This window comes from Marmota flaviventris, chromosome 12 (assembly GCF_047511675.1).
Source record: "Marmota flaviventris isolate mMarFla1 chromosome 12, mMarFla1.hap1, whole genome shotgun sequence".
Taxonomy (NCBI): Eukaryota; Metazoa; Chordata; class Mammalia; order Rodentia; family Sciuridae; genus Marmota; species Marmota flaviventris.
This window is the reverse complement of record NC_092509.1, coordinates 10,022,624-10,161,768: the sequence shown is the minus strand read 5'-3', so window position 1 is coordinate 10,161,768 and position 139,145 is coordinate 10,022,624. Positions and strand designations below refer to the sequence as shown.

Genomic DNA, 139,145 nt, shown 5'->3' with positions numbered 1-139,145 from the left:
AGGGGGTGTAGTCTTTCAGTGCGATTCCTGTGAAGCTACAAGATGGCAGCACCAGGGGGCACTCCACAGCCCATGGCAGCCCACCGCTTCTCCTCCTTTCAGAAGCTCACCCTATTGTTTCCAATGAGCACCTGGCAGGGGCTACTTCAGCCCCTGACTTCATGTATGGCCACTTAAGAATGCACCAGATAAAGGGAACAAACAGATGCATGTAACTGGGCTAGACAATGTGGGCACGTGGCAAGACAATGACGAAGGACTCAGGGGGCAGGCCAGGCTGCACTCCACACCACAGGCCTCGGCCAGGCCTGCCCATCTCCCATCTAGGCAGACAGCACCATCAGAACAGTGCCCTTAAGGCGCTCGGATGGGATCTATCTGCGGGTCTCAGCACAGGACAGCAGGCAGCCATTAGCTGCGAGCCCAGGCTGGTGTGAGAGGAAATGTTCCCTAGCCCTGCTCTTCAGCAGACGCAGTCCTCCATCCTGAGCACAGAAGGCTAAACTGCTCACTGTGCCGCTGCGTGGTCTCCAGCAGAGCAGCTGAGCACTGTGCTCTGCTCTCCATTGCAGGCCAAGGACCTGGCTTACTGCCGCAGCCTGGGGCACCTATGGGAGGTGTCGAAGCCTGCTCCTGTCAGCCCAGGCTGCTGGGTTGGGCTCCCCAACATAACCTCCCATCTGACCAGGGCATCCCGCAATACCTGGTCCCCATGCTTGAGTACCATGTCTCAATTTCAAAATCGTGACGTAAAACAGCAAGTCCTACTTCAGTGCAACCCTTCCCAATAATGAGAACTTCCCCAAATCAGAAATGCAAACAGCATTCACACCTTCAAAGCTGAAAAAGACCCAGACACAGACCCTGGTACTGCCTGTGACAGGGTGAGTTTCCCTGGGAGAGAGGCATGACCCTGTGGGTCAGGTGAGAGGGAAGGTGCAGGGCCTTGCCTCAGCCGCGTGTCAGTGGGAAGCTTGCACCCTGCTCCTTCTGCCTCCCAGAAACCACCCACTCAAGGGCAGGAGCACAGTGCCATCTGTCTCTGTCTCTTTTGGTGTTGGGGCACCTTAGCACTGAGCCACAGCCTAATCCGTTTTGACTTTGAGACAGGGTCTCACTAAGTTGCTGAGGCTGGCCTCCCCTGTAAGCCGCTGTGCCTGGCTAGCTGTAGTCATAAAAATGACTATAAATGTAGTCATAAAAATATCTCCTATACAAGCTATGTGGTCAAAAAAATTTCCTAAATCTACATACTTTTCTTTCCAGAAAAAGAATTGTTTCAATTAGAGGTGACAAACATGTCCATTGTTTTGAATAGGATAAAATGAGTTTTATTTTTTCTTTAATATCTTGAGTGTTTATTTGATGACCTAAACTCGGCTTAGTAGATTTATCTTAGTTACATCTGTGGCCACATGATAAATATACTTGGAACTGCCTCTGAGGCTGCTATTCTGAATTACCTTTGTCTTTCTGCCGCCCTTCATGCATAACTGAGAACACCAGTCTGTTGAAGGAGTTCAGGAAAGACGGGATGGCCTTCAGCACCACCTGCAATGGCAGATCAGAGAATAGAGTGAGCGTGCAAGCATCTGTCCACCTGCTTCTCTCTTCACCTTGCCTTGCAGGCTCACAACAGGCGTGCCCTGCTGCCAGGAGGCTCCTCTGGCCTCATCTCTGGTGTGACTGCTCACCCACCCTGCACTTGGCTCTTTAACCCTTGCTTCCAGTCTGTGGTAGAGGTTCCACACTGAACAATTCTAGAAGCTGGTGGATAAGCTTGGCCTACAGTCTGCTGAAGCTGTGCTTTCCCCTAAGCTGGTTCTAACACTCCTGGAAACAAACAGCAACAACACCTGACTCATTCAGATAGAACTGGTGCTAGGGAAGGGCCTCACAAGCAAATCCACATAAAATGGGGAGCAAAACTCCTCTGTCCAGAGGGATGAAAAGGTCTGCTGGGACTGTTTTAAACATGTGCCAAAATGACAAAATGCTTCCTCACATTCAACCCTTTTGGGAGCAGACCACGCGCCATCCCCAGCAGCCCCGTGGGATGTGCACACATATGGGGAGCAGACCACACCATCCCCAGGCAGCCCCGGGCAATGGGCGCACACACCGCCAAGGCAGCCCTGGACGATGTGCACACACACACCACATGTGCACACATGCGCCATCCCCAGGCAGTCCCATGCAGTGTAATACTCAGGTTAAACCAATGCACACGCTAAGTACAGCTAGGTATGCATCTCTAAGTCAGGCCAGTCTGCAGACCACACATGGCCATGCTGTTAGGAGGCCAGTGGTCACTGTGCTGGACTATACAGAAGCCACTGAACCCTTTACTTGACAGCATTGCCCTGCTGTGACTCAAGCGTGGGACTGACTAGTGTCTTCTGTGAGTATCCAGCAACATTCTGAGCAGCACTGCACAGGTCAAGTCACTGCACGCCCACAGAAAGGCGGGCTCTGCCAGCATCCCCAAGAGCTGCCACTCCCCAGCCTCTCCTGATGCTCTGTCACCTTAGGGTGAAAAGCCACAAATCCAGGAGCAGACCCTCTAAACCACCTCCTCACATGACTGCAACAAGTCATCTGGCCTCTGTGTGTGTGTGTGTCTCAGCTTCCTCCTCAGCAAACGAGGACAATGATGGGCTCTCACAAGGACTGAGACAAGACACGTGGCCGCCAAGCGTGGCACTGGCAGCCAGCCTTCCGCTGCACCCTCAGGTGTCCCTGAGAATAGTGGGCATCTGTGCCAGTGTGGACTCACAGTGTGGTCACCTGTGTGTCCTCCCATTGCCTAATGTTCGGATCACAAAACGCTCCCATGTTCCTGTCTAGGTCTGCTGAATGCTCATGTGATCGTAGTTTCCTAGATCCACACAGCCTCTTCGCATGTCACCACTTCAGGAAATCCTCCATCTCTTGCAAAACTCCACAGCCTTGGATTGTGACTGACTGGCACTGCAGGGGCACTTCAGTTACCTAACAACTGACAAGGACCTGACAGGAGAGGCAGGGCCACGGGTGATGGCTGGCTGGGGAAGGCTCTGGAGTAAGCCCAACTTGGTAAGTGCTTAGCTTGCCAGAGATGATCTGTCTGAAAAACTGTGCTATTGGCAGGTCTCCCCAGAACTGCCGAACCCTGGAGAATACCTGGGTGCTTGTGAAGATGCGAGTACTTCATGTTCGGGAGTTCTCACTGCATGCAGTGAGCCTTAGAGCCCTGGCCCAGGACATCCCAGTGCTGACCTCCACTGCTTCACCACCAGAGGGGTGACTGCCTCCCTTGCAGGCCAGCAATGGGGGAGGCAGCAGGTAGGCAGTGAGTGCGCTCTGCTGCATTGTGAAGCGCCAAAAGCAGTCAGTCTACTCTGAAACCAGAGCCAGGGACCTCAGTCCTCCACCCACTCAAACTTGAGCCTAAGAGACTTCAGCAAAGCAGGGGTCTATTCAAATACGAGCCCTTGAATATCAGTAACGAGCACCATTTGATGTGCTAGACTCAGCAAAGAACGCACAGAGCCCAGTGCTTGTCTAAAGCCTGGAACTTCCTGGAGCCAGTCTGCTTAGCAGAGCACCCTGCAGAACAGGCCGTGTGCCCTGCTGAAGGCTGGAGTCCCCTGCCCATGCTGTGGAGACTGCTGGCACCCTTGCCCCCTCACCTTTGGATGACACTGCAGGATGGAGAAGAGCACATTGTGTAGCCCCAAGAAGACTCTGCCATACTCTGGTGGCCTCAGGTGATCCAGAGGGACTGTCAGCAGGATACTGAAGGCCAGGTTGACATGGTGGGGGTTGCTGATGGCCTCCTCGCCCTGCCGCAGCAGGAGAGCCAGGACATCTAGAACAGGTTCAACCACTGTGAGGACCACGGGCCGCTCCTGACAAGCCTCTCGGCTTTGCAGCTAGAGGTTGAGAGAGGTAAAGGAAGAGAGCAAAACTGATTCTCCAAGAAACAATACGAATGCTGAGCACTAGCAGGCAGAGGAGACCGTCCATGCTCTAAATGAACTGGTGAAGGGTCAAGGAGGCCAGTCACACCCAAGGCACCTGCTGTGGATGCAGACACTTCTTGCTGGACTCATTTACTGCACAGAGAAGCTGTTTTCACAAAGGAGTTGACACATCCAGGTTCCCACAAGAAAACTAGACGTCAGACACACATGATAGCATTTTCCCAAAACAGGCCATCAGTTCCACGTCTGGGACCAAACGTGACTTTTTAAACTTCTTATAAATCCCATCAAAGATGTCTAATCATTGTTCCAGAAAATAAAGAGAACAGACTGGAGAAGAGGGACAGCTTGAACCTTCCCCAAGTTCACCGGGGACACCCTGCGCCGTCTCTGACACTAAGGGCCCCTGCTGTGCTGGCCATGCAGAGGGCTTGCCACACATGAAAAAAGTGAAGTGGTTCCAACCTGCGCGGCATGCAAATGACCACATGCCATCAGCACCCGACCCCCCACTGGCCTTCCACTAGGGATGAGCAGCACACATGCGGGAACCACCTGCTTCAACCATGGTGCAGACTCGGGAAACACAGGGTGGGTGAGGGCCACTCTCCATATCCTCTCTCTGGGTGTACTCAGACCCAGAGCACATCCCTCAGATAGCAGGGCCAAGCAGCACTGGGGACAATGGTGAAACAGACACTGCCCTGGGCACCATCACCAGGAGGTTCTGGTCAGGCTCATCCCAGGGTGGAAGTGCCAAGCCTGGACCAAACTGAACTAGGGTTTTGTTCAAGTGAAACAAAGTCAAGTGACCGCTGGACATAGGTCCCGGGGAAGACAACACAGGACCCTCCTGTCCCTGACACTAGCAGCCACTCCAGGGGCATCTCCCTCACAGTGCCACAGGCTTACACCCCCTCCAATGCACACACATTCTGCATTGAGCACAACATCTGTGGGGATGAAGCAAGCCCCAGCCCCTCCTCCCTGAGTCACGTCACCCAGTGCTTCTCATGCCTCCTTCCCCATCCCCATGCCAGGGCTGCAGACGGGACACACAAACTGGGCTGCAGCTCATAGCCACCAGCAGGAAGCAGCCCAGAAACACTACCCCAAGCCAGAGCCCCGTGCTGGCTGTCTTCAGGGAAGAGGGGAAGAGCAGGAGAGCACATCCCCAGAGGCCACTCACCGTCAGAGCCGAGACTATCTGGGGACATGCACGCCACAACAGGCTCGCTTTCTCTCCACTGAGCGGGCAGCTTAGTAGCAGCTTGAGCAATCCAACAGCAGACAAAACAGCCTGAAACAAGGGGGGCACTCAGCGCAGACAGCTCCCAACCTGGAGGAGGAACCTTCACTGCCGCTGATACCTTGACCCAAGAGCCCTGAGAGCCATGCCGAGGGCAGTGACAAGGCCTGAGGGTGAGTTCTCACCAGCACCTAGAGGCAGGGAGGCGAGCACAGCTCTGGCAAAGTGGGGCCTTTCAGGAGCCTCTCAGCCAGGCTCACAAAGGGGCCAGGACAATGAACTCAGCCATTCACCAAGACTCTGTGGAGGACGCTGACTGTCCCTCAGAGCAGGAGTACCAGTTTTCAGATAGGAGGGGCTGGAAGAAGACACTGGGTGAGGTGCCATGGCCCAGGTGCTGGCCTCAAGCCACAGCATGGGTGCCCACCAAGCACATCACACCTTGGGTTTTGGCCTCATGACAGCCTCTTCTTCCCTAATACTGTGCAGCCCCACACCCCTGGCCCACATCCTGCTGCTGCTCTTGGCCACTAGCCCCGCTCACCTCTCTCTGGCTGTGCACTCTCGTAAACCCATGTACTCCCACACCCCTGCCCCTGAAAGCATCATGCCCAGCCACTTCCTCCCCCACCCACCCTCTGCTCTGGCAGACCAGCACACTGCCTGCACTGTGCTTCTCCTCCTATCCCCCAAATCCTGCCATTCTTCAACCCTCAGTTCAAGCCTCCCTCCTCCTGAAGACCTCTGACTGGCTGATTTACATAGAAACCTGGAGCTAAATTGCCTCAATTTGCTGGAGGAAGCCCCAAAGTCCAAAGGCCGAAGTGTGCTCCAGAAACACAGTCCAAGTTCCAGAGATGGGTCAGTGCACAGGCAGGGGAGTGGCTAGGTAGAGCCCTTGTGCCCACCAAGAGACTGTGCTATCCCTGGACCCCCCATTCTTCCCCAGAATTCCCAAATTACCCTCCCTAGCTCCCCTCCCACCCAATCAAAACTGATCACAAGGCATCAACTAGGACCAGGAGTGAAGGCAGCTGGACCAGAGGCCATGGCTACAGTCCTGGTCACCAACTGTCAGCTCCATGTGACAAAGTTTCTCTGCAGTCAATGCCTGGGACCACCCAGAGGAGCTGATTCCAATACCCCAGTGCTGTGTGTGAGTCATTCCCAGTAGGCCACGCCACAAGGGCTTTCTTAGGACCTGCACTGGGCTGCGGGACTACATGCTTATCCAGTGCTGGCCTGTGGACTGTGTTCATGTCAGGCTGTCTTCACGGAAGTGTGGCGAACAGGTGGAATTTAAGCATTCCGTGAGTCAGTATGCGTGTGTGTCACACCTAGCTTCTGTAAGGTAAGAAGGCAGTTTGTAACCTAGGACAGTCCCCTTTGAAATCAAGGGTTCCTCCCATGGCTGAGCTTCTGTTCTCAGCAGGGATGTGCTTGCTTACTTTAAGGATGAGTGGAATCCTAAACAAGCCCACTGGCCGACAATATGTGAGCCTGCCATGCGGGCAGAGGGAGGGTACCTGCCTGCATGTCTGCCGTCCACACATGACGGATGTCCAGTCCCTGGAGAACAGACTGGACCACCAGCCCAAAGTCCTCCATCGTCCCAGCCTCCAACATCTGGGTGAATAGGGCTCCCAAGTGAGGCTCAATGTCCTGGGCAGCCAGAGCAGGGATGGCAGGATCTGTAGGAAAAGAATCCAAGGTATAAAGAAGGGACAAAAGCCAGAGTGGCTGTGGGAGGCGGTGAGCAGCCATGCAGACTAGCAATCCCAGCTCGAGGGGCCTGGGACACTCAAGTGCTGGTGAACACAACCCTGGCAGTGCCACTAACATAGAGCTACACCAGGCAAAGTGTGCACACACAGTACACATGCCGGCCACCAACAGCAGGCTCAGCAACAGTGCACTCTGCCCTTGGCAGCCTGTCAACTGGTGCCTATTTCCTTGGTGAGTCATATAAATTCAGTTAGGGGCAGCAGTGGGAATGTACTTTTCACTAGACAGGAGTACTGGAAAGAGCAAGAGAAACTTAACCCCCAAGAATGCTACCTGAGTCCTCCAGCCTTCCTTCTCTGGCCCCAGCTTGATCCTCCAACTGACTGACCACCCCATCTTGCCAGAATGCCTTCCACTGACCAGTGTGTGCCCACTACTCTCAGAGCTGGGGGCAAGGGACCAGACTATGAGACAGAGCTAGGTCTGAGACTCCTACAAGCTGTGAGACCCTAACTCCTGGCCACTCAGCCTTAATCCCCTCATCAGTGAAGTAGGCACTATAGCATACTCCTGCAGCTGGCAAAGAGGAGGATGTCATGGTGAGCCCTCTCGTGCATGCTCCCCTCCACCCGCCCACCACCCTTCACACAGCTAGGCTTGGCTGCATGGTGTCCCCGAGTCCTGGCTGGGTGTCTAGAATCTCATGGCCTCTCTCCTGGGATCCATGAAGACGCTGTCACTTCTCAGACCAAAGCCAGCGGCTCACTGCTTCAGAGCAGGAGACAGTTCTACACCCAGAAGGACCAACGGTAAAGCTGGCTTCTGTGACCCCAGGGAGGAAGTCGTTCACTGCCAGGAAGGATTCTTCATAAAGGCTCATGTGTCCAAGCCAAAAGCCACACCTGAGCCACTAAGGAGACAGGGATCTCCACAGGGTAACCTGTGTGGCCACTCTTCAGTTCTCTGAGACCACCTTTGCATTCCCTGTTCCTTGCTAGTGCCTTGAGCCACTCCTTGCATGGCATCTCTCCAGATGGCTCTCTACTCTGACACTTCCCTGGATAGTCACATGGCTCAGGTGTGAGGGCTGGACTAGGGACAGGCAGCACACTGGTCTCACCATAGCTGAGGCTCTATCCCTGGGGTCAGAGGCACTACCTGCACAAGGACACAAGAGTCGAGCTTAAAGACTGCCTCAACTTGCCACGGCTTGCAGGGGATGGGGGATAAGGCATTCTGTTAACAAAAGGGCCAAGCGGCCAGAGCTCCAGACCCCAGCTGCTGTTGCCTGGGAAGCCCACATAGGAGGCTATTGCTGGTCTCAGTGAAAGGCTCAGTGTTAGCCCCTGTAGGAAGGGGAACACCACTCCTTGAAAGACTAGCTGATAGGAAGATACAACATCATGTGGAGCTCCTTCAGCTGACCCAAAGTCCAGCTAGAGGAGGGCACTGACAACGGCAGCCTTGTTCAGACCAACTTCAGATTTGGCACAGACCCAGGCAGACCAGGTGGCTTTACTTCCTACAAGGCCCCACTGACCCTCACAGCTTCTCTGTGGAAAAGGGAGCTCAGCACATACTGAGGGTCAGGCTGGGCCCAAATCCTCAGCTTCACCTCAAAAGACTTGTCTTAGGTGGGTGTGGTGGCCATGACTGCAATTTTAGACACTCAGGAGGCTGAGACAGGAGGATCACAGGCTCAAGGCCAGCCTCAGCAACTTAGCAAGGCTCTGTCTCAAAACAAAACAAAAAGATTCTGTAGGTGTAGCTCAATGGTAGAGCATCCTGGGTTGAGTCCCTAGTACTACAAAGACAAGACTGTCTTAACGCCTAGCCCAGTCCTTTAGCAAAGCCCTATGCCAACCATGGTGAACTGTCTTAAAACAGGACAGACTCTGGTCCCACTAACCTTTGTTAGCCTTTGGAGAGAAGTAAAAGTCTATATTATTTTCATATACTAGTGACTGTAATAGATTTTCATGATTTTTTATTGCATTATCTACTTGTTTTTACATAGGCTTGAAAGAGGCACTCAAAACCACTAATCTATCCTTGCTTATAGTAAACTAAGTCATAGAAGAAAAGTGTTTATCCATTACTACATCAGTGTGAAAATGGTATATAAAGAGAGCATGGCATTGCCACAACAGTTGAACACATGGCTGTTCTAAGTTCTGCATGTGCTTCCAGCCCTTGTATACATACATGTACACTTTCTGTAGTTGTAACGATAGCACATTTAGCACTTTATGTTGTGGGATTCTGGCTTAACACTGATGCTTGCCCATTAGTTCTAAAGCGCCTCCGTAGTTATCATTGTAGGGTTTCAGTGACCCATTAACCTCAGCCCTGAGATGGAGGGAGAAACCAGCTCTTTCTCGCTGAGCTGTTTGAGGTTCTGGCTAGCTGGTCCATAGGGCAACCTCCACTAACATCCTGCAATGAGCCACAGGCAGCATGAGGAGTGGGGCTGGGAAGGTGGCACTATCATTAAGGAGCCATAGGAGGCCCCTACAAACTGAGCCATTTGCAATTTTTTTGAGTTGGCAGATTTTACATCTATTAAAAATCAAGGGCTGGGGATATAGCTCAGTTAGTAGAGTGCTTGCCTCACCTACACAAGGTCTTGAGTTAAATCCCCAGCACCACACACACACAAAATCAAAAAACAAAATCAAGGTATAGCCCTGAGAGTCAAGGAAGGGTGAAATTAACTAATGCCAGGCATCCACAGCCAAAGCAGGTTAAAGGCCAAAAGAGAAAGGGGGGCTAGATTTCAAAACACACACAAGGGCCAGCAGAGCAGAGCAGCGGTGAAGCATCTGCCCAGTAGGTGTGAGGCCCTGGGTTCAGTCCCAGTACTAAGGAAACCCCCCTCACACACACACACACACACACACACACACACACACACGACCTTCTCCAGAGTCAGTGAGAAACAAGGCACTGAGGGGCACACCTGAAGGCCGTGCTGTGCTGTGGGAGAGCCACAGACCCACTGTTCATGCCTGCCTGCGGTGTAAACAGAAAAGGAAACCCTGGGGCCAGCACTGGGAGGGCACCCTTCCCACTGTCCCTGTGGGGCACCTTGCAAAGACAGCAGGTATCACTCCTTGACCAAAAGGAGAGGCATGCTGGTGACAGGGCTCCAGCTGCCCAAGCCCCTGCTCAGGAGAAGACATCTTACCTGCAAGAACTGTCCTCACGGCATGAAGTATGGAGACAAAAACAGGTCCTTCTGGGGGATGGAGTGCAGGGGCCGAAAAGAACAGAGTTAGAAACTGCAAAGCTGCCTGGAAAGACAGAGTGTCCCTTGCCAGGGCTGGCAACTCCAACAGCAGTCGGGAGTAAACACTCTGGTAGAGGGCAGCGTTGGTGGGCACTACTCTGTCCATCCCTTGTGAAATCCCAACCCAATCTGGGTGCTGGCTTAGGTCCACTTCCAAAAGTGTGGCAACAGCTGAGAGGAGGGCTGAGGGCAGGCAGTGGCCCCTGGTCCCTGGCACCAAGCATGGCTGCAGACCAGTGGCCATCTGCAGCATAGCCTGCTGCAGCAACTCGGGCAGTGATGCTGGTGCCTCCTGCAGCTGCCTCCGGTCCTTGACAAGAGGCCCCAGGACTTGGCACAACTTGGTTAGACACACCAGAAGCAGCTGGCTGCCCAGAGGGCTCTGGTTTCCCAACTGCTCACTGAAAGCTGCCTCAGTGTGCAATTTACACCTTGAGAGGAATGTGGTGATTTTCCCAAAATTGAGCACCAAGCTCAGTCTGCTCTGGATGAGCATCTGCATTAGCTGCTCCAAGAATGACCCTACCACCTGGAGGAACTGCAGCCAAGAGGGGTCATCCACCTCAAGGCAGAATCCACCACTGGTTGGCAGCAACGAGGTTAGCACAATCTCAAAAATATCACTGACGTACATGACCCTGAACACACAGCGGGCATTCCTTCCCCTCTGCAGGCAAGCAAGAAGCTGGTAGCAGGTCGTCAGGAACTGGAGGGCCAGGGAGGAACAGGAACGCCCCTGTGTGCTGACAGCCATGGTCAGTAGCAAAAGAAAGTAATGCAGATGATGGGGTGGCAAGAGGCTGTCCAGGTGCAGAGCAGAAATAATGTTCAGAAGCCCCAGGAGGTCTCCTAACTGTTCATCCTCCAGCTGGATCGGAAAGTCACTCTTGAGCAGGGACAGAAAGTTCTGGGCAATTTCTCCTCTTGGTTCTACACCTTCAGGTCCAACTTTTGCAAATCTGGATTCCCAGTGAGCCATAACTGTGTGGTCCTTTTCCAAAAGCCAGGGTAACTGCTGGCTGAGAGAACCCGGGCCACTCTGGGAACCGGAGCACAGAATACTGGAACACCTTGTAGCTACGCACCTCAGGAAGGCAGAATGGAGGGACTGCACCTCTGGAAAGAGAGGGCTGTGAAGGAGGGATGTGGACACTCGCTCAAGTGTAATGGATGGCTCTTCATCTGCAGAGGCTCCCTGGGCTTGGCTGGTTGGCAAAGTTCTTAACAGGACCCTGGCCAGGTATCTGACGTCATCCAGACATAAGTAGGGTATTAATATTGGGAGGTTTGACACTAACAAATGCCAGTGTGCTGCAGGATATGTAGATGCACTCACTGTTCCTACCTGCCCGTCCCAGGAAGCTGTCATCCTTAAACTCAAGCTGCCCCTGCCAGAACCAAGAATATAGGCAGCATCACACCTCAAAGTCTGGAGGACTTGCTCGGACTGGGAGCTAGTCTGCATTAGTGTCCTTCTCATTCTCTGCAGGTAGAGCTGTTCCAAGCAATATCTACCAAGAGATCTGGACTGGGCTGTAAACTTCTCGACCTTCTTCCAAAGCCGTGCTTCCACACCTGGGAGTAACGAAGGGTAGTTGGAGATCTCCAGCTGGGTCCCAGCCACAGTGCAATACTGGCCACAGTTCAAACTGAGCATGGCATCCACCTGGGCCCAGGTATAAGAGAGCAGGAGTGCAGAGTCACTCACCTTCTGTAGCCACAGCTCAGACTCTGGGCCTGGGGTGTCCAGCAGAAAGGCCAGAAGGGGCTTCACGAGCTCTCCCAGCACCCTCTCCATCATACACTGTGCCCGCCGGATGACAGGCAGGGGTGTGCTACTGTCCAGGCTGGGCATGTTGAACATGACGCAGTGTAGCAGTGAGCTGAGGGACAAGGACTTCAGGGCCATGTCAACATCACTTTGCAAACAGGGTAGGATTAAAGACTGGAACTTGTCCAGCACAAGGGACCACATGTCCAGGACCTGACTTGGTGGCAGTTCCAGGAGGCATGCGCAGAGTGCAGCAGAGGGGCCTGCAGCCAGCACAGGCTGCCTCAGTGCCTCTGCAGCTGGGCGGCAGATCACTCCCAAAAGCTCCTCAAACAACCGTGGCACCTGTCGGAGTTTGGCATATGTCTGGAAGAGGGTGTGAATAAGCACCTCCTGAGCTTTTTTCGTTCGAAACTCTGTTACTTCTGCATCAATCCAAGCTGAAGACAACAGGTCATCCAGATCTGGCTCCAAAATCAAATGATTGAGAGATATCAAAATCTTGAGGCAGCGGAACCAGGCTGGCACAGGTGCTTGTGGGTGGTTTATCAACAGCTCAGCCACCCCGCGGTAGAAGTGGAACTGCGCCTCCCCATGTCGGATCCTGTCAGTGGCCACATTGTAGATGCTGCTGCTAGCCACGGAGCTCAGCAGCTGCTCCACTACCAGAAGCTCTGTGGTCCAATCTGGTATGGACATGGCTTTTCCTGGCTCCTCTTGAAGGTGTGAAATTCGCAGGCAGCCAAACAGCCTGGGGAGAGCCTGGAAGCAGAGAAACTGGTTTCCCTCCTTGAGGTAAGAATCCAGAAAGAGCCTGTACAACACAGCGACCGAGGTGGCCACAATGGTGGCATGAAGGTGCAGTTCACAGTGGCCAGCATCCAGCAGTCTGGTCACCACTGTGTCCAGGGGAGTGAGAAGACTCTTTGGGGTCCCGATCTTTGTGTCTCTTTGCTGCTGGCCCAGGAGCTCCTCTGTGTAGGAAGAGAGCATATCAGGCTGAAAAACTCCCCCTCGAAGCACAGCCTCAAGCTTACTCCTGACTTCCCGGCTGAGCACCTGGGGCACCTGGCCCTGGCCAGCCTGTGTCCATGTACCCCCAGAGAGAAGGTGCCTCAGGATCAGGCAGGGCTGGAGCAGGTGCCCGGTCATTTCCCCAAAGACACGTCTGGGGTTGGCCTGCTGCTGCTGAATCAAGAGGTAGTGGCCCAGGGCCAGGTGAATGACCTCAAGTAGTGGGGCTGCCACAGCTCCCTCTGGCTGCCTACAGGCTGACCAGCACAGCTGGCTCAGCAAGGCCACCAGCAGTTCTTGTTTGGCCGTATAGATGACAGCCAGGGCAGGCGTCGAGAGGATGCCCCGGCAGCTGCTCAGGACAGCAGAGATGTTTCTTTGGGATCCTGAAAGAGAGAACTCAGCTATTCTCTCATTGATGATCTGAGATTAAGAGAGAAAGAAAGCTCATTACTTCCCTAAATTCACAATTACACAAAATAGTACCACAGAATCAATCAGCTCGTTCTTCTCCCACACTTGGTAAGAAAGAGATGTCCAGACTATCATATCTACGTGAACTTGACATTTGCTTAGAGCACTGAAAGGCAGCCAAGCGCCTGCTTTGATTCATTCACACACCTACCTTTTGCCAGTATCAACTCCAAACAGGATTAGTGCCTTTGTAGGTTTGTTCGCCATTTTTTAAAGGCTGGGCTTTAAAAGGCTTAAATGTTCTTCTCAGCCCCTGAATCTGTTAACTCAGCTCTGATAATACCAGGTAGGTAGACAGTGGCACTTGGATCATGACCGTGTGATCTAACATGTTTTTATAGTCAATTATATGTTTCCTTCTTTAAAAAAAAAAAAAAAGATACTCTATAAAGGAAAGCAAATTGCCAGTCACTGCTCATCACTATACAGCAGACCCACTATCTGCTGCTCTCAAAATTCCAAAATTCAAAGACAACAGAAATGAGAGCCAAGCAGATTCCTAAATTCACTGACAGGCAGAATGACTCGCTCCTTATGGGAGGTAAGAATCCAACCTGTCCAGGATGCTACGCTACCTACGAGAAGCACCGTCACTTCCACCTAACAAGGGCTGACTCCGAACTTCAGGGCTGCTCTGGAAAGCTGCAGCAGACATGCTGAGTCCTTAGAAGTCAATGTGCCCCCATGGGCTCATCAGTAAAAATCTTTCCCACTTTAAAAATTTAAGTGTAGTAAGTGTGGTTTCTTGAACATTGAGATGTTCTAAATATTCCTTCCACGCTCCAAAGGATGGTTCAGAATGACCCACTGTCTGTTACTTCAAAGCACACAGTGGAGGGCCTCATCCCAAGAACCACCTGCAGCTCATGGCATTCTCCTCCACTTACTTCCCCTCTGCCCATGCACCCATGAGGGTGAGGCTTAGATCTGATGGCAGGCTTTGTAATCAGCTCCAGCTGGTTCAAATCCCAACTCTACCTCATACCACCCACGTGATGGGAGGCAAGTTATGTAACCTCTTTGAGCCTGTCCCATACAAAATACTCCTTAGTAGTAGTCCTTGTGTAATTAGCTATTCTCATGGCATTTCAAAGTACTATGCTGACAATGAAATTCACATCTCTGACTTCAGCTTTCAAAATTACTTTCAGTCAAAAATCTTTGAGGGCCAGGGGTTGTAGCAAACACTTGTAATCTTAGCTAGCCAGGAGCCGAGGCAGGAAGATCACAAGTTCCAGGCCAGCCTGGGCAATTTAGTGAGGCTGTGTCTCAAAATAAGAGATTAAAAGGGCTGGAATGTAGCTAAGTGGTAAAGTGCCCCTGAGTTTAATCCTCTGTATTCAGGGTAAAAATTAAGACTAGCATAGTTTGCTGGCTACTTTTTCCAATTAAAAATGTAATCAAAATCTGTTCTGAATAGTTCTAAGCTCTTATTTATTGACTGAACCCAGGGGCACTTAACCACTGAGCCACATCCCCAGTCCTTTTTAATATTTTTATTTAAAGATAGGATCTCGCTGAGTTGCTAAGGCCAGCTTTGAATTCATGATCCTCCTGCCTCAACCTCCCAAGCCTCTAGGATTACAGGTGTGCACAATTGTGCCAGTCTAAGCTCTTCTTTAACATTACATATTATAAAAAGCTTATTAGCATAGTCCAGACCACTTGATATAAATCAATAAGTCACCTGAAATTTCCTGAATGTTCACAAGTTACCTTGACGAGGGAGATCTGAAGATTGATTGTCTTTCCATTCTTGAAAAGATTCTGCAATTTTCTGCTATGTAGAATGTTATCTACATAGGCCCAAAGCCTTTCAACAACATCTTCCGTCAGTTCAAGTTTTTTCTTATAAAATGCAACCAACGACTGTCTTGCCCAATCAAGTAAAACCTGAATTTGAAGGAAACATATAAGTAAATGAATTTCTTCTACAAGAGAGAAAGATGTTGAACACTCTGGGAACATCCAACCAAATCCAATTGCAAGGAGAACACTCTCCTGGAAAATTCACTTGTGGTAAAATTACATCATGTCAACGCCAGGGCATCTTAACACATTTGCTTTTAGAAGAATAAAAAGGGCCAGGCCTGGTGGCTCATGCCTGTCATCTCATCAACTAGGGTGCTAAGGCAAGAAGATCCCAAATTTGAAGATAGTCTCAAAACAGTACCAAAAAAAAAAAAGGATTTGAGGATGTAGCTCAGTGATAAAGTGCACTTGGGTTCAATACCCCAAAAAGGAAAAGAAAGGGAAAAACAGCCAACTTTGTCTTCATCTGGGACCAATTAAAAATTCCAGAAGAAATGCTAACATCTTATCCTCTTTCCCACGCTGTGCTGAGTTTTAAGAGGTAGAAGCTTGACTGCTTGGAAGGTGGCCACAAGTGAATCACACACAAAAAGCAAAGGCGAAAAGAGTCAGAACCCTGGGATCTGTGTGGTGCTTCCCCAGTCCACCTTCAGCGCAGCCAGGAGACAGTCAGTGTGGACTGATGCACAGGGCTGGACAAGAGGGGATGCATACATGTGCCCTCCATGACTGTCCATGTGAGAGCTGTGAGAAGTGGTGAGGCCTCTGTTCCAAGTGCCAGAAATCCCAGAGCTGCCAGGAATAGTAGGAAGAGGGGTCAAGCAAAAGGGGAAAACTCTCAAGGTAAGGACAGTGAAGATTCCGATCACACAGCCTGTCAGGCTACCCATATCCGACCCTGAGCAGCACCAGCCAGGCAACCACCAAACTGCGAGGAAGACTCCATGTGCAACCAGGTGAGGACAGGACAGGTGTTCTACAGATTTCCCCTGAGCACTTCCACAACATGATCCATCTCCAATGTCTTATGCTGCCTCCTTTAATACCAGTATCAGGATGTGTGTCAGTCCAATCTCATGAGTCTTTAGTCGGCCATCCTACTGTTATCCCATTTTTAGCCAAATAAGCTTGAGCAAAGAGCAATGTCTGTGGGACCAGCCTATTTCCAGCATGGCTTTCTCCACACACCCCACAATACTGGGGATTAGACCCAATGCTAGGCAAGTGGTCTGCCACTAATCTATATCTCCACCCCTTCTCTGCACAGATTAATACTAACACTTTTCCACTTCCCAACCTTCAACATGAAAGAAGTCAGGAAGATCTGACTCCTTTTTTCACTGACGTTACCTTTAATCAATCTCCTGCAAAGTTTCCTTCCCAACTTTTCTAATCTTTTTTTCTTTTAAATAAATACCAACATGCAATTTGTACAGTGATTATTTTATATCATAAAAATATAAGTGTCACATTAAACTTACTTGTTCTTTATTTGGAAGGAAGCACTGGTGGGAAACCCAAGCAAAGTGAGCAAGCTTTAGTTTATCTTCCCAGGAAGTCGTCTTGCTCTTAAGCTTAAGGGAAATGCCAGAATATACAGCAGCCATTGCCACCCGTTATCTATAATCAAAACAACAGACAGTTGTATTACAACAAGAGCAAACTTAACAGGCATCAGAAAAGAAACAGCAGGGGTCTTATTGTGTACTATTAAACATTTTAACAAATTAAAACACATCAATGACAAATTTCCTAGGGGAAATTCAGACAAAAGTGTGCAGAAGACATGTTACAAATATTTCTGCTGTGAACACACGCCCAGAGGTAAGTGCAAACAAGGCAAAAACCAAACCACTGGAATGGAAAGAATCATTAACTCTTCACATAACCTCTAAAGTGTACTATGTATCACCTGTTAAGATAAATTCTGTTAAGCAGTGCAAACAAATAAATATGCAATACAGTATTAGAAAAAGATGTTTCTCCAAGGAAAAGAGGGGGCATTAACTCATCCCAAGAGAAACACTGTTACCTCTGCTCCAACAGTAACTCCCCACTGTAAAGTCAGTACTCACAAAGAAATTTACACATCCCACACACCCCCACATACATATCTGCAGAGAAGACTACAACAGATACACCCAGTTATATAAAACTGAGGCAAGCAGCTTTGGATTTAAGTCATAAGCAAAATGTTATTTTCATCACAAAAAATGAGCAATTTAGCTCAAGAGAAAAAAACTTTCTGATACACTACATACAAATAGTTATCATAAATAAAAACAAAATAGACTAACTCAAGAACGGAAAAAACATCACAGTGATTTTTATCTTTCGGTCAAACCAAAGGAGGGCTGCTGCAACTGCAGCCACCTGGCAGGGGCATCCCTCCCGGGGGCGTGGCCACCTCCAAGCCCCCAAGCTGGCCCAGAGCCACCAGGGAGGAGAGCGGGTGAGGCTCAGTTCTGGTGGGTTCTCCCTCTGGTGGGGCCCAGCCCTGAGCGAAGAAGACTAAAATGGGGGAAGGGGGCTCACCCCTTGGGGGAGATTCAACGCGGGGGTGGGGTGGGGGCGCCGGCACTCATCCCTTGGTTGGAGGCAAGGCTTATCGCTGGGCTGTGGGGATCCCGGGGATGGGGGTGGGGGTCTCATTCCAGGAAGGAGATTCATTTCTTGGGGGTGGTTCATTCCTTGGGGAGGTATGGGGGGGTTGTCATCCCTGGGGGGGGGGGGCATTCCTGGGAGGGTCCATCCCTTGGGAGTGTCATCACAGGCAGGGCTCGCCCCGTGGGCGAGGGCTCCTGGATGGATACCTCATCCCTTAGAGGCATTATGGGGGGTAGCTCATCCCTGGGGCTCATTCCTGGGGAGGTTCATCTCTTGGGCTGTTATCACAGGCCGGGGTCGCCCCGCGGGCGGGGGCTCATCCCGTGGGGGCCTCGTCCCGGGGAGGTCCATCCTTTGGGGGTCCCACCGCAGGCGGGGCTCTCTCAGCCCTGTCGCCCCCACCCGCAGGGACAGCCCCGGCCGAACACGCCGGCCGCAAGGGGCTCACCTGGCCGCTCCGCCGCTCCGCGCCCCATGCGCTGCGGGCGCTTCCGGCCGACGCTGACGCGACGCCGACAGGGCGGGGCGAGGCGGGGAGAGGCGGGGCGAGCTGGCGCGCAGGCATCGCCAGCCGAGCGCCGAGTGCGCCCTGGCCGCGGCGTCGGCGTCGGCGGCCCAGCCCGGCGCGCCCGCTCCGTCTGGCGGTCATGCGGCGGCCGCGCAGAGCCGCGGGCGCGGCGGGGCGCGGGGCGCGGGGCCCGGGCTAGTGGCGGCGGAGCGAGGCGCTGCAGCGGAGGCGGCCGGTCGCGGGCGGCGGGGCAGCCGCGGCCGCCTGGCATGCTCAGTGAGCGCGGGCGGGGGGCGGGCTCCCGGGGCGGCACCTGCGCGGCCGGGTCCCCGCGACGGGGGCCGCACGTGGCGGCGGGGCGCCTGCGCGGCGCGGGCGGCGGGCACCGGGGCGCGGCGGGAGGCGGCTGCGCGCTGGGCCGCGCTCGGCCGGCGGAAGTGGGCGGCGGCGCGGACCTCGCGGGCGCGGAGGTTCCGGCGGCGGGAGGTGAGTCCCGGGGCGGGCGAGGGCCGTGGCCGCTGCGCTTGGCTGGCGACACGTGCGCGGGGCAGGGGCGCGGGCCGGTGGGCGAGCTCCGGCCACGCTCAACGCCGGGAAGCCCGGGGAATCCCTGGCGGCGGACGGAGCCCGGGGACCCGGATTGCAACCTTGTAGCTGGCTAGCTCTGGTGTAGCCTTTCCCAGTCCTGGTTTCCTCCTCTGTAAGCCAGGACGGTAACTCGCCTGGACCTTTTGGAAGGTATCCATATCAGGGTGCAACCTGGCGTGCAGAAAGCACTCTTAGGAGCTGCTGTGACTTTCTTTGGGGCTAAGTACCTTCTAGGTTCCCGGTAGGCCTAATTTTCTTGTGTTGAATGTTATGCATGCTAACTTTCTCTTTTCTGTTTATTATAAAGCCTTTCTGCCTTAAACGTTAGTGTTTATCCAGGACACCAAATGTGGGCTTGCGTGAGCGTCTTCCTTGCCATCAAAGATTGGGTTAGGATATCTCAGGAAGGCCTTGTTCCTGCCCTGTCCCTGCTTCTAACTGTGAGGTTTGGGTGTGGTCTGTCACTGTGAAGTTAGGTAGAGACTTCATCTGACTACTTGGTAGCTGATCTTATTTTTGTTTCTGTAGTCAATGTATTTCTATCTATGAAAGACATCTCAGGAAAAAGTAATTTTTTTCTTGATTGGTGTTAGCTGAGAGGGTCCTAGGAGTCCGTCAGTTGTTAAGCTAGTACTATTCAGTGCACAGTACTGGCTGTCACATTCCAGCCCCTTCCTCTAGCCATCAGCATCCCCTGTGGGATTGTGCTGCTCTCTCTCAGCAAGTGTCTGGTGTGCATTCTTCGTTCTTGCTCCCCCAGGAAGCCCATGGTCCCATGTGAGATCTGTGGAGAGCTGCAAGGTCCTGCAGAGAGCTGGGGCCCAGATCCTGCAGCCAGTTAGCCTCAGTTCCCATGTAGAAACTGTGTGACCTTTGGGCAAATTTTATGACTTGTGTGGGCCTCAGCTTCCCATCTGAAAAAGATTACCTGCCTCGTAGACTGGTTGCAAGCTTAGAGGAGACACTGAAGCACCAGTGCTGTTGTCAGTAGGTGTGAGCTCCTAATGGTGGTGTAGGAGACACTTAGTGGCATGGTGTTCCTGGGTTCTGTGGGTAGAGAGAAGCAGTGGAAGCAGTAGAGGCTCTTAAGCCTCACATTAACCTTTCAGGAAGATGGTGCCTAGCTACTTCTTGGCCTTGGTTTGGAAGTGGGAAAGACCATGATTACTTATTCTAGTAACTTTGCATCTATCTAGAGTCTGAAAGGAAATGATGGCTTCCATAGATGGGCTTCCAAAACCATCTGGAAGTGTAGAGAGCACTGACAGAAGGCACAGAGCAGCTGCTGGGCTATCCAGGCAGCTTCCCCCTGAAGAGTGCATTCTGGCATGCCCATAGAGGATGCCACCCCAGCTTGAGGACTGTCCTACTGCACAGTCCCTAAGTCACCATCCTGAAAGGGCGCTGTATAAGAAAGATGAACTAGGTCAAATAGTTCTTCGGTCTTACCAAATCGGTTGTGTGAAGAAAAACCAGGAAGGGTTTAGCAACTATTGCTTAGTGCCTCATAGTGAAAGTGTCAGGTGCCACTGGAAACAGCTTGTGCAGGTGGGGGGCAGGGTCAGTACAGTAAGTGATTAGTGGAAAAAGTGCCATCCACCTGCATGGGTTGATGGCTTGGGATAAGATGTCCAGTAAGAGCATCATGTGGATTCAGGAAGTTTCTACAGTAAATGAGTTGGTGCTTGTGAAGGTGAGGTGCTCTGAAAAATGGAATTTGATGTTCAGAGTGGTTTAACTGGTCATGGTTACTGGTGTTTGAGATGTATGCAAGTGGATAGAGTAAAAGTTTTTCATTAATTAGTATGTTGTCGTAAGTATTTTTAAATATGTGTAAACTAATAGAGATTAAAATTAAACATTTTTCCTTCATCTACAATGCATACAGCTCTTACTATTGTTAATTTCCATATTTTAAGATGACTAAAAAGATTTCTTTCCACTTCCCATTTGTAAGAGTGAGGCAGGCTGAGCCTACCTTTGGTTGGGCATCCTTCCTTCCTTCCTGTTTAGACGGGTTGAAGTGTCTTACCCTGTGATGTGATGTTTGTCAGTGGTAAAGATAGCTCTGTCTTTACAATCAAAATGCCAGCTTAGGGACAGTTTGTGATTAGAAGTGTCATGAGCCAGCATTTTCAGCTCAGGTGCGATGCTTCTGTTTCACTGAGTGAGTGCGTCCGGAGCTCCTTGGTCTGCACGTGTGGCTGCTAGAGTTCAGACACAGCTCCTCAGGTGCAGTGGCCACACATGCTCAGAACTCGCACTGCTAGTGTCTGCCGTGACAACCTGTGTGGACCAAGGATGGACACCTGAGGACTGTCCTGTTCCAGGCTCACTCACATGGATGTCCTAATGTCATTAAGGCATCTGAAATCTCATGTGCCGCATTTAATTCAACCTTGGGAGCAGTGGTGAGCACAGGAAGCACTCACCCTATTCCCCACGCTGAGCACTATGTGTCCTACCTGCGGTGGTAACAGCATACACCAGTGTTTCATCTGTGGCAGACGTAGGCAGAGGTGTATAAATACCCTGTGTGGACATCACCGTCTGCCGTGGTAACAAGGCTGTGTACGGGTCAGCTTTTCTGTGTTATGGAATCAGTACTTAAGGAGGAATAAAATATGTGTGGCCTTTTCATTTTATAGAAATCACAAAAGACCACAAGCTAAAGGGAACCATCAGGAATTTCCGGCAAAAGCTGGACAGTGCTCCATTAATTCTTCTCCAAAGGTGAGAAGAACTTTCCCCAGGGTGCTACACCTGCTTGGGGAGAGGGAGGAGCAGGGACCCCTGGGGTGGGATGAAGATGGAGCTGTTGTTTATTCTGGCAGTGTCCAGGAGTGATCTGGGTGGGAGTGCCCCGCCCAGTGGAGAAGGACCTGTGCTGTGGGCAGGGAGCAGGGCAGGAAGTGAGGGAGGGGGAGGGGAGCCTGAATGCCAGGCCTCTTGCTCTCCAGGAGTGCTGGTTAAGGAGGGTCTGAAGGTAAGACTCAGTCTGTGCACATGAGTCTTGCATCTGCATCGTCCACATGCAAGTGTCTTGCCAGCCTCTTGCTCAGGAGGGTGGCCTGTCTGAAGACTGAGTCTCCTGAGGGTGGTGCGATGCTGGGACAATGAATGGGGGACAGCAGAGGACCCGCTCACAGGGAGTGACCGAGGAGAGTCTGAGGGAGGAAGTGCGCCCAGCACAGTCCTGTCAGCCACGAGCCCACCAGGGACAACACAGTGCTGAGAGGCAACTTGGGTTGGCCAAGAGTTGGGTAGTCAAGGTCATAGTCAGGTGGGACCATCAAGCCAGGTGAGGAGACTGGCGACTGTTGAAAGCAGCCAGGGTGGGGTGCAGAGCATTGTGGTTGTCCCAACTACCTGCGGTTTCTGGTGGCATCTGCTGTGGTTCTCTGCCTTTGCCTGTGGACACCTTGGACAGGAGCACAGCCTATATAGTTCAGGTGTGGCTGTCAGCTGGGCAGAAGGGTCTGGGAAAGCCAGCATGGTTGTGGGATTAGCCTTGCTCAGGGAGCAGGGGCAGTTCCTTACTCTCAGCTCTAGTGGTGTTTCTCAGCCAGGTGAACACACTTGTCTAACCATGAGTGCAGCACTCTGCGTTGAGGTCCTACCTAGAATGACCTTTCGACAGACCACTTAGTGGAGAACTAGTGTTAAGCACCTCATGGGTACTTGACCTCATTCAGCCAAAGTACAAAGTGACTTCTCATCTGTTTTAAGCATAAATTTACAGTGGGAAAAATATATTTACTTGACAATAACAGAAATTACACCCACTAGCCATTGGTCAGAGACTCCTGGGAGCTGAGCCAAGGGTTTATTCTGAACCACCCTGCTCAGACTGCCGCCTTGTGAAGGATGGGCCTCCATGTGATAGCTTTGTGTGATTCATGATGCTCAGCTGGGACATGGTGGCCTGGGGGTGCTCCCAGACCCCCTCTGTCAGCCATTCACATGTGCACCAGGTGGGAGGGGTTGACATGCAGTGTGTGGCCAAGCCTGAGGCCCATCATGGGCAGGAGTCAGGGCTCCAGGATTCTGGCCCACATCTCCAAGGTGGTCGTCCAGAGCCACCCGTTGCTTCAGTTGAGGTCATCATGCTGGGGGTCTTGGGGCAACATGGAGTGTAGGTGGAGCAATAGGAGAAAAACACACTGTCTGAACCTTCTTTCTGATTTCTAGAAATACAAACCACATAAAAAGAAAGGTGTTTGACATATGTTTTGCCTTTAAGGATTACAGTTGAAAATACAGGAAATTTAAAATTTCAGCAAGGGGTGTACAGTTATGTCCAGACCTGGTGTCCACTGAAGGGGTTCTGTGGCTCCAGGAAACATGAGGTGGGCAGTGGAAAGTGCAATGCTGGGCGGGTTCTGAGCCTGGAGTGGAGGGTGTCATAAGGAGGTTCTTATCTGCGGGCATTGATCTGTGGAATGCAGCCTGGGGCTGATTTCTCTGAGGTACCTTCTCATTTATTCCTCTCCAAGTATGGCCTGGGGATCACACCAGCAGGGGCAGTTGCACCTTGGCCCTGGGCTTCAGTCTGCATGGCCAAAGGAGTCACACCAAATGCCTACCCTGAGATCTGCAACCCCACAGTTGGTCCACACCACCTGCAGAGAGGTCCTTGCCCCAAGTCCTGGCATGGATCAGACAGGGTGCCCTTGGGCCAGGTGTTGGCACACTGGCTTCTTGCCCAAATGCAGCCATTCTGCACCGATGGCAATCTTGTGTTTGTCCTTTCAGAACATCTGGCCTTTTCCCTCCTCTACAGACACCCTGTGTCAGGCCACCTGCGTCTTTGCAGGATCTGGCCTCCCACTGGTTGGTTGGTCCTGCATCTCATAAGCAGGTTGTCCCTGCAGAGGGGTCTGACTAGACTGCTTGGGGACACGCTCCCCCATCAGTAGGAAGTGGCAGCGGGCCACCCGGTGGGCCATCTCTGTTCAGGAGGGCAGCGGGCTGGTGTGGACAGCAAGAAAGCACCTCCCGCAGCTGCTGTGTGACTCCATCTAGTCCAGGGCTGATATCACTGGTGCACACACCCCAGGAGACTCACACAACAGGTTAGGGACCATGGAGAACCACAGGCACAGTCGCTGACCTCGTGCATCCTAATGTGGTGACTAGTGGTCTGTCCTCAAGGTGGATGGGTGATGCTGAGAGCGGAAGGTCACTTCCAAAGCATCAGAACTATGTCAGCAATTAGGAATGTCAGCCAGGGAAGAAAGGTGGTCTTCATGGTGAGACAGCCTCTGCAGGTCATCCGGGCTTCTCCCTGTGCTGCCAAGCCACGACCCAGCACCCCCAGTGCTGCTCCTTTCCAGGTGTGCTTTGTGTTCCTTGCAGTCCCCTGGAGAGGAGTTCTGGGTGGCACCGTCTCAGTGCTTGTGGTGTAGCAGAGTGCTGTCTTCTGCTGCATGGATGTGGGTGTGGGCATGTTTGTCCAACTCCCGCCTCCCTGTCAGGAGGCCCTGAGAGTTGAGCCAGGTGCCTGCAGAGCACCACCAGTCAGCATGGAGGAAGGTTGTGCTGGCCGCAGGGGTCCAGGGAAGCTCCTCACCACAGGCCATGCTCTAAGAAACTGCAGATGGATGACAATTTTCTGGAAAAGGTAGAATTTTTCATTCTTAAATAATGAGAGCACTCAGGAGAAGACTGCCATGGTCCTTCTGGAAGGTGGACCCAGTGGTGTGGGTCAGAGGCAGGCTCCACGCCCTGCAGCCCTGGTTCTCAGGAGCCCACTGGGGTCGAGGTACCTGTGGGGCACTGTAGTGGTGGCCCATGCCCCGATGCTGGAAGCAGGCTACTCCCTGTGCATATTAATGGGGGAACCAAGTGTTCTTCGTCCCACTGTCTAAGGTCATCACATGATAGTGTCTTAGATTCCTGCAAAGTTGCATTTGTGGCCATGGCAATGCTAGAGGTTCCTTTAGTTCTTGAAAGTAAATTTAGTAATGAAGGAAAATAATTCCTCTGCTCATTCCCTTTGTGTGTGTGTATGTGTGTGAGAGAGAAAACACACCCTGGAATGAGTTCAGATTATTACAAATTATTAATTTGCCCCATTCAGCTCATTTCCTGCCACTTTTCTTCCTGCCTGATGAGACCTGAGGCGTTCCACATACTTACTTGCCCTCTAGCAGCTGTGGCGCTTTTCTGTGCCTGTGGTTCAGACAATTTGCACAGAAGTGATTTGTTTCGCATGAAAGCACAGTGTCTTGACCCTCGCTGTGGCGCTGGCAGGACTTCCTGACCAGTTGTGGGTTGTGTGTCTTGGGTTCTCTGCTGCCTCTGCCCACGTTTAGTGGTCTTGCTGCTGATTCACACCGCTGAGGCGGGGAAGAGACAGGCCTGGCCCGCTGCCTGTCAGCTGCTCTGATGTGGGGTCCTGGGGCTGACTGAAGTAATGGTGTTGGGGTGGCCTGTGAGTCTGTTGTGCTGCTGTTCCCACTTCCACGACTGATGTTGGCAATGTGATCATGGGAAACAGATGAAGTGGAGGAGCATGCAGTGGGCAGCTGGCTTAGGCTGCACGTGCGGCCGCATGGCCAGTCTTCCTGGCCCCAGCCGATCTCTGGTGCAGTGGCCCGTCGCCCTTACAGTCCCACCTGTGCTTCCCCCATGAGGTCATGAAACGTGTGCGCACGGAGCAGCTCCAGACGGCAGTGTCCTGCTACCTCAAACGCCGGCAGTACGTGGACTCCGATGGCCCCTTGAAGCAAGGCCTGCGGCTATCACAGAGTGCAGAGGAGATGGCGGCCAACCTCTCAGGTGATGCTGGGACCCTGCAGGTGGCCTGGAGCCGGGCTCCTCTGCTTCTAGATGCTTTACCTGTACCTGGTGGTTTGTACAGCCTCTTTGTCCCCCAAGACCCTGAGGAGCAGGTCCCCTCCACTGGTGAGAAGCAGTTTGCAGGGCGAATGAGCACTTTGAGGACGGTGTTTTTTAAAAGATCTTTCTGTGTACAACCAGAGACTTGGGACGTTGTGCTCTATTTGTGTACAATGAATTGAAATGCATCTGCTGTCATGTATAATTAAGTAGAACAAATTTCAAAAAATGGGGGAAAAAATGAGCCTCAACAACTTAGTGAGACCTTGTCTCTAAATAAAATATATAAAGAGCTGGGAATGTGGCTCCGTGGTTAAGTGCCCCTATACCAAATCCCCAGTACAAACAAACAAACTTAACTAATATACAAAACCATAAAAGTTGTGCATATTAATGGGGGACCAAGTGCTGTTCTGTAATGTTAGGGCTGGGGTGTAGCTCAGTGGTAGAGCACTTGCCTAGCATGCATAAGACCATGGGCTCAGTCATCGGTACTGCAAAAGTGATAAGTAAATAATAAATTTTTAAAAAGGTCTTATTGTTCTGAAATCGGGTTTTGTAGAAAAACCTGTCCTCCACCTGGAATAGCAAGTGGTGATTGCTCAGCCATTTTGAGTTCAGGCTTCTCTGTAATGTGACTTTCTCGGCTGAGTCCCTGCCCAGTGCTGGGGCTGGGGATGTGGGCCAAGGGCCTGGTGGCTATGTGGAGGTGGAGCAGGAGCAGCGCCTTCTCTCTCTATTCCTGTACTTCTGCTCTTGCAGACCCCATCCCCATCTTCCATCCTTGCTCCCCTCACTCTGCTGTCAGCACCCGGCCTCCCTGCTTCGAGGGTGGGTTGACTTTGCTACAGGAAGAAGATAGGATGGTGAAACCCGAGGATATCCTCAGGCAGGTTCCCGGCTCCCTCTGAGGCTCTCGCGGGCCCAGGGATCTTTAGACTGTCATCCTGGACAAGATGGAGCCAGGTGCTAGTGTGGTGCAGGTTAAAGGGCCTGGTCTCCTGGAGCAGCCCGAATTGACCTCGCCTGTGGCTGTGGTGCAGTGATGGGGAGCAGACAGTGCAGCCTGATTCTAGCCTGAGATAAGAGGAGAGTGCTGTTTGGGGAAGAACTAAACACGTGGTAGTGGAAAGGAGAACTTGGCAGAGGACTGAAAGTCAAGGAGGCCTCCAAGGAAGTGATAAGACCCCCCACTGCCCGCACCACTGCATGCTGTAGCACGGGGAACTCAGACCCGGCATTTCCAGATGTGCCTTAGCAACGTGACAGGCTGTCCTCTTCCCTTTCATGGGTCCCATGCTCTCTGCCTTTCCATTCCTCTGCCCTCACAGTAGGGTGTTAGGAAAGAGGGGGCAGACAGGTCAGCAGCACACTGGCGGCCACCTATGGACTGCCTGTGCCGCTGGGACAGCCCAGCACCTCCCCTGGCCCTCCACCTGTCCTGCTATTAATCTCCTTCCTGCCTTTCTCTTTTCCTCCTCAGTCCAGTCTGAATCGGGTTGTGCCAACATAGTGTCTGCAGCCCCTTGCCAGGCAGAGCCCCAGCAGTATGAAGTACAGTTCGGACGGCTGCGGAATTTTCTCACTGGTGAGTGCTCAGCTATGGGAACCTTTCCTAAGATAGAGCAGTGCAAATTTTTCTCAGAGCTTGTCATATAGTGGGCACAGTGTTGAGACTGTGTGCAGACAAGCCTCATGGAATTGGCAAGGGAGTTGAAGTTCTTGAGGCTAAAGTTCACAGAGTCCAGAAGAGAGCTCAGGTGCTTGTTCTGTCTTGCCACAGCCCTCAGCACAGGGATATGATGTATGCTGAGTAGCTCGAAGCAAGACCAGCATGGGGAATGCCCCTAGGTATTGCGCCAGTCACAGCACGTCTTGAGGTGGTCTCAGTCCTGTGTTTCCAAAAGTGGGAGACTGCAGTCCTCCTGGATCAGCAGAGGCTGCGGGACAAGTGATCTCTGTAATGCAAGTCAATAGACGGGCATTCCATCTGCTCCTTTATCACCATGAGGCCAGCTCAATGCAGCCACTGTTGAAAAACAAGTCACTTAACCTGTCTGGGACATCTGGTGTCTGGGACAGAGGCAGTCAAAGGCTGAACCTACCCGTCCCTACAGCCTTAGGTGCCTGGTGCCCTTGTGGTGCTAGGAGGTGGCAGCAGAGAAAGCAGTGAGCGGCTGGTGTCATCTGTCGTGTGCCCTCTGTGCAGAGCCCCTTGTAGGAAGTGGGGAGCCTGCCCCACCCTTGAACCACCTTTGGTTTAAAACTTGGAGCCTTTTTTTTTTTTTAAGTGCTAGGGATTGAACTCAGGGGCACTGGCCCACTGAGTCACATCCCCAGCTCTATTTTGTATTTTATTTAGAGACAGATCTCACTGAATTGCTTAGTGCCTCGATTTTGCTGAGTCTGGCTTTGAACTCATGATCCTCCTGCCTCAACCTCCTGAGCATTACCGGCTTGCGCCACCACGCCTGGCACTTGTTCTATTTTTATTTGAACAATTCACGTGTTAATAATTTTTAATGGTAACGATGCGTTTGAGGAGACCCACAAATACAATGATGCCCCTGGACGTATACATGAGTAGATTATCCTAGTTTTCTTTGCATAATTTACGTCCATAAAAACCCTAGGAACAACAAATCTGGCCACCACCTCTGTCGCCGGGCCCATGGTTGTCACTTCCCAAAGCTTCCCACTCCTCCTCCACATCTTCTGTGGGTGCTGTCATGAATACCATCTGCTCTGGGCAGCCTCCTCTGACAACCCCAATAAGCACATTCTGCCCACACGCCCTGCAGTGGGCCCACGCCTCAGCACAGTGATCCTGGCTTGGCACAAGCTGGCGCTGTTGCTCTTCCGCAGGGAGACACGGGTGGAAGAAGGCACACGCTGGTCGGAGGGCAGGTGCCCCCATGGAGAGGAGCTCATTAGAGTGAGAAAACGTCAATGCAAGAGCAGGGTCTATGGTGGGAGTGCCTCGCCATCCCCAGGTCCTGTCAGTGGCCTGTCTGAGCACGTGGCCACGTGCAGAGGGAACAGAAGCAATATCAGTGGGTGCTGAGCAGTGGTAACTAGGTCTCCCCAGGCTTGCTGAGCTAAAGTAAATGCCTCTGTTTTGCAAGTAAGCCTAAAATCAAAATTCTAAGGAGTCAGAACAACCTGCATCTCTGCAGGACTTGCTGGAGGTCAGGCAGGATTGGGGCTTCTGTTCCTGTAGTTGGTACATAAAGCTCATCGCAAATTGCAATAGTTAAAGAAGCATCAGAATCTGTATCAGCTGGGTTCCCGGAGAAGCAGAACTAACAGGATATGCAGAGAGGAGTTTGAGGAATTGTCTCAGGCAGTGTGCTAGGGGTCCAGGGACAGCTGGGGTTGTGGTCAGAATTCCTTTCTGGAGCACCTGGGTTCTTTTCTACTGAGGCCTTCAACTGATTGAATGAGACTCACTCACATTATGGAGGTCTGTTGCTTGAAGTCTGTTTAGCCATTAGGTCAGCTGACTTAGAAACTACTTGCTTGCGAAAAATGCCTCCACAGCAGCAGTCTAGAATAACGTCTGACCAAACGTTCGGTGCTGTGGCTCAGCTAGCTGAACACACAGATTCACTCCACCTTGCACCTGTGTGCCGTGTGTGGCCTCCAGCATGCTCCCTCTCTAGAGAAGCAGCCCTTCAGGAGCTAAGCAGGAGAAATAGGAGATAGGGACAGTCACATAACTGCAGCTGGCCACAGCCTGTAGGCTGAGCCAGGCCTATTGCCGAGCACGCTCCACCTGCACTGGGCTGTGGTTTTCACAGGCTGATGGGACAGCCTCGCCGAGAGACACAGGGTGACTTCAGCCATGTGGTCTTCCTTGCCCTACATGGAATAGCCATCCAGCTCCCCTGGGCAGTGGTGCTGTGCCCTGACCAGCCAGAGGCTCTGAGCTTCACCTGTGGGCCAGAGGTGCCAGCAGCACACTGGTCAGGCATCTCACCCCAGGCAGTGGGAGCGTTTGTTGCCATTGTGGACAGTGGTCTCTCTGTGGAGGAGGGGATGGCTGCCTACACCACACCTGGCACTGTTCCCTGTCTCTCGGGAGGTGGACGTTCGAAGGGAACTGTGGGGATTGCTGTTGCCAGGTGAGGCAGGCGGGTTCTCCCACTCAGCATGCCTGCTTGTGCCAAGGAAAGGCCTGCAGAGCACAGTGCTGACTTGGAGTGCTGTGTGACCTGTCTTCATAGGACGTTATGCTGCATGTGACCCTCATACCTGCTGTGTCTGTACAAACCCAAACTCACTGCAGATGAGGACAAGTAAAGTCAAAGTAGTCAGCGGAGCTCAAAGTACAGCAAGCAACTGGATTTTACTGCCACTGTGCCCGTGTCCATGTGGCCCTGGTGGCCATGTAGCCATACTGCTGCCCTACTTTCTCACTTGGCTGCCCAGCCTGACAGCATGAGCATTTAGTATCTCACACCTCTGGTCTTGTTATCCTGTGACAGTTAAAGTTGGAAAGTTTTCTTTAACCTTGTTAGTCATGTAGTGTCCCAGTAGTGAAGTCTCAGTGTCTCAGTAGTAAAGTGAGTAGTGTGGTCCTAATGGCATCAGAATGTCTCCTTTGTAAATTACCACTGAAAAAGTATTAGATTTTATGGCACACATCCCAGTGACCCAGGAGGCTGGGCAGGAGGATCGAAGTTCAAAGCCAGCCTCAGCATCTCAGTGAGACCCAGTCTCAAAACAAAAAGGGTTCAATTTCTAGAACTGAAAAGAAAAAATTATATTTTAACCAGCAATGTCTATATGAGGCTGCAGGTGGGTGGTTTTGGGTGTAGGTTGATTCAGTGTCAGGACACTTCAGTCTGGAGAGTGGGCATGTTAGATGCCCATTGAGTAGTGCTCTAGCCTCGGTCCAGCTGTGTGCAGCTAGAGTGCTTGGGGAAGAGGAGCTGGAGACCCATTTGCTCTTGCCAGAACTTCTTGCCACAACTTCTTGCCACATGGCCATGTGAGTGTTGAATAAACTTGTGTTCATTGTTTTTAAGGTGATCGCCATCCATTTAGAATTCATTCTCCCAAAAATACATTTAGGGCCAGGCTGGGTCTTAGGGCCCTTGCTTTTCCTTCCTCTACCAGAAAAACTTTGAAGTCCAGAGTTCCATTGGGCTGCCACATCAGGGCACAGTTGGAGGAGGAGCGGTGTGGCAGGGCTCCCCAGCCGGGTCACCTTATCTGCGCATGCTGCATCTTGAAAGCCCTCTCTGTTTCTCATTGCAGATTCTGATTCCCAGCACAGCCATGAAGTGATGCCCCTCCTCTACCCTCTCTTCGTCTACCTCCATCTCAACCTGGTCCAGAACAGCCCCAAGAGCACGGTGGAGAGTTTCTACAGCCGCTTTCATGGGATGTTCCTGCAGAATGCAGGCCAGAAAGAGGTCATTGAGCAGCTGCAGACCACACGAACGGTCCAAGACGTCCTGTCCGACTCCAGGCTCCGTGCATTCCTGGACAACAAGTACGTGGTCCGCCTGCCAGAGGATAGCTACAACTACTTGGTGCGCTACCTCCAGAGCGACAACAACACCGCACTGTGCAGGGTGCTGGCTGTCCACATCCACCTGGATGTGCAGCCTGCCAAGAGGACAGACTACCAGCTCTACGCCAGTGGCGGCCCCCGTGGTGAGAGCGGTAGCCTGGAGCCCCCAGATGTGCCCAGCCCTCTCTTGCAGAATGAGGCCGCCTTGGAGGTCTTGCAGGACAGCATCAAGCGCGTAAAGGACGGGCCTCCCTCCCTCACCACCATCTGCTTCTACGCCTTCTACAACACGGAGCAGCTGCTCAACACCGCCGAGGTTTCCCCCGACAGCAGGCTGCTGGCTGCCGGGTTTGACAACTCCTGCATCAAGCTCTGGAGTCTGCGGTCCAAGAAGTTGAAGGCGGAGCCCCACCAGGTGGACACATCACGCATCCGCCTGGCTTGTGACACTTTAGAGGAGGAGGTAGGAGCACCACTCCCCACATGTCCTTTCTGACTGCTAGCGTCTGCCCAAACCTGACAGAGCTCCCAGAGAGCAGACACTCCTGCTCCCGTCATGCACAGAGCCGTTCTCATGCTGCGTGCCTTAGCCACTGAGTCCTGCCCATGCCCAGCCCAGGATTAGATGCCGTTTCTCATGGCATTATGTAGCACTGTTAACCAGAGGTCAGTACCTACCCCTTCCGAAAGCGTCATTGAAGACCTCTTGCCAAAACTGGATGAGGCTGCATCTGGGTGACCCTGGGCGTGTGTGGCAGTGCAGGTAGGCTGCAGGGCCAGGTCTGTACTTGTGCTGGGTAGTGTCTCTCTCACAAGGCAGTAGTGCTGTAGACACCACAGCACAGTAGAACGTGGTGTGGAGGGATCCACCCTCTGACCCAGGCAGAGCCTCCCTGCCCCTCAGGCAGTGTGGCAGCTGTTGTCAACCTGTTACTGCTTTGAGTTGGTGGTGTTAGGCCCAGGGCCAAGGTCCTGGTCACCATCATCACTACCTTAGGAGAGCATGGGACAGGGTGGTGTTGTCCTGTCACCACTGACCCAGGTGGCATGGCCTCAAAGTACCTGAGTAGGAGCTCTGCACAGCGTGGAGACACTTAGCAGGGAAGTCACTCTGGGCACGTGGAAGTTGCTGTCAAAGACATCAGGACCTCCTGGGCGCCTTGGGAGCTGGCTCCCGCTCTGCCTTGAACCCCCGGCCGTGAGGTTCTGAGGCAGTGCAGTGGTCTCCCCGCTGCACCCAGGAAGGGAAGGTCTCCCGCCAGGAAGGGACTGGACCTCACGCTGTTCCCTGGTCTGCAGTGCCCTTAGCACGCTTTTCACTGCTCTTGAATTTGAATTTTCAGACTTTCCTCCATTGGAGCAGTTCCAGCTGCTATTCACCAAGAGCTGAGAGCCACTGCCCTCTGCCACTTGATTTTTTTTTTATTTTTAAGAATTTAGCCTTTATTTATTTGTGTTTATGTGGTGCAGAGGATTAAACCCTCTGCCTCACACGTGCTAGGTAAGCACTCCACCACTGAGCTACAACCCCAGCTCGTGACTTAAGTTTTCTGTAAAGGAAAAAGAAAAACATTCCTGTGGAGCTTGGTGATGCCGGCTTTGCAGACAATTCTGGTGTTCAAAATTAACATAAAGGATGATGACTTCGGGGTTTCTAGGAGTCAGAGGAGGTGTGTTTAAGGTCCAGGTTTAAGGATTAGCGGGAGGGACTCCAGGAATAGTCAGGAATGATGGGTGATTGCAGCTGGGGTGGGGCAGGAAGCCTGCAGCTGTGCCTCCCCCAGTCCTGGTAGCTGAGCCGGGGCTGCAGCCGTGGGAAAGAAGTGGTATGGGGCAGAGCCCAGTTGTAGGGTGATAGGCAAGTGGGGGAGTAGGAGGGCACTCTGTGGGACACACTGGGGTGTGCTGCCCACGTGCCCACTCTTACCAAAGGTGCTACAGACGCTGCCTCTGCTTCACTAGGCTCAAGTGCCTCTAGCCAAGGAGCTGATGCTGAGGGCTTCCTGCTTGAGTTTCTGCACTCCACCCGTTTGTCATGGTGGTTTGGGGAAGTGTCTGGTTTCTAACGAGGAGCATCTTGGGAAAAGCCAAGAATGATTTTGTTCTGGTAGTTGTTTTTTAATGTTTCTCCAGTGAGAACTTGGACTTGGCTTTTTCCTTGTAGAATTTATAGTTAAAAGTAAGACTTGTACTGTAGGGGTCACTAGCTCACATGCCCTTGGAAGGCAACAGGTAAAAGTCAAGGTGAAGCCCTGAAGCTGTAGACAGGTGATAAGAAACAAGAGAAAACCATGGTAACCAGGTTACAAGGCCAGCACGCAGCCTCTGCTTTGCTCTTTCTGACGCAGTTGTTGCATGAATTAGTGGACTCGAGGTTTTGACGGCAGGCTGAAAGTGTCCCGACCTAGCAGTCCCGTTTCCATGTGTATACCAGGGGAGGTGAAGACGTAAATCCTCCGAGAACTGGTATGAGAACCTTCATAGCGTTGTTCACGGCAGCCAAAGAAGGAGGCTGCAGCCCAAACGTCCTTCAGCAGACAGACACAGGGCATGGCCACCCCACTGGGAAAGCCAGGGCACCACACACTGGCAAGATGAGCCTGGAAGACTCGTGCTGTGTGAAAGAAATGGCCAGTGGGGAGAAGCATGTTCCCATCTCCCCGTGACCAGGAGGGTGGAGCTTGGCAGTCACATGGGAGACGTTGCGCAGGACTGCTGGCACACAGAGGACCGGTTGACCATGCCAGGCAGGGTTTCTAGATGAGGCCATGGCAGTCTTGGCAGGTAGTGATAACGGCCACATGTGCACAGAGTCCTGGTGCTCTATTTTTCAGAAATGTGGATCTGACAGTCTGTGGGTTCTCAGCTTAGAGGTTGACAGTAGGACTGGTGTGCAGCCTGCTGCCAGGTGCTTGCTCAGCAAGTGCAAGGCCCTGGCTTCAACCCCTAGCACCACAAGAAAATTCTAAGTAACGATCATCATAATAAGACAATAACCAAAACTCTCACATGTGTCAATCGTCTCTAGGCAAGAAGGGTCTCATGACGATCTGCAGCGCTAGCCCATTCCTCGGTTCCCCACTTGGCAGTGCCCACGTGGCTGTGAAATTGTACGATTGGCCAGGCAGGGCCTGCTCCCCCAGGGCCATGTGCCCAGGGTGAGACCTCTGCTCTCTGAGTCCTCCATTCTCTGCCTGTGCTCCGTGCGACACCAGGCAGAACCACTCCTGCCTCTGGCCCTTGCTGGCCACAGGGCAGGGCTGCAGACTCCAGGCTGGGGTTGCCAGCATAGCACCTCTGCACAGTCCTTCAGGCCTGGGGACTCCTGCCCTGCCTTCCATCCTTGAATTTGAAAAGTAAAGAGGTCAGAGTTTCAGTCAGCCCTGTAATTTGTACCTGAAACTGTCCCTTAGGTCTGCAGTGGGCACATGATATGAGCCCTAAACCTGAGTGGTCTAATAGTTGCTTTAGAAAAGGTTGAAAGTGTCAGAATCTATTTTAACAGTGTGTTTTATTTGATCCAGCATGGACAAAATGTCATGGTCCGATCGTGTTGGCATCATGAAGCCATCAGTGAAACAGTGGTCTCTTCCCATTCTAGTCTCGGGAGCCACAATCCACGAGCACACGCAGGCGCCATTGCTGCCACAGGTCAGGCAGCCATTGACTCATGTTTGGTGGGCTTGCCCTGTTTCACTCCTCACAGGCCCCGCCACAGGTGACACTGCCAGCTGCAGTGCAGACCCCAGGAATGCGTCTGCCCCAGGAGACACGAGTGTGAGCCATTGCCCCATTGCCAGTGCAGTTGCAGGCAGCCTGGGCAGCTGTGGCCTACGAGGGGCCAGCAATCCACAGCCCCCAGTGCCTGAGATGATGTGAGGGTCCACCGTGCTTGGTCCCTTAACCTTTAGATCTCCATCTGTTGCGAAGTTCCCAGTGTACATAGTGTAGCTGATTATTATATGAAAAACTGCAAGCTGACACTTGTGCTTGGGGTGCATGCCTGTTTACTGTGGAGTGCTATGTCAACACTGTTGGGAGCCAGAGCCCCGGCACTGGGGTATGTATGAGTCGTGTCTGGGGGCCGTGGTCCTGGCAGAGGGCTGACAGTGATGGCTGGCAGGCATGTTCTGGTGCCTGGTTCCTGGCCTCTTCAGTCAGGCAGATACATCTCCAGGCCTGGGACAGTTGAGGACCTCTGTGGGGCAGGTGCCCAGTGCCTGCGCATTGTCTCTTCTTCAGGCATATGCTCAGTGCCCGGTGAGGTGGAGACCCTCATGCCTTAGCCCACAGTCCATTCCCAAGGGTTTTTGCTCATGTGCCCAGGGTCTCCTTTGGTTCCACAGTCCTCAGCGACTTCCATGGCGGGGCAGTGAGTCATGCTTAGAATTTCTAAGTGTTGCTGTAACCTCTTGAGAGAGGAAATTGCTGATATTCTGGGCAGCCCTTGGTAAAACGCTGAGCTCCCAAGAGCTGACATGTTTTTAACCTGGAGTGTCTGCAGTTGCCATTGGAGCATTCTTGGACACCAGTGTTGATTCTTTTAACTTCCTAGAAACATGCACAGTGGAGACATTGATTTCCACTTTCAAGTTGGAAAAAGAGCATCCTAAAAAATGCTTCTTATGGTTGTGGCTCAGTGGTAGAGCACTTGCCTAGCATGTGTGAAGCACTGGGTTCAATTCCCAGCACCACATAAAGCCTTGAAGCAGGCTGTCCTCTGAGCATCGGGGCGGCCATCTCCTTTCCATCCTTGGACCGGGGTGGGGGGGGGGATCCTAATGCTGACAGCTGCCCTTGTTTGCCTCACGCAGCCAGGCTCTGTTTTGGCTAAAGCCTCTTGAGTTGTGCCTGAGCCCTGAGGCGAGGCTTGTGTGCTCCCGGTGCTTCCTCATCACTGACTCCCAGAGGCGGCAGGGCGTGGGGGCATAAAGCAGCCAGGGCTGATGAGGAGACAGTGTGTGGAGGGGGCCCTAAGGGCTGCCTCTGGATCAGGCTTTGAGATGCGTAGTTGCCCTCACCCGGGTGTGTGCTGGGCTCAGTGCTCTTGGCAGGGACCCTGCTTTCTCTCTCTCTCTCTCTCTCCTGGCTGCAAGACCAGTTACTTGGTTAGTTGATAAGTGGTTCGTTGTCCCGTTCCTGGCTGCCCTTCAGGGTCACAGCTGCGTCTCCCAGGAACCCTGCACGTTGCCTTTCCCTCTCCTGATCCTTGCCTGCGAGACCACTAACCGCCCTCTCGTATGTGTTTTCTTTCCTGCCACCCCCACACCCAGGACACTGAGGATGACGGCACGGGCACGGAGATGAAGACGCTGCGGGGCCACTGTGGACCTGTGTACAGCACACGCTTCCTCGCGGACGGCTCAGGGCTGCTCTCTTGCTCTGAAGATATGTCCATCCGATACTGGGACCTGGGCACCTTCAGCAACACTGTGCTGTACCAGGGGCACGCCTACCCGGTGTGGGACTTGGACGTCAGCCCCTATAGCCTGTACTTTGCCAGCGGGTCCCACGACCGCACTGCCAGGCTGTGGTCACTGGATCGGACGTACCCCCTGAGGATATACGCAGGTCACCTGGCGGATGTGGACTGTGTCAAGTTCCACCCGAACTCCAACTACCTGGCTACAGGCTCGACCGACAAGACTGTCCGGCTGTGGAGCGCCCAGCAGGGGAACTCTGTGCGGCTCTTCACGGGCCACCGCGGGCCCGTGCTGGCTGTTGCCTTCTCTCCCAATGGGAAGTACTTGGCCTCCGCAGGCGAGGACCAGCGGTTGAAGCTGTGGGACTTGGCCTCCGGGACCCTCTTCAAGGAGCTGAGAGGCCACACGGACAGCATCACCAGCCTCGCCTTCAGCCCAGACAGCGGCCTGGTGGCCTCTGCCTCCATGGACAACTCTGTGCGCGTCTGGGACATCAGGAGTGCCTGCGGCAGTGCGCCTGCCGATGGCTCCTCCAGCGAGCTGGTGGGCGTGTACACAGGGCCCATGAGCAGCGTCCTGGGTGTGCAGTTCATGGCCTGCAACCTCCTCCTGGTGACGGGGATCACACAGGAAAATCAGGAGCATTAGCCTTTTATCTTGGTTAGGGTGGACTGAGCCGTAGCAGAGGCCTCTGGCTGCAGCCGTGGACGTGTGGATACCGAATCACTGATGGACTATGACAGAGCCCCTCCCTTCCTGCTGGGCCCCGACCACGCTGCAGGCCCATGGGGCTCGTGGGGTGGGCAGAGCATTGGTGCCTGGGCATGGGCTGAGGACTGGCCCACTCCCAGGGCGGCTGCTGGCCTTGAGGACCCCCGGGACCTCCTGTGCCTCCCTCTCCTCCTCGACTGACCTGCCTTCTCCTGTCCGCAGGCTGCAGAGTGCCCACAGCAGCAGCGCAGTGTCACTTTGGCCACCCCTTGCTTCTCGGGGGCTCCTGTTGGAGGCTGGGGTGGGGCCTGGGGAGGGCTCATCCTGGCAGAGTCTTTCCTTTTCCTTAATGACAGAGAACCAGGATTTTTTTTTTTATTATTGTTATTATAATTATTATTATTATTATTATTATTGAGAAGAGGAAACTAGCACTGGCAGAGGGGCCCTTCTCTGCTTTAATCTTTCAGGTTTGACTCCTGGCACTGGCTGTGATCCTGGGAATTTTAAGGTTCAGGGAACTCTCAGAAGCTGGCAGCACAGTGTATTGGGAGAAGGGAAGTCTCTGTGTGGCCTGGTGGTGCCAGGGACCTGTTTCTGGAAGCAGGTGAGGGCGCTGAGCGCTGGCTCTGTAGTGGCCCTGGGAAGGGAAAGTCCTTTCTCAGCTGCACTTTTGTCAGAAATTCTCCCCTAAAAAGAGAGATGATGGTGGGCTGGTGTGACTTGGCAGCAAACCGCTTGCCTAGCAGGCGTGAGGCCCCGGGTTCAGTCCCCAGCACCAGATAAAAAAAATTATGATAAAAAACAATTTGGAATAAGTCACAAGATATGGAGTCTCCAAAGGACTGTTTGTCAAGGTAGCCCTCAGCGTCTTCCTCCAGCGGCGGCCACGCTGCGCTGTCCTGCCCTGTTTTGTTGCGCTCGCCCTGAGGGCATGCCAAGCCCAGCTATGCTGAGGGTAAAGCAAGTTCTGACATGTGGAAAAAGGGTTAAATATTTCTGTTTTCTGAAAAGAGTTATTTTGTATTTTGTTTTCTATTAAAATGTATTTAGTTTCAACAAACAGTGTCTCCTCTTTTTGGCCGTGGCAAGGCAGGTGGCAGCCAGGACAGTCCCAGGCACGGCATCGTATCTGTTCTTGGGTTCTGTGGGGTTCACTTCAGGTGCAGTTGCTCTAGACCTTTGCCTGGATTGCTGTTGGCATTCCGCACTGTAGAATATGGGAGGCACATATTCTACCACCTGTGGAGTTGTTGGGAAAGCCCTCCTTTCAGCTCCTTGAAAGACCCTCTGAAGATCTGTAAGGAGCATAAGAACCAGGTCATTTCATAAACTTGAACTTATAGACAATTCTGGATAAGGACTCAGAGGTTTCTAAATGATGCCAAAATTGAAATCGATGCTAGTAAGCCCTGATGGAGTAGATGCCCTGTGGTCAGAGGCTGGAGGCCCTGTTGCCTAGAGTTGTCTCAAATCAGCAGCCTCATTTGGTAGAGAAAGATGTAGTTCCTTCTCTGTGCCTTGAGACATGATTCCTATGTTGAGACTCTCATAAAATAATACAGGTAAGTGAAACCATAAGGCTAGTTTCAGTTTTTTAAAAAGTAGTGTACTTTGAAATAACACAAGAATTGTCAAAAAATTTCGTAGGAATATGGGCATGTTATTCCTGATTTTTAGCTTGACCTGCACTGCTAATATCTGGGAGTGCTGTGATGCCTGAAGCCTGTCTGAGACACAAGGAGCATTCTGTGCAACCCAGCCCTCAGGCCACCCTCATGTGCTCTGTGGGGAGAGCTGGAAGCTTCAGCAGATTCTGAGTGACAGAGATCTTGGGGGTATCTGTGGCTGAATTATTCTCAGAGGTGAAGTATCACTCTGCAGGAAGATTTGGGAAGATTTTGCATGATTTTACCAATGCAGAATCTCCTGGTCAAGCACACAAGCCACTCCAGCTGGTCAGGCTTCTCATCACCAGCACAACTGGTCCTGTGATGGGTTTGGGCTTTCAGGACCTGCAGAGTGAGCCTGGCTCTGGCTCCCTTCTCTGGTGAACTCGCATTAGCATCCGGTGATTGGCTTTACAGATTGCCCTCCATAACTTCCCCAAACTTGTGCAAGTATTAAAAGGGCTGTGTGTGTGTGTACCTTGGTGCCTATACAAGGTCACCCTCCAGAGTGTGCCTTTTCCCTCAAAGCAGCACCCAGAGGATGGTGGGGAGGAAGTGCTCAAGAGCTGTTATGTTATATCCTGTTATGAACTAAAACGGGAGCCTAGCAAGGTGTGCTTCCCTCCCAGGTGTCCTGGTGATCTTAGGAGGATAGTCCTGGATGTAGAAATAAAAGTCCTTTAAGTTGGGTGTGGTGGCCAAGCCTGTGATCCCAGAGACTCAGGAGGCTGAGGCAGGAGGATTGCAAGTTCTCAGCAGCTTGCTAAGTTCCTGTTTCAAATAGTGAAAAGGACTGGGGATGCAGCTCAGTGGTTGAGGGCTCTTGGGTTAATCCCTAGAATCAAACAAATGAAACTAAAAAGGGAGTCTGTAAATATGACGCATCTCTGCAGTGTGTGATCAGGACCTTCATGATTCAGTGCAGGGATAGTAAATGCAAAACGTGGACTATCCTCAGGATGAATTGGAATTGAAAAAAAAAAATCTCTAATATCTATAACTAAAACATACCAGGTTTTTGGCAAAGCAGACAATTGGGGAATCCCCAATTGAGCAGGTCCCATAATAACCATCTCATTATTAATGGCTCTTAAATCTTGCAATAATCTCCATTTACCAGATTTCTTTTTGATGACAAAAATGGGAGTATTATGGAGAGATACGGAAGGTTGTATATGTCCCTCCGCTAATTGTTGTTTGACCAGGTCATGGGCTACTTGTATCTTTTCTTTAGTCAGGGGCCACTGAGGAACCCATACTGGTCTTTCTGATTTCCAAGTAATTTTGATTGTCTCAGTGACCCCAATCCATGTCTATTTATTCCTTGATCTATTTGAATTGGTGCTGCTATACCTTGTTCTTGTTCTCTTAATCTTTTTTCTTTCCTAAAACCTTGTCTAGCCCTAATAGTGGGCGCATTTGGATTAATATTATTTGTTAATGTCAAACCTAATTGATCTAGGACATCTCGTCCCCATAAATTTATAGGAAGATGATCCAATACATATGGCTGTATAGTTCCTTCATATCCTTCAGGATCCTTCCAGTCTAATACCATTGCACTTCTATGGGGATTAGTCTCCACTCCTAGGCCTCGAAGCATTTGAGTGGCTTGTTGTAATGGCCAATGTTTTGGCCATTCTTGACGAGATATGATGCTAAGGTCTGCACCTGTATCAAGTAGCCCATTAAATTTATGCCCTTGAATATTTAGTTTTAGCATGGGGCGAGAATCTAAATTTAAAGACAGCATAGCCCAATCTACACCTGTGGAGCCTAATCCCCTGGAACCTCTTTGTACAGTACGGCTGGAAAATTTATCATGCAGACTGGGTATTATTAATAACTGTGCTATTTTATCTCCTGGTGAAATTACTGATATACCTCTTGGAGAACTAGCTATAATTTTTATTTCACCTTCATAATCGGGTTCAATTACCCCAGGACTTATCATAAGTCCTTTTAGAGTGGAAGAACTGCATCTCAATAATAAGCCTACTGTTCCTTGGGGAAGAGGTCCTTTTACTCCTGTGGGAATGATTTGAACTCCCATCTCTGGAGTTAGTACTGCTCTGGCGGAGGCGCAGATGTCCAACCCTGCGCTCCCTCTGGTTTGTCTGATGAGGGATCTAATGGATAATGTGTCCTGGGCACTACCCTGATGGTGTTGCTGGGTTCCTCCATTGCCCCGTGTATTTGTGGTTGTGGGCCCCGGAGCATTGGGCCCCCCTGTCCGTTTTTTGGCAATGGAGCCCGATGCTTTTCTCCACGATATCATGGGTAAACACCTGGTCCTTGTCTGTTTTTTGATAATGGAGTACCCTCTATGGTGGTTTGAGAACGGCATTCATTAGCCCAATGTCTCCCTTTACGGCATCGTGAGCAAATACCTGGTATTCTACTCCTTTGATACCTAACTTTGTTAAACCCTCCTCCTATGGGGCAACTCCTTTTAAAATGTCCTGTTTGTTCAGAATTGTAGCATATTTTTGGCCTGGCATCTAAAGCCTGTTGTACTGCAGCTGCCAGGACTTGCCCTTGTTCATTAATGTCTCTGCATAATTTAATATATGTGTTTAAATCTCCATGTTTCCATGGTCTAATGGCCTCCTTGCACCATCTGTTTGCTTGCTCAAAGGCTAGCTGTTTAATTAATGGCATTGCTTGCTCTGTATCCCCAAAAACTCTGGTAGCTGTTTGAATAAGCCTATCTACAAATTCAGCATAAGGTTCATTAACTCCTTGTATTACCTTAGATAATTGACCTTGTAAATCTCCATGTCCTTGTAAAGTCTTCCATGCCCTAACTGCATCTGCAGCAATTTATGAGTATATAGCAGGATCATATGCAATTTGCTGCAGCTGACCCTCACAACGTCCCTTTCCTAACAACATATCTAGATTTTTCTGAGGATAACCAGCTTCTGCATTTCGCCTAGCCGTCTCCATGCAAAATTCCTCATTGGCAACTTTCCATAACAGGTATTGTCCTCCATTTAGCACAGCTTTACACACACTAGTCCAATCTGCTGGCATCATGTTCAAGTTGGTAATGGATTCGACCAGGCTTATAGTGAAGGGTGCTTGAGGACCATAGATTGTTACAGCCTCTTTTAGCTGCTTCACTGTTTTGAAATCTAAAACATGGTGAATTTGCTGCCCTCCTGCCTGTTCAAATACAGGGCATGCTAATCTTTGAGGTCCTGTCTCAGGATCCCATCTATCAACTACGGGGGTTGAGGGCCCCATAGGCGGAGCTGTTGGTTGGACACTTACGCCCTCTGGTGATAGAAAGGTGTTAATAGCAGCCTTCTGTTGTAACTTTTCCCCTGATGGCTTTTTCTGCTCTAAACTTTCTTCCCCTTTCTGACTATCTCGAGAGGCCTCCTCTTTTTCCTGATCTAATATGTCTTCTACCATAATCTGAACTGAAAGGTTTGGACTAGGCAAACAAAATCGTATCATCATCCACAATGGCAATGTGCCAACTGGCAGAGTTCCTGGGTTTTTCTTTTCCCTGTCCCTTAAATCTTCACCATGATGATCCCATTGTGATATATTCAACAACTCCTTAAAAAGCCATGGGCTTGGGCTGGGGATGTGGCTCAAGCGGTAGCGCGCTCGCCTGGCATGCGTGCAGCCTGGGTTCGATCCTCAGCACCACATACAAACAAAGATGTTGTGTCCGCCGAAAACTAAAAAAATAAATAAATATTAAAATTCTCTCTCTCCCTCCCTCCCTCTCTCACTCTCTCTTTAAAAAAAAAAAAAAAAAAAAAAAGCCATGGGCTACATTTTTGTATTGTATCAATGTATGCCCTGACTCTTTTTGGTTTTACTGGGGTGCCTCCTTCCTCTAACAATTTACTTAACATTCTTTTGGTTTATTTTTTGTTAATTTCTGACCCCATATTTCTGCTACAAGGATAACGCAACTGAAACAGATAACTCAAAACAAAACCGAAGCAAAACGAAACAAAAAATCGTTGTATCAATTTTCCTATTTTCTTGGCATTTGTGGTCTATCTCTATCTCTTCCTCAGGGGCGAACAACTTCAAACCTTGAGCCAACCATTTTTCCCAGTTTGCCTGAGAAAGTTCTAGGGATAGGCAGCTTGAAACAAAAACAAATCAAAACAAGAACACATTGTTTTTTTTTTTTTTTTTTTTTTTTTTTTTATTTATTTTTTAGTTTTCGGCGGACACAACATCTTTGTTTGTATGTGGTGCTGAGGATCGAACCCGGGCCGCACGCATGCCAGGCAAGCGCGCTACTGCTTGAGCTACATCCCCAGCCCAAGAACACATTGTTTTTTAAATGGTCACCCATTCTCTCGCCTTCCCTCAGGGGTGAGCAATTTACCTTATCACTTACCCTCAGGCGTTCCCCGCAGGGCCACCAAACGCAGCAGTCTGGCTGGGCACAAATCCGAGCCACTGAAGCAGGAACAAACTTTATTTCCGAAGTCCCGCGAACGCCACGCACGTGCCCTTCTCCCGGGACACACCACACCAACCGGAAATCCCTCCTCCGGAAATCCCTCCTCCCACACTTCCCCAACCAATGGGAACTCTCAGGAAATCTCCACGAGAACTCCAAAGTAGCAAGCCTAGGCGGACAGCAGGGGTCTAATATGCAACTGAATACACAGCTTAATATAACCATTATCATCTCAATGGCTTGCTGGCATCACCTCTCATTTTTGCTCGTTCTGGCAAAAATGCCATGTGTCATTCCAACTTGGCTGTGGCTCTGAGCACCAGGGAGTTTTTGGACAACGGGCTCAGAGTGCTGTTTTAATTTAGCAGAAGATCTCCTGAAAGGAAGAGGGAAAATCAAGGGAGCCTTAGAGCAGCACAGGAGCAGCCATCTTGTGCTCAGAGCCCCACGTGTGCACACACCAGGACTCCTCCTTTTCATGTCTCGATTCATGTGTTAAAATGCCCTGGTTGCATTAAAACTATGGGGTATGCAGATGTAATTCTGCACTACCCAGGTTGGTATTTGATAGAAGATACACATCTATACTGGCCACACCACCCATTGCCCTAGAGGCCTCCCCTGTGCTGGCCACGCCAGGCAGACTCTTCAACACCCATGTTGCCTAGGCAACTCAAACTGTTTGTGGGAATCAGGTTTCCATCCCAGAATGTCCAACGCACATGTTCTTGTCAGGGTGACTCACTGAAGGACAGCTTACCTGTGGGTAAACATTTCCTAAGAGAAGTGTCTTCCTGTAGTTGTGTGTGTTTCTGCAAGCACCCAATGTGTTAGCTGATGGCAATGCAGAGGTCAGCAAAGCCCAAGTGGCCTCTACCTTGTGCTTACAGTGCATGCAGGAACCTGGTTCCACAAGTAGGAGCTGACTGGAAGACTATGGATCTGGAAAGGCTTCTGGGGAAGTACAGGCCAAGAGCAGCTGGGAACAAGCTGAGCGCAGGCCAGGAGGAGGAGTCTAGCTTTTGTCCTTCAGATGAGGCCACTGAGGTAGTGCAGGACAGGGCCTGGTGCTGTCCAGTGTCTACCTTGGTGTGGCCAGGGATTCTGCTCCAGCATGGGGATGACTCTGTAGTGTTCCCTGAGCCCATCAGAACCAAGCCTTTAGCACAGATGATGGGGACTCCAACAGCCTGCAAAGACATGGATCCTGCTGCCAGCCAGCAGGGATCTTGGGTGCCAATGTTGCCCCCGGAGACTCCAGCAAGCCTGAGGTCCTGGCTGACTCTGCAGCACCAGGGGCCTTGAGGCAGCAAAACCCAGCAGAGGCCCAATTCCTGACCAGAAAGGCTGAGACATGAGGCTGTCTTAAGCCAGGGAAGTTTGAGGTAACTCATCCCACAGTGGGTAACCGCCCCACCTACCCTGCCTCACAGCCACTCTTCCAGACAATGAAAGGATTGCTGATTGTTTTAAGGGGCCCAGGTTGGAGGGTGTGAGGGTGAGGCAGGGAGGTGGTGATGGGCTGCTGGCCACAGTGGACCTGGGATGGTGCCCCCACTCCAGGGGCAGGCTTGCTGGACTTCCTGAGCACCGGAGAGCAGGAGAAAAGGAGGACAAATGATGGCCCAGGGTTTCTGGCATAAGCATCCATCTGTTTTTGGTTTTGACGCCAGATGGCGCCCAGGGCCTGTACATGCTGAGTATTCCACCACTGAGCTGCACCTGCACCACTTATCCCAGCAAAACTAGAGGCAGAGGAAGAGGATGTGAGAAAGGATCCAGGATCTGGTGTTTTGTTTTGTGGGGAGTTCTTGGTGGTTTTTTGTTTGGGATTTTTGTGTTCGTTTGGTCCTGGGGATTGAACCCAGGGTGCTTTACCACTGAGCCACACGCCAGCCCATTTTACTTATTTGAGTCAAGGTCTCACTAAGTTGCTGAGTTTGGCCTTGAACTTGTGATCCTCCTGCCTTAGGCTCCTGAGTACCTAGGATCACAGGCATGCACCACCATGCCCGGCTTGTTTTGTATTTTTTGAGACAGGGTCTTAACGTTACTCAGGAATGTATTGTGCCCTAGAGTTTGAGAGACCCTCCTCCTCAGCCTCCCAAGTAGCTGGGTGCACACTACTGCACCCTGCTGGGTTAGTACTGGCTTCCTCAACTTGAGGTGCTTATGAGAGAACCCAGCCAATGTCCTATGGGAGGTTGGACGGAGGTGCCTGGAGCCCGAGGGTGGCCTGGATGGACTCCAAGTGGTTTCTAGATGGAGGATTTTACTGGTTCACATACTGGCAAGTCTGGAGGCCCACCTGTTCTGCAGCGACTCTGTGCTCTGTGGCTGGCTTTGCCCATAGTTGCAAGGGGGCTCCTGGGACCACCTAGGGGAGATACCCTGCTCCATGGCTAGTGGCACTGGGCACCACCATCCCCATCCTCGCTCTAGGATCCCAGATGAAGCTCCCAGAAACCCTTTGACTTCCCTCAACTCAGGTCTGCCCATCAGAGGCCTACCCCAGTAACATCCCTGCTCTCAGTTGGGAAGGTGAACATCAGGTTACTGCAGGAGTGGTCGGAAGGCCCTTGGACTTGAAAGCTTTATGTGGCTGAAGATAAGAGCATGGGTGAGGTGAGCTTGGCTATGCCTGGAAGCTCTCCAAGGTGCAGGGGTGAGGTGAGCCTGGCTGTGCCTGGAAGCTCTCCAGGGTGCAGGGGTGAGGTGAGCCTGGCTATGCTTGGAAACTCTCCAGGGTGCAGGGGTGAGGTGAGCCTGGCTATGCTTGGAAACTCTCCAAGGTGCAGGGGTGAGGTGAGCCTGGCTGTGCCTGGAAGCTCTCCAGGGTGCAGGGGTGAGGTGAGCCTGGCTATGCTTGGAAACTCTCCAGGGTGCAGGGGTGAGGTGAGCCTGGCTGTGCTTGGAAACTCTCCTGGGTGCAGGAATGAGGTGAGCCTGGCTGTGCCTGGAAGCTCTCCAGGGTGCAGGGGTGAGGTGAGCCTGGCTATGCTTGGAAACTCTCCAGGGTGCAGGGGTGAGGTGAGCCTGGCTGTGCTTGGAAACTCTCCTGGGTGCAGGAATGAGGTGAGCCTGGCTGTGCCTGGAAATTCTCCAGGGTGCAGGAAGGAGGTGAGCCTGGCTGTGCCTGGAAACTCTCCAAGGTGCAGGGGTGAGGTGAGCCTGGCTGTGCCTGGAAGCTCTCCAGGGTGCAGGGGTGAGGTGAGCCTGGCTGTGCCTGGAAGCTCTCCAGAGTGCAGGGTGAGGTGAGCCTGGCTGTGCCTGGAAACTCTCCTGGGTGCAGGAATGAGGTGAGCCTGGCCGTGCCTGGAAGCTTTCCAGGGTACAGGGGTGAGGTGAGCTGACTGCCTGGAAACTCTCCAAGGTGCAGGGGTGAGAAGGAGCAAGCCACAAAGAAAGAAGGGGGAGTCCCTGGGCTGCTCTGCTCAGAACACACTTGTGAGGGTCAGGAGTATACCTTGGATGTGGGGGCTGACCATCTGTACTGCAGTGGGTACTGAGTCCTGAGCTGGGTGGGCAAGTGGAAAGGCAGTGGAACCCCCACTCAGACATCTCATTTGCAACAGGTGACACAGAAGCTCAGGAGGTGGTTCTGGTCCCAGACCCTGGAGGCAGAGGCAGAGCAGTCTGGGGGCTCAGGAGTTCAAGACCAGCTTTGCCAGTCCAGCAAGACCCCTTCAGAAAGGAAAAATGAAAGATTTGTTAATGAAAGTTGCTAAGATAACTGGTTATCTATAAGGAAAACAATGAGCCTGGACCCACCTCATTATACATTACAAAATCAACTGTAAGAAAATCTTTGCCAGCTACAGAAAAAAACACCCAATCAATAAATGGTCAAGTGAACTAAACAGACATTTCTCAAAAGGAAAAATTCAGATGGCTGGGCATGGCGGCCCACACCTGTAATCCCAGCAACTTGGGAAGCTGAGGCAGGAGGATTGCAAGTGTGAGACCAGCCTCAGCAACTTAGCGAGACCCTGTCTCAAAATAAAAAAGGACTGGGGATGTTGCTCAGCGGTTAAGCATCCCTGGGTTCAATTCCCCCCTCCCCCCCAAAAAAAGAAAAGAAATACGATTGGCCCCCAAATAAATGAAATACTGTTCAACATCTTTAGCAATTAAGACATTACAAATAAAAACTACACTGAGATTTCATCCCACACCAATCAGAATGGCAGTCATCAAGAATACATACAATAATCAATGCTGGAGAGGATGTGGAGATAAAGGACCACTTTACACTATTGGTGGGACTGCAAATTAGTATGGCCACTATGGAAATCAGTATGGAGTCTCCTCAATAAACTAGGCATGGAACCACCATGTGACCCAGCTCTGCCACTCCTGGGTATTCATCCTGAAGAAGTAAAGCTCTCTTACTCCAGTGACACACGAATACCTGTGTCTACAGCAGCACAATTCACAATAGCCAAACTGGAACCAGCCCAGGTGTCCATCAATGGATGAATACGTAAAAGAAATATGGTATATACACACAATGGAGTTTTACTAAGCCGTGAAGAAAAATGAAATCCTGTCATTTGCAGGAAAATAGATGGAACTGGAGACCATCATGTAAGAGAAATAAGCCAGACTCAGAAGGTGAAGGGTCATATGTTTTCTATCATGTGGAAACTAGAGAGGAAACGGGGGTAAAAAGGATCTTACAAAAATAAAGGGATACAACAGAACAGAGGAGGGGGCTGCGGATGGGAGGAGTGCAGGGGGAGGGGAGGAACGGGGCTGGGATTGACCAGATGGTGTTATGTGCACGTATGGAATATGTCACGGTGGGAGTCTCTGCATTATATACAATGAGCCAATAATGTGAGTGTGAGAAGGGCTGGGTGTAGCTCAGTGGTGGAGTGTTTCTGGGTTCCTCCCCAATACCACACCCAAAATTTTAAAAAGAAAGAAAAGACCAGAGGGAAGAGTCGTGCCAGGCAGGTGGGGACGCAAAGCTCGAGCAGCCCTCCCCGCCCGCAGGAGGGAAGGAAAGCAGGGCCCACGCCTGCGGCTCCAGGGGCACGTCTGACCAGGGCCTTTGGAACTCACAGGCCTTGGCCTGGAGTGGGGCCTGTCTCCAGTGCTGGGGCTCGAGCGCGTCTTGCAGACAGCTGCTTTTGATGAGGAGACACACCATTGTCTTATGTGCCACCTTCTCAAAACAGGCTCCAAAGGTGAGCGATGCTTGCTTAGCTGTGCTTTTTGGTGGAAGCTCACTTAGACTCACGGGGGTTTTATAATGAATGAGATCCCTGCAATGGGTCCCACAGGTCCCTGCACCACGTGGCCTCAGAGGACCCACCTGAGGGCTGGCCAGACTCTGCACTGTGGTGGCTCTTCTGGGTCCCCACAACAGGTGCTATGCAGGCCTCGCTCCTTCCTCAGACTGCACCCAGGTGTTCTGCTGCCTGGGATGGAGAGGTGGCAGTTATGCTGGCTGCCACCTCCACTAGAAACCACGTCATACCATAGCCACCCCTGGCAAGACACTGGCCAGCTGTAAGCACTGTCCTCTCTTTGGCATTTGCCCAAACTAAAAAAAAAAAAAAAAAAAAAAAAAATTCCTAGGGGTTGAAACTAAGGCTGTTTAACCTGAGCCACATTCCCAGCCCTTTTTATATTTTATTTTGAGACAGGGTCTCATTAGGTTGCTTTCAGCCTGGCTAAATTGCTGAGGCTGGCTTCAAACCTGCAATCCACCTAACTCAGCTTCTCAAACATTGGGATTTCAGGCGAGCACCACCACACCCAGCAAATCACATCTGAGGAGGTTAACACTAAGAGAGCTTCTGTATGGTGTATTTTTTTTTTTTTCAAAGTTTCATTTGTCTATCTTTGTGGTGCTGGGGCTAAAACCTAGGGCTTCACCAGTAGGAGGTGGCCAACCCTTACAAGTATTCGAATGTTCTCGGGCCTCAAGAGATTCATTTACTAAATAACATACAAACTCCCAAGCTCAAGCTGCAGCTTCTGAAGGGGCTGGGGTGGCAGGAAGAGTGGGGCCCGCAGCTGGGCAGCTAGGGCAGCACTGGGGCTGACCATGCACATTCGGAGCTAGACCACCTGCGGCCCACAGCCACCACCTGGTGGGCAGAGACAAGAAAAATTTCTGTATCTGTTCCCTCATGGGGAAAATGCAGGCAGTGAGCCGTGCTGTGGGGCTGCTGAGACTGGCATCTGGGGTGCCATGTGGGGCAGTGCTCCCTAAGTGCCACCTCCGACTGCCGTTTCCTCTCATGTGAATCAGAAAGTCCAGGCAATCATCCCAGAAGCCACTGGGAGCTATGACAGAAGCCTGTGATTGTGACCTCTGTGCAGCAGGGCGCTAACGGGCACCTCTCCTCCGCACGCAGCCGCAGTCCTTGATTTGGCCAACTCTCCGTGCTCTCTAGGAGCGGTCCAGTGAAGGTGGTGTTTTCCTGGGTGCCTGGTGATGGCAACAAGTGTCGTGGAGACACCTGTTTAGTCCCAGCCTGAGGCTGAGGCCAGGGTCCAGGTGGGGCAGGGCTGCTTCTGCAGAGGCCTCCCCTTTGGCTTTCAGATACTCTTCTCCCAATGTCCCGTGTCTTCAACAAAAGACCTTCAGGGGAATATAACTCATCCTCTCACAAGTGTCCCCTAGTTTCAGAGCCCTCACCCTCCTCCAAACAAGGGACTGTTAGGATGAAGGCATCCGCTGACCCAGCAGGACGAGCATGGGGTGACCAGCAGGCTGCAGCCCTGGAGGTGGAGAGAGGATCTTGCCCCACTAGGACAGTGTTGGGGTGCCATGGGAGCGCAACAGACCTCCTGCCAAGTAGAAAGCAAATCCCTTGCCACAAAGAAGTTCAGCAGGCTCTGGAGGCAGCAGGCCACACACTGGGGACTACAGTCCATCTGCAGCTGACCTCAGGAAGCCTGCTCTACACTGTGGGGACAGCAGCCCTGCCCCTCCTCTGAAGTGGCCAAAGGCTGTTGTGCAGAGGTGGAAGCGGCTATGCTGGGCTCAGCCTGCCCCCGCAGAGGGGCAGGACAAGGAGCAGGGTACTGCACTGGGCGGGGCTGTGGTGGGTGGCACAGACACCAGGAGGGTGGGAGCAGACCAGTAGCAAGATGCTGAAGGACAAAACAGGCTTCCTGGTGGCTGAGAAAGAGGCCCAGGAGGCACCCTGAGTGGGATCCTAGGGTTCCCCAGAAGACAGCCCAGCCGGAGTGCAGCAGAGCACCACTCTCCCACTCCTGCTCTCCAGCTCTGGACAAAGTGGGGGGGGGGGGTGGAGAAAGGAGAAAAGCAATGGCAAAGACAGGGTCAGAAGTTTGGTGCCAACATAGGATCCTGACCTAACAAAAGCCTGTGCCTGCCTGGTGTCCCTCCCAGGAGAGGGAAGAGGCGCCCCGCTCAGCCACCCTTAGAGGGCACATGTGCCAGAGGCACCGTTCAGCACACCAGAGGCTGGCACAGCCACCTGCTCTCCCAGGACATGCAGGAAGGAAACCTGTCTGACCTGCTCTGACCACTTACTAAGAAGTGCCCAAAGCGTGGAGACTGGCAGAGGGGCTGCTGGGAGTTGTCTGGGGGCTCCGGCTTCTGCCTGCCAGCTAATGCTGCTAATCTGGTGTTCACAGCTTGAGGGAGAGTGGTTGGAGGAGAGAGAAGTGGCACCCATCCTAAGGTGACCTCAAAGGTTATCCCATCTGGTCATGGGGGATCAGCCAGCTTTGAGTCTGCGGTTCCATCTTGTTCCACACCCCCCCTGCCCCTTGAGCAGTCATCTCCTGCCTGTCCCCGCAAATGTGACCTGGAAGTCAATCTTGGACACCTCTTAACTCTGACCACCTGCTGGGTGTTCCCAGCGCTTACCCGGTGGCGGGGGGACGCACTGCTCTGCTCCTTTAGGCTAGCCCACAACCCTGGGAATTGCCCTTCAAGGAACTCGCTTTGGAGGTGGGAGTGTCTGGTTGGCAGGTGGCATGGTGACTACAGAGAAGCCAGAGGAAGATTTCAGGCTGTCTGAAACAGACTAGAAAGACAGTGTCTCATTCACATGGTCTTTCCAAGGCCTGCTAGCCCCAGAGGGTAGCCAGAGTGCTGCTGTTCAGGACCAGGGAACTCACACATACATCCTCACTTCAGATATGCAATTAGGTGTCTGAACCTTAGGCTAGACACACAGATGAGCATGTGTAAAATAGGTAATTTTTTTTTAAGAATTCTTAAACATTTTATTTTTATTTAAAATCTCAGTATGAATTCATAATTTGTATTTTCATTTAACATTTATAGACAAATTTAAAATTTGAGAATATAACTTTTAAATACATAAAAATATCATTTTTACATTTACATCAACGTTAGCGGGGTATGGTGGTGCATGCCTGTAATCCCAGTGGCTTGGGAGGCTGAGGCCAGACGATCATGAGTTCAAACCCAGCCTTAGCAACTTAGTAAGACCCCCAAGCAACTTAGTGAGACCCTGTCTCAAAATAAAAAAACAGGCTGGGGATGTGACTCAGTGTCAAAGCACCCCTGGGTTCAATCCCCAGTACGAAAAGAAAAAAAAAAAACAACCCATTTACATCAATGCTAACTCATGTTAATTGAGATCATATCCAAATTTGGGGGATCTGAGTACAATTATAATTGTTGAACCCTTTAGACTGTCACTGTCAATAAGAGGGCAATTATATGATCATTATACATTGGTTCATTGGTCATAACAACATCAGTAATCAATATTTTAGGAATAACTATACATTCATTTATGAATCATAATGTTCATTTATTTCCTAATACCTAAACATGGGTAGTAACAAATTCAATGGTGTTTGGTACTTTGCTTACTTTTATGTAAAAACCGTAACTTTGCACATTTAAAAAATGTCATCATAAATATCAAGGTGCATGTGTAATTTAACATTTATCTTGATGACTCTGAGATGGATTCACAGTAATTAGTGCCACATTCACACTCTTGCCTTAGACAGTGCATACGTGAGCTGGGCTTACTTCTCTCTCCATGCGTGTCCAAGGGGAGGCCAAGGGGAGGGAGGTTTTCACCAACCAGTCTGATCTGCATTGCCTTGTGTATGTGTGTGTGAGTGTGTGTGTGTTTATGTTTATGTGCGTGTGTGCAATCTGTAGGTATGTGGAGCAATCTGACAGAATGGGAGATTCTAAATGAATCAATTAAATAGAAAATCAAAACCAATTTAAAACCTATGGTTTGACATTACATTGGCAGTAAATTAGGTATATGATTCTAGAATTAATACTACATTGATTTATCCTCATTTTTAGGATTATCATATTTTAAGATGTAGCTTTAAGGTTTTCAAGATGTCAAGAAAATAAAATTGTGACAGCAAGGCAATTGGATTAGAGGGAGAAAGGGGTACCTTGGAAATAAAGTTTTAATATTCTATGATGGTGGGCTGGGGATAAAGCTCAGCTGAAAGAGTACTTGTCTTGCACAAGGCCCTAGGGTCAATCCCCAGAACCACACACACACACACACACACACAAAAACTGTGATGCTAAGTTATTTACCAAAGATTCAACATTTTTTTAATTGAATAAAATAGAATGAATAGAATACAACTATATACCATTGGAAAATGTAAGGGTTCTCTTTTTTGTTTGGTTGGTTTTTTTGGTTTTTGGTTTTGGGTTTGTTTGTTTGTTACTAAAGATTGAACCCAGAGGTGCTTAACCTCTGAACCCATCCCAAGAACTTTTTTTTTTTTTTTTTTTTTTTTTTTGAGACAGGGTCTCACTAAGTTGCTGAGGCTGGCCATGAGCTTATAATCCTCCTGCCTCAGCCTCCTGAGTCACTGAGGTTACAAGTGTAGCCACCACATCCAGCATAAGTAAGATTTTTTAAAACTTAAGAAAGATGTTCTTTGTTTTTGGAGGCTGTTTGGAAATGACCAGTGAACACTAGGGTTACAAGAACTGCACCACCCTGAAGCTATGGTCAGTTGTTTCCATTTACAGGACCAGGAGCAGACCCTGGGCTAGGCAGGCAGCTCAGAAGTGGAGTGCTTGGCTAGCAAAGCCCTGGGTGCATCAGCACCTTCCAAAACAAAACAGGTGAACCCTCCTGTGCACCAGGGACTTGAGCACCAGCTGTGGATTTGTAGTTACGGTGCCACTCTAGGACAGGAAGCTGAGAGTAGGGGAGAGGGGCAGGGCTGTGTGGGAACTCCTCGTTCTCTTCTTTCAATTTTTCTGTGAACCTAAAATGACTCTAAAAGCTAAGTCTATTAAAAGAATTCTAAAAGTGACATAGCAGAGTCTTTGGGCCACCAAGACTGTAGCATTCATGTTATCATCTGCTGTGCCTGGTTTTACACCTCATCCCCATCCACACACTCTAACTGGACTTCTTGCTAAACTGGCAGAGGGAAGGGAAAAGATGTCAGCTTGTAATCTCACTTGCAAGCCTCCTACTGGAAGTTAGAACATCTCTTTCTTTCTTTTTTTGTTTTTGTTTTTGAGAGAGGGAGAGGGAGAGAGAGAGTGTGTGTCTTTTTAATATTTACTTCTTAGTTCTTGGCGGGCACAACATCTTTATTTGTATGTGGTGCTGAGGATCGAACCCGGGCCGCACGCATGCCAGGCAAGCGCGCTACCGCTTGAACCACATCCCCAGTCCTCTTTTTGCCTTTTAATATGTTTGAGCCTTTGAGTGAACTGCCTTTTTGTTTTGCTTTGGTTTTGCACAACAATGTGATGTTTTGATACATGTGTACATTGTGGAACAATCAGATGGAGCACATATTTTTATAGTTAGAAATACACAAATTGAGGTGGGAATGTGTACTGAAGTTCTCTCTCAAGCCAAGGGGTCCCATGTTTTGGACTGAAAAATAGAGTTGACACACATATCACAGTCAACCTTGCATCTTTGAGCCTGAGGTGAAATCTGAATAGAGGAAAGTGACGGGCTATAATCTGGGTATAGATCCAAGGGAGTTCAAATCAGTGCACTGAGAGACCTGTACTACCATGCTTGTCCCAGCACTGTCCCCAATAGCCGAGACTGGGGATCAACTAGCATTGGGTGGATGAATAAAGTAAGTGTGGTATGTGTGCTCACAACTTGGTTCTCTACAGCCTGAAGAAAGGAGAAAATTATGTCATTGGCTATGACAAATGAAGACACTGGAAGATTCTAAGTAAGCCAGACACAGAGAAAGGAATATTGCATGGTTCCATTCTATGTGGACCTGAAAGTCAAACTCTTGGACAGAGAAAACAGTGGTTGCCAATGGCTGAACAGCAGGAGCAAGGGACTGGGAGATGTTGGTCACAGGGCATGAGGTTCTAGCTAGACAGGAGGAAGATGTTCCTGAGGGCTATTTCAGCAGAGTAATAATGATGTGTCACGTGTTTCAAAACAGTTGAGAGAAAGTTTCAAACATCTAACCACAAAAGGGAGCAAATCAATGTTGATTAGCTGGATTCAGCCTATTCAAGCTGCACGCATATCTCAGAATGCCACACTGCATCCCACGAGCACTCACAATTACAACTTGTCAATTAAAAACTGCATTAGCTGGGTGTGGTGTTGCCAGTTCTTGGGAGGCTGAGGCAGGCAGACGGATTGAGCCCAGGAGTTTGAAACAAGCCTGGACAACATAGTGAGAACCCAGCTCAAATAATAACTAAAAACCAAAAGAATGACACAGTATGGATGATCTCTCCTGTGTTTCAGTCTAACCCCAGGGTGTTAAGGAAAAATGCTGAACCTCAACATGGTAAATGGTCAAGAATCAGGTTCACCATCTGGTCTCACTAGGCTGCTCGCTTCTGTTTTTAGAGACAGGGTCTTGTGGTACTGCCCAGGCTGGTCTTGAACTAATGGGCAGATGCCACCGCACACAGCCAGGGTGCTTTTGTGTAAGTCAGCTAAGATGCCATGATGCAGTATTATAAGTTGGTGGCTTTAAACAGCAGTCACAGCTCAGCTGTGCTGAGCTCCCTCTGGATCCTGCTGGGGAGCCCTTCCTGGTCCCTGCAGGTCTCTAAGGATTGGCTGGTGTTGTCCTCCCTCGGCTTGCAGCTCGGTGACTCACAGCTCTGCCTTGGTCAGCCCCTGGAATTTCCCCATGTTTCTGTCTTCACACAGCTGTCTTCTTACAAGGACACTACTCTAATGTAACCTCATCTTAATTTAACTAATAATGTATGTAAGGTCACATTAGAGGCACTGAGTGTTGGAACTTCAACATACATATTTGAGGGATACAAATAGGTATGCAATCCATAACAATGCTTTTTTTTTTTTTTTTGAGAAGTGAGAAAAAGAACTTAAAAGCACTGGGCACGGTGGCACACACCTGTAATCCTGGTGACTAAAGAGGCTGAGGCAGGAGGATGTCAAGTTTGAGGTCAGCTTCAGAAACTTAGTGAGACTTGTTCTCAAAATAAAAAATAAGAGGGACTGGGGATGTTGCTCAGTTGCACAGTGCTTGTCTAGCATGCATGAGGGTCTGGGTTTGATCCGCAGCATTTCAAAAACAAACAAACAAACAAAAAGGGCAGGGGATATAGCTCAGTGGTGGAACCCCCTGAGTTTAATTCCCAGTACCCAGCAGGGGCTGGGGGATGCAAAACACCAACAATACTGAAACCTTCCACAAACTCTGCACTGCCTACTGACACATGGCTGAGGAGTGAAGTGCACCCATAGCATTCACCATGAGAACACTGGGCAGATGAATTCCTTCAGAACAACTTCCAGAGTGCTTCTGTAGAGTGAGTTCCACACCATCATGGTACATGCCTCACTGATCCCTCTGCCAGGCACTGTCCTGCCACACAGTGAGCTTGAGTTATGGGGAAAGAAATGCATTGGGAAGGGTCAGATGACCCAGGGTCAGGCTGCAAGTCAGGGAGCAGCTTTTGGCTTCCAGCACTCCGGTGTCCACTTGGGCTTCCACTTTGCTGAGGTGGCAGACACCTAAAAAGTCTGCCCTTGAGGTAATCCTCTCTGGGTTTCCTCAGAAGAGCTCCCTTCTGAATTCACACCTGTCAGCTGCTAAGCCTACTGACCCTGCTCCCTGAGGGTCAGATTTTGTTTGAGGTCAGCCACACCTCCACCAAATGCCCTTGTTCTGAGGGCAGGATGGGCTTTTATTCCAGCTGCTGTGCTGGGTGCTACAGCACCCACCCCTAAGCAATGTGATCCTCCCCATGCACCTGGGGCATCCTTGCCTTTTCAGAGAAACTTCCTCCACTTCCCATACTTTCTAAAAAGCTTGGACATTTTCTGTGTATTCTATGCTACTGAAGAATGCTGGCTATGTATATTATTGTGGTTGTCTGGGTAACATTTTTTTTTAAGCCTGACATTTTTGTTGGGGGATAACTGTTTTCAGATTACTTCCCCAACTAAGTTCTAGAAGTGTAACAACATGGAGAGCCTGTTTTATGAATCAGCTATTCTGGAGCTGTTCTCCCATGCACTCCAGGCCTAGTGTGTACTGGCTGAGAATGCAGGGCAGACTAGACTCCATGTTGTTGAGGGCAAGAGTCTGTGGCCAGTGCCTCATTCCCTGGCCCTCCATAGCAAGTGTTTTCTGGAAAGTGGGAAAGAGAGGAAACTTAGGTTTGGGCTGAGATGGCCACTTCCTCTCCATCTGGGAAGGTTTGAAGGTGGCAGGATGCATCATAAGGTCACCTTATAAGGTCTACCCCAGAAGGCATTGCCTACTCAAAGGTCAACTTCACCTTGCAGGGGAGGACTCTGCGTCTCCCTGGGTCTGAGGGACTGGATTTCAGAGGACTTTACTTCCTCCTTCACAGGAAGATGAAGCCATGACTTAATCCCTAATCCTACACTGCCTTCCTATTATTGGCCCTTCCCCTTCCACCCCTTGTATCTCAGTAATCAAGCAATGAAAAAATTATTTTAATGCAAATTTTTAAAATATCAGATAACAGGGGCTGTGGCTCAGCGGAAGGGCGCTTTCCTAGCATGCTGGAGGCCCTGAGTCTGATCCTCAGTACCACATAAAAATAAACAAATGAAATAAAAATATTGTGTTCAACTACAACTAAAAAATAAACATTTAAAAAAAATATATCAGATGACAGATTACAGGTTTTTGTAAATGAAGCTTCCAGGACTGGATTGGGAGGCAAGAGATGATAAAGTGGGCTGGATCCTGCATTTGGGATTTTGAACTTTTGTTCATTATGAACATTTTTTTTTTTTGCATTGCTCTTGATTTCTTAAAATTCTTAAAATTGCACTGAAATTTTATCTTGATTGTTGAAGTTTTTGCTTGCTTTCGTTTTGTGAGCCAACTGAAGTGAGTCCGGTGAAAATACCTAGGAGTCCACAGAACTCTGCACTGCCCCCACCCCGCCCGCGCCCACGAGAGGGCCGGATGGTTTCCCGCGGTGCCGGCGCAGATGTCCACGAAATCTCAGGACGAGAGCGCATGGAACTTTTCCATGGTCTTCCGGCGGCTCGGTGACCCTACACCAGGTCATCCCAGTTTCATTCTGCCAGCCCTCTCCTCCACGCCTCCCCGAGCCGCGTCTTCCCGGAGGCTTCCGCGCCTCCGCCCGGACTCTGCACCACTCAGGGTGACCCGCTCGCCGCCTGCCCCTTCCCTTCGCCCCTGTCCCGCTCCGCCGCGTTCCCGCATCGGTTCCCCGCAGCGCCCCTCCCCCGCGCCGCCAGACCCCCAGGGCCGCGTGCGCCACTCCGGTGCGCTCCGCCGGTCTCCGGCCTGAGAACGCGCCCGCGCCGCCCCAGAGCCACACGCGGAGGACGCGGGGGCGCGAGCGGGCTCCTTGCAGTGCGCAGGCGCGGGCGCCCAGTCCCGCGACCGGTGCGCGGCACTGGCTGCCCGGCGGGGGCGCTCGGGGTGGCGCGGGCTGGGGCCGCCCCGGGGTGTGCCTTGCCGCGGTGGCGGCGGCGGCGGAGGCGGGCGCGGCCTGGGGGAGCCGGCCTGATGGGGCGGGTGTCAGCGGTCGGGGAGGGGCGGGCGGCGCTGCGTCCACGCCCTGCGCTTGGGCCGGAGGGGTCCTCGGGCGCGCGGCGGGGCCGGCGGTTGAGAAGCTCCGGTCGGACGCGGCGCCATGCGTGGCCCCCTAGCCTGGCCGCTGCTGCTGCTCATGCGGCGGGCCCCACTCGCCCGCGCAGGGACATCATCGGCCCACGAGTGGACTCGAGCCGTCCGTGCATGGACCCCGGCAACCGGCACCTGGACAGCGTCGGCCCATGAGTGGACCCGGGCCGCCCGCTCGTGGACCCCTGCTGCCCGCGCGTGGACATCGTCGGCCCTCGAGTGGACCCGGGCCGCCCGCGCCCCTACTCTCCTGTCAGCGCGGCCGGGATTGCCGGGCGGCGCGGGCCTTGCGAGGGCCCCGGGGCGCTGGGCCGGGTCCCAGGGCAGCGGGCTCCAGGGCGGCCCCGCGGCGGCGGCCGGGGCTGGGACGGAGGCTGGGCGGCACGGGCCACCAGCGAGCCCCGGGGAGGACTGGCGGTCGCGCCCCGCTGTGGCCGGGCGCTCGGAAGCCCGGAAGCTGCTGGGGCTGGTGCGCCCCGAGCGCGGGAGGCTGGCAGGTAGGGAGCCGTGCCGCGAGGGGCCGCTGCGCGCGGGGTGGCCTGGCTCGCCTGGGTGCCGACGGGGCTGTGGAGACGCGCAGGTGGCCGCGCCTGTTGTAGGGCTTGCCCTGGGCTCTCCATGGGCTGGCGCGCCCAGCCACCGGCTTCGTGGGAGCATCTCCTTTGGGTCATTCTCTGAATGAATTGGGGTTTCCCTCTTTTTAAAAATTAATTCTGCCAGAAATATGTCTACTTTGCACTAGCATTTGTACCATTTTTAAAAACGTGACCGGGATTGAGCTCTTTAATCACGCAATCAGCAGTCTTTCAACAGGTGATACAAAGCTGTGCGAACCCCGATGCACCTCTTGGTTACCCTGAGTGATGATCGGTGACCACCTGGCCAGGACTCCCGGGTTGCCCTGGCAAAGAAACTGGACCTTATTCCATAGAATTGTGATCGAGTGGTTTTTAAAAAAGAAATCAAAATGAATGATTTTAGAAACAACATGCAAATAGAGAACATTTAATTTATTATTTATTTATGGTAGTGAGATTGAACCCAGAGGTGCTCTGCTGCTAAAGTACATCCCAGCCCTTTTTATTTTTACTTTGAGATAGGGTCTCACCAAGTTGCCCAGGCTGGTATTAAACTTCTGTCCTCCTTCCTCAGCCTCCCTCTTTCCTCAGCCTCTGGAGTGGCTGGGGTTACTGCTAGGCCACTGCTTGTCTTGGAGGGATGTCTACATAGCTGGCAGGCAGAGATGGAGGGCCCTGCCCCTGTTGGGATTCCAACTCAGTGGGAAGAGACTAAGGAGGACATCTCTGTAGTTGGAGAGAAGGGCCTGTGAGGTTGTTCCTGCCACAGAATTCCTTGCTGGCAGTTCCTTGCCATGGAAAGTGCCCTCCTGGGGCCAGAGTTTGGGTTCAGGTCAGATTTGCACCAGAGGGGAGCAGGCAGGTGCCACCTCTCATCTTGGGAGTCTAAGGGATTCTTGGGGTACTTAGGTATAAAGAGAGTCATTTCATAGTTCAGTTGATGTTGTAGATTTTGATGGAAAAGATCCTTTTCCTCTTTTAGAAGAGTTTTGAGAAAAGAGGTCTCCCTGGGCTGAGCCGTCCCACAGACTGGGGCTGGTCCATCTTCCAGTGTCCAGCTCTTAGTGTGTGGGGCTGAGGGGGAGCACCTTACATAAAGGACCAAATGACCCAGGCCCCCATGGGGCATCAGGGTGTGCCCGGTGCTCCTGTAAGTGGCTTGGGGCTTGGTGGAGACATCCAGTTTTGCTCTATTTCTGAAGCATCAGATGTCAGGGTTTTCAAGTGTCCAATGTGCTGGGATCAACGGGGCCAGCCCTGCCTGTCCTGTGACCGCTCCTGTCACTCCCACAGTCCCCACCTGTCCTGTGCTGGCATGTTGTAAAGAGTGTCTTAGACAACCAAGGACTGCTCCTCCTCGTGGGAGCTGTTGTGGTCTGCCTTGTTGAAATGTTGAATGTGTGATTTCAGGAATAAACCTGTGGTCAGCACACCAATTTTTTTTGAACAGGGCATATTTTATGTCCTGAGGAAATTGATGAAAAGCCCTCCTTAGACCATAGGGTCCCCTCAGAAGTTGTCATAGATAACTTATCAGGGCCATCTGTGGTTGGTGTTTGGGGTTAGTGGGGATCACTATTAATTGGTAGCTGATTATCCTAAGAGCATCCCAGTGTTGGCCGTCTCTGAGTGCCACGGGTATGGAGTAATTGTATGTCTTCAAGTTGAGATGCCACAATAGCTGAAGTGACAAGAAGGAATTCCAGTGTTAATTTGTTAATTTTAGTGGGAAAATCCCTATCCAAAAATGTAGGTTTAGCTGGGGCTGAAGCTCAGTAGCAGAGTACTTAGTTGCCTAGCTCGTTCAAGGCCCTGGGCTCCATTCCAGCACCCTCCCAAAAGGTAGGTTTATATTTGAGTAAAAACCCTTCCCCATGTCTCAGCAGTTTGCTCAGTGTGCTCCTGAACTGTGTGGTTCTGTTTGATGTCATCGATTTGTGCCAGGAGCTGGCACACCCGAGCCTGCCCTTAGATATGCTTGCAGATGCCTGCTAGGCAGGATTAGCTGTCTCCACTCCTCCTCAGGGGAACTGCTGTCCTCTGACTTGCTCTGCATGCTGCTGTCTCTTTCCCTTGGCAGAGAGGTGCCAGAGCCTTTTGCACTGATAACTCTTCTTCTTATCACTTTGACCACAAGGAGCCTCAGAGGGTGCGGGGCCCAGGAGGAGCAGGTGTGTGCTTCCAGATAGGAAGTGTTTCTTCAGGCCTCCTGCATGACAGGCAGATAGGCAGGCTGGGCTCAGGATGCTGTGCTGCCAGAAGGCGCTTCCAGCCCAGAGCTCTTCCTGTGCGGCCTCAGCCCTGGGAGGCAGCCCATCTCTCCCGGGGGTGGGGGTGGGGTGGGGGACACAGTCCTGGTGGCTCTGTGGTTAGGCTGTGGACACTACCCACCCTATGTGTTCAGGTAGTGCCAGGGTGGAGAGCTCAGGGGCACTGCTCCCTGAATTACCAAGGGGCTGGGTGGTGTGAGAGGGGGCCACTGGCTGAGCTGCCCCTGCAGCAAGCACAGGGAACACAGTGGCTATGCCACTAGGCATGGGAGCCAGGGGAGGCCAGGGAGTGCTCAGGGTGCTGCTTCCTAAAGCCCGACAGGGCAGGGTCCACCCCGGATGGGGCTTGAGGACAGGGAGGGCGAGCCCTCCACATGGAGCACCCTCCAGTGCCACAGAAACCTGTTTCAGAGACAATGCTGGCCTTCCACAACAGAGCTGTGAGGTGTGTGGCTGGTGTTGAGCACAGTGTCAACACCTGTCAGGTTCTGAAAGGACAGAGAATTGTAAAACGTCAGTTACATGCAAATAATGGTTTGGATATATTGGGTCAAATAAAATGTTATTTAATGTTATCTATTTTTAAACATTATTATTATTATTATTTTGGTACCGGGAATTGAACTCAGGGGCGGTCAAACACTGAGCCACATCCCTAGCCCCCTTTTTAAAATTTTATTTAGAGACAGGGTCCCACTGAGTTGTTTAGCACCTCACCGTTGCTGAGGCTGGCTTTGAACTTGTGATCCTCCTGCCTCAACCTCTTGAGCTGCTGGGATCCCAGGCGTGCGCCACTGTGCCCAGCATTATTATTATTTTTATGGTACTGGGGTTAGAACCCAGAGCCTTGGCCCTAGCTTTATTTCTTTTCTTTTTTGGTGTGAGGGGTACTGGGAATTGAATTAAGGGGTGCCTTACTACTGAGCCATGTCCCCAGTCCTTTTTATTTTGAGATAGTGTTTCAATAAGTTGCTTAGGCCTCATTAAGTCACTGAGGCTGGCTTTGAACTTACAGTCCTCCTGCCTCAGCCTCCTGAGACACTGGGATCACAGGTGTGTGTCACTGCGTCTGGTGCCCTATTCCTTTTCTTAATGTGGCAACTAGAAAATTGCATTACATGGGTGGCTCCCATGGTCTGCCAGGTGGACCCTTACTCTTGGTGGGGCAGGTCTGGCCTCTGTGAGTAGGAGCCAGTGTGGGCAGAGGCAGCGGCGCAGGGGGCGGGGGGGGGGGCGCTCAGGGGCTCGTCTGCATCTCCCTCCAGGAACCTGTGGAGTCTGCTGAGCCCTCTGCCCCTCTGCTGGCCCCTTGTGCCTTCCCCTCCCTCCCTGCATGCAAGGCCCCGGCCTCCCCTCCTGTGCTCCACCATACTACCTCCTCCACAGCATGTCTCCCAACAGCCTGAAAACCAAAGCTGCTCCCTCCCCAGCTGCCTTCCCCTGTGGCCCAGGCCAGGTGGGGCCATTCCTGCACTGATGGTACCACAGGTGACAGCTGGTTTTGTTTGCTGGGACTGGCTCTGGACCACAGGCTCTCCAGACACGTCCAGTCTGTGCCTCGCAGCAACTCCATGGGGAGGTGTCATGTGTACTGCCATTTACAAAAAAAAGAAACTGAGGCACAGGGGAGTTGAGTGACCTGTGCAGGGTCAGGCAGCTCAGCCAATCGTGGGATCCTGCCAGACCTGCCTCATTCTGTCCTCCAGCCGCTTGGCCCCAAGCCCTGTTCTTCTGAGAGCTGGTGTCTGCCCCAGCAGCCTGAGTCTACACTTGCTCCCCTCTCTTCTGAAGGGTATTTCCCTTGTCTCTGAATGCCATGCTGGGGGAGGAGGGGAGAGAGCAGCACTGAAGATGCCAGGAGATGCAGCTAAAGAGGCTGGAGCCCTGTCAGGCAGGGATGGATGGGCCGAGGGAGAGGCTTAGTCCTGGAGGAAGGGTGGGGACAAGTTTCACAAGGGCCTGAGATGCAAGTTAGATTGACTGTCAACATCAGAGACAGTGACACACAGTGAGGCCATGACCACAGGGATACAGTCAACCCAAAGCTGGAGAATCTTCACTTTACCTACATTTGACTTGTGATAGAAAGAGGCACATGGCAGTAACACATGCTGCTGTGTATTTTAAGCAGGGTGTGTGGCATGCTTCTGTGGTCCTGGCCACTTGGGAGGCTGAGGTGGGAGAATCAAATGAGCCCAGGAGATCAAGACCAGCTGGGTAGCATAGTGAGACCCAATCGCCAGCCGAACACACACTCACCCTTAAGATATCTGTTCAAATGAATGACAAGCAAACCTGAGGGTGTGTGACCCTGCAGGGGGCTTGAATCCAGCCTTTCCTTCCTCTGTGTTGAGCCCCTTGATGGTGTGAGACCCCAGGGTGCTCCATTCACTGGAGTGAGAAACCAGCGTGGTGGGAGGAGACAGACCTTCGGACCTTCGCACTGCATGTGTGCTGTACTTCTGGGGGGGTTCTGTGCTGGTCTTGGGCCCTGGGACAGCTCTTCCCAGCAGGGAGCTCTCTGTACTTGCAGTCCCTCGGTGCCCCGTGGCCAGGCGCAGGGTACTTTGAAACAAGACCTGGCCTTACATCAAGGTGAGCTGGCCTTGGCCAGTGTCACGCTAGCCAGATAAACGCACTGGTTTTTAAACCCGGCCTCACGTTCCTGGTGGGGTGCAGGAGGACTTTGGGCTGATGAGCGTTTGCTACCGCCTTTGCCAAAGGTCAATTCGCTCATTCATTCGACAGATGTTGGTTGAAATTTCGCTTTGTGCCCATCCCTGCAGGGGTGGGGGAGAGCAGGGTGCAGGGCAGGCCAAAATCACTCCTGGACGCAGAGCAAGTCAGGCACACTTAGACGGCCAGCTGGTGGCAGACAGTGGCAGACGTGGAGACTCATGAGGAGAGGAGGAAGCAGCAGTGGGGCAGCAGAGCCTGGGGAGGGGAGGCTTGCACTCCAGGAGCTCTCGGGCTTGCACTCCTGGAGCTCTCAGGCTTGCACTTCCAGGCTTGCACTCCCGGAGCTCTAGGGCACACCAGCCGCTGTGGGGCCTGCACTCCGCTCTCCATGACCCCGTGACTGTGAGTGCCAGCCACCAGCCAGCACAATCCGTCTGCCCAGTGCTGGGGCTCCTCTTCACAGGGCTCTGTCCACCTTGAGCCTGGCGGGGACTAGTGGTTCCTAGTGGGTTCCTTAAGGGTGACGTGTACACTGATCACCAAGCCAGAGGCACCTAGCGAATGGGAAGCCATGCTGTACCTACCTGCCCAGAGCTGCTCTTGGACGGAACCTGGGAGGCTGTTAGATATCACTCTTGCAGGTGTCCTGCACATGTGTAAACTTGAAAAACCAAGAAGTGAAAGACAAATGTACAGCTGTAAGGCACCAATAAGAAGTATGGGGAGAAGGACTGGACGGCACATGCGTGGGCATTTGTGTCCTAGATTTGTTTTAACCAATAGTGATCCTGGTGGAGGTTCCATTTCCATGCCTGTGAGGTTACCTTGTCCTCTTAACGACTGCACAACATTCGTAAAATCAATGCTGCAAAGTAGATCTCATTTGTTCCCCACCAACAGAAGAGTAGGATGTTTTTATTCTTTTTACTGGTATGAGCAGTGCCTTAGTGAACACTCTTGAATCATCATCATCATCTTCTTCTTCTTCTTTTTTTTTTTTTTTTGGTGCTGGGGATTGAACCCAGGGGTGCTTAAACATTGAGCCTCATCATAGCCCTTTTTATTTTTTTGTTTTGAGACACAGTGTCACTAAGTTACCTAGGACCTCACTCAGTTACTGAGGCTGGCCTCAAGCTTGTGATTCTCCTGCCTCAGCCTCCTGAGTATCTGTGATTTCAGGTGGGCACATGGCACCCAACTGAGTCTGTTTTGACTCCCTGTGGAAGTGTGTCTGCAGGAAGTTTTCAGAGCCGGCATTGTTGGATCAAAGGCATCGTGCGTTCTCAGTCTGAGGGACTCCGGGCCAGGCTGCTCTCCATCAAGATCGTGCCAGTTGCATTCTCAGCAGTGGGAGGGGCTTGCTCCACAGCTCGTAGCTTGGCTGGCACGCCACGTGCCCTTTGCCATTGCCACAGCCACAGCGGCAAGCTCTGGTGCAGGCTTCACTGCCGCCCTCCCGCAGGTTCAGATGTCTGTGCTGTGTGCTCCTGATTTGATTTTGTAGTACCTCCTCTTCCCACAGGACTCTCCCCTAGTCTGTCTTCAGGAACACGAACCCGCGTGTCCTTATTACTCAGCACATGCTGAGGCCCCAGTGCCTGATTCCCTGGGATGCAATGATGTGTAACGGGTCCAGAGACTGCTTCCCAAAAGTCATTCAGAGGCCTGCAATACTAGACAGAGTCCAGCCCTGACCTGGAATCTGTCCTGTAGCTAAGAGAGAGAGGATGCCAAGGGAGAGGCAGGTGTGCACAGCTGCAGCAGAATGCCAGGGTGGGGAGAGGATGGTATCGGGGTGCCCTGCTGGCTCTCAGCTGTCCTGGTGAGGGGTGAAAAGGAGAGCCTGGCCCCTGGGGTCGCCCTGCAGTCTGGAAGTTGGGAAGGAGCCCCAGCAGCTGCCCCACTGAGCCGCCTTCTGTCTTCCAGCCGCTGTTGGGTTTCTGGCCGTGTCCAGTGTTGTCACCATGTCTGCCCCTTTCTTCCTGGGGAAGGTCATCGATGTCATCTATGCCAGCCCCACCATGGACAGTAGTGCCAGCCTGACCGACCTCTGCCTGGGGCTGACCTGCGTGTTCCTGTGTGGTGCAGCTGCCAATGCCGTCCGCGTCTACCTCATGCAGTCTTCAGGTGGGTCTCAGGCAGCGAGTCTCCAGAGAGGCCAGGGGCCCACTGAGCCAGCCCAGCTATTCTTCTCTGCCAGCATCACATTCAGGGCCGCAGATCCCAGTCAGCCAGAAACGACGTTGGAGTTGCCGTTGCTCCAGCGCTCTCTTCTTGACTCTGTTTTGCCTAGTTGGGCTCAGCAGTAAGGGAAATGCCATGTGGGTCTTATAGGAGGTTTGAGAACAAGGCCCTTGGCTGCAGGTTGGCTTTAAGGACGGCTCCCTGCTTTCTGCTCTGTGCTATGTAGTGGCGGGGGCAGCAACTTTGCTGTATTTCTTCTGAGTAGTCTAGTTCTTAGCAGGCAGGAAAACACCCAACGCCGATGCCAGGGCACTGCCTCTAGGGCTGTTGTGCCGCTCCGTTAATAAAACACTGTGTGGATAATTCACTAGTTCTTGCACCGGAAGCTCAATTCAAAAGAGGTGCCAGGAAGGAGAAAAATTACCTTTTGAAGATCAGTGTGATCGCCAGGTGTGGTGGTGCACACCTGTAAACCCAGTATCTGGGGAGGCTGAGGCAGGAGACTCACAAGTTCAAGGCCAGCCTCAGCAACGTAGAAACCCTGACTTAAAATGAAAAACTACCAACGACAGGGATGTAGCTCAGTGGCAAAGCACCTCTGGGTTCAAACTTCAGTACCAAAAAAAAAATAAGAAAAAGGGAAAGATTTAATGTCCTCGAGCTTCTTCATGATACTCTCTACTCACCTCCCGTCTCCTCATCAGCAGCACTGACCATCCTAGGAGGAAGTCAGTGACGGGCTGCGTGCAGCCATAGTGCCCTCCTGGTGATGGGCAGCACACTGAAAGCCCTCATGGGCAGCCCCACTCTAGCCCTCCTGGTGACAGGCAGCATGCTGAGAGCCCTCCAGGTGCTGGGCAGCACTCTGAGAGCCCTCCGCTTGCTCCACAGGTCAGCGCATTGTGAACAGGCTTCGAACCTCGCTGTTCTCCTCTGTTTTGAGGCAGGATGTTGCTTTCTTTGACAAGACTCGCACAGGAGAATTGATCAACCGCCTGTCCTCAGACACTGCGCTCCTGGGGCGCTCGGTGACTGAAAACCTCTCGGACGGGCTCAGGGCTGGAGCCCAGGCCTCAGTTGGCATTGGCATGATGGTAGGTGGGCTTCTCCTGAGGACCTGCTGGCTGGGTGGGCTCAGCTGGGCCAGGTCTCTGCATCCTGACAGGTGGAGGCCAGCTGTCCTGGAGGCTGCAGTGACGGGGTCTCCTCTCCCATTGGGCTCCCTGCATCTCTCCAGAAGCTCCACAGAACAGCCCCTCTCGACGTTGCTAGGTTTGCTGAGCATGCGGGAGCCCTGGCAGCCCAGCAGCGGGAGGCAAGGGAGCTGGGCCTGTGGGGGTAGACCCGATTCTGCATGGTGGCAGCTGTGCTTCTGCGAGGGGCTCTGCACCCCTGGCTGTGCTGTCCTTGGTGGCTGGCTGGACCTGTCTAGTTGGCTCGCCTCACTTTCAGCCAGTGTTTGTTCTCAGACCAGCACAACGGGCCTGATGGCTGTGGCTCAAGCTGCGTCCTGACCTCAGTGTTCTGACCACGCTCAGAAAAGCGAAAGGACATAGGGCTGATGATGATGGTGTTTGTTTAACAGTGTGAATGACTGTTATCATCTTGACGTGTAATTTCTGTCACAATCACTAGTGAGGAACTGTATTTTACTTTTTTCATATTATAACTCCAAGCTCCATGTGTGTTTTCCACTTAAGTAACATCTCGATATGGGTGCAGAATTTTCCTTGGCAAGGCCTGATCCAGCTTTAGATTTCCTAAAATTTGCAAGTGAAACAATAGTTTGACATGTGGAGGGTTTGCAGGCATACTTGAAAGCTTGCCAATCACTGGAGTATTGATCTTAATCAATCCTAAGTGAAATTAGCAGTTCAGTTTTCCTGCCACACCTGCCGCAGTGCACGGGCCCAGGGCCACCTGAGGCTCTTGTTTGATGGCAGTTTCTGAATGGGCGGTATCTGAATGGGGGGCTGAGGGCATACCCTTTAACGCTTTCTCACAAGAAGAAGAGTTTTGGTCTTGTTCTGTATTCCACGTAGCATCGAGGATTGGAAGGACCTGTTGCTAGCATCTACCTGCTAGATCTGATGTACAGGACGGAAAAGAGCTTTGAAGTGTCATGGTTTTATAGCTGCAGGAGAAATAGACCCCGGGAACATATGCCTTCCCACACTCAAGTGCCTTCATGGTCCTGGGGCTCAGGAGAGGGCAGTTGGGGAAGCTCTGTACTGTGAGGGAGAGTCCAGTGTAGTAGGAGTCCTGTGTGAAGGGCCTTCCCCCTTCACTGGATGCCATAGCTGAGGTCCACAAGCTTAGAGAGCAGACATGTGTTTCTTGTGGTCTGGAAGCTGCAATTCCAGGGTCAGTCTGAAGCTTCTTCCCTTGGCCTGTCAGTAACCAGCATCTTGCCATGTGCTCATAGGAGAAAGCTGCCCCTCCTGGCAAGCATGCTTCCCTGACGTCTTTGGGCCTTAGTTACTTCCTCAGGCCTCATCTCCAACCCTGGGGTTTAGGGCTCCCACACAGGAGTCTGGGGTAAAAACAAACTTCCAGCCACAGTGGTCCTCTTGTGGAGCATCATTGGGATCTGTCCTCAGCTCTGGAGGAGTGGTGGGCTTTGATCCCCCTGCACAGGGCTGGGGTCCACCCCCTGAGAGCGGATATTGCCCACACCACCCTGCCATTTCCTCCCTGTGTGAAAATGTGTGCTCTGCCCTGGAAAATGCCCCTTTCTGGTGCTGGGACCCTGGTTAGGCAACAGAAGGACATTTATTAAGCCTGGATGCAGAACAAGGTGGGAGGGTGGTCTGGGCTCACCCCAGTCCTGGAGAATCCCGGGGGCCTGTGCCTCTCTACCTGGAGGACACCATCAGATGTGAGCTGCTCCCTGAGCCGAGTACCTCAGGGACCTGTGAGCATACTCGCTCCTCCTCAAGTCCTGTGTCTTGCTTGGCCCTGTGGTGGAGAGGCCTCCCAAGACCGGTGGCCCTGGACATGTGCCCCTCTTCCTCCTCATCATCCAACTCCCACGTGTGGGCCAAGCCTCTGTCTAGCGCCTGGGTGCTGCTCGCTGTGTGAGCACTTGGCAGGAGTTTCCCCTGAGAGAAAAGAGCCGATTGATGGATCTGCTCATTACTTTCCCGTCAGTCCCTGGTGTTCCCTGGGACAGTTAGGAGACCTGCTTTCTGTGCAGATGGGACCTAGTGGGTTCTGTCATGTGCTGAGCAGGCACTAGTGCCCCTTCACAGGTCACTGGATTGCAGAGTTGACAGAACACCTCTGCCATGCACAAAAAAGGTGGCATTCTCCCTGCTGGACGCCCATCTGCCCCCACTTTTGGACCCGCTGCCCTGACATGCCCGGATTGGCCTGAGCACGAGCATCTCATCTTTCTCCATTGGCTCTGTGCCACTTTACTTCTGCGTAGCACTCATGGGGTTTTATAAAGATTAAAGAGGTCTGAAAAGCTCTCCCAAGACAGGCGGCCTGGCCTGGGGATAGCGCTATCAAGCCGCTTCCCTGGCACAGAGCAGGGAAGACTACGGCTCTGCCTAACGAGCACCCCCACTTTTCCCACAGTTTTTTGTCTCACCTGCCCTGGCCACTTTTGTCCTGAGTGTGGTGCCTCCGATGTCCATCCTTGCAGTGGCTTATGGGCGATACCTGAGGAACCTATCCAAAGCCACACAGGACTCTCTGGCACAAGCCACTCAGGTAACGGCCTTCCCGTGCTATGGTGTCCAGGGGAATAGGCTCGGAGCAAGGACCACAGGACACAGCTCTCCCTTTCCTCACGTCAGACCCTGCCCCAAACACAGCCTCTGCGGTCATTGCACCGCGTCACAGAGCATGTCCAGCCTGACCTGACACTGTTTCACTCTCTCATGTCTTGCTATTGCTGTCTCTGACAGGGCCAAAAAGCTAGTCATGTTCTAGTAATAGTTTCTAGACCATACTGTGCCCTCCATTAAGTCAATAAGCAAGCTCTAGAGTGCTGTGTGAAACCAGGTTTGCAAAAAATGAAAATAACTTGATATTTTTACATTATAAAGCCATGCTTGCTTATCATTGGAAAAATGTGAGAATATGAGAAAAGACAAAAACGTGGATAATCCTGCTTCAGAATTAATACCATAAGTGTTTTGAAGTCTGTCTTTTTACCTGCATAAGCCTGTGTGTCATCTGCCTGTTCTCTGTCAATCATCTGGCTCTGTCTGACTGATGTGCTTTTCAACAGTGGGGTGGTTTGTGTACTTGGCCCTTTCCTGACCTAGCTGGGTTTCATGAGTGTCTTTCCATTGATAGTGTTTTAAATAAGAATCACATTTTGCTTCTGCTTCTAGACTCAAGTGTGCCCCTTTTCCCTGTAATGCACCTGTGTCCCTGCAGCTAGCAGAGGAGTGCATCGGAAATATCAGAACTGTGCGAGCCTTTGGCAAAGAGGTGGCTGAGGTGGAGAAATACTCTCACAGAGTGGACCATGTCATGCAGTTGGCAAGGAAGGAGGCCTTTGCTCGGGCTGGCTTTTTTGGAGCAGTAAGTGGGTCATTCTGGAAGGAATGGAAAGTCAGGTGCTAGGATTGTGAGAGATCTTTATTCTGTGGCTCTTGACACAATAGAAAATAGTTAGTCATTATCAGGAAAACAAGTAAATACCATGAGGAGAAGGTGGCCTGGGCAGGTTGGGCTGGTTCTCAGGGTGAGCCCCATCTGGGGCCCTTAGTTCCCACTTTCCCGACCTCGACCAGGGCTGGGCAGCAAGTCTGTGTTTGAACAGGGCTCTGGGTCATTGTGATACAGATGAATTTGATACCTACTAAGGATTAACCTGGATAACCTCAGAGTCTTTCAAGCAGGAAGTGTAAGAACTCGGTTGCCATAAACCTAAATAAGACACATTTCAGTGATATGTCCAAACTGGAAAGAACTTTAGAGGTGATTTGGTGATTGCCACAGTTAACATGGAAACAGTGACCCAGAGAAGGCTGCCCTTACCGAGGCCCCACACCACCTGATGGTCTAGCAGGGCACCAGGGCCAGCACAGTGTGGAGTCACAGCATCAGATGTGTAGGTGAGCGACGGGTCCTCCGTCTTCCTTTGCAGGCGGAACAGAGTGAGCGGAATGGGAGCCTGCTGGGTGTCTCAGCACCTAGGTTTTCATGGTGATGAGATTATGGCAATACTGTTTCAGTATTTTGAATCATTGTTTTGTTTGAAATCCAGATGAAATTTTAAGTCTGAAGAAGGAAATCAGAGGCCTGGTCCCTGCTTTTAGTGTCCAAAGAGGCCCTTGGTTTTCCCTGACTCTGTGTTTTCTCCTCCCACAGACGGGACTGTCTGGGAACCTGATCGTGCTATCTGTCCTGTACAAGGGAGGACTGCTGATGGGTGCTGCCCACATGACGGTGGGCGAGCTCTCTTCCTTCCTCATGTATGCCTTCTGGGTTGGACTGAGCATTGGAGGTACATAATTTAAGTGATTTGGGGATTTATGAATTAAAAATCAGGCTTTCATCTGTACAGACATTCCCTATGATGTTATTCCAACTGGGCTTTAAAAGAAAATGCAGTTATGAGAGTAGCCAGTGGGCCCTCTGGGACATTCAGGGTCTTTGTGGGCCTCCTGCAGCTCAGCATTGCTGGGAACCCTCTATCCCTGCTGTTTAAACAGCTGCCACTGCTCACAGATGCAGGGAGGCCAGGGTGGTGCTGAACATCTGCGGACACAGAAAATACAGTCCTGTGCTGGCGATAGTTATACTACTGGCAAATCACTGGGAAATAAAGCTCCTTTTGTACAAAGCTAACCATACTCAAAATGAACAATTAAAAATATCAACTTTAGAGGTACACAGTGATGCACGCCTGTAACGCCTGTAAGGCTCAGGAGACTGAAGCAGGTGGATTGCAAGTTCAAAGCCAGCTTCATCAACTTAGGAAAACCCTGTCTCTAAACAAAATAAGTAAAAAGAGATAGGGATGTGACTTAGTGGTTGGCTCAGTGGTTAAGAGCCCCTGGGTTCAATCTAAGGTATAATGTGTGTGTGTGTGTGTGTGTGTGTTTGTCTTTATATATATGTTTATATATATATCGACATATTTGCTTGACATATTATCAAGTGCATGAAACAGACTTGCTTGCTTTTGCCAAGACTCTCTCAGAGCTGGATGCCTGCTGTCCCAGCTGCTTAGATGCTGAGGCAGGAGAATCACTGGAGCCCAATCACTCAAGGCCATCCTGGGCAGTATAGGGAGACCCTGTCTCAAAAACAAAAAAGGAAGAAAAGGGAGAGAGGGTCTTTCAGGGTTTAGCTTTTGCTGTCCGTTCCTGGAAGGGGAAAAGCCTGTGTGAAGTCTGGAGTATTTTTTCTGCACCTCGCACAAGACCCCGGCCAGCCTGGCAGATGGCTGTGGGCCTTGTTTTCCTCCCAGCCTGTGGTGGAAAGGCCAGGCAAGTGACTGAGGTCTGGTTAAAAGATGCTGGTTCTGTGTTGTCAGTGGACCTGGTGTCTGACTTGAAGGTTTTGTTGTTTGAAAGCAAAGGCTTTTCTTCTGTCCTGCTCCACCACTGAACTGCACACCAATCCTTTTTTATTTTATTTTGAGGGCCATGCTAAGTTGTGCAGGCTGGCCTTGAACTTGTGATCCTCCTGCTTCAGCTTCCTGAGCAGCTGGGATGACAGACGTGGGCACCGCACCCTCCTGTGGTTCAGTTTTCAGAGTGCTTTGTGTACAGAGACTCCCTGACTGAGGGATGGGCTGTGTCCCTATAACCGACCAAAACTGGAAAACACCTAAAGTGGAAGTGCCTTCAGCACACCAGCCTCGGCTCGCTGCCCAGAAGCAAGGGGGGGTCAGGGAATGGTGAGGACGGTTTCACCTCCTGACTCAGAAGTGACAGATCTCACCTTAAAGTGCACCTCTGCAGGGCTCCCGTGGGATGGAGCTGCGGTGTCCTTCCTGACCATGCTGATGGATGCTTCTCTTCTGCAGGTCTGAGCTCTTTCTACTCAGAGCTGATGAAGGGCCTGGGTGCCGGTGGCCGGCTCTGGGAGCTCTTGGAGAGGCAGCCCCAGATGCCTATTGACGGTGGGTGTGAAATGGGCTGCTGTCTGCTGGGGGTGAGGCAGTCTGGCTTCTTAAGTCCAGCACATTACAAGGACATGGTCCCCATGCACAGCAGGGAAAGGTTCAGGTTTCCTCTGAGAGGGGATGAGGGAAGGACAGCTGCTACAGGCCACCATCCTTAGATGTGTGGACACTGACCTCCAAGAAGGGCCACAGCCAGTTTACCAAGCAGACCTGTGAGGGGTTGGGATGGGAGGAAGGGGCCAGACCTAACATTTAAAAGACTGTATTTCTTGGCACTTGGGGTGGGGTGAAGGACCTGGTACTGAGTGGCTGGAGCCTCCTCCTTGCTTGTGGGCAGCTTCCTGCAGCCCTGGGCCTGAGCCAGCTCATAGACTCAGCAGACTTGGCAGAGGTTGTGACCACTCTTCACCCTCATGGGCTCCTAGGCACTGTGGGGTGGGCAGGTCCAGCAAGATGGTGCTCTCCAGTGTGATGGCCCTGGACACACACCCCACAAGAGGCTAAGCCCTGTCTCCCACACCAGGGCAAGTGGCACTGGCAGAGCAGACCTCTGACTCCACTGTTGTGCAACACTCCCGTCATCGAGTATTTATTCAGGGTGACATGATGCCCTGCACCAGGAGAGTAGGCTGGGAGAGGCCAGTGGGTTTACATCAGACTGCTCAGAGGCTGGATCTCACTTGCACTGCTAGCCCAGCCAGGCTGGCCTCTATTACCCCATGACCACAGAAAAGCTGGACTCTTGGGCTGTGAGGTCAAATGAGCCTTTATACACGTGGTGCTATGTTTGCAGCAGGTGAGGGTGGCCGCATAGCCAGCCTTAGAGACAGGTCTGTACCTTCATTCCCCAGGAGTGCCCTCTAAGTGGCTGCAGGGGTCCCCCTATCCCCTGTCCATCTTCAGACAAGTTTGGTTTTTGCCTTAAGTACCTGGGTCCCTCCTGTGTTTCAGAAGGGGTCACTCTACGTGAGAAGAGCTTCCAAGGCGCCTTGCAGTTTAAGAACGTGCACTTTGCCTACCCGGCTCGTCCAGAGGTGCCCATATTTCAGGATTTCAGCCTTTCCATCCCGGCAGGATCTGTCACAGCTCTGGTTGGCCCAAGTGGCTCTGGCAAATCCACTGTGGTCTCGCTTCTACTGCGACTGTATGACCCCCTTTCTGGTAAGTGTCGCTACGCTGTGGGCAAGGGCACCCTCCTGACTGCAGAGCTTTGGGTGCTCTACGCCAGCTGCTCCTTCCAGGCAGGAGCTCCCCAAAGTGGGAGGCATCCTCAGTTTTCCAGGTTTTGTGTTCTGCCTCTTCAAGCCCAGAACTCCAACTCTCCCTGAGAGGACAAGAGTGAGGCAGGTGAGGCAGTGCTTGTAGCCAGGGGGCTCGTGGGCTGCTGGGCACCCCTCACAGCATGAGGTGCTGTGCACAGGAGCCCTGGGAGCCCCAGAGACGCTCCTTCCTGGGGGGTGGTTCATTGGTCATGAGAAAACACTTAGTCTGGCCATTTGGCCATCAGTGATTCATGTCCATGTGATAGCCCTGTTGAAATGTTTTGAACTAGGAGGGATTTTCGTAATGGATTTTTGGGTTTGTTGGTTTGTTTTTTGGTACCAGGGGCACTTAACCACTGAGCCACATCCCCAGCCCTTTTCTGGTTTTTTTTTTTTTTTTTTTATTTAGAGACAGGGTCTCACTGAGTTTCTTAGGGCTTCACTACGTTGCTGAGATTGGCTTTGAACTTGTGTTCCTCCTGTGTCGGCCTCCTGAGCTGCAGGGATTCCAGGTGTACACCACCGTGCCCAGCCGTCATTCTAGTTTTAATTTTACTTTTAACTGAATTACAACATCTTTTTTTTAATACTTATTTTTTAGTTGTAGTTGGACACAATACCTTTGTTTTATTTATTTATTTTTATGTGGTTCTGAGGATCGAACCCAGGGACTCGCACACGCTAGGTGAGCTCTCTACCACTGAGCCACAACCCCAGCCCCAAATTACAACGTCCTTAAGAGCAAAAGCACATGATTTCACTTTTTTACATCCTTCCCATAGTAGATAATCAGTGTGTATCTCTTTGGATTTGGATTGAAAAAAACGGTTGTCAGCAAGTAAACGACTGTCAGTGACCAGAGTTGTGACTTCATGAAGAATTTCTCATCTAGCACTCTTGTTTAAGCCACATGCAGCTGGTGAGGTGTTGTGCACACTTGGCTTGCAGATTCTAAGCCAGGAAGCCCCATCTGCTCTGGATGGGGGACCATTCTGTTGCCTCCAGAGTTGCTGTTGGGATTCACTCTTGACATGCTGTGAAGTTCTGAGTTTAAATAATCATAGCCAGGTAGATACAAATCAAATCAAAATAAGTTGAGTCTGGTTTCTTGCAGAGCAAATAGATCAAGGTCGAGGGAGCTGTACCTGAGCCTCTTCCGTCTTCTATGGGCATAGCACCCGTGGGTTTCCAGCTGGCCCTCAGTGTCTCAGCTCTGCTGGAGGGGAGCTGCACTCCTGGTGTTATTAGCATTCAGCCCTGAGTACCCTTAGCATGCAGAAGTAGCAGAAGTACTTCTGCTAGTGAGGACTGTGAAGTTGGCCTCTGATCAATTAAGATCTCTGCCGTGGCGTGGGTCGGATTCTCAGTGGCAGATAATAGATTCCCCTTGATTAGGTTCATGCACAGGGGATATTTTAAGGAGTAATAAAAGCTCAAAAATCACTGGCTGGGCTGACAAAGCAGATTCCAAGTTGAAGTTCCAAGGCACTCTGAGATTTTGCCTCAAAACAGGTGGAGCTTGAGGCCACTGCTGGTGCTGGCCCATCAGGTGGCTGTGGGATCTGGCACCACCATCAGCACTGCACCCCTGGGAGGGCCAGTAGTGGACCAGCTCACCTCTCCCTTGTAGCTCTCTTTTGACTCAAGGCCCTTCCCAGGGCATCTGATGGTGGGGCCTCAAGTCACCAGGAGGAGGAGCTTGGACAGGCTGAGGAAGGTGATAGGGCCTGGCTCTTCGCCCAGGCTGAGGGAGCCCTAGACTTGGCCTCCCAGAAGGCCCCTCTTGGCTCTGAAATTCACATGCTGGCTTGGGCTCCACTTGGGGAGGGTCATTAAGCCTCACAAACCTGTATTTGGAACTCTCTTACGGGCACAGTCTGTGTTCCTGTTAGCCGTTGGCTACCTGGCGCTCAGCGACTTTGTTCTCCCCCTACAAGGAGCTGTTCTTCTCGATGGCCATGACATCCGCCAGCTGAACCCAGCCTGGCTGAGATCCAAGATTGGGACCGTCAGTCAGGTGAGATGAGGCCTCTGTCCATCATTCACCCTTTGAAGCTGCTTCTGCCCCTTGCTTTTTATGGAACTTGCACCTCTCAAGAGAGAAGGACACAAATTTCTAGGTGTGTCAGGCTCATCCTGTGACAGGTTTTTGCCTCATCCAAAGCGTCAACCAGTTGAAGCAGTGGCTTCATCCAGGACTGGGGCTTGTGCTTCTCTGAACACGTGTAGTCTAGAGGATGCAGGGAGACTGCAGATGCTTTCAGGGGCTTGTCCCAAGCCCCATGTCACCACCGACCATTCTCTTGCTTTGCGCGACAGGTTTTTGGAATAAGCAAACAAAGGCCCTTTGTGAGAAGTTCAGGTTTCAGAGTTCTGGGCTGGGGCAGGTGGCGCAGTGACGGGTGCTAAGCAGAGTGTCCGCTGGGCACTGGAGAGAAGCTGCAGGCAGCCTTTCTTTAGGAACCCTTCACATGCTGCCACCCAGGAGGAGGAGGAGCCCCTCTACCCTCAGTGGGAGTCATCTGGGAGGGGATGGTCGGGGGTCCTCCAGTCCTGAGGGAGGTGCTCAGGTGTATGTGGTCTGGCCCCTGTGGGCTCTTGCTGCAGGGTCTCATCTGCAGCATGGTGAGGATAGCAGGTGCTCAGATCAGGCCCCTTTGTTATCACTGTTTACCGGTGATAATGGTGACAGGCCTTGCTTCCCCGAATGCTGAAGTATAACACCAGAGAAGCACACCGAGGCAAGTTTAGAGTGGAAAGTAGAAGTTTTATTAAAGGACAGCAGAAAAGACTTCTCCCGGAGGAATAAGAGGACCCAAAAGGCAGAATCCGTGGAAGGGGAAGGTCTTCCCTTTTTTATAGCTAACGTCTTCTTTCAGCTTTCCCACACTCATGTCTTTTGTTTCCCTTTATCTTGCAGTGATAGAATGCATGTGGGAAGGCCCAAAAGGTGGGAGATAGGTGGGCTAAAGGAGTAATCTGGGTAGGAAAGGCCTGGGGCAGCTTTTGATTAGCATTTCCCTCTTTGCTGGGTGCTGCTTTATAAACATTTCCTTAGGATGGGCTCCAGGCCTTGGGGACATTAACATTTCAATTTCCCCAAGTGCTGCTCTGGTTTCCTGGACTCCATTCTCTATAATGACCTCCATTTTATTTATCTTATTCATTATTAGATTTACCTAACTACACTAACTACCTATCTTTAAATCTGGCTTCACTTTCAGGGTAAGACAGGGGCATGCTGGGTGGCCGGAGCAGGAGGACGACATAGAGCCACAGCAGAGTCCGTCCTCTGTGCCGAGGGCCCATCTTGGGTCTAGTGCTGTGCAGAGTCCAAGGCACTGAGGTGCGATTGAATTCTGCCTTGGAATTTGTGACACACATGCTTTGTTCCAATTTGTAGGAGCCAGTTTTATTTTCTTGCTCTATTGCTGAGAACATCGCTTACGGTGCGGACTGCCCTTCCTCCGTGACAGCAGAGCAGGTGGAGAGGGCTGCAGAGGCCGCCAACGCTGCAGCCTTCATCCGGAAGTTCCCCCGAGCTTTCCACACAGTGGTGGGGGAGAAGGGTGTGCTGCTGTCAGGTGGGCCTGTTGTCTCCTGTTTGCCATCTCCCCCCCACCCCAACCGTGTGCTGGCCTCACAGGAGCGCCCTGCTCCCTGGCCTCAGACTGCACCACTGCAGCAGGCCAGGTCCTGTCCTCAAAGCCACGGCAGAGCCTCGCGGCCTCTGACCTCTGTGGATGGCTTCGCAGTCTCCCTCTCCTAATGCCCAGAGCTGTCCCAACAGCTGCTGGGCAGTACTCAGCTCCTCAAGGTTTCTTCTCTTCTGAAATGTTTTGTGACCGGAAACTCAGAGACCTGGAGAGCAAGGCATCTGTGAGGGGCAGGTGATCCGCCCGCCCGCGGAGGCAGAGATGCTCTCCAGCAAAGCCAGCAGGGGAATTGTTCTTACTGCCCAGCTTGTGCCCTGTGGGTGAGACCAGGAGCCAAGGAACTCTCCATAAAGACTGCAGAGTAAATGATTTAGGTTTTATTCACATCACCTCCATTACGTGTTCTTCTGCTTTTTTTTTTTTCTTTTTTTTTGAACAACCCTTTTAAAATGGGAAAAGCACTCAACTGAGGGCTGTGCAAAATCAGGCGCTGGTGAAGACCTGACCTGAAGTCTTGTCTAATGGCCCCATAGCCTCCGGGCACAGCTGGCCCATCCCAGCAGGCCCAAACCTGTCCAGCAGCCCTAGGCACATTGGCACCACAATCCAGGAGAGAAAGAGGACTTATTTTATGTTGTTTTAGGATGCAGAAGTAGGACCAGTGAGTAGAACTGAAAAATAAATAAATTTTTGGTTAAACAGATTTTTTTTTCCTTATTACAAATTTCCAAGAATGTCTCCTCCACAGATACTGAGCTCCCTGCTGAGAGCTCCCACTCCTCTTGGGCATGCAGCCTCAACCTAGACCAAGGCAGTTGTCCTGTCTACCTCTAAATATCTCTTTGAGCCACAGAGAACTAAAAACAAAAGTTGAGTGTACCTTGCATGACTTCTTTAACCAAAGGCAGAGGGTAAACAGATGTTTTTGGTGGGTGTTGGACATTCCAGTGTAGACTCACACCTTGCTTGGTGACAGTGACCAGCTGCCATCTCTGAAACCTGTCCTTGGCTAGTTTAAACCAGTTTGAGCTGCTGCCCAGCAGGGCGGTGTGCAGCTCGGACCCAAGCATGGGTCACCTGTTCCCGGTGGACCAGCTTCTGCATATTCTTCCTTCCATCAGGATCCTAAGCTCCACCTTATAATATAGAATAGACACCTGGCTCCAGCCCGCCTGTGTCCTGAGAGGACCCGGCACTCGGTCCTTGAGCACTGGCTGCACCCAGAATGCCTCTAAGCTCAGGTAGCCCATGGCCGGCTACTCCAGGCCCTGGACAAGGGAGGGCCATCCTGGTGTCCTCGTGTGCTAGCTTCTGTGAGGGGCCAGGTCCAGGGTACCATGGTGCCAGCTACAGGTGGTAAACTTCTGGGTAAGTCAGCCAGAAAGGAGTGCCCTTATCACAAAGCCAGTGCCACATGGGGAGGTGAGTGTCCTGAGGCTGGGGAGGAGTCCTGGAGGAAGGGAGGGGCAGGAGGTGGAAGGGCAGGGGGCCACCACAGACTCCACGTCAAGAGGAGACTACACACATGGGAGGAATGAGGACCAGTGTCAACTGGGGCAGTGGGTGCAGGTGCCCTTTATTCTGGATGGTTCTAATGCTGTCCAGAAGCCTCCCATATCTGAGCTCCTAACCCGCTGTGCGGGAGTGCGTGGGAGGAGGCAGAGCCCTCTACACTGTGTTGGTCAAGCCTAGGCTTGCACCTGCTGATCCTGAGACCTGGTCCTGCCTGTGCCTCAGTCTTTCCTCTATAAAGTGGGAGTAAGTTGGAATCCACCTCGTAGGGTAACGCACTTAGAAGACACCTACTGGGTGGGGCATCCTCAGTGCAGCTGTGATAAAAGTTGTTGCTGTTAATTCTGAGATTGATGGGAGGACAAGCTATTGTAAAAACAGGTCTCTGTTCTCCCCTCTATCCCAGCTGTGGCCAGCTGGAGAAGGTACCTCCACATGGCCACATGCCTCATCAGGAAAGCGAATTCCTAGAGTTTTTGTTAAGTCTTTTTGTTTGTTTTTGTCAGGTGGACAGAAACAGCGGATTGCAATTGCCCGGGCCCTGCTTAAGGTAAGCGTTAAGCCTCTCGACTGGGTTTGGTGCCATTTTCACTTGGACACCTTGCAGTTTGTAATTTTCCGTCTTCCTTATTTTTGTGTTTGGCGGGGTGGCGGGGTGGGGGGGTGGGGGGGTGGGTATGTGGTCGACCATTCTTGTGGAAGGTAAGCAGAGCCCCAGGGGCCATGTTCAAGTTCAACAAGGGCTTCTCAGGGCCGGGAGCTGTCGGGAGCTGTCATGACTGTGGGCTGTCGGGGAAAGCAGAGCAAGCAAGTCACATCCTCAAGAACCATCTGCACACAGTGATCCCAACTCAGGGCACCCAGCATACACTGGGCCTGCATACCCACTGCTGGTCGAGCAGTACAGAGCTGAGATCCAGGAAACCTCAGGACCGGGAAGGGCCTCACTGGCTGCAGGTCAGAGAGCTGTCCTGGAGGACAGCCCCTGCCACAAGTTCCCCTCAGGGATACGGCGAGTTAAAGACAGCTTCACTGAAGCATAATCTCCATAGCATAAACTTCACCCATCTTGGCTGTACTTCTCAGTGACTGTTAGTAAATTTAGAGTTGGCTGAAGACAGAACCCACAATCAACTGTAGAACCCTTCATTGCCCTGGTGGTGGGCACCTCCGCTGTGCATGCCCCTCCTCTCTCCCTCCACTGACCCAGCTGGCCACTGATTTTGCCCTGTCCTCCGTACTTCTATCCTGGTAAAGTTGCCCTTGGGTGGAACCACGCCAGTGTGGTCCCTCCCTGAGCATGATGCTCCAAGGTCCACCCACACTGTGGCACATATCAAATGTGGTTCTTATTACTGAAAACTTGTATTTTCCACTAAAACCATATTTTTTCTTTTCTTTTAAATATTTTCCCTTCAGAATCCTAGAATTCTTCTCCTGGATGAAGCGACCAGGTGAGAGAGTGTGCACGTATGGGGCTGTGTTCTGCACGAGACTACTGAGGAGTGTCCCACTGTAGGAGGGACTCTGCACAGTGAAGTGAGGCAGTCTGGGCCAGTAATGGCAGTCAAGAGGCAGGGGACAGAGGGGCACCAGTGGGCACCCAGCTTGGGAGGGGCCCTGATCCCTGCAGTTGGCACCTGAACAGGGCCTTCTGCTTGGATGTCAGCGTGGTTCTAGAGGTGGGAGATCCTGCCTGCCTCCTTTCTGTCCCTGCTCCCAGCAGGGAAATTTGTGTCAGAATAGAAGTTCACCATAAGGAGGGCCAGAGTGTGGCCCTGGGGCTGTGCACCGCTGTGGCACTAAAGTCTGTGCTCCTATGATCCTGACCAGTGCGCTGGATGCCGAAAATGAGTACCTCGTGCAAGAGGCTCTGGATCGACTGATGGAGGGAAGGACAGTGTTAGTCATTGCCCACCGCCTGTCCACCATCAAGAATGCAGACGTTGTCGCTGTTCTTGACCGTGGAAAAATCACCGAACACGGGAAGCATGAAGAACTACTTTCAAGACCAGACGGGTTGTACAGAAGACTAATGAGCAAACAGAGCTTTCCCTCAGCGTGAAGAAGCAGCTCCCCATGCACTGAGCCTGGGAGGCTTTAAAGCATGGTGGCACTGCAGGAAAAACGCAGACTAATGAAATCCACAAGTCACACTTCAAGATACTTGAAATATGTCTATTTTTCCAAAGTATGTAAAAATACTGTTTTGAACCATCCCTGTTCTCAAGACCTTTTAGCAGTGTGACTTTCTAAGTGTCCCTGCACCAGGGCCTTCTCCTGGTTCTGCGCTCCCCTTCATGGAGAGGAGCACAGTGTTGCCCAGCACCTCGTGCTCTTTGCCTGACCTCGCATATTCAAACTATTGTGGAGAGAGCTCTTGAAATGGAATTATAAACAAGGAGCAAGGACTCTGGACCAGCTTAGCACACATTGTCACCCAGTGTCCTCTCACTGGGTAGTAGAAGTGCCACTCGGCCTTTACGGAAGCGAAGCTGCCAGGCAGAGCGTCAGGTAGAGGAAGGGGACATCCACGTTACCTATGCCCTGGAGTTCCTGCAGTGTGATCCTGGAGTGCGACATCCAGACGTGCACAGTCTCCAACAACCTAGCACTTGGAAGCCTGACTGGTTTGAACATGGGAAGGAAGCGGTTCCTCCAACCGGAAAGCTTTGTGTTCTCTCTTCCCATGTCTGTTTCTGTGAGTACTCTTGGTGCAAGGCACAAATTGCTGGGTATCACAAGAAAGAGGGATGAACATGAACTTTACATGTCAGTTGTATGAGGCATGCATTTGAAAATTATCTGTCAAAAACTTATAATTCCCAGAGAAACTAAAGTTTATAGTTTTTATAATACTTTTGAATTTTCATGAATATAGCTAAAATCTGAATAACATGGCTATCATTTTCAGCCATAAGATATTTGAAGAAAATTTGAAAGCCTTCCTGCTCCACAGAGCCCAGAACCTTCTGTCGTGGCACTGTCCTGAGGAGGACACCAGTGGCCCCCCTTCTTGTATTTATGAGAATAGTCTTGTTCACCTGAATGACTCAGTCGCTAAAACAAAGTGACAGCCCCCGAGTTTGCCATGTTCTGATTCGTGCTGGTAACTTGCTGTTGCCTCTAGAAAACAGTGCTTTTTCTACATCGATGATGCCAAAGCCTGAGTTGCTATGCTGGCGTGGACTGGAAGCCCCTGGTGCCCAGATGGCCTCCCTCCAGATCCTCCTGGAAGAAGCAGCCCGTTTCAGTAGAGGCTTAGAGTGTTATGTTTTTTTCGACAAAAGGGAATTTAATAATGAATAAAATGATTCAGTGAATGAGTGAATGTAGTGTTATTTGAATTGATAAACAATACATCTGTGGTGATCATTTTAACAAGCTTTGTGTGTATTCTCTATAGTTTGCTATTTCAACGTTGTTCTCAGAAGGCAGACAAAACACAAGTCAAGTGTGGGAGAGTTTCTTTTATTCCTCACAGGGATTTACAAGATTGAGTTTGATAATTATTTTTGCTTTCTAATATAAAATGTTTGATTTTTTTACTTTTTTTTTTTTTGTACTGGGGATTGAACCCAGGGGTGTGCTACCACTGAGCCACATCCCCAGCCTTTTTAATTTTTTATTTTGAGACAGGGTCTCACTAAGCCTCTGAGGCTGGCTTCAAACTTGCCATCCTCCTGCCTCAGTCTCCCGAGTCACTGTGAACACAAGTGTGTGCTGCTGTATCCATATCTTGTTCATGTCTTTAAGTAATATTTTATATCATATATTAAAATGTATAGTGAACTTTATCTGTGTTTGTCACTTGCACAACTTTATACCATATTAGGTTTCTTTTTTAAATATTTTTTAATTGTTGATGGACCTTTATTTTATTTATTTGTATGTGGTGTTGAGAATCAAACCCAGTGCCTCATGCATGCTAGCCATGTGCTCTACCACTGAGCTACAACCTCAGCCCCACCATATTAGGTTTCTTACTAGAATTTGTTATAGAGATTCAGGAATAAATAAAAATATAACAAATACAGAAAAGCAAGTCATAATGAGAATTGAAAACACATATAATTCCATTCCTTCCTTCCTTACTGAAGACTGTCATCACTTCTGTGCTACTTATAAATATTTTGTCTAGTTGCTTCAGATCAGGGAGTGTCCTGTGCCCCACCAGGACTTGGGGACACAGTGAGGACAGAGTCAGCAGCTCTGCCCTCAGGGGTCTCCAGCCTAGCAGGGCAGGGCAGGCAAACCTAGTATGAGAACAGCCACCTGTCACACAGAGTTGTGACCAGCCCTTACCTTGGTACCACGTCATCCCCCACCCCACCCCCAGGGTGTTTGCACTGCACCAGAGTTGATGCTCTGGCAGTCCTGCAGGTGACACCAATACCTATTGTCCCACTTCCCAGGTCAGGAAATTAGCATGGCAGGCTGTAAATTAATGCAGCAGCATCGCCACTGTGTGTAGCCTCCGGCAGAGTGGGGAAGGGCGATAGCAGGAAGCAGCAGGAGCTGGTGGTGTATGCATGGAAGCTGCTGAACACCTTGCCTCTCACCTCCTTGCAGAACCCCTGGAGGACATGGAACCAGTTTAGAAAATAAGCAGAAAAGAAAAGGAATGTCACCTGAGATTTGACAGGTGTGTTAGAGTCTCATCCTGCTGAGTTTGCATATTGTTGTATGACCTCTGGGGCTCATCTCTGTGGGCAGGGTCTCCCCTGACCTTGGACCCTGCAGGTTCCCAGGAAATAATCACAATTTATACCATCATAAAATAGGCCAAACCCCTGGAAGTACACTCCTTATAAAGCAGGGCTCCATTTGGGGAAATCTTTTTGTTCCATAAAAATGCCAAGCTGATAAAAAAAATAAATAAAAACAAATATAAATGTTATAAAACAGTTAAATAAATAAATGAAAGATGTATGAAAACTACACTATCAGTATTCCTTTGGGGTGTTCTTCTGAACCTGAGGCATTGTGGAGTTTGCTTAACAAACCCTGAGCATCCACTTGATTAGATCCTCTGCCTGCACCTACCTCACAAAGCTAGTGCAGCGGTCAGCAAGCTACCTGGCTACCTATGTATTTATGGACTGCAAGCTAAGGGTGGTTTTTAGTTTTGAATGGTTGAAAAAAATCAAAAGAATAATATTTCAAAATACATTAAACATATAAATTCAAATTTCAGTGGCAGTAAATAGAGTCTTGTTGGAACACAGCCATTCTTGTCCATGTAGGAAAATCCATGGCTGCTTTTCCCTACAATGCAGAGGGGAGTGGCTGTGAGACCCCTAGGCCTGAAGGCTGGATGAGAAGTCTGCTGACCCCATACCGAGCGAAAAATATGTGTTCTGCACTTCTGGAAGGACTTCTGTGCTGAAATTCAGCCATTTGGTGTCATTACAATCTGTTGAGGGTCAGGTGAATGCCTGGAAGTGTCTGGGTATGGATGATTTCCTGCCTTTCCATTCCAGCATCTGTTACCAGCCTGCTGAGAATGGGACCTGACAGTTCTACCCACCTGGCTGCTTCTGGCTGCCGACTGCAGTGATCAGTACCACATAAATCAATGTTTGGTATTCACTGCAAGGGCACAGAGCCGAGGCCCATCTGCATGGGACCTGAGGCTGGGCCCTCACACAGAGCTGTCTGAACCAGCGAGGCATATTTCTCTTAACAAAAGTGGTGTAGACTACACGTGGAGGAAAAGACGCATGTTTTCTTCCCATTCTAGGTTCATGGCTGAGGCCCCTATAACAAAAGACAGATTTATAAGAGGAAAGCATACACTTTTTTTTATATTTATTGTTCAGTTTTCGGCAGACACAACATCTTTATTTTTTTTTTTTAATTTTATGTGGTGCTGAGGATCGAACCCAGCGCCCTGCGTATGCCAGGCAAGCGCATTACCGCTTGAGCCACATCCCCAGCCCCATACACTTTTATTTAATGCAAACTTTCTGTGATCTGGGAGCCTCAGGAAATGATCCAAAGACATGGGAACTCATACGTTCTTTTTTTTTTTTTTTCTTAGTTGTCAATGGACCTTTGTTTTATTTATATGTGGTGCTGAGAATCAAACCCAGTGCCTCACAGCTGCCAGGCAAGCTCTCAGCCAGACTGTGGCACTCTACCACTGAGCCACAACCCCAGCTCCATCATGCATTCTAATGCTTGGTTTTGATGAGCATGCTGGACAAAGGCACGCAATACAGTAGGGACTACGGGGGTTCTAGACAAGGCCTCTTGGTCCAGGGTCTTCCTTGTGTCCCTGTCTTCAGGGATATGGATTGATCCTTTCCTCCAAGTACAGGAGGGCACCTCTTACAAGAGGGTCCTATGACCTGCCTCAGGGATAAGGGCAGGTCAGAGTGACTGTCCTTCTCTTGCTTGATGTCTTCTTTTTTTGGTACTGGGAACTGAACTCAGGTGCTTAACCACTGAGCCACATCCTTGGTCCTTTTTATTTTTTGTTGTGAGACAGAGTCTTGCTAAGTTGATTGGGGCCTTGCCTAGTTGCTGAGGCTGGCCCTGAACTTGGCAATCCTCCTGCCACAGCATCCCAAGCAGGGATTGCAGGCATGGCCACTGTGCCCAGCGCTTGCTGTCTTCTTAAGTGCCAAGATGACATATTTTGGGTAGTGTGTCCTGAACCCCATCACTGCACAAACTGTTCTTTATTGTGTATATTTAAGGTGTGCAGCACGTTTTGATACACATACATGTGGTGAAATGATGGGTGAAATAGGGTCAAGCAAATCACTGTCACCTTCCATAGGTATGTTGCAAGAGCACCTAAAACCTCTTAGCATATTTTCAGTGTTTCCTAGTAAGACCCAGAAAAAGAGGAAATACTTGAAAGCAAGCTGCAAAGCCAGGGGGGAAACTCAGGAGGGAGAAAGTAGAACAAGGTGAGGCCAGGTTCCACACTGCACAGATGGTTTTGGGGCTCTTATCTCCAAAAAACCAATTTACTTAAGTGTCAGAATGGCCTTAGGCCTGAGCCTAAGCAACTCCATTTTAAAAACTCCAGTTTGAAACCTGCAATTTCACCAGGCACACCCAAGAGCCCTCCACTATGGCCACAAACAAGTTACTTCCCCTCACCCTGATAAACAGAGTGAAGCCCCTGGCAGGCTATCCTTGCCTGATAAGAGGAAACCAAGAAGATCAAGGTGGAGACCACCAGACCAAAAGTTTCTGACCCCAGGTTAAATGATGTCCTTGAAATATGGTGGTAGCTGATAAGGAGTGAAAGGGGGGGTCAAACCCCGCCCCCCAAATTTAGTATAAATAATTATAGAGCAAATGAACAGGGATTCAAGCCAGTTGAAACAAGCATGCATTCGAGCTGGAGAGCCTGATGAGGACCTGATACCCCATCACTTGTCATCATTTCCTGAGCCTTTGCGTGATCCTCATCGCCCTCAAACTCTACAGCCTCATCTGGATTTGATGAGAGCTGCAACTTCTCCCTACTGATCCTTTCTCTCCTTTCTCCTGAATGGCCAACCACTCCATGCCAGGAAAAATCTGCCTTGGTTCCGGACCTGATCACTGCGGTCTGAGTGAGTGTGCATCTGCTGGACATAAAGCCTAAGGCTTAAGACTTTTGAACTTAGCATGCAGAGGAAGTGTCTGTCATTAGCCTATCATGATTAAGTGTGTTTTGCAGGGCTTAGAATTAATCTAGAATTGTTTGCTGTGAATTGATTATGTCTATTACAGTGCTTAGCATTAGGAATTGTCGTTTTCTTCATTAAGAACTATAGAGTGAAATTATATTGAGTGAATAAAGCATTGAAAGGGGAAGAAGCGCGTGGACATTCTTTATTTCTCCCCTTAATTGCATACGTTGCAATTTTGCCTCCTCGCAACATTAAGCCATTCCCTTATTTCAACAAAGGCATGATGAACGTCTACTAAATATCTGTTGGGTGTGACGAATATCTTCTGTCAAAACACTTGAACGTAGCTACTTGCGAGTTAGCTATGAACACAAAACTATTATGCCGAATAAAAATACCAGTCTGTATACAGGAGCATAAAGGGACATCCAGGTTTCCCTGGGACGCAGCACTGAAAGAAGGGGCTGGTGGGCCAAGGTAGGAGGGCAGGCAACCCCGGAACAGAAACGTGAAGGGCAGAGTGTTTCAAGTTCTCGGAAGGTGAGGGGGGAATGGTGGATGGACAGGCGTGGCAAAGCCGGCCAGTCAGATCAAAGCAGCTCAACAACCTGCGGGCGGTGATCAGCCACTAGAGTCCGCCGCAGAGAGTAGCGCAGGCCTGCCGCAGTGCACCTGCCGGCATGTGGAGGGCCGGAGGGAGCGAGACCAGGCCAGAGCCCCTGCCCACGATTCGCGCTGCAGCACTAGGATCGCTTAGCGTCTTCACCACTCACCCAACCCGCTCCGACCACGCCCAGCGCCTCGGCGCAACGTTTTACGTACTTTCTACGCGCCTTTCGGCCGGGCTCCGATCACGCCCGGGGCTTAGTGATGATGAGATTTTTACGCGCCTTCCGGTCCCTCTGACCACGCCCGCGGCGTTTGACGTCATCGCCGCGCGCCTTCCGGCGCTGGGGCTTTCAAGCTCTGGACGCGGGAGAACAGTGCTTGTCTCTAGTTGTGTCTCGGTCATCGCTGTGTTCTGCGGTCATGTTCCCGGCCGTCCCTTCACTGCGGACCCCGGGTCCCGGGTCCCGAAGGGGCCCGCTGGCCGGAGTCGGGGGCTCCACGCCCCGTGCGACGAGCAGGAGGGGCCCGTCCCTGGGCTCTGCGGTCGGCACTCCTGGGCCCTTCTCGCCTGTAGGCCGGCGGAGCTCGCTCAGCTCGCGGTGAGTAGCGGCGCCTGGGAGGTGGCCTGTCTCGCTCTTGCCGTTGTTTCAGCTCCGCTTTGGTTGTCGCTTGAGTCCTCAGTTTGCACTTTTCGTGTATCAGAAGACAAAAGTGCAACAAATTTAGTTGCAGTTCTGATTGACTTTTATTTGCGATTCGTGAGTCCGCGCAGCCTCCATTCTGCAACATAGGAAGGGAGCCTACAGTAGCACAGTAGTGGGTCTCCTAAGGCGGAAAGAAGGAAGCAGCTTAATGGGAAAGGTTGACGGGTTATCATCAGGTTACTCTTTTGAGCGTTAAAGGAAAGGGGATTTCTTTAAATACTCAGATTCGAATCTCTCGTTCTCAGGAAAAACTCATGGTTTTGGGATCTGCCTGCCCTTAAAGCTTCAGCTTAATGATGTGGCATTTGACTTGTGCGACTCCATTTCGGTGTGGTCTGGTCTTTGGGGCCTGGTGCAGGAGCTCAGTACAAAACAGCGGCTTTCCATCATTTTTGTTTAACAATTCCCACCGTTTGGTCAGGATCTCACTTAGGTGAGAGTGGGACCAACACTAAGGGTGTGACGCTACTTTGTTACATTATTCTGGTGTCCAGTTTTTCGACACATCATTCATAGGTTACCACGTCCCTGTGATCAACAGTTCCTTCAGGTTTTTTGTCATTCTGGCTGAAGAGAGATTTGACATTTGATAGATGGCTGCATGCAAACGGAGAGAAGGAAGACTACTGTTAGGACTGGAAGATAATACCAAAAATGTGAAATATGCTTCTTACTAGGGTCCACATGAACCAAACCAACTAAAGTCAACTAGATCACAGAATGAGCCAGATGAGTCATTTTAACCAAGTAGCCTGTTCAATTCCTTCCTTCTTTGCTTTCTTTGTAACTGAATCTACTATATCTGATGTATTCATCCGTGTGCAACAAGAAGTGTTCGTGACTGCACAGATTCCTCCTTGTTTAGCAAGTAGGTAGCAAAAATTCTTTTATCTAGCATTCCATGACCAACTTAAATTAAAGCAGAGAGTGAGAACTGGGTCTAGAAGTCTAACTATAAAGGAACCACAAGTACAATTTTCAGAGATACTTAGAGGTGCTGCTAAAGTTACCTGCTAGGTGGACCAAAGTCTCTTAAGGCATGTATAGATTTGGGGTGAACTTGACATGCTATCACCTTACCACAGTAGCCACTGAATGAAATTCTAGTTACAGGATTATCCTGCCAAGTGAATGAGGTAGGCATAAGCAAGGAAAAGTCAGAAGAGATCAGCACCTCATTATTGTGGGAAATCTTGTTCCCATGTCTTGGGAAAAGCTGTCCACAGCATGAAGTCATCAACTTCTTATCTGGTTTGCCTTTGAATGTCTCTGGTTATGGTTTTGTGGCTTGGTGAACTCATGTCAGACATGAAATTTATCCCTTGAAGCTTTCCAGCTTTAGTTTACAAGGCTTCAAGAACAGGAATTTTGTTCTTAGTGATTCCATGATTCCATGGATTGGAGGAACCTAGAAAATTAAGGATCTTGTACAGTTACAGACAGATAATAAAAACTTGAAAACAGTGAACAGGACTGATCTGATAACAAGTGTACTGGAGTTTTTCTCCAAAAAATGATTTTTCTCTCTACAGTCACCCCATTCCCACTGCAGGTGTGGGACCAGTCGGTCTCATCAGACTTGGCCAGACTGTTTACGTTAGGTCTCTAAGGATTTTTGTGATTGACCACATAGACACTTTTTAAGTTTGCTCTGCTGGAACTTTTGGTAAGGAGTCTGATTGGATTTGGCTAACCTCGGGGTTAGGTGTACCACACTAAGGTACACTTCTGTGTATACCCTCAAATGGGATACCCCATGGACTTAGTGATAGAGCCAGTATTTCCAGTATACCCTCCCATAAGGAGCAGATTTTTACTGAACTTATATAAATAATTATATTGCCATAAAAATAAGAAAATTCTTGAATAGTTTTCCAAAATTTTAAGGGATCAAGTTGGCAGAAGTAGCAGGAAAGTAGGCAGAAAAAGTAATTCTTGTTCTACTTGAACTTAGGATCATCTCTTTCTTCACTAAGATTCTGGAAGTTCTTACCCAGTTCCGTGATATGATATAAATGCTATCAGAGTTTTTTTTATGACTCTGCTTAAAGAAGAAGCAGTTTTTGACTGTGGCTGATGCCCAGTGCTTTGCAGCAGAATCAACATCTCTGCCTATGGGTAGCAGAGACTTAGAATAGATGTGGTTAAAATCTGATGAGAATCACCATAGCCAGCAGCCAGCCAGGAAATATACTTCCATGGCCTAGAACACTTTAACATGACCACAGTTGTGACTGATGGCATGCTGGATTTCAAGGACTCATACAGTTTTTGAAACAGTCATATCAGTAACTATCCTTAAGTATTAATTTTTTATTTTTGTTCTTTGTAGTTATACCTGAATGATAGTAGAGTGTATTTTGACATACATACATGGAATATAACTTTGCATTCTTGTGGTTGTACATGATGTGGAGTTATATTGGTTGTGTATTTATGTATGAAAACAGTCATCTACTCTTTTCCATTTCCATCTCCCCTTCCTTCCCCCGACTCTGCTCTGTTCAATCTGGTAAAGCTCCTGTCCCCCGCCATTGTTGGTATCCAATATCCCTTAAGTATATCTTGAAGATTGAGCATCATTTATTATTTGACAGTGATTCTCATATAACTTAACATTACATAAGCCTAATAAGCTGGGTGCAGTTGTGCACACCTATAACCCCAGCAGCTCTGGAGGCTGAGGCAGGAGGATCACAAATTCAAAGCCAGTCTCAGCAACTCAGTGAGGCCCTAAGCAACTCAGCAAGACCCTGTCTCTTAAAAAATTTTTTTGAAAAAATAGGGGGTTGGGGATGTGGCTAAGTGCCCCTGGGTTCAATCCCTGGTACCCCCACCCCCACCCCGCTGCCAAAAAAAAAGCCTAATTAATCTTTTTTTTTTTCTTCACGGTACTTGGGATAAACCCTATGGGTGTTCTGCCACTGAACTACATCTACAACCCTTTAAAAAAATTTTTTTTGACAGGGTCTTGCTAAATTGTTCTGTCTGATCTCAAATTTATGATCCTCCTGCTTCAGCCTTCCAAATTGCTCGGATTAGAAAGGTATGCCACCATGCCAGCATCATCTGTCTTACAAGATGAGAAACATATCTTTTTTATGGCTTTCTTGAGACACAACTAGAAAATCCCAAAGTTAATTCAAGGTCAAAAAGATCTAATTTAGAGTTTGATTTTGGAAAGTTTGTCAAAAATGTCAAAAGGCTTAAAACAAATATCTTAGTCATCTGTTTAGTCAGTGACAATAAATTATTTTAAAGGCAAGTACAAAAGGTTATATAATTGTGAGCAAAAACTTAGTTCATTTAAAATATTAAGAAGACTCCCCTTTGTTAATAAGCAAAGACCCAATAGAAGACAACATGAAATACAAATTGTCTTGAAAGAAACTAAATATGTTTCCTAAACCTTTCCCATTCTCAGATCAATAGTGTAAGAAAATTTCATTGGTTTAATAGAGGAGACCAAATTCTGCTTTGCCTCCGTGCACTGCTAGTATTCACACTCATCATACCTGAGAGATCAATCATCTCATCTCAGCCAACAATGATCTCACACCAGAGAGGAGGTCTATGGCTTCACCCACCCATTTCTGTCCTGCGCACCCCTCTCTTCTTCAACAATCAGCCACTCCCCATCAAAACAGAAAGGACACACCTCAGGTCATACCTCAGAGCTTCACTTAACTTACAAACATGTGCTTCCCTTGTATGTAGAGTTGTTCCTTTTATTATTTTAAGTATTATATAGAAAGTAGGATTTTTAGTACTTAGTAACTTTAATTGCTAGTGAGAGCCCGGGAGTAAGTTCATCATACACCAGCATTTTATGAGCATACATTTTATAGCTTCTACATACACAAGCGTACAGGACGGTTTTTCATTGTGATAGGACACAGTACTAATAGACTCAATTTTTAATTTCTTTGTAATAAGAAGCCTAAACTGATAAACGTAAATGTTCAGCAATTTATGTTTTAGTATTTCATCTTATTTGAAAAGTTCTAGGTATTCAGTGAGTAGAAGCCAAGAGGGAACATCACAGGGATGGAGTTGTGTTGCTCTTACAGTGACTTCTCTGGCCCCTCGTTGGGGGCATGTTGCTCTCACAGTAATTACTGAGCATTACTGGTTGAGCCAGGGTTTCCTAAATCCTGTCAGCCCTTTTTTGAATGAATTTACTCACACAGTATGCATGTGCCAGTGTTTAAGCTCACCTCCTTATTTATCAAGATCCTTTCATCACGTAAATACATATATAAACACTAGGGTAGCGAAAAGTTCTAAGTGATACGTGAAGTAATGTGGTCTCTTCTCTTTAGAGGAACACCTACACGAGCATTCCCGCACCACTCCGTAACTGAGTCTGTGAACTACGATGTGAAGACATTCGGATCATCTCTCCCTGTTAAGGTCATGGAGGCCCTGACCCTGGCAGAGGGTAGGTGTTTCCCTCCACTCACCTGTCAACATCTGGGAGCGAAGCAGGCCTCTTGGGTGGATGGACCTGCAGGAGGGCAGAGCGTCTGATGGTTCTTTGCTTCAGTCCAGACACACAATGTATTCGAGAAACAGAAGGCATCATTCTGACACTATCACATTTAAGTCCAGTGGTTTCAAGTACTGTGCAGAATTCAGTCCCATTAAAAAAACTGATCAGATATATGGAATTTAGCTTTAAAAAGCAACTCCCAAAACTAGTACAGTAAGTTCAGGTCACACTCCATTTCTGGGTCCTTTGTGGTGACCCAGAGGCTGTGTGTACAGTGGCATGGAATTACCAGTGTAGCGTGATCTCAGAAGGTTCTGTTGGCTGAGATTCATTGTAGTAGTTCAGAAGATGTGGTCAACACAAAGTTGGAAGAGCAACATTAAAGAGTGAGGAATTGGGTTAGGCATGGTGGTGTGTGCCCATAAACCTAGCAATTTGGTAGATTGAGGCAGGAAGATGTCAAGGTTGAGGCCAGTGGGCACCTTAATGGAACCTTCTCTCAAAGTGAAAAATAACAGGGCAGGGGATGTAGCTCAATGGTAGAGTGTTCCGGGGTTCAGTCTCCAGCAGAGTGGGACGTGCAGTTTAGACTGCTCTCTGTACGTACCTAAGTTGTTTATGGACCCCTTGACTCTGGCTTTTCTGAAAGTGTTTTTCATATTGCAGCTTGTTACTGAAATCAGTTTAGTGGTTCACAGCTAGCATTAAAAACAACAACAACAACAAAAATAGAAGAGAATCACGGCATCAGAGTACATTACAGCATAAGTAACTTTGTGTATCGCTTACTGTGAATAGCATTAGAGTTTTCAGTACTCCATTCTTGCTGAGCATAGTGGCACATATCTGTCATCCCAGTGACTTGGGAGGCTGAGGCAGGAGGACCACACATTTGAGGCCAGGCTCAGCAACTTAGTGAAACTCTCAACAACTTAGTGAGACCCTGTCTTAAAATAAAAAGGGCTGGAGATGTGACTCAGTTTTTAAGCACCCCTGGTTTCAAGCCCTGGTACTGAAATATGTTATATATATTATTATATATATTACCCCATTCTAAATGAAGGGATTACTAACCTCTGTTATATGTTGCTCTGCTTTAAATATGCTTTTCTTTTCCCCTGAAAATCTTCAGCTTGCATTGCATTTAAATCTTTGAACACACTGCTTGTCCAAGCTACCAACCTGTTGATAACAAACAACACTGGCCTCAAATCTAGGCATTCAGAAGAGCCGGTCCTGGAAATGGGCATGTGTACACTGAGAGGTGTAAACTCCAGGCTTCTCCTGTGGATGATGCCCAGGGCCAGTGTTGAGTCAGGCCACGGAGGCTTGCCACCACGAGCCTGGAGCTTACAGTGTGTTGATGACAAGGGCTTCCTGAGCAGGCAGAAGCTCCAGTTCAGCAGAGTCCCAGCACAGCCTGGGCATGCTCCGACATTTTAGCTTGTAAGTTGTGGGTGCCTCAGGTTCCCCCACCTTAACTCAAAGAGCAGAGTTCAAACCAGTGCCATTTCCAGGGCCATCAGTCCCTTTGTGGAGGCCTAACATGTGTGCGGAAGGCGCCGCAGGTTTGTCCTGTCTGTGGGGAATACCCTTGGCTCCGTGTGGTGGGGCCTGCATCCTACTTCCAGGGGCTCTGATTTGAAAGGCATATTGTTTTGAAGGAATGTGATTTTTTTTTTCCTTGAAATGCTTTTCATAGTTAATGAGGGGAGGGGGGTTATTAAATAATAAATGTGTTGCTTTTCAGTTAAATTATGAATTCAGCTAAATATTTCTAATAGAAAGTAGGGATATTTACTTATAACAAAAATCATAAACCTAGGCCCAAAATGCAATTACTACCTTTATGTATTTCTAAAGGCAAATATCAAAGTTAAAAGATCTCTTGCTTAGAAGTCAGTGATTCTTGAATATGCAGGAGCATTCCTGGTTGTCAGTTGATCTCCTGTGAGTTCCTGTTGTCAGTTGATCTTGTGAAACGTGGCAGTGGCCGTTGTGGCACAGGGAATGTTGATCAGCTTTCCTCATTTGGGATTTAAGGTTGATTACATCCTTGTTTCTCCACAGTTGATGACCAGCTATCTGTTCACATAAATGAAGGTGGCTGGGCTTGCCTAGTCAGCAAAGAGAAACTGCTTGTTTGGAAGATTACTCTGTCACCTGTCACCAAGGTAAAGGGGAGTACTGGTGGGTTCTTTGTTTCTACCCTAGTTCTTCAGAGTTGGTGGAGGATGGTTGTCTGTGCCTACGTGGGCTTAAGGGATTTGTGTACGAAATGCTGAGTGCACATCACATTTGTGTCCTGGGAACAAAGTGTTCTCTCAGTAATTTTTTAATTGAAGTCTGTAATTTTATTCCCTCCCCAAAGACCCATTCTAACCAAATAAAGTGAACATGACCTCAAGTTGTTACTGTCGTCTTACTAAAGAGTAAGCTCCACACAGGTCCCTGGGCCTTCCTCCACCTTGTTCCTCCAATTCCCAGTGTTCTCTCAGCTCTACAGCTGGCTCAGGGTGCTCTAGCCTCAGCACAGTCTTGTGTGCTTTTAGCCTTTTTCTGGGAGTGGGGCTCCAGCTGTTCTAGTGTGTCCCCTTAGCTGCTAGGTTTCCCGTCTTTCATGCCTTCCCTGGGTGCACGATTCCTTGCACTTCTTGTGCATGTTGCTCTGTGGGGTGGATGCTTACCACACTTCTTGGGAAAGTCAGTGGTCTGTGGAATGGTTCCTGTGTCCACAGGAGCACTGTCAGCACAGCACACCTGTGCACTAATTTTAAGCAGAGTCACATTATTTACTTTCATAAAATCAGAGACATTGAAGTTAAAAATGATGCCAGGGGTGGAGTGTGGCTCAGTGGTAGAGCGCTCCCCAAGCACGTGCGAAGCCCTGGGTTCCACCCTCAGCACCACATAAAAATAAATAAAACAAAGGTATTGTGTCCAACTTAAAACTAAAAAATAAATATTAAACAAAACAAAACATGATGTCAGTTCTTCTGCTTAGTGAAGTCTGAGGTTACAACGCTGCCCACATCAGCTAATGAGTTGAGGGTGCTTATTTTCAAGAAGAGACAACAATATTTTGTTCAATCTACTACAAGGTGCTTAATAAAATAGGAAAAGTGATACCCTTGCTAGGTGGCTTTCAGAGTGTGCCCCGACAGTGTGGTCAGTGTCTGGTGTGGCGGTGGCTCACCCTCAGCAGCCTCTTCCTGTGCAGTGTCTCTGCCACCCCTCCTTACCGCGTGTGTATTGGCCTCCATGCTGCTGCCTAGAAGACGGCGCTTGTGATGAGGAGTGTACATGATGGGGAGGTCCCAGGGATGGTTCTGAGGCAGCGGGGGCTTTGATACTTGGCTCAGAGTCAAAGAGGCATTGTCAAGGCAACTTGGTTTAGTTACTTTTTGGTCAAGCAAATTTTCTTTTTAATCTTTATTTTATTTATTTATTCATTTTTATGTGGTGCTGAAGATCGAACCCAGGGCCTCGCATGCACTAGGCAAGCGCTCTACCACTGAGCCACACCCCAGCTCTGGTCAAGCTAATTTTCAAATCACACAAGCTTGGGAAAGGTGCATAGGAAGCTTCTTTTCACCCAAGGACTCTTGTCCACAGGTCTGATCTAGAACTGCACTGGTATTCAAGGTTCAGCCTGGATCTTAAGTTGTCCCAATTCTGTGAATGTTGTTAAATTCCTGTAGCCTGGTCAAAAAGAGCTACAAAAGGACAGAATATTTGTAGATGTTGTTTTCTAGCAACAAATCAGAATATGCAATATGCAGAGAAAGGAAATAGAGAAATCATTTGCACATTCAAAGACTTGGGTTTCATACAAAAGACTTTCTGTTTGTGTGTGGTCTCTAGTTATCTGTTTGCAAAGAACTCCAGCTGCCACCTAGTGATTTCCACTGGAGTGCTGACCTGGTGGCCCTGTCCTTCTCCGTTCCCTCAGGTGAAGCACATTCCATTCAGGTAGGTGACTTAAATGCTTATCGAAATGAGGGCATTCTGAATGAGGAAACATCCAATCCAAATTTAAGATATTACTGTAACCTACAGAAATAAGACTGTGGCACTGACAAAGAGGTGGGGGGGGGGGGCTGTAGAGAGCAGGGTGAAGAGTGCCTTTCAAACCCACGGTGTAGAGCAGGACAGAGGGCACCTTCCAGACCCACTCGAGGACTACACTGGTCTCTGACAAATGCCGAAGCACTTCAGTGAAGGTGACATAGTAAATAGTGTTGGAACAATTGGCAATCTGTAATTCTAAAAAACGAGTTGCGTGAATATTAACTTGAAATGGATCATAGATCTAAATATAAAGTAGAAAACATTTTTAGAAAAAGAAAGAAGATAAATTGTCATGATCTGAGATTGGGCACCGTTTTTAGAAATCTTTGAATCATGATCCTTTAAAGTAAAAAATTGAGAAAATTAATATTAAAATAAGATCGAAGTTAAAACTTTGCTTAAGATAAGAAAATGAAGAGACAAGCTACAGACAGGGAGACAATATTCGTAGGTCACACATCCAAGAAAGAAATTATGTCTAGAATATAAAAAGAGATCTCAAAGCTGGATAAGAAACAGCGCAGTTTAACAGGGTCACTGGGGAGAAAACCAAACAGGCAGCACAGGTCTACAATGAAACTTTCCAGGCAGGATGTAGGGTACAGGTAAGCACACAAGGCATTTAACAGCTTCACCTTAGAGAAACAGCAATGAAATACCACTCACCCCAGAGATGGCTGCAACTTACAGAGCTGGCCTGCGGGTGCTGGCAAGGACCTGGTGGCCCGGGGGCTCTGCTCTTTGCACTTGCTCACAGGGTGTGGGGTGGGGTGGAGTGGGACAGCCTGGCGGCTTCCCTTTCTCACGGGTCAAGGCTCGTACTGTGGACCCAGCAGTTCCATTCCTGGCTCTTCACCCTGGAGAAGTGAAAACTGAGGTCAGGGAGGAATACCACACAGGTGGCACAGCTGCTTCCTTTGTGATGTCCGTTAGCAAGTAGCAGGGCAGCTGAAGGGGTACCTCCATGTGGAGTGCTTCTCAACACAGCATATTGAGCCGGCAATGCCTACAGTGACCCAGTGTGTCTGAGGCGGGAGACTGAGGAGCAGTCAGCGTCCTTCTCGGTGATTTCATGTCATGTTCTCACTGCAGCAGCAGAAATGGGTTGCCAGAGGTTAGGGTGGGAAGGTGCTGTCACTTTGGGGGTGGTGGGACTTTCTGGATCCTTACTGTGGCTAGCTAGGCAAACCTACATAAGTGTTAGAATCGTTCTAACAAAGGAAAGGCAGTTTTACTGCTCATTCATTTTAAAAGCAGTTTTAAGATAAAGAGTCCTTGCTCTGACTTCCTCAGCATCATCAGACTCTGCCTGTGAGGCCTCCTTGCTGACTGTTGTGGCTTTGTTTCCAGGCCGTTGCTGTCATGGTTGCCACTAGAGAAGGGTCCATCCGCTACTGGCCAAGTCTCGCGGGGGAGGACACCTACACAGAAACATGCGTGGACTTGGGAGGGGACAAGATCTGCAGGTTCCTCACAGCAGTCAAGGTGTGAGATGAGTGTTGCTTTATGACTGGGGAGAGCTGTAAGCTGGGACTATGGCTCCTGAGCAGACACACAGTAGGGGCAGGACCCATAGGGAACGAGGAAGAAAGAGTGGGAGTCTGCCACTGCACACTTGGTGGAGCGAGACCCCTCTGGGAATTCTGAGGGGCTGGTGTTGGGTGGTGGTGAGTAGTGTTCACATCTTTTAGAAGTGTTTTATGATCTGAATGATGTAAAGAATGACTACTGATGCCCAACGCTTGACTTGTTTAACTTGCATTATGGTGAACCTATTACTTAAAAATCAAATTTAAAAAGAATTAATTGTTTTTCTGCTGCAAAAGTTTTTCTGTGTAGAATTCGTAATGTTGGTCAGAAGGGCTGGAGGTGTAAATATTGGTAGAATGCTCACCTAGCATGGGTTCAGTCCCTAGTACCACCAAGATAATCATGTCATCGTATTGAACAGATTCTTAATTATGTCAATAAAATAATGTTGTGCTTTTACTCGTTCTTTTAAATTTGTTTAAGGTGAGGATGATTTTTCTCTGCATCAAAGAGGTTTTTTTGTTGTTGTTTATTTTGGTGGTCCTGGGGATTGAACCCAGGGCCTCATTCATGGTAGACAAGTGCTCCACCACTGAGCCACATCTCCAGCTCTTTTCAGTTTTCATTTTGAGACAGGGTCTCACTAATTGCTAAGGCTGCCCTGGAGCTTGCCATCCTCCTTCCTCAGCCTCTAGAGTAGCTGGGTTTACTGCCTTTGCCACCTTACTTGGCTTCAAGTATTTTTTGTTCTCTTCCTCTTGGTGGTGACGCTTATGTAATCTCTCTGTTTGCTCACAGGGAGGAAGCTTCATCTTGTCCTCTGAAGGAAGCCAGCTAATTCGGTTGATACCTGAAAGCTCGGGGAAGATCCATCAGCACCTCTTGCCACAGGGGCAAGGCATGCTTTCAGGGATTGGTCGGAGGGTTTCCTCCCTTTTTGGAATTTTGTCTGCTAGTAGTGATCTCATGGTAAGTTTATAAAATGTCTGTTTTGGAAGCTCATTTCTTAGCTGAAAGTTTCCTACGAAGTTGGTTTTGCCTCCATATGATTTTAAACTAGTTTGTAAATTTAAAATGTGTTTCATAAGGATTGAGTTGACGTTTTAAAATTATTGCAAGTATCCTCTCTCTCATAACTGATGCTCCAACCCTTTTGGAAGTCCGTACCTGTGCATAGCTAGGGAAGGGGAGGTGGGAGCTGACACTATGCAGTGTCGTTCTCTGCCAAGGCTCTATCATGTCATGCCATCATTCTGACAGCCTGTGAAGTAGAGGGCCTCCTCATTGTGCCACTGAGTGGCAGAGCTGGGGGCTGTGCCCAGGCTGCAGAGTCTGTGGTGGCTCCCCTGCTGGCATCTGCTGCACGCCCACCCCCGCAGTTCTCTTCTTGCTGGTTGCTTTTCTCTCCTGCTTCCTTGAGTTTCCTTTTTTCCCCAACACTGGGGATGGAACCTGGTGCTGTACCATGGAGCTACCTCTCCATCCCTTTCTATTTTTTTATTTTGAGACAGAGTCTTGCTAAATTGCCTAGGCTGACCTTGAACTAGGGAATCTCCTTCCTCAGGCTCCCAGTGTGCACTACCATGCTTAGTTTCTTGAGTGTTCTACTGTAAAGCAGAACATGTCTGAAAACAAATTTACCAGGTTCTTTCTTTGCCCTGGACCAAGTGTACAGAGCTCGTCTCTCGACTGTTCTGCTAAAGGCATCATCACTTCTTGAGTGACCACCCAGAACCCTGGTGCTTTCCTAGCCTCTGTCTGCATTGGGGCAAATCAATCGCTCCCCTCTGGGTCCCCTTCCATTCCTTTCTTCCTGGTGCTGAGTTTAAGCCCCTGCACTTGGCAAGCTTTGCCCAAGCTGCTGGACCAGGCCAGTGTACTTCTGAAGGCCCTGCCCGCCCCATTTAGAATCACCCTGGACACTCAGGTAAACCTCACACACGGCTTGATGATCACGACTGTGCTTTTGCAGCTGCACGGCCATGTGTAGCCTTGCCTTCCTCCTTGCTATTGGTCCCCTCATGGCTCTGGGTTCAGAAGCCATTACATCTGCTCTGCTTACCAGAGCTGCTGACCCACCTCCAGGACTTTGCTATATGTTGCTATTTTTCAGGTTTATTTTACAGTTGAAGAGGACATCTTCCTGAAGGACCCTGTACTTCCACACTCCATTCTGCTCTCCTGGCCTGTGCCCCCACCTTGCTCTTGCTGGGTTTCAGTCAGCCCTCCCTCCTCAGTCCATCATGAGCACTGATTGCTCAGCCATCCTGCACATGGGGTCTGAGGTCTCATTGAGCCGTTAGGAAGCGTGACTTCTTTCCCTCTGTGCAGCTTGCAGGTGTTCTCTGGGACAGTGGAAGCTCCAGCTTCTACAGCCTCACCAGCTCAAATATCAGTAAATGGGAGTTGGATGAGTCATCAGAAAAGCAGGCACACAGCTGGGATGTGCACCGAGCCCTGAAGGAGAACGTCACCGATGCTATCTGGGTAGGATGGCACTTCACGCCCATGGCTATACCAGCTTCCCCCTTCGCTATTTGAACACCAGTTGGATGTTACAAGCGTAGTGAGGTATTTGTGTCCCCATGGTGGGTGCTCACTAGTCACTTGCTGCATCAGTTTCCAGGTGTATGCACCACTCACGCAGCAGCTGTGAGCGGCTTTATTAGGTGCCGGGGGCACAGAGGGAAAAGGAGTGCTTCTGGTGCTTGGGAAGCTTATGTTTTTGATATTTCCACTTAGGGATCTGAAAGTAACTATGAAGCTATTAAAGAAGGGGTCAACATTCGGTATTTGGACTTGAAGCAAAACTGGTAAGCAATTAAATTGTCCTAAGAAAGATAGAAACAGTTTGGGAAATAAGCTGGTGGCTCTTCTAAATCAGCCTCCTACAGTCTGTGGAGCCTTCCTTCTCTGGGGGTCCACAGGACTGTAGCCCTCCAGCACAGTCTGTCCACATCCAGCAATCCTTCCTGCTCCTGCTTCTTAGAGTGGTGCCACAGCTTCTGCCTGTCCTGTGGTTGTTGCCCTGCTGTGTGAGCTGGGCACTTAGACTCGCTGTTCTCCTCCTTGCAGTCTCTGAAAACCTTGGAAAAGCCACGTATCTCTGTAGGCATTTTAATTAAATACGGTTTACCTGTTTCCATTATCAGACTTGGAAATTTAGCACTGCTACTTGGATATAGCTCACCATGGGCTTCACCGTTCTCAGATTTGGAGGCAGAGGCTGGGAATGGGGAAGGGAGCATGCTCAGGAATTGCCATCCTGGGGGCTCCTGCTCCCAGTGTGGTCCTAGACACATCCTTGTGAGGCTTCGGAGACTGGCTCACCCCTTGATCTTCCTGCCCTCCTGAGCTCCACACAGTCCAGATCTCACTCAGGCCCTTGGGGGTAGTGACCAGGATGCACAGGAAATTCCAGCCACGTTTGGGCTACTTCTGTTCCAGAGTGTTTTTCTTCCTTAGTGCTCTTGACACTTTTGATTTAGTGCTGCAGCCTGGTTTATGTTTTCAGTGAGCAGGCTTATGAGTTCTTTTGTGAGGCTATTGCAATAACAAAGCCCGTATAGTTTCATTTCAGATATGAAGCTTGGATTTTTTTTAATCTTAAATTTATTACCTTACATATTCCCATATAACTTGTCAATTTTTACTGATGTACAAAATTGCAATTATCTTCCTATCTCTGCTACCTGAAGTAGCTTCAAGGTTTTTCAGATATGAAGCTTTTTTTCTCTCTTTTTATTTTTATGTATTTATTTTGGTATGGGAGATTGAACTCAGGGGCACTCCACCACTGAGCCACATCCCCAGCCCTATTTGTATTTTATTTAGAGACAGGGTCTCACTGAGTTGCTTAGTGCCTCACTTTTGCTGAGGCTGGCCTTTAACTCAGAGTCCTCCTGCCTCAGCCTCCCGAGCTACTGGGATTATAGGCGTCAGCCACCATGCCTGGCAGATGAGAAGCTTTTTTTACTGGCATATAAGAAGCTTGCTTTACAACTATGTCAAAGAAAATTGGTCCTGACCCTCCCTGCTAAGTGGGCTGTTCATTGGGTGGGCAGTCTGTAAAGTACCTGTCCTATGGTCTCCCTGGGCAGGACTGACTACCGGAGAGGCTCCGTTCTCTGAGACTTCGCTCCAACCCCTCTTGTGTGGAAAGTTCTTTGGGCCTCATAGGACCCTGCCAGTATGTCACAATTTTAAGCCAGAATTTTTTAATTCTTTGAAAAGTTCTAGTGGATGTGGAGCGCAAGGGAGAACTGAGGACAGTTGCACGACGTGAAGTGCCACGTCGTCTGGGCACTTGCCCGTCCATGTTCTTGGGTGTGACTGTTCGTGGGGGGAGCTGGCCTCCCTGTTGGTGTTTCTGAGGCTTGAGGGAAGGTTGCTGGCACTACCACTGCCACTTGGTGTTTGGAAAAGGCTGGGATCAGAGAGCATTGTGTTGTCTGCTGGGGCAACAGCTTTGGAGGAGTAAGAACAGCACATAACTTTAATGAGAACAAGGATTTTCACAGTATAGCAGCCTGGCATTTCAATAACTTGTGCCTAAAATTAAAAGCAATGTTATTCCTCTGGACAAAGACTAAACTGTGAAGAACTGATTAGATTGCCGGTTGGCAGGCCTGTCCTGTGACGGGCTAGAGCATAGCTTTTGGGTTTGGGCCCTTGAGTCCTTACTGTAACATCTCTGCCCTGAGTTTAGGCATACTGTCTCCCTGTGGTGATTAAATCTGCTTCCTAGAACAACTTCTGTTACATTCTGGGCCTGAGCTCATTTTGGCCTGAGGACTATTCTGTGCCATTCCTGAATTAGGTGACGTGTTGATCCTTGATTTATTGAGGCAAGTTTATTGAGTCCTCATTTACATTTGGTAATATTTATCATTTTCTTCATTTTATCATTTTTAAAGTATGATTCTGAGTTGGCAAATGTGGCAGTCAACCACAATCTCAGTCAAGATATAAAACAGGACTGGTGCACTGGGCAGTGGTGGAGTGCTTGCTGAGCCTCGTGGAGGAGAGAGAGAGAGAGAAGAGGGGAGAGGGGGAGGAACACTACCATCACCCTCAAAAATTCCCCTCTGCCCTGGTGGTCATCAATCTGCTTTCTCCATAGCTTTGCCTCTTTAGAATTCCATATAATTGATCATATGCTACACAGTCTTTTGAGTTTGGCTACTTTCACTTAACATAATGCATTTGGGATTGATTTCTTGCATTGCTCAGTCATGTTCCATTTGCACACAGTTTATGATGTGAGCGTGTTTGGTTTTTCTCTTGGGTCAGGATCTGGGAGTGGGGATGCCAGGGTACACGATGAGCATGTCTGAGTTAGTAAGAACCTGCCAGGCTGTTTCCCCAGAGGCTGCAGACTCTCTTTTTCCTTGGCTAGTGATGGACTCCTGATTTTGGCAGCTGCGTGGCATCCTGCAGACAACCCCTGCCTGGTCTATTACTCCCTTGTGACAGTGGAAGATAACGGCTACCAAATGTCAGATGCAATTACAGTAGAAGTCACTCAGTACAATCCACCTTTTCAGGTAAGTCAAGTTACAAAGTGGCTCAACACATTTGAGTGTTTTTCTAACCATTGAACACTTTTGGGATCTTGTTCTCTGAGTTATATCTGTAGGTCTTGGAAATGCTCTCCAATATCACTGCCTCATTGGCTTTTCCATCTCAACGTCCTTTTTCCCACCTGTGGCTGAGCACTGAGAGTAGAGGTGCTGTAGGTAGTCTGTGACCCCTGCTGCAGCCCCGGGTCACCATTTCTGCGCTGCCGAGTGGGCAGGAAACACTGTTGCAAGGCAGGAGGAGGCCAAAGGTAGTAGGGCTCCATTCAGAACTCCAGGGAGCTCTGAGGGTCCACAGAGGGCTTGTACTTTAGGCAGCAGCACGTGCGCTCCTCAGAGCTCGCAAATGCCGCTGAGTTCCCGGTGCCCTCAGCTGTGTGTTCTCAGGGAAGCCTTCACAGCTGCTTGCCCTGCATTTACCCGCTGTATTCTTCTAATTCTTTTTTTTTTTTTTTTCTCTGCATGACATTAACCGAATCCCACAAGAAAATCTTTTTTCTTTTTTTTTGGTACAGGGATTGAATTCAGGGGCACGCAGTCTCTGAGCCACATCCCTGGCCCTATTTTGTGCCTTGCTGTTGCTGAGGCTGGCTTTGAATTCACGATCCTCCTGCCTTAGCCTCCCTAGCTGCTGGGATTACAGGCATGCGCCACCAAGCCTGGCTCGTTTGTTCTTTTATTTCAAATGGAAATGAATGTTACCAAATGTTCCTATTTTACAAGAAAGGCATATTCATTGTTAGAAAAAAATTTCTGCTAGTGCAAAGGGATATAAAGAAAACAATTTTAGAATAAATAAAATCTTAGGTTCCCACTTTAATGTAACATTTGTAACATAATTTCTTTAATGGCAGTTTGCTAATTTTATCATTTAATTTGGTCTTTATTTCCATTTCTTACTCTGGTTCTGTACATGAACAGTTGGCTCAGTTTTCTTGTGCTTGATGTGCTTTTTGTTTTATTTTATTTTGATGCTGGCCTTGAAGCCTTCACATGCCAAATGAGGTTGAGCTTCTATGTGATGTCTTGACAGTGAAAGAAGAGTCAGAACCTAAATGTTAACCGGGGATTATTTGTAAGGATTTTCTAATCCTACAATAAATAGTGTGGTGGGTTAAGCTTTGTTTTCTCTCTCACATTCGTTGTGGGCATCACCTTGTAATTGGAATACCTGAAAACATTTTCCAAATATGCTGATTATGTGCATCTCAGCAAATAACTGCTCTGACTGATGTTTGTCAAAGTTTTGGGCTGCTGTATGTAGCAAGCATCCAAGGTTGCATGAGTTACAGGTAATAGTGAATCATACACACAGTGCTGGAAGTGGTCCACACCCAGGGTTTCTGGGCCACCCTTGCTGCATCGTCTTGTGGTGGGAGGGCAGGCGGGTTCACCAGGGCCCTGATCTCTCACTCCTGAGTAGCCCAAGGCCCCTCCTGACCCCTCACTGTGGGGTCAGGTTTTAACAGGAACTTGAAGGGTCCCAGGGTTGGGACCATCCATAGCAGTGTGTACAGAACTGTCCTGCTATGCTCTGTAGGTCATCTGATAGCCAGTGTTTGAGTCTTCACAAGGAGCCTGGTGAACTAGCCTGTCATTTCATGGACTGCTGTCATAGGAATGCGATTATGAAATCATACAAACATGTACTTTTGTTTCTAAACTCTCCTTTCAGTCTGAAGACCTGGTCATGTGCCGGTTGATGGTCCCAGACTCTTCAAGCCAGACCGCCTACCTGTACACTGAGAACGCTGTCCACGTGTGCACCACTGGGACTGGGAAGTTTTCTCTCCCTCGGGAGAGAATCAGCTTTAATTCACAAGGTGCAGTAGAGGTCACAGAAGGTGCAGCTGGCAGCTCTTGGTCAGCCTTGTTGTTCTCCCTCTCTCCCCACATGTTGCTTGGGCATAGTACCTCCAGGAGTCACTGAGACTTCATATCACATCTGGAGCAGCTGGAGTGATCTTCCTGAGAAACCACAAGGACAGTAGAATCCCCAGCCTGTTACATTTATGGAGAAAGATAGTTTTCTCCAGGGGAAGAGACCAAGAAGGAAAGAGATGGCTCCAGGGAAGCCATCACTTGTGCCAGTGAGGGTGGCTTTTATGAGTTGATGTTCTTTAAACCAGTCTGCCTGGAGTCCAGATGCTGGACTCCTGCGTGGAGGCACCCACAGTGCAGGCAGGCCACAGCGACTCCACCAGATGATCCAGAGGGCTATGTGGAGGATGGAGCCTATGCCCTAGTCCCCGAGCACCAGCAGCAGGCAGACGTGCTAAGGCCAGCAGGCCTAGTCGCCCCATCCAGTGGCTGACCAGGCAGAATCAGGCCAGAGGGCGCCACAGAGTGAAAGGGGCTGCCGTCCCAACCTCCCAGAGGAAGTGCTCCTTTGAGCCCCTGCTCTGCTGTCTTGCAGGGCTGGCTTTATCATCCTGAAGTGAGGGCACGGGGTTTATTTTTGTTTGTTTGTTTGTTTTTTTCATATTTTTTAGTTTAGGTGAACACAATATCTTTATTTTGTTTCTATGTGGTGCTGAGAATCAAACCCAGTGCCTCACACATGCTCGTCGAGTGCGCTAACACTTGAGCCACATCCCCAGCCCCCAGGGTCTGCTTCTTAAAGCAGTGGCTGGTCCTTGGCCTTTGATTCTGGAGCTGAGAAGCCAAGTGCACACAGTAGGGAGGGAAGTATGCTGGTGCTTCATGGCCACGGCTTCTGCCCCACAAGGTGGGCTCCACAAAGCGTCCTGTCTGTGTGTGCTTTTCCCTCAGGAGATGGCATCCTGGGCGCGGGCTCCTGTGGCGGCATTCCCCTCCTATTCTCTAGAAACAGCGGGCTGGTGTCTATCACTTGCAGGGAGAGTGTGTCCCTGCTGGCAGAAGAGCTGGAGGAGTCGTTGGCATCTTCAGTTGCTGGACCAAGCAGTGATGTAATGTGGTTTCCCATCCCATGTTGCCCATCAGGAAGCCAGACATGTGTTAAGAAGCCTAGATGAGAACGTTCATTCTTTGATCTGCATCATGCCCTGGTCCTCCTTCCCAGAGCAACTGCTTTTAAGTCTCTGTGCTGTTCCTTCTGACACTTTCCTCTGCACTTTCAAGCAGTATGTGTGTCTGCTGTCTCCCACTTTGCCACCTTAGGGGTGAGGGTTCAGGTGATTTGCTTTTCCTCCTGTGCCATCTCAACACAGAACCTCTCATCATAGTGACACAGTGAACGTGGCTTTTGGTTTCCTAAGCCTGGTAACATGCTGACTGCATCTCCTGCATCATAGGACTCTCTGTGGGTCTTGGAGGATGGAAAAGTGTCAGCTCATATTTGCTTATTTAAATGTCTGCATCTATCACCCCACACCTTCCAGCAGCTCTGAAAAACGCTTCTCAGGGTACTTCTTTCTATGGTCAAATCTCAGGAAGCCGCATCTGCACAGCCATCACCCTGGGCTCCCCTGCACTATTCCTCAGTCGTTCACACCTGTACCCTCTCCACATGTAGTGGCTTGTCCCAGCACTGCCAATGCCCTCTGGTTTCTTCTTCCTGGGTAGTTAGACTCAAAGAGTTTGAGTTCAGATTGTGCTTGTTTTTTGTTTGCTGGGATGAGTTTTAGGGGAGAAAGTGGGGTGAAAAACTCACTTTTCCCCTGTAATCTTGAAACCTGAGATACCTATCCTTTTCTGTGAAGTTTTTTTTTTTTTTAAATCTTTTATAGGAGACTAAAAATATTTGGTATTATTTTGGATGTTTTCCATTTGAATTGTATATGAAACATAAGCTATTTTTGTAATTTAAAGTGATTTGATACAGTCTTTAGAGAAAGCAACATGCTCTCTTTTTTTTTTAATGTTTATATATATATAGCTGTAGGTGGACACAATATCTTTATTTTGTTTTATATGGTGCTGAGGATCGACCCCAGTGCCTCACATGTGCTAGGCAGTACTAATTACCCACATGCTCAGTGGTGTGTGATAAGTGGCACTGCGTGAGAGCAGACCTATAGATGGTGTTGGTCTTACTGAGCTCCCCAGGGAGTTTTGCTGAGGGTGTGATCACTGAGCTGTCCACTTTCCTGCAGGACCTGGGGGGTTGGTCAGCACTGGCCATGTGTTTGGATGCCGAGTACATGTACAATCTCTAGAGGGGTGTAGGGTGTGTCAGGTGTAGGGATGTCAGGCATGGGAGTGTGAGCATGTGTGTCAGGTATAGGGGTGGGGGTGGGGTGTATTTGTCAGGTGTAAGGTGCCTTAGCTTGGAGCACAGGCAGCAGTGTTGGGACTTCAGGTGATCTGGTTCTTCCGTCAGCCATCATGAATATTCTGGACCTTCATCTCTGAACTCTGGCTTGTGTCCTTGCAGAGCATGGTCTTTGAGACTACCACAAAGAATGGGACAGTAGCCCAGGAAGACAGGACCAAGCTTCTGAAAGCTGCTTTTCTGCAGTACTGCAGGTACGGTATGATGTTTTCAAGACCAGGGCCATCCTGCTGCCAGCACTGGCTATTGACCTCTTGGTTTGGGATGGGAGCAACATGGAGGGTGGGGTCATCAGGAGGGTTGGTTTTCTTTAGCATTAGTGCTTTTGCCAGCATTGGCTCTCAACTTGGGGGTCACTGAACCTGGTGGGCACAGAGGGCTCGCTAAACAGGGCCTCCTATGGAACACACCCCCAACCTCCTGGAGAGCAGTATGTACGAAGACAGCTTTCAGAGGCTCCTCGTGTAACAGGCAAACAGGAGTTTCTGGCGTTGATGAGACTGGTCTTTGGTTGGGCTTTGCCGCCTACAAGCTAGCCCCGGCGCTGAGGCTGCTGGAGCATAGCTGGGGTCCTATAGGTGGGCTGCTTGACTGTCCCTACTGGGCCTGTGTGTGGGGCCTCGGCTGGCTAGCTGTTTGCTCTTGGCTGGGCCCACTCACCTTCCTAGGACCCAGTGCCATCTCTGCTTCCCATGGCTCCTCAGCACATTGACGAGGGAGCAAGTGCATACTGTGGAGCTACCTGTGAATTGCAGGCCATCCAGTAGCACCCGTCCCTCTTCCCCCAAGAGGGACCACCCAGATTGCCTGCAAACATTGCCAGGTGCCCTGGCACAGAGGGTAGCGACACGTGGCAGTTTCTTTTTTTTGCTAAGGTAGCATTAGCATTACTGTTTTTGTGCACATTTTCTTTAAAATTGCTTTTCATGTTATCTGGATTTTCATTTTACTTAGCTCAGAAGATATAAACTCTTGTTTGTGAGAGTTTGGGAAAATTTGCTCTGTAATTTTTTAAAAAACCAAACAGCACATTTGTAGGAATGGAAGAAATGTAACAGCTTTATAATCTTATAAAATACATCAGACATTTATGTAAAAGATGTTTCATTTTTCAAAGAAGTTTCCTGTTTCCATCTTTTCCATCTTGGTCAGAATAATGAGCAGTAGTTACTGACTGTCATGGATAAACTGTTTCATTGTGTTGGGCAGTAGTTTTTTTCCTGATGTTCCACATTGCTGTCATCTGTGCTGTGAAATAAAAGGACCTCTGGAATTAGAGCAGATAGCAGAATTTGAGTGCTATAGGCCCAAGGACTTGAAGTACTGAGTGCTCATTGGCACAGCCTGTTCATTCATATTATTAACCCAGCAGCACTAGAAATGGGAGCGTCCGTGATAAAAGTGGAACTAGGGAATGAGGTCGTTAAACGTAATTAAGTGTGTTTTAAATGTAAACACTATATGTTTCCTCTAAGTATCGGTAAATAAACTGTCTATCCTAAATTCTGGTTTCAGAGAAAAAGGTCAGAGACAATCACAAAAAAAAGTACTTCATAGTATCAGGTCCATTTTTAAAACAATTGAGATCCTTTGGGGAAATTGCCCTGTCTTTGTCTTTATCTAGATTTCTGTAAGTCTTTGTTGGTAATCCATTTCTGCCCATAACCTTACAGTCTACTCTGCCTTCGTTCGTATCATTGGATTCTTGTACGGGTTTTCTAGGCCATATACAACTAGCAAAAGGGGAAATCAGGATGTATGTATGGCTTCAGGAATTTTTTGTAGATCCAGAGCAGAATTGGAGTAACAATACAAGGAGTGCACACCATTGTCCCAGGCTTGAGCTCCTAATCGTGAGGGCAGGCAGGTCTGTTGGAACAGCAGGCCTTAGCACAGGACCAGACCACGCAGGGCGGGAAGGTGAGCTACGCACACAGCCTAGGGCTCCTGGGCACCACCAGGACGAGCCTGCCAAGCTTCCTGAAAGCACCACGGGAACACAGAGGACAGCATCCCTGCCCCTACCCCATTGCTGTGTGGCTTTTTAGTTGGATCTTGCTTTCCTTGCCTCTCTCTTCCCCGTAACCTGCAGTGTGCCTGGGTCTCCAGGTTCCACCTGGCCAGTCGTGCTTTTAGAGGTTTTCTGTGTTTCCCTCATCAGCTCTATCTGCTTTTCTACCAGGAGAGCATTTTAGCCCTTTTCTGGTCTTTCCGCCCCATTTCTCTTTCTCTCTCTCATTCAGCACTGGCTGCATGACCTCATTTACAGGTTGCAGGTGCCAGTAGAGAGGACATACTGGACCTGCTGCCCACTGCCATGCCTGCCAGTGTCTGCACTGTGCAACGAGGTTTGCTGGTACTCTATGGGGACAGTGAGTGGCTGAGCCCCATGGGGCGGGCTCAAATCTCAGTTCATCTTAGCGTTTTCCTGTACACTTCTGTGTTCTGGTACCTTCCTTAAAAGGCTCAGTGAATTCACATTTGAACAGACACTCCTGAGGATTGCGGTCCAGCCCTGCTTTGCCCCCAGTTAGCTGTTGAGCCTTGGGACAGATTGGGAATACCCCTGGGCGGAGTTGGCCGAGTGCAGGTGTGGTGCTGGCAGGGCTTGGTTTAGCTGATGCGTCTGTTTTGAAGTCCCCAGAGTTCACTGTGTCTGCTGCCTACAGATCTCAGGCCAGGACCCTGCAGCCCAGCTTGCAGCTGAAGGCCATGGACAGTCGTACTGTGGTACTTGTGAAGCTGCAGGCCCACTAGTGATGTGCGGGCACCATCAGGCTTGTTTCTGCTTTGTTAAAGTGGTCCCCTTAGTCTCATTGTGCTGCGTGGTTCAGGCTTCCTGGGAGATTCAGAGTATCTGATCTTACCAGTTTTGCACTTATTACTGTTCCATCAGATATAAACAAGGCAGCAAGCCACCATCATGATTGCTTTAGTTGCTGTGGCTGCTGGTGGTAGCCTCTGATAAGCAGCCTGTCAATGTGTGGCGGTTAGAACTAAACTAAATATTCTAAACTCAGTGGCTTAGAACAGCAGAAGTGTGTTGTCTCAGTTCTAGAGGCCAGGGCCCAGGATTGAGGCACTGTGGGGCAGGCTTCCTCTGAGGCTCTGCAGGAGCCCCTCCTTGCCCGCTTTTGGCTGCCAAGGCTGCTGCTGGGCTTGTTGGTGTGTCAGCCCATCCTTCCAGTGTGACCATCTTCTCAGGGTCTTGTAAGGGCACCGACTGTGGGATTTGGGCCAAATTAATCCCTACCCTAACTGGTTGTTTCTGCAGATGCTTTATTTCTAGACAAGGTCTCATTCTGAGGTTCTTCTGGACAAGAATGAGGGCTCTATTCAGCCCCCTCAGTGGACACTGCATAAGATGATGGCTAGATGTGAGCCTGAGTTGGGAGGGCCTCAGGAGCAGCACCTGCTCCTGAGGGCCTCCTGCTGGTCTGAGCCCTAGACTCCTGACTCCACTGGTGATCCTGGCTGGGAGCTCAGGCAGTCAGGAGTCCTGGGGAAGCAGCCTCTTCACCACGAGCAGATCTAGGCTGCAAAGCAGGATCAGCCTGGATTCCTGCAGTGACCTCCACCTCATCTGCTATCCACCTGTCAGGGTGAGAGTCAGAATGGCCTGGAAAACAAGGATGGGCCATGGCAGCTCTGCCTACTGCCTTCCATGGTCCTGGTACTTTTTGCCACAGTTTGCCTCCTTACTGCCCTGAGGATGTGTGCTGTGAGCAGCATACACCCTGCTGCATTCCTCCCGGCCCTGCCAGGCCTCAGGTGGCAGCTTTCCCGCCCCTCTGCAGGCTCAGTGGCCTTTGTCCTTCCCTGTCCCGGTGCTGCACACATGTAGCCATCGCCGGCTATTGCCTGATTCCCCCTGACACTGTGCGTTCTGAGGCCCAGGGCCTTGGTGTATTGCTCAAACTCCTGTGTCTGGTGCCTGCATGTTGCAAGCACTCAGTGTGTTTGTTGGATTCATGGCTGCAGCTGAGGTTTCCCATTGTAATTAGTTATAATCGACAGTACTTTAAAGGCTGAAACCCATACATAGGACTTGAACCTCCTGAGGAATTTTCCATGGTAAGTTTTGGAAATGTTTTGCCTCCCTTCATACTTTTTTTTCCCAATTTGTTTCAGGAAAGACTTGGGTCATGCTCAAATGACGGTTGACGAACTGTTTTCCTCCCACTCCAACTTGGATTCTGACTCTGAGCTGGATAGGGCCGTTACCCAAATCAGTGTAGATGTGGTGGATGACTACCCAGCCTCTGACCCTCGGTGGGCTGAGTCTGTTCCTGAAGGTAAGAAGAGTTTGACTTTGAGGAATGACCCATTTGAGGAGAAACTATATTTTAGTTTCTCAAACAATTGAGAATTTTCGCCTGATTTTATTTTAGAAGTTGTAACTGTCCTCATTAGTAGATCTTGAACAGGACTCAAGGTAGATCTAGACAGCAGAAGAGCATGTAGGGGAACATGGGTGCAAGCACTGACTGCTCCTTCAGAGGCAGGCTGCTTTGCACCTTGCATTTTATTTCTGGAGGAACTCAATGGCATGTAGGCTCCAGATCAGATGATGGTCTTGGCAGACTGTGTATTTGGTTAACAGAAATGGCAGACTCTCCTAGGTACCAGCAAGTCTGGTACCAGAGATGGGCATGTCGTGTCCTCCAGCCTGCCCTGGGTGACCTCCCTAACACATAGCTCTTCTGCAGCATGGAGGCCCCTCTGTGGTTCATGGGAAGCAGAGTGCTATCCTTAATGGTCCTGCTTTAGGCAGACGTGGGATGAAAGCCCTGCTGCCCAGCTCCTTTCCATAGCTGTTTCTTTGAAGCTGTCAAACGTATAACTACAGTATTTAAACTAAACAGAGCATGCTTCTTGTTTTGAGTAAGTACAATATGAATTTTGTCAAACCCTTCAAATTTCTCTCTAAATTTTAAAACAATGGAGTAATGTAAATAATTATTTCGAAGGACTGGCCCTGTCCTCTCAGGTATTTTCACACCCTACTTGACTAGCCGTGGTGATTCTGAAAGCTCTGTTGGGTTCTATTTCTGTGTTCTCACAGAGGCACCTGGGCTCAGCAACACCTCCCTGATCATCCTCCACCAGCTGGAAGACAAGATGAAAGCCCATGGCCTCCTGGTGGACTTTTTGCACCAGGTGAGAGTCCCTCAGGGTTCGGGCTGCTCTGGTGCCCCACACCCAGGGTGCCCACTCTGTTCTGGCACTCCCAGTGGCCTGATTCGAGTTCCCATTCCCTGTGCAGACGCAGAAATGAACAAGCCAGGGCGTGTGAAAACTCCAGGGTGACCACTGCCTTGAAAATTAGGTTAAGAGAAGAAAGGAGCACTTTTCCAAAGAAATGCCACATCAGCTTTTTTGTCATTTTAGCTTTGATGCTGTTGTGTTCATCAGACCAGCTTCTTTCAAAACAGGGTTTCATGCAGGCTTGCTGCGTGCCTTCATAGAAGAACTTCGGTCTGTTCCCATTGTGCTGATAGGTGATGTTGGTCACAGCAGAGCACACATCTCCAGAGCATCTTCTGCAGGGCGGAGTCACCTTATTGAGGGTGTGAATGCTGGGTGGGGCACCACATGTGGACAGGCTGCTTATCAGAGGCCACCACATGAGCCTTGTGGCTTTGCTGGCCCAGAGACCCGAATGGAGGCTCAGTCACTGGCAGCACCTGATAGGGTCTGGAAGCCCCTCTCTGGCTCTGCCTTTATGTTTTCATTACCTTCCATCTTTACATCTTGTCTCTGATGAGGAACTGCTGTGGTAACAGGCAGGAAGTATGTGGGACCAGGACCTCTAAGGAAACACTTCTGGCACAGAGCTCTTGCCTCCCTTGAACCAGTACATGGCCAATGAGGCTGTGTCCTTGTTTTGAGGGTGGGAGTGAGATCAGCACCTAAGGACACCACTACCCACTTTGATAAGGAGGGTCCTGTGTCTGCTATCAGGAGCAGAAGTGGGCCCAGCCCCACCTGCTTCACTTATTGCTATATGCAGGGGCCATCAAATGCAGGCATCAGGAGCCTTATGGAAGAGCTGCACCTGACAGAATGTTGAGGGATAAATTCAAATCATAAATGACTGAGTGACTCTTAAAATAATGTTTTAAGGTAATCAGGTGAACAGGTTGACTGAATTACAACAGTTAGATTCAGCAAAACATTCCATTCGTTAAAAACAATGGATATGGGGCTGGGGCTCAGTGGTGGAATGCTCACCTAGCGTGCAGGGGGGCACTGGGTTCGATCCTCAGCACCACATAAATGTAAAATAAAGATATTGTGTCCACCTAAAACTTAAGAATAAATATTTTAAAACAAAAAGGATTTCTAGCTGGGCCAGTGGCACACGTATATAATCCCAGCAAACTTGGGAGGCTGAGGCAAGAGGATTGTAAGTTCAAAGCCAGCCTCAGCAAAAGCGAGGTGCTGAGCAACCCAGTGAGACCCTGTCTCTAAAATACAAAATAGGGCTGGGGGTGTGGCTCAATGGTCAAGTGCCTCTGAGTTCCATCCTCGGTACCCACACACACACACACATACACATGCACACACGCAAGATATCTAGCTAGGCACAGTGGTGCACATCTGTACTCCCAGCGATTCAGGAGACTGAGGCAAAGAGGATCCCAAGTTCAAGGCCAGTCTCAGCAACTTAGCCAGACCCTGTCTCAAGACAAAAAATAAAAGGGGATGGGGTTTGACTTAGTAGGATTGGGTTCAGTAGGAACCCTGGGTTTAACCTTGTGTGCCAGAAAAATCTTTACCATCATTATTGTCGTTAAATGTTATGAAAAAATAAAATCCTTAGAACAGCAGTGTGGAATGAAACCTCTTGTATTTTAGAAAAGGGAAGCTGCTAGCAGATGAGGAAGTGAGAATGAGAGGAGCAGGTGCTAATTGATGAGAGGGAAAAGTGGCCACGGTGTCCTGGTTGCTTCCTGGTTCCTCTGTGGTGGTTCCTCTAGTGCTCAGGAAAGCTGGATTCCAGGAACCCACCAGAAGCCACCTCAGCAGGTGGGAGCCAGCAGGTGTGCAGGGCAGCGGCATGCCAGGCCATGGGCTGGAGCCAGCCCTGAAGGTACAGGAGAGGTGATTGGCATAGGTGGGAAAGAATAGTTTGACCATTTTGAAAACTACGACCAGGAACTAAGGATATCTAGGGTGGACTCGGGTGGCCCTAACAGGCATGTCCAGGCTTCCTGGCAGCCTTGCCTGGGTAAAGCTTGACCAGGTGGCTGCAGGTGCAGGGAACAAGCTGCCCTGGCTGCAGATTGCAGTGAGCGTCGTCTCAGGGACACGTGCTTGTCTTCTTGCAAGGTTGGCCTATTTGGGCGTCTGCACACATCTCCAGTCAGAGGGACACCAATGGCAACCCGCCGGCTGCTCTGTGAACACGCGGAAAAGCTATCTGCAGCGATTGCTCTCAAGAACCACCACTCACGGCGGCCAGACCTCGTGAACACTGCCATCCAGGCGGCGCTGAGCAAGAGGGAGCGGGAGATCCCACCCAGCCTGACGCCTGCAGACGTCTTCTTCCGTGAGGTCAGAGGCATCCTTGTCTGGCTTTCTTGGATCTGCAGAGGGCACCATTTGCTGATCGTTCTCAGACAGGGCAGAGTGAGGATAAACTGAATCTTAGAAGACCCTATGTACATTTTAAATTAAACTCCCAGTTTTATGGTCACTGCCCCTCAGGTGTCAACTCATTGTTACCTGCTCTGTAACAGAGCTTGCACAGCTGACCTAAATGGACTCCCTGCTTGCTTTGGGTGCCTGAGGGTTCCTGCCTCCACAGCCCCTCCTGGCTGCCTCGGAAAGCTAGCCTTCCCTGGGGACTCCAGCCTTGGCCCCTTGTGAATGTGGGTCACTGCAGAGGCCAGAGGTGGAGTGGCTGTTCTCTCAGCTTTCTCACCTGCCACATCTGCATATCCTCTGCCTCCCAGTGGCTGTCCCCCTCCACTTGGGTGGATCATGCTCACCGGGAGCATTGACCCATCCTAGGCTACACCCTGGATCTTATCTGCCACTATGTAGTGGTCACTGTACTGAACCCCACCTCAGCTCCCTCCTGGGTTCCTGCTGATGCCCACTTCATGCCATCTCTTTTTGTAGTGCTGTCTGTTTAGATGTGGGGGCAGCTCCTCCTTCACCCCTGTGATATCTGGTATATCAGGCTCTGCTGGCACCTTGATTCTGGCTCTCCACTCCTGCAGCCAGGCCGTGTCCCAGAGTCCATCAGGCTGGGCTGGGTTCTTCTTCTCTAGTGCTTGCTGCACTTTCACCTAAACTCAGACTTTCTGTTCAGTCTTGGGAATGTGTTGAGCTTGAATTTCCTGTTTTTAGACGCTGGGTTGGTTAGTTCCTAGGGAGTGTGAGGAGTAGCACTTTGTTTTGCAGTTCTGGGCATGGAGCCCAGGGCCTCGTGTGTGCCAGGCAAGTGTTCCACCTCTAAGCTGTGCCCCAGTAGCACTTTTTGGCTCTGTTTTAATTTTTAATGTAAGAAATTTGGCAGAAAATTGAAAGATAATCCACCTCAGGTTTCCTAATTAACAAGTCAAATTGTAACCTTGGTGTTTTCTTTGGTCTTTATTCCGGCATGGTTTTATGGGGTAAGCAAAGATTTTTAAAATATCATTAATAGTAGATTTTAAAACTATCATAAAGACCTGAGCAAGAGTCTAGTTCCTTTCCTGCATTTGGCTTGCAGGGCAGAGCACAGTAGGGAATTTATAGTAAGGCATATATAGCTTCCTGCCAACTGAGTGGAGGTCATTAACTGGGTACATAATTCACGAGTAGCTCTTTAGGAGCACCATGCAGCCAAACTGAAAACAATACTGTGCCACATGAAGGTGTCTTCAGCACGTCCCCATCACCCTGGTGTGCTGCTCTCCAGCCTCCTTCGCCTTCCCTGTGCATGGCCACACTGCCAGGGATTGCTGGAAGAGGGGTGTGTGAACACCTCACATGTGCAGTCTGTCCATGTGGGGTGGTGAGTTTGCATTCTGAGTAGGCATGTAGCCCTGATGGCCTCTGGTGGAGGGCCACACGTGGAGCGTGTCCTATTTGGCGGCCTGATGGAAAGTGCACTGACAGCCTGCACTATTGGCTCTCTTCCCGCATGGCCCCTCTGCAGCTGGGGAAGTGGCACCGCCTGGGGCTGGGAGCAGCTTGAGGCCAGCGTGTGTTCGAGAGTACCAAGGTGGACACTTGCTATGTGTGTACAGTGAGTGTGCTTGATTTCTTACCTTGGTCATCTCTCAGTGTTCACAGGGGAGCAGTTCCAGGACCCTATGAATGCCAAAATCCACAAGTCCCTGGTATAATACAGGGTAATGTTTGCATAGAACCTATACATATCCTCCCCACTCACTTTAATTTTTCTCTGGTTACTTATAAAACCCAGTGCAGTTATTTACTATTAAGTAATGTATTGTTTTAGAAATAATTTTTTTAAATTTATTTTTACGTGGTGCTGAGGATAACCCCAGCCCCTAAGGAATAATTTTTTTAAAGTCTACATATTGGGTACAGTCCTAACCCTATAGGCCTGTTGCATACTACCTTGAGCAACATTGTAACTTTTTTTCTCCCATCATTTTTAGTCTGAGGTTTGAGTGCACAAAGGTGAAATCTGTGCTGTGGGCAGCCAACAGTGAATGGCTCCATTGTTTCCATCTCAACAGCATAAACATTCTTACCTTTCTACTCAAAAAGTAACTGTGCTACTCCAGCACCTGTGGCTGGGTCAGGTGGAGGCTCCGGTTTGCAAGAGTGGCTCTGCTTGGGCCAAGTGGGGGGTGGGGGGGCTCCCTGGGGCAGCAAGCCTGAACCTGTCCAGTGCTCTGCTGCAGCACCTGTGTGGACCAGAAGGCAAGGAACCAGGAGCTGGTTTCCCAGCTCTTCACCCAACACAGTTGGGCCTGAAGGAGCACATTACTGCCATTGCAGAGGAACAGCATTGGTAGCTAGGGCTGTGTGAAGGTCACATCCCACCCTGAGGCACAGCAGCAGGTAGCAAGTACTTTAGCTACTTGGAGTGTGAATTTAAAAATCTTTTTGGTAGCAATCCAGGTTTCACCTATTTATAAGACTTGGTGATTCGGAGGCTCTTCTTTTTGGTAATGAGGATTTAACCTGGGGCATTTACCATTGATCTGCATCCCCAGCCCTTTGAGACAGGGTCTCACCAAGTTGCTTGGGGCCTCAGCCTCCCCAGCCCCTGGGATTACAGGCACATGCCACAGCACAAGCTTGGGCAATCTTAAAATTTGGGAGATTCTAATTTCCTTGTTTCTCAACTTTGTGTCCAATATTATTGGGTAGTAGGTTTTCTCCTGTCTGATGATCTGAGGACGTTCTTGGAAACTAAGGCTATGGCACAGCTGTCCCCAAGCCTCCATGACTTTGTGCTAAGCAGTGACTCTGCCCTCAGGTTTCCCAGGTGGATACCATCTGCGAATGTCTGCTGGAGCACGAGGAGCAGGTCCTGAGGGACACGGCGCTGGACTCCCTCGAGTGGGCGGAGGTGGCCATCGACGTCAACACTGTTCTCAAGGTAAGTCCAGCTGCATCAGCATCAGTGGCCCGGAGCCTGAGAGGGAGAGATGAGAAGGTGGTTTCCTTGTCCCTGCTCTGTTGTAATTGACTTAGCAAGACCGTCTCAAAGAGAAAAAAAGGCTGGGGGTGTGGCTTAGTGGTAGAGCACTTGCCAAACATGTATGATACTCTGAGTTCAGTCTCTTGTACCACAATAAAAAGACAGAGGCCAGGCATGGTGGCACACACCAGTGGCTCAGGAGGCTGAGGCAGGAGGATCACAAGTTCAGGTTCCCTGGTACAAAAAAAAAACACAGAAAGAACCAAAAGTGCTGAGTATCTATTGTTTTTGCAGTACTAGGGATTGAATTCTGTGAGTTACCACTGAACATCACCAGCCCTTTTTTATTTTAGGCAGGGTCTTTTTTAAAATTAATTTATGTATTTTTTATATTTATTTTTTAGTGGTAGTTGAACACAATGCCTTTATTTTATTTATTTATTTTTATGTGGTGCTAAGGATCGAACCCAGGACCTCGCACATGCTAGGCCTGCGCTGTACCGCTGAGCCACATCCCCAGCCCTAAATTTATATATTTTTGAGACTGAGAGTCTTGCTGAGTTACCAAGGCTAACCTTGAACTTGTGATCCTCCTGCCTCTACCTTCTGAGTCACTGAGATCGAAGTTGTGGCCACCACATCTGGCCTGAGAATAGACTTTGGTGTTTCAGATCATCCTTCTGAAGCTCATCAATCTGGACTGCACTGTGTCTTAGTGGTAGAGCACTTGTTTGCCACATGTGAGGCCCTGGTTCAAGCCCCAGCACCACAAAAAAAGGAAAAGTAAAACCATGTCACATCTGTCTGTGAAGCTTTGCGCAGTGGCAGTATCGTAGCCAATGAGGTTTATCCGAGGCGCGATTATTGCTAATTGAAAACATCTGTCTGTGATAATATGTCTCGTTTTCTCAGGACATGCTGCAGGCTGCTAGTCATTATCGCCAAAATAGAAGCTCCTTGTACAGGAGAGAAGACGCAGGAGGAAAAGAACCGGAATATGTTCCATGGACAGGTAGGATACTGCTGCTCACAGGGTGTTCCTTACAGCCCGTTGTCCCCAGAGCAAGTCTGTAGGAGCAGAAGCCACATGTGCCCCATGGCACATGGTGGGCCTGCTCAGTGTGCTCCTGACAGCCTGACCTGCTGGCAGCTATGTTTGAGCGCAGGTTTGTGAGTGGCATGAATAAACCCCAGTGCCGCCTCCAGCATGACAGTGCTGGTCTGCTACTCATTCCTTCGCATGCACTTGTAGACTCCCCCAGCATTTGTTTTAACTGATACTCACTGTACATCTACTGGTACAAGTAGTAGATACCACTGGTATCTCAGTACAAGTAGCTGCTCCCAAAAACAGGCCTGACCCTAGGCAATGGGCTGTATGTTACATTGACATAGCACCACAAAGGAGGTGCCGAAGCTTTGGCAGAGTTCAGAAGGAAGAAGGTGCGGTTTGCCTGACTGCTGAGGGGAGCTCCACAGGGAATGCGGCTCATTCAGGGCACAGGCCAGTGTCACCTGCACACAAACATGCTTCCCTGTAGCAGTGATATCACATGGGCTTTAGGCAACTGATTTTCCCTCAGCCACTGGGAAACCCTGACAGCCAACAACTCTTTGTGACTCCACAGCAACAAGTGGGCCCGCTGGCATCCGAACTGCTATCGTGCGCCAGCACGGGATCATCCTGAAGATTGTCTACCCGCAGGCAGACAGCAATCTCCGCAACATCCTAATGGAGCAACTGGTTGCACTGATTGATTGCTTTCTGGATGGCTATGTTTCACAGCTGAAGTCTCTGGACAGGTCCAGTGACCAGGAGAGATATAACAGCCTGGAAATGGAGTACCTGCAGAGACGCTCAGACCTCTTGTCTCCTCTACGTGAGTGCAGGGTGCTTTGTGGAGGCTCTGGGTCTGAGTGTGCAGGACCAAAAGGAGGGGTCAGACACCCATATGTCCCTGTGCCTCCATATTTGACACCTTGGGAAAACCTAAATTGAGCAACTAAAACCAAGAGTACCAAGGGTCTTTCCTTTTCTTTGTTGCCCAATTTAAGCTTTTATAGGTGTCCAGCAGTGGATGTGCAGCCTGGCCAGTGTGGTGGTGTCTTCCCTGCCCTATCCAAGAACTCGGAGTGCTGCAGACACTACTGCTGTCCCTGTGTGTTTAGTCAGCCTTCTTCAGGCACGGCACCTGCTTGGGCTACACCAAGTACATACAGATGCTACTGTGGACACACAAAGATGGCACCCACCCCAAGGCCCAAGGGATAGACCAAAGAGGGCAGTTGATTAAACAGTGACCTAAAGAGCCCAGTTCTCGGGCATTGCAGGAGCAGCCTCACAGCAGAGTGTGGCATGGCTGGGGAGGGCCAAGCAGGCATGCTGTGGAGCTGAGGGCCAGGCATGCTGGCCGGGAAGTGGGAGACAGCATCGTGTCTGGAAGCTGCAGGGAGGCAGTGGACTGTGTCTGCACTTTGGCAGTGCATATGGATTAGGAAACTAGTGCCAGCAGCCAGAAAGGTCCCCGTCCCCTTGGTTATTCTTAGTGTGCAGTATGAACACAGGGAAGTTTCAAGTACTGTTTTCACTATGTCTTTAATGTTTGCTAACAGGACTTCTTCCTTCTGTTCTCATTTTCAGTCACACTGGGCCAGTACTCGTGGGCTGCTTCTCTAGCAGAGAAGTACTGTGACTTTGACATCTTAGTACAGTTGTGTGAGCAGACTGACAACCAGAGCAGGCTCCAGCGCTACATGACTCAGTTCGCCGATCAGGTAAGGCGCTGGGCATGTGGGTGGTGGGCCACCCTGTGGTCAGGCTGCTCTCTTCCATCTGTCCCTGGGGCCTTGGGGTAGGTGCCATCGTTTTGTATCTACAGCAGCACCTGTACTTAGTGCAGCCCAAGCAGGTGCCGTGCGTCCTGTGACCCACAGCGGCATCTATTGTGATGTTGTGGGACCTCACTGGCTCCTTGTGTGTTCAGGGCCCAGGCATCTATAGGGTGTTGTGGGACCTCACTGGCTCCTTGTGTGGTCAGGGCCCAGCTATGGGGCGCTTCATGTACAGAATTTCACAGTAGTGCTGAACTGTGTGCTTTCCACCCATTGTGACTTTTAAATTCTTGTTATGGATTCTGATCATCTGTGGGCATTTTCCCTCCGTGTGTACATTTCCTTTAACGTGTTCTGTGATTATCTTCAAGCCGTGCTGACTTTACAACCTGCTCACTCTTGGGTCAGCCTTAGCTGACCTCCTCTTTGGTCTTGTGGTTTCTAGTTGTGGCGTGGACTTTGGGGTGAAAGAGCAGTGTGGTGGGATGAGTGTTTTCTCCTGGGACAGCCCTTTCCTTCTGCAGTTGCAGTGCGAGGCTGAGCGCGGCAGAACCGGCAGGGAGGTGGCCAGGGCTCTGTCACCACCTCTACCATTGTGCTTCATTTCTGGTCTCATGTCTTTTGGGAAGAGACCTCTGGTGCGAATATCTCCTAACTCTCCCCTGGTCTTCCAAGTCCATGTGCACCGCATTCCAGTGCCCAGCACAAGGTTCCTGGGGGCCTGCCTGGATTCCCACTCACCACGCCAGCCCCCGTGGCTATCCACATGGCACTGCCTGCGAGGCCTTGCTGGGGGATGGCACAGTCCCATGCTCTCCAGTAGAACGCTCTGTGATGGTGGAGATCATGTTTATATCCGTTGTCCAAGAGAGAGCAGCTGGACACACGTGGCTGTTGACCACTGAGGCTCTTGGCCGGCGCCTGAGAAACTGAAGTTTTAACATTAGTTAAATTTAACTACTACTCATGGCTGACAGCTCCCTCACCAACCTGTGCACATTCCGATTCTGCCAGTAGCAAAGCCAGTGATTATGAAATGACATTCCTTCTGAACCTGAGCCTACTGGCTTGTCCAGTGAGATGATTGAATTAGGCAAACAGGAAAATCACTATCGTAGGAATACGTATCGATGTGGTAACAGCATAGGAAATTATTGCTTAAAAGGAGAACCTACTTTGGGCTTTGGAAGCTGCTTAGCATTTTGTTGTCATGCCAGAGCGTCTTAGAGCTGCACTGACAAGCAGTAATGGGTTCTCACCTCTGTGACTTGTAGAATTTTTCAGACTTTCTCTTCCGTTGGTATCTGGAAAAAGGAAAGCGGGGCAAGTTGTTGTCTCAGCCTGTTTCTCAACATGGACAGTTGGCAAGTTTTTTGCAAGCTCATGAACATCTCAGCTGGCTACACGAGGTTAATAGCCAAGAGCTGGAAAAGGTAAGAAGGACCCGGTTGTGTGAAATGGGTGTGTGCAGCTGTTGGTGTGTTCTGAATTCATTTGGTTTTAGTAATTCAACCACTATTTATGGCTGTGCTCCTGAGCAGGGGTTTGTGTCTAAGACATATACAAGGAACTCAAAGGCAAGAGAACAAGGAACTCAACTTAAAAATGGGCAGAAGACCTGAGTAGACATTTCTGAAGAGAAGTGGTATGGATGCCACAGAGGAGCATGCTTGGTATCACCACAGCGAGTACAGGGCAGTCCTGCAGGCCAGTGCATGCCTTACAGAGCAGCCTCCTTAGCACCACAGGAGAATGGTGCTGGGGAGGAGGCGGCAGAAGGAACCTCAGCCTGGTCTCGGTGGGAGTGTCCCCCCATGCAGCCAGTGGGGGCTGTGCTGGGGCTGCTCAGAGATCAGCAGTGGCCACACATCCTGCTGCTGACTTCTGGGTGTCCCCAGACAATGTGACATCAGTGTGCCACCCACACTTGTGCACTGACTATATTAGCGACCAAGTTGAGGGATTAGCTGCATCCACGTGGGTGAATGACAGGCATGGTGGCGCGACACTCAGCTTTAGAAACAAATCTGCCATTGGCTACAGCATGGGTGACCCTGGTGGACCTGTTGCTCAGTGGAATAAGCTGGGACTAGAGTGACGAGTACTGTAGTCTCCCATCCACAGGGTCCAGCACGGAGTCACTCAAGCAGAGAGCAGACCCTAGCAGAGGCTAAGGTGAGGGGCAGAGGGCTGCAGCCACCATGCAAGCTGCAGCCCAGGGAGGAAAGGTGCTGCTTACGTGCTGCCAGTTGACAGCGGTGCACTCAGGGAGTAGACTTCAAGTATTCTTATCGTGGAAAATAAGTCCTTGGGTAAAGGAGCTATTCATTGGTCTGATTTAAGAGTTCCACATTGTATGTGTGTGTTATAACCTCATTTTGCACTCCATAAATGTATGTGCTTGTTTTTGTCAATTTATAATAAACAATGTTTACAAATTTAGAAGGTAGTACTTACAGGTTATTAAATCCTCCCACTCTGGAATAATTCGATAAATTTGGCATTATTGATTTATGATGACGTTGTCATTACTTCTAATACCTCAAAAAAAAGTGAGCCGTTGTGCTTTGGCTACTGATACAAAACAGTAATCTCTGGAGCAGTCGTTGCCAAGCGTGCATAACCATTATTGTAATGAGCATATTCTCAGAGCTAGCTCATTCCAGTTGGTTGAGTAAAGCACTCCCCTGGCAGGTACCCGGCGGCCTGCCTAGTTGAGACTGCGGCTCCAAGCAGGCTGGCTGTGCTGGTTGCTGGTGTGCCATCATGGGCTCAGCTCAGGGGAGGCAGCATTCAGGGTGTGCCGAGCCCTGCTTCCCAGTCAGGTTGACACCAGGACCTTACCCTGCCTCTTGTGGTTTATTGTAGGCTCATGCAACGCTTCTGGGTTTGGCAAATATGGAGACTCGTTATTTTGCCAAGAAAAAAACACTTCTTGGCTTGAGTAAATTGGCTGCATTAGCATCGGACCTTTCAGAGGATGTATTGCAAGAAAAAATTGAAGGTAAGAATGAAACTGGAGGAGAGCCTGGTAAAGGTCACACTGTTGCTTAGCGCCTGGAGTGTGCGTAGCCCTCTCTCATACAAGGCGCTGTGTACTCCACATTCCTGCAGTTACTTGGTTATGTGCTTGAAATCCTTATTTTTTGGAAAGAATTTGTATTTTAAGCCAGAATTCCTAAAGAATAAAAAGTCAGGCACAGTGGCACACGCCTGTAATCCCAGCAGCTTGGGAGGCTGAGGCAGGATGATCTCAAGTTCAAAGCCAGCCTCAGTAACTTAGCAAGGCCCTAGATAACTCAGTGAAACCCTGTCTCTAAATAAAAATATTTAAAAAGGGATGGGGATGAGGCTTGGTTGTTAAGCGCCCTTCATTTCCTATATTCAATTCCTGATACAATATATATATATATATACATATATATATATGTATGTATGTATGTTCAAGTGAGCATGACTGGAAGGCTGGTTATGCACGCTTGGCAACAGTATTCTAAGGTGGGACTGCAGAGAGAGCTCGGGCTTCACATGGGGCTTCTCATAGGCCGTGCTGTTGGTGCAGTTCTGAAGCTGTTTTGTAGATGAAGTGAGGAAATACTGTTTTGTTTTTGAGAACCGAGAAGGGAGTCACAAGTGTGAAATGAAAGAGAACTGTTACATATTCAAATTGCAGATCTCGGTGGGGTCTTGTCTGAAGGGCCCCACACTGTCCCATGCCACGAGCCCTGTGCAGTCTGGTGTCTCTTCCAGTTTCCAGTGAGAAGAAACGGGGCTGTTGACCAGGTGACCTAGGAGGGTTCTGCTGGGTCAGAAAGTACAAGAGCCTTGAACAGCTCCTTCTCAGTGTCAAGGTGGTGGCGAAGGATTGCATGTCACAGTTTATGAAAGAAAAGCCAGGGCTTTACATGGTGGCACATACCCATAATCCCAGAAATTTAGGAGGATGAGGCAGGAGGACCACAAGTTTGAAGCCAGCTTTAGCAACTTAGGGCACTGTCTCAGAATAATTAATTAATTAATTAAAAGAGAGAGAGTGTGTGTGTGTGTAAAAAAAAAAAAGTAAAAGTCCATGAATCCACAGTGTTCCCCAAAAGGGGGGGGGGGGTCAGTAAAATGCTTCTTTACAAATAATTGACAGCTAATATGGACAGGGTGGTTGATGTCACCACTTTGCAATTACAGCAAATGATTGGTCACCAAAAGACACTAGAATCAGTCGGGTACTGTTGCACATGCCTACAGTCCCACCAGCTCTGGAGGCGAAGGCAGGAGCAAATTCAAGGCCATCCTAGGCAACTTAGCAAGGCCCCCATCTCAAAAAGATGGCAGGCCCGTTCAGTTCAGGGTCTGGTGAAAGATGTTGCCGGGTTTCAGAGTGTTGGTACACAGATTAGACACAGCCCACATCCCACGCTTCCTGGGGTGGTGTGACAAGTGGTACCTGCTGTCGCCTGCCTATTTCTGCCTGAAGTGTTCATCCTGAATCTGGTCACAAGGGGGCAGCCAGTGTGCCTCAAGGGCAGAATATTTTATAGCGTACTCAGCTGGACACTTAACATTTCGGCAATGCAAAAGACAGGCAGCCCTAGATTATAGGAACCCAAGAGCCATCACCCAGAGATTGCAGTTGGCTCTTAGGTCACACCTCTGATTTGGGAACCACTGAGAGAGCCTGGATGTGTTTAATACTAGGTGACTGTAGCATGCTGTGTCCACTCTGTGGGCCTGACTCTGAACCATGGTGATCGGGTGGTACCTGCTGAAGTCTGTGGACGTGGTGTGCCATGACAACTGCACCCTCCATGAGAGGGGGACGTGTGTAGTCAGACCGTCCAGCAGCGGGCCAGGCAGAACGCCCAGAGACATGCCAGGTCCCGCAGAAGCTACAGATTTGTAATTTTCTCAAAATAAAAATTGAAGAGGGCCCGGAGTGTGTGTAGCTCAGTAGTAGAGGGCCTGCCTGGCATGTGCAAGGCTCCAAGCTAAGCCCCTAGCACCACTGTCACACATGTGCAAGTAGTGAAGTAAATAGGCCTGGAGGAGGGGCCTCTGCTGTGTGGACAGGCTGAGGTCTACACAGTGGTTATTTTCAGGTCTCTCGGATGGATTCCCTGCAGACTGTTGTAATGACTTTAAAGTTATATGAATAACTATATGGGAAAATAAATAACCATATGGGAAATATGTAAATTTTAGAAAAAACACACCAAATAAGTTGTGTTGTAATAGGTTCTCGCTCCCTGAGCTGCCCTCTGGATCTGCTTTTCTAGATATTGAAGTGCACAAACATGCTTTTTAAAAAACTGAGTGTGTGTGGTGCTGCAGGTACTTTGACTGCACAGCAATGCCTACCTAGCAGCCCAGAGAGTCTGCGCATGCAGAGGCTTTGTGTGCTGGCCAGTAGGCTGGCCTCATGTCAGTGCAGGCACTGCTCTTCTCCTGTTGTGCCCTGGTGGCTTTGCCCCATTCCCCTGTGTGGATGAGGCTGGGCCACACTGGGGCTAAAGTCTGGGCCCCGCCCCTCTTGAAGCAGCCAGGAAAAAGCAGTACTGGTGGCATCCTGAGGTCATTGTGCAGCAGTGCTGTGATGTAGCAATGTTGTGGCGCTAGAGCTCTTTGTCGTCAGTTTTGCTTTGTGACTGCAGAAGTGAAAGTCTCATCCTTCTCCCTCTCTGTCCTTGAACACCAGCAATGGCTGAGCAGGAGCGCTTCCTGCTGCACCAGGAGACCCTGCCTGAGCAGCTGCTGGCAGAGAGACAGCTGCGCCTCGGTGCCATGCCCGTGCTGACAGCTCCACAGCTCATCAGTGTAGGTGTTGCACCTCCTGTTCCCGTGCTCATAACACCCCAGTGTGTGCTGGCCAGCCTCTACCTCCCCGGGCTGCTCCCCTGGCCCTCCAGATCCACCTCTCGTGACCAGGAGGAGTCACCTGTAGTTCACTTTCCTGGAAGAGTGCACTGTGCAACTGATATTTCCTCTACAATGTCACTCTTCAGTTTTCCGTAGCAAAATAGTTCAGAAAAGGATTTGTATGGTTCACGGGTGCCGCCTATGCCCCTTTTCTGGGAACCAAGTGTTCCCGAGGGTATGGCTGGGAGGGGGTTGCATGGGCAAGTTGGCCAGTGCTCTTTCCTCCTGAGAAGACCAGCACCCCACACACACACCCCACCAGGCCAGCCTACTGTGGTACAGCTCGCTGGCCTCCACCTGGGTCGTGGTTCTTGGCCTTAAAAGCCTCTAGCTCACTGTAGGACAGGGTGGCTTCTCCCAAGTTCTCTGGCATTACGCTGATAGCTGAGAATGACCTGCCTCGTGTAACTTGCTGCAGCTGTACATCTGTGAAGAAAACAGAAGAGCCAACGAGTATGATTTCAAGAAGGCTTTGGACTTGCTAGAGTATATCGAAGAGGTGAGACAGTTGCCCCGGCTCTCAGGCCCCAGCCTGGAGTAGAGCTGCCATGGGGCTCTGGTTCCTGGTAACTCTCATGTTCTAGTGCACAGATAGATAACTGCAGCTTTTCAGTATTCTGAGGTATTTTCCTCACAGCGCTCACCTTAAGGGGAGTGTTCTCACTTTCAAAAGATTATAGTGCTGCTCTGTAGGAAGGCCTTCTGTTAGGGCAGGGTGAATGGGAGTTGTTTGGTGGATCTTAAAAACACAAGGTTAGCTTTTTTTTTTTTTTTAAACACTTTTTTAGTTATCAGTGCACCTTTATTTTGCTCATTCATATGTGGTGCTGAGGATCAAACCCAGTGCCTCACAGGTGCTAGGCAAGTGCTCTACCACTGAGCTACAGCCCCAGCCCCCAAGGTTAGTTTTTTAAAAATATTTTTTTATAGCAGATGGACACAATACCTTTATTTTATTTTTTATGGTACTGAGGATCAAACCCAGTGCCTCACACATGCTAAGCAAGCACTCTACCAACTGAGCTACAGCCCCAGTCCCACAAGGTTAGCTTTTGTACAAGCTCATTTAATAACCTTAACCTGAGGCTTTGCCTCACATGCACAAAGCTCTGGGTTCAATCCCTAGCACCATGAAAAAAAAAAAAAAGAAAGAAAAAAAATCTATCTCTTGCAGTTCTTGATGACCTGGAGTGTAGTGATCCAAAGCTAACTTGCATAATGCAGTTGGCTTCCCTTTCTAAACAGAACTAATGTCTCAAAGGGAGTTTTTAAAAATGATAAACTATAGTATCAATATTAAAAGCAAAGACACTATTTATGCAGGATTAGGAGTTGACATAAATAAAATTGAAGACTGTTTCTTTGTGACAGCCAGAATATAACCAGGATGCTTTGTTTTGCTATGAAGGATGAAGACGTGAACATTGACGACCTGAAGCTGGAAATCCTCTGCAGAGCCCTGCAGAGGGACGAGTACGTGTCCCGGTCCAGCTGTTCTTCGTGGGGTGCCGGTGCTCAACAGCAGGAAGTGCTCACGCAGTTTGCTACTTGCAATGCTGCCACAGAATGTGACCTGCTGCTTGAGTCAGGCTGGGAGGCCACAGCCCTCTTGCCTGTGCAGAGGGGGATTTCCACCCCTGGCAGTCCTGGTCAGACATGAGCCCCAGGGGAGTTGGGCCCAGGTGTGGTCCTGGGAGGTGGCAGCTAGGCCCTGGAGGAGCTTTGTTGGGGCGCTCAAGCACCCGCTCTGTGGTCCTCAGTTTATTGTCCTATCCCAGGCACCCAAGAGGAGCCTTGTCCTGCTTCTTGTTGGTGCTGGTGTTTGGTGGCTTGCATGTTGAGCACTTCAGAGCAGGGCCATGTGAGCCCCTAGAGGAGGAACTCCCTTCTGCCGCCCAGGCAGTGGAAGACAGGCTTGAATTCGTAACCGTCACCCATGTACTAGAATATGCTGTCTGAGGTTCCTCCTGTGTCTGGAAGTCAGAGGTCCGTGGTGTCTGGAAGCATGTCCACACTGAAGGCCTGTCATTCAGCTTTGACCACCATCACAGAGAGCGCTGTCCATCCCCATTACATCCATATGGGGACACAAGAGTGATGGTGCTATTTTCTTCATGTGTTTTGTTTTCTAGCTGGTCCAGTTCAGATGGTAAAGATGATCCAATTGAAGTGTCTAAAGACAGTGTCTTTGTGAAAATCCTGCAGAAACTTTTAAAAGATGGTAAGCATTTTGTTACCATTAGAAATCACAGTATCAGGGGTTGGGTTTTTTGGCTCAGTGGTGGAGCGCTTGCCTGGCACATGTAAGGCACTGGGTTCAATCCTCAGCACCACGTAAAAATAAATACATAAAACAACGGTATTGTGTTAAAAAGAAAAGAAATTACAGTATCAGCCAGGCATGGTAGCACATGCCTGTTATCCCAGTGGTTCATGAGGCTGAGGCAGGAGAACCACAAGTTAAAAGCCAGCCTCAGCAACTTAGCAAGGCCCTCCCTAGGTAACTTTGCAAGACCCCGTCTCAAAATAAAAAAGGCTGGGAATGTGGCTCAGTGGTGAAGCATCCCTAGGTTCAATCCCTGGTATAAAAAATTTTTTAAAATCACAGTATCACTTCTCAGTTTACAAGTCTTAGGATAATGGGTATTTGCCAAGATGTCAAATGACAGTGGATTTAAGATAAAGCAGTTTCAGCCAGATGCAGTGGCATGCACCTGTAATCCCAGTAACTCAGTAGGCTCAGACAGAAGGATCACAAATTTGAGGCCAACCTGAGCAACTTAGTGAGATTCTATCTCAAAATAAAAGTGAAAAGGGCTGAGAGTGTAGCTTAGTGGTAAAAGCACCCCTGGGTTCAATTCCCAATGCCAAAAAAAAAGAAGAAGAAGAAAAGCAAAGTAGTGATACAGGAGGGACACCATGGCCACCACTGGTGTGACTCCCCAAACCTGCAACTGATGGCAGTAAGAGTTCTCTTGATTTTCCATTTAAATCTTTTGAAGGCTGAAGGTTTGGAATTAGCTATGAGCTCTGGGGTGTATTATGAGCTATGAGGGGTCACTGGCCATACCGTGTTTAAGAACAAACTAGAAGATATTTGTACAAATCCATTTAAGACTAGGATTCATTTTCAAACAAGACAGGGATGTGTTTTATGTGTGTATTTTGTGCCGAAGGCAGTGAGCAAAATTTCATTTGGTGATAAATAGGTAAATAAGCTTATTCTTTTTTTTTTCCTCCTCTAGTGCTCATTCTTTTTTTTTTTAAGAGAGAGAATTTTTCAAAATTTATTTTTTAGTTTTTTGGCGGACACAACATCTTTGTTTGTCTGTGGTGCTGAGGATTGAACCCGGGCCGCACGTATGCCAGGCGAGCGCGCTACCGCTTGAGCCACATCCCCAGCCCCCAGTGCTCATTCTTGAGGGAAAGGTGAATTTGAGAAAACAAGCTTTTTATAAACTGCCTTTCACGTTCCAGGAGCTTAAAATATTCAGAATATTGGTCAAGAGATGAGAGACTGCACATTTTATACATGAAAACAAATATGACTCATGTTTATTGTAGAATCATGAGGTCAGGGTGTGGGGTGCCAGAATCCAGGCAGTGTGCAAAACAGACTGAGCTCCAGGCAGAGACACTCCATCATCATTGGGAGGGGTGCACAATGGTAAGCCCAGGGCCCTCCTGCATGAAAGAACTGTTCATCAGGTCAGCACGTCCATGCACTGAACGCCTTCAGTGCACAAACCTGCAAAATACATGGTGCATTCTCACACAACATGCCTGGCCTGCTGTCTGGCATGTGGGAGTCATTCAGAGAATGTTGGTTGTTAAATGTGGAATCATGTGCACATCAGTGTGCCCAGCTCTTCTAGACCAGGTCCTCCTGCCATGCCTCTATCCTGTGTGGCATTCCCATAGGCCAGGGTCTCTGGCTTAGCCACATAAAGAAGGGACCCCAGAGAAGCACCAGGCCCCACAGCCAGTGTTCTGAGCTGCAGAGCCTTTTGCTGGAAGTTCATGAGAGCTAACCTGTGTCTGTGAGCCTTTTCTCTCTCTGTGTTTGGAGTTGGGAAGACACTGGACATGGCCGCTTTCTGCACTTGCAGAGGCTCTAGCTGAGCTGATAAGTTTTGGGAGGCCTTCGGGCCCAGCCTTGTAAGCAGGTGCTCATGGACATGTGTAGAGCTGAGTTCTTGGTGCTCAGCACCCACACCCAGTAAATGATGGAACAGAGAGAGAGCAAGAACAGAAAGTCCTGGTTGTACACGGAATTGTTGAGTTTTGTACACAGACAGACACCAGGAGAAGCTCCTATAACTTAGAGGGGCATGTAGCTATCCTGCCTTTGGGGCCCTTTCCACACAGGGCTCTCATGTAAGAACAGGTTCCAATGTGAGCTGACACTGCAGTGTGGGCTCTGGGGGCCCAGGGTGGCTACAACCTATGGCTGAGTTCATCCTACAGATGAGAAAGTGACCCTGGTGACAAAGCACCTTGCCTGGTGGAGTGAGATGCCATGTCCCCTGGGGAGCACTGAGGTTTCTGTTTAGGCAGCTGCCAACACTTGCTCATTGGGGGTGCTTATCAGTATTGTTTCCTGACTTCTCTTGAAGATTGAAGGCTGTATACAGCAGGCCAAGGGTTGGCTTGGTCACAGTCACGGGGAAGGAGATATGCAGCCTCCTGAACCCCTGCCCTGGAGGAGGACGGGCCTCGTGCCCTAAAGCCAGATGCAAGGTGGGCTTTTCTGGAGGCTGACCTTCTGACACCCAGGCGGTGTCTTCTCAAGAGTAATAATGCTTTACAGAGAAAAGGTCTTTGCTAAAAGTGTGTTAATGGCAGTAAGTAACATACACATTTCAGATTTAGCCTCTAACGTTTATTAATCCAGATTTTCTTTCTGTGAGAAATACAAAAAAAAATGGTGCTAGACACTGGGAGGACTTTGTTTTTAAAGCCAATACTGGTTTTCAGAACTTACGGTGCTGTAACAAATTATATCTTTGTCTTATTAATTTAAAATTTTTGTTCATTTTTCTTCACTTGTCAAATGAAGAAATTTCTCATGCTTTCTTGTACCCATGGAGACCTCACCTTGCCTGGCCTATCTGGCTGGTTCTCCTTGGCGTGGCCTCTGCAGGCCAACAGAGGCTGTGCTGCCTGCTGGTTAGACCCCAGCTGTTACCCTAGAGACACTGTACCAGTGCTGTTGACAGCCTCTCTGCCAAAGGGTTTCCCAGCTGGGGAAGCAACTACTCAATGTTGTTTTCAAGTGATTGTTAAGTGTGACCTACACTGTGGGAAAGAGACTCCACATCTGCTGAAGCCTGCAGGGAGGGGCTGTCCACCTGCAGAGGAGACCTCAGGGGTGCGGTTCGCACAGGCATGGGTCCTGGTCCACGGGCCACAGTATGCTAGAGAGTTCTGTGCAGTAAAAGTGTTTTTGTGCTTGTCCACAGGCGTCCGGCTCAGTGAGTACCTGCCAGAGGTGCAGGGCCTGCTGCAGGCAGACCAGCTGGGAAGCCTCAAGTCCAACCCGTACTTTGAGTTTGTTTTGAAAGCAAATTATGAATATTACGTCCAGGGACAAATGTAAAGTTTTCTACAACTGGTCACTTTCTAAGATCTGTACAATTGTGTCCAATTATAAAATTTTAAGTGTGTCTTTAAAAAAAAAAAAAGTGTGTCCAATTATAAAATTAATTGAGTACAATTATAAAAATTTTAGGCCTTAAACACTGGGGAGCTAGTGCACTGTGGTAGCACGTGCAGCAGAACTTTCTCTGTGCTGTATTTGAAAGCTGATATAATTTGCTGTACTGTGATTTTGGCTTTTTATGTGGCATTTTCTCTTTTTCCACTGAAATCTATATCAGTTGTCTGTGCATTTACTGCCCTTTCTCTTCATTATTTTGTGGTAATGGAGTTGAATGCAGGGACGCTCTGCCACCAAGCTACATCTCCAGCCTTTTTTATTTTCTTAATTATTTAAAATTTTGAGATGGGGTTTCCCTAAGTTGCCTGGGTTGGTTGTTGTCCTGCCTCAGTCCCTGAGGTGCTAGGATCATAGGCCGCCATACCCGGCTGACCCTCTCTCTGTTCTCTGTAACGTGGTCCAGTGTGTTTTGCAGCTCTCATCCTGGTTCTGGCTGCACGTACACATATCACTTCTAGGCCTCGGGGTCCATGACCCTTAAAAGTGAGGAGGGCCCTGGAGTATCTCTGATGTTTATGACACTGGAGAGGATTTGGGGTGTTTGACTTCTGTTTTGGTTGGGACTAGTGGGAAATACCTGTCTAGCAAGATAAATGTCAAATTTTACTGACTTAACACAGAATTAAAAGCAAAAAACAGTGGGCCTAAGTCATGTGAGTTTGATAACTAATTAAGTCACTGCGAGCATTTTTAACTTGCACATAAATGAATGAGTTTCAGTGAAAGTACTTCAGTGGATAACAGTTGGTGTTGCCTTCTGACCCCCCTCACCCCACCTCCCACACCCTGCTGTCGCTGTGGGTGGTCGTCTGGTGGTGGTGGAGTTCCTTCAGTCCTCACCGTGGCTGCCCTTGTCACCACCATTCACCATGCAGGAGACCCCTGGGGTTCGTTTTCTCCAAGCTCTCTGTCCTAACCAGTTGTCACTGGGCACTGTCTGGCTTTAGATAAAAGCAAAATAGCAGTCATTGCTGGCCAGCCACTCTTGGCCAGGCAAGTCTCACTAGCTGCTTGCCCGACAGCTGAGAAGGTCAGAAGTCAAATGTGGTGCAGAGCCCAGTTGGGGTCCCTCCTGCCCATTGCTTGTTGGGAAGGAACTTGGCGGCCCCATGTCAGAGCCAGGTTAGGAGCTTGTTGGAGGTACTGTCACAAGTTAGTGGCTAGAAGACCAAGCTTCAGTTCACAGGACATTAACTGTGATGACACAGTGCTCTGGGGACACGGGCTCCTCCCACCTCCACCTGCCATCACAATCATCCCCTGTGTGAGGAGGGAAGGGTTCCACGGGAAGCCAGGCCTATGCCCAGGCCCCAGGGTTCTGTGGTGAGGTGTGGCCCTCCTGGCAGGGAGGGAGGCTGCTCCCTGGCTGTTTGGGCTTCGAAGCTCCAGAACAGTGGACAGAACAGTAAAAATGGAATTGAGACATGGTTTTAAATACATTTTTCTGCCTTCCATATCACTCTTTATCATAAATGATTTTGGGTAAATCAAGTAACTGACAATGACTCTGGGTGCAACCCATATCCTGTGGAGGGTGTTTGCCTGCCTTGTACACACTGTCAAGGCCCACTGGGGGCCTCGGGTGGCAGCAGTGACTCCAGTAGCTGGCCTTGGGGGTATGTGAGGGGGTCCAGGACAGGCAGACCAGCTGGGCCCTAAGTGGAGGAGCTGTCTGACAGCCTGAAGCCTGGAGCCGGGTCTGGATCCCAGGCCTCCAGCACCTTCCGAGCACACTGGGGCCTGCTGAGGAGCTCTCTTCCTGTGCTATTGAGACCCTGAGTGCCTGCTGCGTGTGAGCAGTGCACTCACCAGACGCCAGGTGCCCGGTAAGCACTGGAGGAAGGGAAAGCCTGTATTTAGGAAAGTCATGTGAAGAAAGAAAGAAAACACATTTGGGGAAAAAAGGGACTGGAGATGTGGCTCAGAAGTAGAACACTCCTGAATTTGATTCCCAGTATCCCCCCCCCCCCCCAAACACACACAAATAAAAAGTTAAAAGTAGGAAGGAAACAAGATTCTGTATCCGTCACCTTTCCATCACTGTGACCAAAATACCCAAGAACAACAAAGGGGCGAAGAGTATTTTGGCTCAAGGTTTCAGAGATTTATTCCTCGGTTGCTGGGAGGAGAGGAGTGGTGTGGTTGAGGGAAGAAGTGGGCAGGGGTGGGCCCAGGGAAGATGGACCCATCCAGGACAGCCCCAATGCCCATCTCCAGCCACGCCCACCTGCCTGCGGTCACCACCCAGTCCATCCATTCAGACTGGCATGGGCAGTTAGATGACAGCTCAGGATCTAATCACTTCACCTCTGAACAATTTGGCATTACTAGGAGCTTTTGGGGGACACCTTACATCCAACCCATAACCCCCTGCAATCCCCCAGCAAGAAGAAACTGAAATGCTTCTTATAGTGTATGGAGCCAGGTACACTAGGAAACCCATAGACTCAGGAGGTTGTGAGGATCACAGGCTTGAGGCTGACCTGGGCCACATGGGAGACCCCCCTCAAGGGGATGTGGTTCCATGGGGAAGGAGGACGGGGACTGTCTACCTCTGTTTTGTGGCCTCTTGTGGGAGCAGGTGTGAGCTCTCCTCTGCTCTTGGCCATTGCTTTGCAGCCCTGGTCCCCATTCGCCCCTCCTGATACCACCCCTCTTTTTTTTTAATTTTTTTTTTTATAGTTGTAGATGACAGAATGCCTTTATTTGTCTATTTTTATATGGTGCTGAGAATCGAACCCAGTGCCTCACACTTGCTAGGCAAGCACTCTGCTGCTGAGCCCCAGCCCACTGATACCACCCCTCTTGCAGAGCCAGTTTCGATGTTCTTCCAGCTATCTCCACCCCAGGGAGAGCTCAGCCCTGCAGGTCCACTTTGTCCTCTGTGTACATAGACTCTGTGGGCCACAAGGTCTTTGCACTCCCTGACAACAGCCCTTGGCCCTTGGGAATGCATGCCTTAGTCCTCAAGAGGGTGTTTTTTTGTTTTTTGTTTTTTTTGGCGGGGGGGGTGGTACTGGGTATTGAACTCAGGAGCACTGAGCCACATCCCCAGCCTTATTTTTGCATTTTATTTATTTAATAGAGACAGGGTCTCACTGAGTTGCTTAGCACCTCGCCATTGCTGAGACTGGCTTTGAACTTGTGATCCTCCTGCCTCAGCCTTCTGAGCCACTGGGATTATAGGCGTGTGCCATAGTTTGCACTCCCAAAGTTGAAACATGGGACGTTTATTGGTTTTGGGTTTTGTCACTTTTAATAATGTTAGAATTATCTGTGCAAGCTCCAAATACGGTGAATGTTGCACTGGCCCTTCCACCACTGTCCCTGACCTCTCCAGCCCCTTCCCCCTCCCCCCCCACCCCCCGCCCCCGCAGGCCCTCCCTGTCACTGGAGGAAGGACACCCAGGGCCCAGGCACTCATTAGTGCAACTGGGCTCAGTGCCATGGAACACTTTGATCCAGCTGCGGATGCTGGAACCTTCCAGAAATGACTTACCCAAGGTCACTTAGCAGTCAGGGGAGGCAGATCAGGATCTGCTTGACCCCAGAGTGCATTGGGTGTGGGGAAGGGGCTCAGAGGGCCCCACTGCATTTGAATCTTCAGTCTGGAGGTAGCCATCCTAGGGGAAGAAGAGGCCAGAAGGACCAGGCCTTCTCTGCTGGAGCCTCCATCCCCTGCACTTGTGGATGGGTAGCCTGTGAGAGAAAGTGTCTTCTCTAGGGGACAACTGCTCCTGAAGTCCTTGCTTTGCATTTCAAGAAGCTTTTGCCTCTTCCTTGGAGAAGATCCAGAGCCCCACTAGGGCAACTTGGTGAGCCCCTGTCAAAATATAAGTGTTCAAAGTGCCAAGAGTATAGGTCAGTGTTGGAGCCCTTCCCTCACACGCAAGTCCTGGGTTCTCCCTGAGCTGGGGTCTGTGCGGGAGTGACTTGCTCAGCAGAGGGGAGCTGCGCTGTGTGGCTGAACCTGAGTGCTCCTCCACCAGTCTCTGGTCTGTTGGCCACTGAGAGGCCAGAGTGGTCTGGGGCCCTGGGTGACTGTCAGGGGCCTGTCAAGCCAGCAGTCACATGGATGAAGTGCCAGGTGGGCCTCTCTTCACAGCTGTCAGTGTCTGCCTTTCAGGGACTCCCCCTTCAGATTCCTTGCCCTAGGAGAGGCAGGTGTGCCTGGCGAGGGCCCAAACAGCACTTACTTTTAAGAGGTACATACAGTGCACTCTGGCCACCACCCACTCTTGCAGGCCGATTTAGCATTAAAAGTGAAATGTGGTCACCCATTCTCCAGAGTAATTGGAAAAGCTTTCGGCGGCCCCTTTCCACTGCTGGATGGCCGTGCCAACCCGAGGAAGGCTGCTACTCCCACCAGGGCACTCTCCTACCCTCGCTGTTCCTTCCACACCAAGCCTGAACTGAATTGCAAAGAAGCCAGGGCCTCCCTTCTGGCTTGCACCCATCACTGAGCTCTTCACAGAACACTTCCTTTTGGGCTTTCCTTGTACCCCACCAAATGAAGCCAAGCTCCCACTGATGACCTCTGCTGACCCCGCTCCACCTTGTCACAGCAGATCCAAGTCCTAGAAATGCAAAGGCAGATCCCCATATATCAGTGGTATAAATAGCCCCAGCACAGCTCTGGCAGGTGGTGACTCCAAGGTGGACTGGGAGCAGCCTGGCCAGTGGACATCATCCTCTAAATATAAAGGGTTTGTTCAGCCCTTGCGGGAGAGGGCCGCTGCCATGCGGAACCCAGCAAGGGTCCTCTCAGTGAGAACACGCCCCCCACACAGACCGCTCCTCCACCTCCAGGCCTAGCTAGTTGTAGGTTAGGACCCTTCTTTCAACCCCAGGAGAGGGACACATTCAGCGGCCACTGAGGAGGTGGGAGGAGGATGCCAGCTCAGCCCAGCCATGCAGGGTTGGGGGTCCTGGAGGAGGGGGCTCACACGCCACCCTTCACCCCTCAGGAGTTCCTGGAGGCTGTGACACTCCATTGGCTCCCTCAAGGCCTGTTGCCAAGCCCCGCCTCCTCCCACTGCTCCGCCCTGCACGCCAATTGCCGGCAACAGCTGCACGCCCTCCCCACGCCCTCCCCTCAGTGGCCTCCAGGGTGGGGAGGGGCTGTCGGGGTCAGGCCTCTGGATTAGGGAGGGAGGGGGTTATCCCGCAGGGCTCCTTCCTTCCCTGCCTGGAGGGTTCCCTTCCTTTCCTGCCTGGAGGGCTCCCCTCTGAGCCCACCTGGCTGCCAGCTCCTCAG

The 139,145-nt window shown here is 50.1% G+C and overlaps 4 protein-coding genes, 1 long non-coding RNA gene and 1 pseudogene across 13 annotated transcripts in view; 4 read left to right on the top strand and 2 right to left on the bottom strand.

Annotated features, from left to right (window-relative positions):
- Positions 1 to 18,412, bottom strand: part of Urb2 (URB2 ribosome biogenesis homolog) — a 22,096-nt gene extending 3,684 nt beyond the window's left edge. Inside the window, exons 1-8 of one of the 3 annotated variants that reach the window (XM_027947978.2) lie at positions 18,355 to 18,412; positions 16,781 to 16,919; positions 15,204 to 15,380; positions 10,127 to 13,436; positions 6,745 to 6,905; positions 5,155 to 5,265; positions 3,672 to 3,914; positions 1,464 to 1,551 (exon numbers count right to left, since the gene is read on the bottom strand). In XM_027947978.2, the coding sequence (XP_027803779.2) occupies positions 1,464 to 1,551; positions 3,672 to 3,914; positions 5,155 to 5,265; positions 6,745 to 6,905; positions 10,127 to 13,436; positions 15,204 to 15,380; positions 16,781 to 16,906 (4,216 nt within the window). In that variant the 5' untranslated portion in view covers positions 16,907 to 16,919; positions 18,355 to 18,412. Of the gene's footprint in view, positions 1 to 1,463; positions 1,552 to 3,671; positions 3,915 to 5,154; positions 5,266 to 6,740; positions 6,906 to 10,126; positions 13,437 to 15,203; positions 15,381 to 16,780; positions 16,920 to 18,354 lie in introns of those variants that run through there. The other 2 variants (XM_071619805.1, XM_027947979.2) reach the window with 2 other exon arrangements.
- A 209-nt stretch (positions 18,413 to 18,621) lies between these two features.
- Taf5l (TATA-box binding protein associated factor 5 like) lies at positions 18,622 to 38,563 on the top strand. Of its 3 annotated transcripts, none has more exons than XM_071619803.1 (5): positions 18,622 to 18,690; positions 25,641 to 25,785; positions 27,329 to 27,433; positions 31,108 to 31,829; positions 36,640 to 38,563. In XM_071619803.1, exons 2-5 carry the CDS (start codon positions 25,644 to 25,646, stop codon positions 37,435 to 37,437), a joined length of 1,767 nt encoding a protein of 588 aa, XP_071475904.1. In that variant the 5' UTR covers positions 18,622 to 18,690; positions 25,641 to 25,643; the 3' UTR covers positions 37,438 to 38,563. The 3 variants fall into 3 exon arrangements, with proteins under 3 accessions (XP_071475904.1, XP_027803801.1, XP_071475905.1); XM_027948000.2 differs by lacking the exon at positions 18,622 to 18,690 and adding an exon at positions 18,826 to 18,900; XM_071619804.1 differs by lacking the exon at positions 18,622 to 18,690 and adding an exon at positions 19,007 to 21,735.
- Positions 38,564 to 58,636: 20,073 nt separating this feature from the next.
- Abcb10 (ATP binding cassette subfamily B member 10) lies at positions 58,637 to 83,259 on the top strand. 3 transcript variants are annotated; one of them, XM_027947984.2, is made up of 13 exons: positions 58,637 to 59,192; positions 66,149 to 66,349; positions 67,298 to 67,500; positions 69,989 to 70,123; positions 70,799 to 70,945; positions 71,738 to 71,873; positions 73,404 to 73,499; positions 74,454 to 74,663; positions 76,702 to 76,781; positions 78,168 to 78,348; positions 80,439 to 80,482; positions 81,352 to 81,386; positions 81,766 to 83,259. In XM_027947984.2, exons 1-13 carry the CDS (start codon positions 58,706 to 58,708, stop codon positions 81,995 to 81,997), a joined length of 2,187 nt encoding a protein of 728 aa, XP_027803785.2. In that variant the 5' UTR covers positions 58,637 to 58,705; the 3' UTR covers positions 81,998 to 83,259. The 3 variants fall into 3 exon arrangements, with proteins under 3 accessions (XP_027803785.2, XP_071475901.1, XP_071475902.1); XM_071619801.1 differs by lacking the exon at positions 58,637 to 59,192 and adding an exon at positions 65,384 to 65,967; XM_071619800.1 differs by lacking the exons at positions 69,989 to 70,123; positions 70,799 to 70,945.
- A 73-nt stretch (positions 83,260 to 83,332) lies between these two features.
- On the bottom strand, positions 83,333 to 88,430 carry LOC139707900 (uncharacterized). The gene is made up of 3 exons (XR_011709289.1): positions 88,392 to 88,430; positions 85,463 to 85,692; positions 83,333 to 84,509 (listed from the first exon to the last, which is right to left on the bottom strand). It is a non-coding gene; the product is annotated as an uncharacterized lncRNA (long non-coding RNA).
- Positions 86,960 to 134,540, top strand: Nup133 (nucleoporin 133). Of its 3 annotated transcripts, none has more exons than XM_027947994.2 (26): positions 86,960 to 87,509; positions 93,205 to 93,323; positions 95,445 to 95,548; positions 97,239 to 97,346; positions 98,796 to 98,930; positions 99,774 to 99,944; positions 101,307 to 101,462; positions 101,718 to 101,788; positions 104,374 to 104,521; positions 106,230 to 106,377; positions 107,327 to 107,484; positions 108,912 to 109,003; positions 112,941 to 113,104; positions 113,875 to 113,969; positions 116,145 to 116,369; positions 119,263 to 119,385; positions 120,340 to 120,439; positions 121,056 to 121,307; positions 122,069 to 122,202; positions 123,534 to 123,692; positions 125,128 to 125,263; positions 127,949 to 128,067; positions 128,588 to 128,668; positions 129,578 to 129,642; positions 130,302 to 130,390; positions 133,632 to 134,540. In XM_027947994.2, exons 2-26 carry the CDS (start codon positions 93,299 to 93,301, stop codon positions 133,766 to 133,768), a joined length of 3,195 nt encoding a protein of 1,064 aa, XP_027803795.2. In that variant the 5' UTR covers positions 86,960 to 87,509; positions 93,205 to 93,298; the 3' UTR covers positions 133,769 to 134,540. The 3 variants fall into 3 exon arrangements, with proteins under 3 accessions (XP_027803795.2, XP_027803794.2, XP_027803796.2); XM_027947993.2 differs by lacking the exon at positions 86,960 to 87,509 and adding an exon at positions 88,519 to 88,777; XM_027947995.2 differs by lacking the exons at positions 86,960 to 87,509; positions 93,205 to 93,323; positions 95,445 to 95,548; positions 97,239 to 97,346 and adding an exon at positions 98,379 to 98,509.
- On the top strand, positions 120,238 to 120,316 carry LOC114102582 (U4 spliceosomal RNA; annotated as a pseudogene).
- Positions 134,541 to 139,145: the final 4,605 nt, after the last annotated feature.

What these genes read in the sequence shown, in the direction of transcription:
- Taf5l (XM_071619803.1), top strand. Translation starts at nt 25,644, where the DNA reads ATGAAACGTGTGCGCACGGAGCAGCTCCAGACGGCAGTGTCCTGCTAC. An exon ending in GATGGCGGCCAACCTCTCAG is followed by an intron (nt 25,786 to 27,328) that starts GTGATGCTGGGA and finishes TTTCCTCCTCAG; the next exon opens with TCCAGTCTGAATCGGGTTGT. An exon ending in GCTGCGGAATTTTCTCACTG is followed by an intron (nt 27,434 to 31,107) that starts GTGAGTGCTCAG and finishes TTCTCATTGCAG; the next exon opens with ATTCTGATTCCCAGCACAGC.
- Abcb10 (XM_027947984.2), top strand. Translation starts at nt 58,706, where the DNA reads ATGCGTGGCCCCCTAGCCTGGCCGCTGCTGCTGCTCATGCGGCGGGCC. An exon ending in GGTTGGACTGAGCATTGGAG is followed by an intron (nt 71,874 to 73,403) that starts GTACATAATTTA and finishes TCTCTTCTGCAG; the next exon opens with GTCTGAGCTCTTTCTACTCA. An exon ending in GCCCCAGATGCCTATTGACG is followed by an intron (nt 73,500 to 74,453) that starts GTGGGTGTGAAA and finishes CCTGTGTTTCAG; the next exon opens with AAGGGGTCACTCTACGTGAG.
- Nup133 (XM_027947993.2), top strand. Translation starts at nt 88,599, where the DNA reads ATGTTCCCGGCCGTCCCTTCACTGCGGACCCCGGGTCCCGGGTCCCGA. An exon ending in AGTACAATCCACCTTTTCAG is followed by an intron (nt 104,522 to 106,229) that starts GTAAGTCAAGTT and finishes CTCTCCTTTCAG; the next exon opens with TCTGAAGACCTGGTCATGTG. An exon ending in TGACTCAGTTCGCCGATCAG is followed by an intron (nt 122,203 to 123,533) that starts GTAAGGCGCTGG and finishes TGTGACTTGTAG; the next exon opens with AATTTTTCAGACTTTCTCTT.